The sequence below is a fragment of the Dermochelys coriacea genome, chromosome 9, assembly GCF_009764565.3.
Source record: "Dermochelys coriacea isolate rDerCor1 chromosome 9, rDerCor1.pri.v4, whole genome shotgun sequence".
Classification (NCBI taxonomy): Eukaryota; Metazoa; Chordata; order Testudines; family Dermochelyidae; genus Dermochelys; species Dermochelys coriacea.
In genome coordinates this window covers 63,203,844-63,348,022 of record NC_050076.1, presented here as the reverse complement: position 1 = coordinate 63,348,022, position 144,179 = coordinate 63,203,844, and the positions used below count along the sequence as shown (strand labels likewise).

General features: G+C 46.6%; 1 protein-coding gene across 3 annotated transcripts; it reads right to left on the bottom strand.

The window, feature by feature from the left end:
• Positions 1–72,428: 72,428 nt before the first annotated feature.
• Positions 72,429–110,679, bottom strand: LOC119861436 (BTB/POZ domain-containing protein KCTD8-like). 3 transcript variants are annotated; one of them, XM_043492162.1, is made up of 5 exons: positions 110,528–110,679; positions 110,200–110,256; positions 94,256–94,381; positions 77,463–77,564; positions 72,429–73,579 (listed from the first exon to the last, which is right to left on the bottom strand). In XM_043492162.1, exons 1-5 carry the CDS (start codon positions 110,541–110,543, stop codon positions 73,062–73,064), a joined length of 819 nt encoding a protein of 272 aa, XP_043348097.1. In that variant the 5' UTR covers positions 110,544–110,679; the 3' UTR covers positions 72,429–73,061. The 3 variants fall into 3 exon arrangements, with proteins under 3 accessions (XP_043348097.1, XP_043348099.1, XP_043348098.1); XM_043492164.1 differs by lacking the exon at positions 77,463–77,564; XM_043492163.1 differs by lacking the exons at positions 94,256–94,381; positions 110,200–110,256; positions 110,528–110,679 and adding an exon at positions 79,510–83,526 and having other exon boundaries at positions 77,459–77,564.
• Positions 110,680–144,179: the final 33,500 nt, after the last annotated feature.

Sequence of the window (144,179 nt, the reverse complement as noted above, 5' to 3'; positions counted from 1 at the left end):
TTGGCTTGCTGCGTCTGCAGACCCCTGGTCCAATCCATCCTTTAACCTGGGACAACTGTGGCTGATTCGATTAAGCTGTCGGGGGCTGGGAACATCCTCCAGTTAACCAATTCCCAAGATGCTGCCCTCAGCCTTGGCAGCACCCCGGGCATCTGCCCATTCCAAGGAGCATGTCTCCAGGCTCCGGAGGCCCCCGCAGTCTATGCCTATGACCCATCCCTGGGACTAACAATTCCCATCTCAGAATGAAGAAACAAGGGGAAGGGAGAAAGATTTTGACCCAGCACGGAATTTACATGAAAATGACATTCCCATTATTGGTACTACAGAAGTACTTAGGAGCCTCACCTGAGATCAGGGCTTCCCTGTGTGAGGCTTGGTCCAGACACATCGAGAGTTTAGTGTTGTCTGGTTTTACTCTTCCAGAAAGCCCAACCAGAGAATGTAAAAGGCATTGAGGCCCAGATCCTCAGGGGTATGTAGGTGCCTAACTCCCATGGACTTCAATATCATTGAGTAGCTGGGCCTCCACTCCTCACTCCATTGGGAGGATAATCACTCCAACTTCACAAGGGCACTCAAGCTAAGATTCCCCTCTTCGGGACGATTAGGTTTTTCCAATCCCACAAAAGTCACTTTTTAGCTATTAGTTTTGCTGTCGTCCTATGTTTTTCATAAGATTGAGCTATCTGCGTTAGCTGGTCAAGATCTTCTACATTAGGGTGACTGGAGCAGCAGTTCTCAACCAGGCCTCCAGGGTCCTCAGGGGGCCATAACGCAGGGCTGGCATTAGAAGCACTGGGGTCCAGAGTAGAAAGCCGAAGCCCCACTGTGCAGGGCTAAACCCAAGGGCCCCAAGACCTGCCACCTGGGGCTGAAGCCGAAGCCTGAGCAACTTAGCTTTGCAGGATCTCCTGTGGTGTGGGACCCCAGGCAATTGCCTTCCTTGCTACCCCTAATTCCTCCTTGGCTTTTATATGCAGAAAAACAATTGTGGTACAGGTGGGCCATGGAATTTTTGTAGCATGTTGGGGGGCCTTCGAAAGAAAAAGGTTGAGAACCCCTAGACTTAGAGAACTGAAGGGAACTAGCAAAGGAGAAGTGCCTTTGACCCCAGCCTCTAGGTCAAACCCAAGCTCAGCAATGGTTGGTAGGTGGGGATGTCTTGTATGACAGGTATTGTTGACTGTTCTCTAGATCCTCATTACAAAATCCACCCTGTAATTGGCAGACTCAGGAGAGAGACCAAGGAGTGAATGGGACATAAAGACATGAATTTCTTCCTCTCGTTCCCCTACAGGGAGGGGCTGCGCAGCGTGGGCTGCCAGTGCTGTATTTATTCTGTGGATAAACAGGATTTCAGCCTCCCCGGCTCTCAGGCCAACAATTCATTTAAGAAAACAATTTTTATAATATGCTAAAATGGATCTCCTGGGTTATTTGATGCAAACAACTACACGCCTCCTGCTAATTACAAAAAACCGCCTTGATAACTGGAAGCAGTGATGGGGAACCAGAATCCTTTTGATGAATGTGATTTAAGGTCATTATCCTGAAAGTTAAATGGAAAGTAAAAGGCATGAGTGTGTGTGTGTTTTGTTTCTGGTACCCCTTTCTGGGCAGAGATCTATTCAGTCTGGTTAAGCATGTATATTACCCTGAGTCATTCCCCATTTTGTTCCTTGTGAAATTGCTTCTAGGAAAAGGTAATTTCTCCCTTCTCCCCCTCCAACCCCCCCAACTTCGTTTAGCTTTTCCGTTCTTTATTTTCTGCTTTAGTTTCATACTCATGACAATGGAGGCCTCTGAGCAGTGACTAAGGCCAAATATAATGCAAGGGGCTCGGTAAACTTTTCTCTGCTCTCCTCCATACAGTTCTGCCAATGCCCCTCAGTCCATACCTGGAGCCCCCTGCTATTCGAATCCTGAGCTGCCCCCCTCCCCCAGCTCTGCCAATGCCCCTCAGTCATGAGACACAGCCCCCTGCTCTTCTAATCCTGTCTCTTTCCCTTGTTCCCCCTTTGTCAAACCACATCAATCCTGACATGCAAAACAAACTCCAGCACATCCACCCCACAGCCTCTGCTGCTACTCCATTGCTGGCCTTGCCTTGACCAAGCACTAGCATTTGTGTCTCAATGTATCCCATGATGTGGGGGCTGCAGGTTGTGTGAATTGGATGTGTATCCATCTGGCTCTTGGCCTGACTGTCTGCTCCCGCTGACGCTGGTTGCACACCAGTGTCAGCATGGTCAGAGGTCTGTTAGCCAGCAGACCAGACTGCAGCCACTCGTTTAAGCTGCACTTGCCAAGACCAGGGCTGAAAAAGAATTTGGTTCTTGTCTCCATGTCAGGGGACTTGACTTGTAAGATCCCCTGACATGGCAAGTTTGCATGCTAGATGGATCCTTAAACTCAGGTGCTCTGGAGAGACCACATGAAAGCCCAGAAGTGTGAAAGCCCAGTGCATTAACCCACTGCATCAACTAGTCAACAGCATTCTGGGAAAAATAGAGCCCTAATTTCCCACTGACGCTCTTGCAGAGTTTCTCTGTTGCACGAGGAGCACACAGTGGTGGAAGAAGGGGAAGAGATGGAGGAATGATCCGCAGTGATGTTTCACATACTGCAGAAGAGGTAATAAAAGATTGGCTACTTAGGTCTTTATGGCTGAACTTCAGAGACAACAGCTCTGTGCATGAAAAAGCACACACCTCCAGCACTTGCGATGAAAGAGAATGGCAGTTAACAGCGTAGAGCCTATGGCATGCTGAGGTGCAGTTCCAATTTCAGACAGCAGGGGGCAGTGGCACACACCCACACTTGCTAGTCCATTACACAGTTATTTATTTGTTGAACTCCCACAAGGTGCTCAGTGCTGTACAAAACAAAGAAGGCACTGACCCTTCCCCAAGAAACATAGGTCTAGATCCTGCAACTGAATCTGCCTAGCGGAGCCTGTTCTGTGGGCCTTCCTGAGCGCACTGGGGCCTACCCATGTGGATCCAATCTCAAAAGTGAGCCTCGAGAGAGATGTTCTGAAATTAATAGCAAAACTCCTACTCGCTTCAATGGGCTTTTGCCCTTAAGGGCTAAAGGGAAGTTATTACCCACACTTGTTAAATCTGCCCTTCAGCTGATGACTGGATTTTCTTCCGCAGCCCATGAGCTCCTCCCACTCAGTCTGGCAGGGCGTGCATCAGGCTGAATTTATGACATCACTTGCATTTGAATGGGCAGCAGCAATGCCCCAAACACAAGGGAATGTAGTTAGTATGAGAGATAACTGCTCTTTATTCTAGTGCCAAACGTTGCAATTACAGGAAGGGGGAAAAGCACAGAAAACGGATGGCAAAATAAATTGCTTTTGGGCGAGATGTTCCTTCCCTGGCTTTGCCTGGGCATGAAAATTCCTCTTTAAAATGATTTTGAAAATCTAAGGTCTGTGGAGAAAACTGTGCCCTGCATACTCAATTGATTCTTTTCAACCATCCTCTTAAAGATTACTTTCCCTCCCTCCCCATTTCCTCTCTTTTTTTTATCCTCTTTTCTTCCTTTCTAAATTGAGAAAGCAGATATAGTTTTTATCCCTACAATATGAAGCTGTCAAACTGATGGACTGGAACATTCCCCAGCTACTTGCGTTTACTATTCAGTTCAATCTGCTTTAAAAGGTATATGTCAGCTTACAGGAAACTTGATCGGTTTTTGCATAGCACCATGATCTGAGGTGTATGTAGCTATGAAACCATTATGCCTTTGTTGTCTGTGCACTGCACCCTTGATATAATTATTATTAATAAAATAATAATAAAAGATTACCCAAATGCCCTAATCAGAATCTAATTATTATTATTAAAATAGGCAGCATAGAGAAAACAAAGGCACCGTGGTTTCATAGCTACATACGCCACCACCAGTGGTGCAATGCAAAATGGGTCAAGTTATTAATTACTCATTATTTACTGTTGTTTTAACACCCAAAGGCCCCAGTCAAGATGAAGGCATTCACAGGCTGTGTTGCCTGTCTGCAGAGATGGCAACTTCTGGAAAAGGACCCAGTTCAGCAAAAACAAACTGTCTACTCACAGGGCTGCTGCTTCATTGCATCCCAACTCTAAATGGGAGGGGGGCGCCCATTTATAAAATGGAAGTAAGGGAGCTATGCTCCACCCCACAATATGCTGGGTAACCCAGTTAACCCTATCCTGATCACTTTACTGCTGCAGCCTTTTGTTCACACAGCATATTACAGAAGAAATATACACGCTGTGTTTGCTCTCTCTCTTTCTCTCCCGCCATCTCTCTTTGGGAGATTTTACTTTTGTTCTTTCTTGTTGGCATTTTCCTTAATCTGAAAGAAAAATCACCTGAGACAAGTTGCTTTTTCTGTGCAGAAAAACCTAACAAGGATTCTTCATTTCTCACCCTGGGCCAACAGCGACCTGTGTTTAAAAAGTATCTTGAATCAGGTTTGGCATTTCCATGATCACCGCCGGTGGGAACCATCCTCTTGAGGAGCTGGAGCATCTCGTGGTCCTGGCAGGACCTCAGAGACTGTGAACCTGTTTTTAATTATTCTCCTAGCAGAAATTATCAGTGCTATAAACCCTGATGCATAAATGCACTAACTGAGAGAAGCTGGACAAAACTTCCCCTATAGACAGATAGGAGGTTTTTTTGTACCTTCCTCCAAATCAGCTGTGTCTGAGACAGGATACTGGGCTAGACGGACTATGGGTCTAATCCAGTCTGGTATAGTCTATGCTTTGAGACCCAGATCCTCAAAGGCATTTAGGTACCTAACTCTCATTGAATTCAACAGAAGTTAGTAGGTGCCTACATACCTTTGAGGATTGTAAATTTAGCTGGAGTTTCAAGAACCGAGGTTCTTTTTCTCTCCCCCTCTTTTAAGAAAAGAAAAAACTTGTTGGTAGTGCAGGTCAGAAAATGTTGGGGGAGGGGGTTTCTCATGGAAAATTTAGACACAAGTAAAAAAAAGATCCACATTTTGACTGTTTTTGAACAATCAAAAACCTGAAGAATTAAATGTTTGGTTTGGGGTTTTTTTAAGCAAACAAACCCTAAATATTTTTGGCCAAAAACTAAATTTTCAGCTGGAAATTGCTGAAAACCAAAACATTTTCTACCAAAAATTGAAGGGATTTTTTTTTTTGAGAACAGCAGAAACATTTTTCAAAAATGTTTAACAGGAAACCTGTTTTTCCTGCCAACATTTTGGAGGAAAATTTTCATGTAGGCCTAACAGTTTGTTCTGTTTTGAGGATCTGAGTGGGAAAACATATTGGTTTTGATCAATAAGACTGATTTTCCCACGCCCTTCCTTATTGGGAAATCAGCAAGTCCTTGCCACAGAGCCAGTGTGCAAAAAAACCCCAGTTAAGAATAAAGAAATTACCAGCCAGTGAACATTTGATCCTTTGGCCCTTCTTTAGGGTCCGACAAGCTGCTATTCACGAAGCTGCTGTGAAGTACTGAGGGAGGAAAAAGAGACACCCACAGCCCTGCACATGAGCCAAGTCCTGGGGGTTGCAGAACCCCATTGCAACCCATCCCTTTCAAAGGGCTGCTCAGCTAACAGACAAATGACACCTCGAGCTCCTTTCTCAGTGCCCGGTATTAGCATGGAGCGGGCATCCTCATGAGGTGCTGGGGAAGTTCTGACCCAATGGATGATAGACAGTGGAACAGTGGGCCTACCTCTGATGGAGCCTTCAGCACCAGTGGTTTTGATCCCTTCTCATTCTGACGCACTTGATGGCAGGTTTCTCAATCCCAGATCATTATGCATAACTAAGTGGCCAAAATGTATCAAAGGCTCCTACAGGAGGCCATGGGAGAGTTGCAGAGCCCACCCCACTCTCACGCTATTGCAGCGTCTCCCACAGCTCCAGTCCCATGGGATAGGCTGGGCTCAGATTCCTGCTCCGGGCATCGCAACCTGGTGCAGGGAATCGCAGCACCGCTCAGGTTTGGCCCAGCCACCCCTCTGTCATGAGTGAGTGGTGAGTGAGTGGTGCTGCACCACTCACTCAAAGTTCTGTTTTCTGTCCACCTTAAAGGATTTTCTTTTAACTTCTCAAAGTTCCCAAGGAACAAATCTGTTCCTCACTCAGCTCCTTTATAATAACCATTTATAACAATATTTAGCACTGTAGCACTCATACACTTTATACAGCAGTCTAGATCCCCAGCTAGTGTACATTGACTGCGGTGGAGTGGTGCCAATTTTCCCCAGCTGAGGATCTGGGCTCCAGGTCTAGAGGCTGTGTAATTGAATGGCTAAATGAAGCATGAGTGGACTTAACTGGGACAGGGAGGCTGTCACCATTGCAAGACTCCTGGGAGCAGGGGACTCCCTCCTCTTAGAGTGTTTTGTGGGAAGCTGCTGCCCTGAATATAATTCTTTCCAAGGTGAGATTAATAGCTCTGTGACCACAGGTATCCATGCATCAGTGTCTCCTGCTCAGCACGATCTGGGAAGGGATCTCTCCTCACCAGCAGATGATGTTAACATGGATTGTATGGGGATTCCTGGGCCTTTGATGTATGCTCTCAGTTCTGCCCTATCAGACCCTGAACCCTAGGGGAAGGTTCAGTCTGTATGACACTGCATAACACCATTCCCCTCCACCGGCTCCCTTCCGGAGACCCTAATACATCCACTGTCTTGGTCCTTATTTTCAAGTAACTTAAGCCTAAATCCTCAAAGGTATTTAGGTGCCTAGCTCTCCATGGGAGTTAGATACCAAAATATCTTTGAGGATCTGGCCCTTAGGGCATGATCCAGAGCCCATTGAAGTCTGTGGAAGGACTCCCATGGTCTCCAATGGGCATTGGATCAAGTACATGCAAACTCACATAGAACCTCTCCTTAAAGCATTGTTGGATGGTAGTCAGATATCCCTGTGATGAGATGCAGTCTGAACAAAATAAATAACATAGTAACATATCTTATTGCTAGTAACACTCTTCTTCTCAAGCCCCTTCTATGTGAGGATCTCAGAGCATGTTATAAGCAGGAATGAATTAGGCCAAACAACCCCTATAAAATATAAACCATTCATAAATCATGATTAATAATATGATTGTACATCTTTGCTTGACTGCCATGTTCTCCCTGAAGGGGAGAACTAGAAACGAGAGCTCTGACCAGCCCGGTGGTCTCTGGGACAGGGAGAACATTTCTAAGCCACTGGGGGGCTTTGGAAAGATAAGTTCCTGGCTCTGGGATCTAGGCAGCTGGACTGTGATGTTCCACAGCCTAATAAGGGTGTCAGATATGGGGTCTGAACCTGGGAGTGCACCTGAGGGACCCAGAGCTAGGGACATTGACCAGTCACTACCCAGAGCCAGAGCGCTCAACAACACATGGGATCCAGTGGTTGGATCCCATCACAGCAGACTGAAGTCTGTTCAGAAAGCAGTGCTGGGCCAGGCTGTGACAGGGAGCTACTAGCATGGACCCCACCCCAGGACCTGGGATCTCTCAGTGGAGCTTGGGGGATGATCCTACTGTTGTTGAGATGAAATAGAAATACAAGGTCCTGATTACTTGTGCCCACTAAAGATTCCATGGTGCTTGCCATGAGTGTGAGGATGTTGCCCTAGTGTGTTGACCTACTGCATCCCTCCTGGGTCATTAGTTTTGGCCTCCCTAAATTCCCCCTATTATTTGAATTCCTGCTTGGACTGCCAGCCCTTTGGAGCAGGGACCACCTTTGTGCTGGGTCTTTGTGCGGCCCCTAGAACCAGGTTACCCTGGTCCAGTGCCCAAATGAAGATCAAGGCTATGAGCAAACACATGAAGAGATAGACCCTGCCCCAAAGAGTGAAATGGATGAAACCGATTGAGGGTGGGAAAGAGAAGGGGCTTGTCCAAGTCCCACAGTGGAACTGGGAACAGAACACAGACCTGATTCACAGCAGGATCATCACAGTGCCCTGCGGTTTTGATTTGACATGATCTTCCCCTTTTGGGTGCTGTTGCAATGATGACGGGGCTGTGGAGTGCCATTTAAAGTGTGTGGGAGTATAGAACCTCCCCCAACCCTATTCTTCCCCTCTCAGTCACCCTCTCCCAGCAGCCTGACACCCCACCCTCACCCCCCAGCTCATGAGCCCTTACACCCACTCCCTCCAATTCCGAGTGAGGGGCATTGCAACTTAGTGCAATGAGTCACTGCATCACTCAGGTCTGGCCTGGCCAAAAAGCCTTCAGACTGTGGTCTGGGTGGCCCCCCAGCTCTGCAGCCTATGGCAGTGCACTGTTAAACATCCACAGAGTCCCATGCCAGAAATGGCTGCATAGCAGTGATCCTTGTTGTCATAACCATACAGCTAAGGGTAGCCTAGTATTCCTCCTTACCTGTACGGGGTTAAGAAGCTCAAATAAACTGGTTGGCACCTGACCAAAAGGACCAATGGGGAAAGAAGATACTTTCAAATCTTGGGGGGGAGGAGACTTCGTTTTGTGTGTTCTCTTGGGAAGCAGAGAAGCATCAGGTCAGAAAACTCCTTCTCCTATAAACCATCCTAAAAGTCTCTCATATTACAAAAATTGTAAGTAAAAGCCAGGCAAGGCGTGTTAGATTATCTTTTGTTTTGCTTGTGAATTTTTCCTTTGCTGGAAGGAGGTTTATTCCTGTTTTTTGTAACTTTGAAACTAAGCCTAGAGGAAGTTCTGCTGTGTTTTTGAATCTTTTGTTACCCTGTAAAGTTATTTTCCATCCTGATTTTACAGAGGTGATTTTTACCTTTTTCTAAAATAAAATCCTTCTTTTAAGAACCTGACTGATTTCTCTATTGTCCTAAGACCCAGGGGTTTGGGTCTGTGATCACTTTGTAACCAATTGGTTAGGATATTATTCTCAAGCCTCCCCAGGAAAGGGGGTGTAAGGGCTTGGGGGGATATTTTGAGGGAATAGGAACTCCAAGTGGTCCTTTCCCTGATTCTTTGTTAAATCACTTGGTGGTGGCAGCGTACCGTCCAAGGACAAAGAATTTGTGACTTGGGGAAGTTTTAATCTAAGCTGGTAGAAATAAGTTTAGGGGATCTTCCATGCAGGTCCCCACATCTGTACCCTAGAGTTCAGAGTGGGGAGGGAACCCTGACACTTGTATATGGAATTTGTTATACACGTCAAACATTTGGGGAGTGTTAGATGAAAAGCACTGCGTCAATGCAAGTTCTCATCATCACAGAGGCAGGTGTTTGGTTCTCCTAGCTCAGCAGGAAGCCTGCAGAGCCTGGCCCATTTGCATGCGCGCCCCCTAATCCCTGATTCAAACACTGTTTTATCTGGGGCAGTTGTATAGCATCTCACCCTGCCCTGCCATTAATGGAGGAAATTGACACATTTGCTGTAGAGCTCTGCTTAGATGGCTAATTGCTCCTGTTCCTCTCCTTGGTTCTGCACTTGTTTTTGGAAGACGTATAGTGACAACATTCTTAAACTGCTGCTTTCAGGCAATAGCAGCCCATGAGGAGCCTAAAATGTAGCTACTCGGGAAGCCAGGGCCTGGAGCAACTGATGGCACCTAGTGTGGGTTAGAGAGAGATGGGAGAGCATGACAGGCAGACTGCAAAGAATGAAACATTGGGCTGATGCAGAAGCTTCCCTCCCTCCCCCCATGAACTGGACAGTATGTCCTAAAAGCTGGGAAGGGGCCCATACATTGAATTCAAACAGCAACTGCCCTGCAGCACGAAACAGTGATGTGATAAATAATTATAATAACTGGTTTTCTACAGCCCTTTTCGGCCAAAGATCTCAAAAGCCCAGATCCCAAAGGTACTGAGGCTCCTAAGGAATCAATGGAAGTTAGGAACTTAAATACCGTTGGGCCAAAGTGCTTTACAAAGATAAGTATCTCCATTTTCCAGATAGGGAATACTGAAGCACAGGGAAGGGGTTTGTCCAAGGTCACACCAACAAGTCATTGGCAGAGCTAGAGATAGAACCAATGTCTTTTGACTCCCACTCAGGTGCTCTACCCACTGGACCACACTGCCTTCCACCTGAGTGCATACCTGGCCCATTATCACTCAGCTCAGGCAATGGAAGAAGGTACAAGATCATACCGCTGCAAGCTTTTCCCTTGCCATTAAAACTTCTAGTGAGCCCCTTGGGTTTTCAGTGCAAGCCATTATTCTAAAGCTGCATTCTGGGCTGGAAACCTATACTCTTGGCCGTCGTAAACCTGGCTGGTCAGTTGAGCTCCCCCACTGTCCCATTTCCTATGCTGTGCTCTAATTCCCCAGAGCTGTACAGCCTGGAGCCTTTATTAGGTAACTGAGTTTGCAAATAACAAGCAGGCATACACTTGGATCTGAATGTCTACCGGGACTTTAAGGTGGCTTACAGTTGAGTCGTCCTAGTAATATCAGTACTTGACATTTGAGCATCGCTCATCGTGAAGGATCCCAAAGTGCAACTAGTCATTTTGCAAATTATTGCAAGTTCTATCTAGCTATGTCCCACACCGCTGTAATATAGCCATCTCTGGAGTGGAATGTGAGGGCCATTTAACAGCACACAGTAGTGCTTAGGGTGTGTCGAGAAGCAAAGGGTGCTGGGCCATCCTAGCAGAGTGACAGCAGCATGCCTAGGACTGCCTTATATCTGGTATAAACGACAGTTATGTTATATGCGAAGGAAAATGAGAGGTTGTCAGAGACCCTATGGAATGTCTCTATTCTGATAATATCATACATTGCAGATATCTCCACCAGAACCACCAAGCTGTGACTCTCCCTCAGCTGGTCAGATCTCTCCTACCCCTAACAGGAGCCAAGTGAACGGATGAAACCCACAAAAGCCATGTACCATTAAGACTAGTGTCCTCCGCCTGTACAGCCAGGGGAGCCAGGAAGGCAGAGCATCAGCCTGTCAGGACTTTGTCACTCTTTTTTGTTTTCAGTTGTAGGGGCCCTCGGTGCCAGCCAGTCACCTGGGAACACCTCCGTTTAGCCACAGAGCAGGTACTGCCAAGGCGTTCATTACCTGGGGCCAGCTGCTGCTCTGAGGCATAGCTCATACAGGAGTAGCCCTAGGGAATGAGGGATTTCAGTCATCTTTTTGCCCTCCCAGTTCTGGCCTGCTCAGCCCCCTGGTGTAACTTTACTTAGGCAGCGCAGCAAGTGCTCTAAATTACGCCAGTCCAGCCTGCCTGCAGTGGCCGCAATAACGTGCCCCTCCCTTACACCATGGCTTATAAGTGGCCTTCATGAGGAAGCTTTTGGTGGGCCAACACCATGCCTGAGGTGGAAAATTCTCCCTGGGTTGGCCATGGGGCTTTTACATCCCATCCCTGCAGCAGAGAGCAGGATCCCTCCTGTAGCATTTGCAGAGCACCCTGGACTGGCTGAGTGCTCAGCAGGTTTATTGTAGCAAAGGTAAGAGACCTGCTGGTCCCAGAGAACCTAGTCCAACAGACATTTATTTACAGGGTGAACCAGGAATTGCCTGCCTGCTGTGAGGCCTCATTTCCACTCAGGTCTCTGGGGAAGAGGCAGGAATCTACTATCCAAAGACACTGGAAACATGAGCTGGGGAAGAGCAGCGCGGCTACTTTGGAGGTTGATGGGAAGGGGAACAGAAAGGGCCTTCAGAGCATTCTTTGTTTGGTTTTGGAGAAAAGGTCCCAAATTAACACTGGTGTATGTGACCAAGATTTCCCCACCAGGATCTTACATCCAAATTTAGGCAAGTGGCCTGGTTTTTTAAAGCGCTGAGCCCCCAGCACCTCCCACTGACTTCTCGCTGCTCCTAGAATGTGTTTCTCCTGGGTGTCATGGAGAGTCACTGCAATGGTCCTGCCTCTTTTGGCTCCATAGCCCCTTCCTGTTCACATGGGAGCTCCTTTGCTTCCAAGAGTTTGCACTGAACGTGCCTCTCTATAGATACACTTGGGTCCGGTGCTTTCGTACCCTAAGGCACATGCAGCCCCTACCCAGCAGAAGATCCTGGAGGTCTCTCTTCAGCTATCCACTTCTTTTGAGATGCAAAGTTTGGCTCAAGAGCTGGATTTCAGAGGGTGGATTCACAACACTTTCTGAAAGCCAGGAGCCTTTAAGGGGGTTACAGGTTGGGCATCCAAAAATTGAGGCACTCAAAATCACAGAGCAGTTTAGAAAGTCTTGGTCTAATCCTCTACCTTCCTTAAATTTTTGGGTCAAATGCTGCTCTCACTTATCCTGGTATCAATCCTGTGTGACTCCACTGGTTTTTCTCAGATAATAGAGCTTATTTTACCAAAGTATATAAGTCTACTATCATATGCTTGCACGGTAGGAAAGTGCTTCTTTCAATTTACATTTATTAATCCCATGATGATTAGCCCTGCTTGCATTTTTTCATCCGTTCAATCTCATAATGAAAATACAGGCGTTGTCTTCTCTGCTTATCTTACCTGTATCACATTTATAGGGCTTTGAGATCACAAGGTAGGAAATAATTTGTACAAATGGCATCTCAGCTTCATTTTGCTTTCCCTCTCAAGCTTTGGTCAGGAGAGAAGCAGGTATTAGAGGGAGGGCTGAAGAGTGCCAGGGTTACATCCATCTCCACAGTCTTACTGAGCCTAGTTACAACTAGGTCAGACTAGATGACCTTGTGACGTTGGACCCCATAATGCTTTATGGAAATATACTTATGAATGTAAATATAACATAACTGGAATATGTTTTATGCTACATATGCCATGTAACATATCTCTGCAAAGGTTATTATCTACTGAATATATTCATCCTATTTGTATGCATGTATCATTTTTTATTCAAAATTATGAATATTGGCTGTGCACTTGTTTGATTTTCAGTATCCTTAGTAAGGCGTTTGGGTAGCTTCTTTAGAAAGGAATTTGCAAGGTAAGTGCCCAGTCAAGAAACACTTAACGGACAATGGATCTTGGAAGGCTCCAATCCACATAAGAAGTCTACTTGAGGACGTTCAAGGTAGCAGGTGAACAATGCTGCTACCTTTAAGTTCTAAGTCATGCATAGACATGTGATTTGCTCCTGTGACTCCAAAACTCCATCTTGTAGCTGGGATTCTACACGGGGGAGGGAGGGGTGTCTACCCACAAGAAAAAGTCTATTTAACCCCTGGGAGACCCCTCCATTTTGTCTTCAGCTGGCTCAAGAGAAATCCTTTGGCGGGTGGAGAGGCTACCTGAAAGAAATTGGAACAAAGGACAGTAACCACTGGGGAGTGTGATTGCTGGACCCAGACTAGAAGGAGCCTAGTCTGTAAAAGAAGCTTACTGGAACATCTACGAGAGTGAGGTTTCATCTGTAATCACTTTCTTACTGTATTAGGCATAGACTTGCATGTTTTATTTTATTTTGCTTGGTAATTCACTTAGTTCTGTCTGTTATTACTTGGAACTACTTAAATCCTACTTTTTGTATTTAATAAAATCACTTTTTACTTATTAATTAACCCAGAGTATGTATTAATACCTGGAGTGAGGGGCAAACAGCTGTGCATCTCTCTCTAACAGTGTTATAGAGCGCTAACGATTTATGAGTTTACCCTGTATAAGCTTTATACAGGGTAAAACTGATTTATTTGGGGTTTGGACCCCATTGGGAGTTGAGCATCTGAGTATTGGAGACAGGAACACTTCTTACGCTGTTTTCAGTTATGCCTGTAGCGTTTAGGGGACGTGGTTCAGACCTGGGTCTGGGTTTGTAGCAGCCAAGTGTGTCTGGCTCAGACCAGGCAGGCCCTGAAGTCCCAAGCTGGCAGAGAGGAAACAAGCTCATAGGTAGTCTCAGCACATCAGGTGGCAGTTCCCAAGTGGTTTTCTGTGACCCAACCCGTCACAAACCTAATGGTCCCTTTATTATGAAAAAAAAAATCACAAACATCCTTCTCAGAATTTTGTTGTCTGTGTAAGAAAATCCACAAAGAGGATAAAAATGGATGAGCTCCATCAGATCATCCATCATGAATTGTGAATACTGCAGTTGAATATAACAGAAAATGTGTACATTGTTGACTACTTACATAAGTCAGCCAATCGGGAACAGAAACCATACCATGTGACTTTATGAAACTAATGATTACAACCAGAGTAGCAAATATTATGATCAAGGGATTGCTCAACTCTCGAGGGTGATGTTTGGTTTGTCTGACTTCCTTCTGACACCCCACAGGTGTGAATTAAGGACACATAAGCAGACATTTGCTCTTTCAGCCCCAGAAATGTTGCTGCACTGGCGCTTTATAAATAGCTCTGTTACTGAGGGACTTGTTTTCATTTTGATGTCCTCAATTAAGCCTTCCACTCAGCTCCCTGGTCATGCTAACTGTTTTTCTACATCCACTGGCCTAATTTACAGAAGGACAGAGAGTTCAATAGCATGTGGTCTCACAAGAAGAGAGATGTATGAACTAGACAGGGGGTAAAAAGCAGTGCAAGCCAAATGCTCAGATAAGTGCTAAACCACAGCTCAATCAGAGCAATTACAGAGCATCGCAGATTAACAATGTTCATTTGGATCTCGCTTGCCTATTACTTTGAGTGAGTCACACGACTTGATGTGCCCCAGTGTAAGCAATTTTCCTGCTGTTCATTCACAGCTTATGCTGCTTCACAGAGAATAGATTTAAAATTTGTATTAAAGTTAAATGTTTAAAATCAGATTTACACAAGTTTAAGAAGGAAGGTACTGTATATCTGGGGTCAGGCTTGGGTTATGAGGGATTATAAGTGTTGGTTACAAGGTTCATAAGATTATATATATATAAAAACATAACCAGCATAGACCCAAATTGGGATGCAGGAGTATTTAAAACGTCAGTGGATAAGTGGTCTCGGGTATGCCACCTGTAGTAAGATGAGACCCTGAAACAAACCCTTGGTATCAGAGGCCCGGTATGAGACCTAAGGCCTGAGCTAAAGTAATGGTCAAGACTTTGCTAACATAAAGCAAAGTTAAACTGCGAGCCAGAGGCAGGCCCTGCTCACAGAAGCTGGCAAGAAAAGGGCTGATGTTACATAAATATATGCTGTTGAATAAACACTATATATATAAAGTGTATTAAATACCAGAGCCATACACAAATGGTACAAGAACATTCTTATACCATCCACATAGATAACAAGAACAGGGGCAAAAGGCTAGTATGATGGATAGAGTTGTTTTATTCGAACCAACATGTACAAGATGAGAGGTGGCACCTTACTGCATAGAAGGGTGGTGCATTGTTACATAAAGGGGTTGCACCTCAATACGTCAGGAGTGTTATGTAACTTGTTTGTACCTGTGTACAAGAATACATCCCTGGGCAGTGTCTCTGTCCAGCCTAGGGGGCAGTGGAAAGTCCTGCCACTGACGGAGCCGAGTCCATTGCCAGGGAGCACAAATTCGTAGTATGTCCTGTAGAGTCTATAGGGAACTATTACTGTGCTACATTTGACAACAAACCTGGCAGACGTTCCTTTGTACCTTACTAGAGTCTGTAGTAATTGTGGGTTCTCTCGGGGTCTGCTGTGTTAGCTATCTGTGCAGAGCTGGGGCAGCACACAGAGGGAACACACACGCAGCAGACTGTTATCATCATCGAACAAGAGCAGAGCACTACACCGGTAGCTACTGACAACACTACCCATAGAATGTATTTAGAGTCCAAGTCAGTATTGGTGGAGTGAATAAGTACGTGGGTGAGGTGCGTCCATTGGTTCATCAGGGAAGGAAGGAAGTGGGTTATTTTCCTTACCAGAGTTCTCAATTACTCGACCTGGTACTGACGGTGTCCCATGATGTGCTCCATGTATGTGTCTCTGGACCACCTGATGGTGTCAGACACCATGAGCTGTCTCATGAGCCGGGCATAGCGGCGATGGATTCCGCATGCTTAGCACTGGCTTGTTGTGAGAGTCCCACGCTCCCAGGGCTCCCACGACCAGGGCATGGATCTGGACCTGATAGCCCTGAGCTCTCAGGGTGTTGGCCAGTGGGGTGTATTTCAGCACCTTCCAAACTCAGGCCTTGTGGAAGGCTGGTGACCTGTTTTCGAATGGCACCGTGACGTCCACCATGAGGATCATCATCTTTTCCGCATCGGTCACGATGATGTCAGGTCGCAGTTGGCTGTCTGTTCCGGGGATGGTGGAGTTGACGGTGATCTGTCCCAGGGATGGTGGGATGGCTTTCACCAGCCAGTTCTGGATGGCTTTGTGATGGTGCCACCAGGCTCCGGAGTGGTGCTTAAAACCACACAGGACGTGGGGCATGGTCTCATTGGAGTAGCCGCACATCCTGCAGTGCTTGTCCCAGTTGCATGGTGGACAGCTCTGTTGAGGGGAACGCAGTTGAATCGGGCCCAGTGAATGAACTGCTAGTCAGTGAAAATGGTGAAGCTGCCCCAGGGGAGAAAGTGGTTGCTGGCATCCCTCTTGCTGGACACCTCGAACACCTTGCCCTGGTTCGGCTTCTGCTTGAGGTTCTCGGCGTAGTGGCAGCAGATGGCATCTTATTAAGTCCTCTCCTAGGCCAGGCAAATTTTCTGTTCTTCTTCCCTAAACTATAAGTAGGCACTGGACATCCTAGATGTAGCTTAGCTGGCATGGGCTGGTGTGAAACAAGCCCCAGGTATGCACATAAGGCCTAGTGATTATTTTCTGCAATGCTGCGCCAGGCCAGGAGCTGGTCAAAAAAATTGCCAGTAGAACAGTTTTCCATTGGAAAATGCAGATCTGATGGAATCAACATGTTCCCTGGGAAACTTTTGACAGAAACCAGGCAGGCAGAATGGGCTGATCAGCCTCCCTGCCTAGGTTTCTGGGTTGGTCAGCCCAGGGTGCGAGTGAGCTCTGCAGCTCACCATCTGGGGAGACATGCAGCCCAGGACATTTCAAAAACGGGCAACATATAATGTTTGGGGTTTTTTTAACAAAATTGCAGAATTCCCATCCTAGGGGCCATTTAGATTTTTTGATTCAAAATTTTTACTTTTTTTTTTTTTAATTTCAGAATTTCCTGCAGACTGGGAGTTCTGAGATCTGACCAGCCCTAGCCAGGACTCAGATTCAACTTTATCACAAGATCTAGTTTTTTGTTCCCCAGATCATGAACCTTAGACAATGGGGGCCAAATATCCATTGACAGATGGCCCAACAAAACTGCAGTTGCCCCCCCGTGCCTGCTAATCTCCACGTTACCCATTTTCACATGCAAAATGAGGAACTGACCGTACCATGGGCAAAGAAGCACAAAGCAGTCTGTGGTCTAATAGTGAAAGCACAGGACTCGGAGTCAGGAGACCTGAATTCTGTTCCCAACTCTGCCACTCACAGGGTGTGAGATCTTGGCCAAGTCACTTAGGTCCATTGATGGTCAATGGGTCTTAGGCTCATAAGTGCCTAAATCCCTTTTTGAAAATGACAGGCTCCTCAATCAGTTAGGTGTTGAGACGCTGACTGCAGCAACACCTAACCACCTTTAAAAATCTGGGCTTTCATATTTGGATAATTCAGTTCCCCCATCTGTCAGTTGCAGATAACATTGCCATATTTACGCACCTTTGTAAAGCACTTGGAGCTCCTGGCATGAAAGACGCCTAGTGAAATTATTAAATACAGTGTAAGGCTTGCAGTAGTCAGGTTTTGCAGGCCCAAAAGGAGCACACATGTTTTGGCAAGTTCATGCCTTGCGTTCAGGTTTGGAAGTTTGTCCCAGCCAAGGCCAGGTGGTCTGGAGGCATGAACACAGCTTTTGGAGTCAGCAGCGCTGGCTTCAATCCTAGCTTTGCTACTGGCCTGATCCAATGGACATTGAAGTTCACTGGAGAAAAAAAAAACTCCTCTTGATTTCAACAGGCTTTGGACCGGACCTTTGTGAGACAGTGGGCGTTTGTCTGTTTTAGTTCCCCTCTCTGCAAAATGCTCATGGTTCTGCTGTTCTAGACAGGTTCTTACACTGTCCTCATCACCTTTGCATCTGAGCATCTTCCAGTAGTGCATTAAGCTATCTATAACATTTATAGCACTGATCTCCCAGGGGTTCTGGTGAAGATTAATTAGAGAATGTTGGTGCTCATACAGAGCTTTGCAAAGAAAGACTGCTATTGAAAGCCATACACTGGGTCCCTGAGTGTATCTATTTCTCCAATGAGCAAGTTTCCAGCCAGGCTGACAGCGTTTTCCACTCACACAGGTGTGTGATGCATTAAGAGTTTTCCCAAATTGTGACTCACTCTGACTTCAGCTGTGCAAACTGTAGGAGAGTTAGCTCGATCTCCAGCGTGTCAGTTGAGACCTCAGGCACCGTGTGCCAGCTGCCAACTGGGCCATCCTCTCAATGGGTCCTGATTTTAGTATGGGTGAGTCACTAGCTGCTCTGAGAAGAGTTGAACTGCAGCGTCATATGCTGCTGGACTCTGTCAGAATCACACACGTGCTTTGGCCTGGCCCAACATGTTCTCATCTGCGTTTGGGTTCCCAGCAGCGCCCAGATGAGTTAACAAGTTCGTTGTATTGGAAACACGACAGACAGAAGGCCACATTTTTACAGGAGCTTTCACGTGTCCCATCTCCTGCACCCCAACCAATTCCAGACACAAAACTACAACCTCAGTTAAATGCAGGCACCAATCTTAGCATGTAGGCCTCTACTGCTCCAATTTGTGGGTGAAGCAGTTAAATGTCTGAATGCTAACCTGCCAAACTTGGACTCACAGCCCAGGGAAGAGCCTCTTGCACCCTCTTGATTCTGGGCTTCTCTGAGGGGCCAAAAGGGCCCCTGGTGTTATATAGACAAGCCAGGGGGATGCTCTGAATGACAGCAGCCTGTTCTATTGTAGGTTGGCTATAGACAGTGGTTCCAGCAGTGTTATGTGGCTCCCCCTCCACAGCCTAATTCCAGTTCAGATGGCAGAAATGTCATAAGATCAGCCGGTGCTGTGAGATTTCCACCCTGGGGTGGAGGGGTTAGGAATCTCAAGAGGACTGATTGCAAGGGCCAAGTCTACACTACAGACTTCTATCAGTATAATTAGTTCTGATTATACTGAACTATGGGTGGGGGGTGAAAAATCCACAGTCCTGACGTAATTATACCAACCTAACCCTCAGCCTAGACAGCACTGCTGGTGGGTTAACTACGCCGACGGGAGAAACTGTTGCATCCACATAGGAGAGTCTTCACTTAAGTGACAGGTTTCAGAGTAGCAGCCGTGTTAATCTGTATTTACAAAAAGAAAAGGAGTACTTGTGGCACCTTAGAGACTAACAAATTTATTTGAGCATAAGCTTTCGTGAGCTACAGCTCACTTCATCAGATGCATTTGGCGGAAAAAAAAATTTCCACCAAATGCATCTGATGAAGTGAGCTGTAGCTCACGAAAGCTTATGCTCAAATAAATTTGTTAATCTCTAAGGTGCTACAAGTTCTCCTGTTCTTTTTGTTCTCAGATGTTGCTCCTGAGCATCATATCATGATCTTACCACGTATCCTTGATGGGGCCATCTCCTCAAACACTGAAGGTGATATCCTGGCCTCATTGACATCAGTGGCAACATTAATTTTCTAGAATTCAGTGACAGCATGATCTGGTACCTATGTCATAACATGACATAGCATGTTGGTCTCAGCGTTTTCCTACAGGATACATAACAAGAGGAAGTGTCAAATTCTTCTCTTCTCATTTAGCTGGCTTCGGGTGAGATATTGCTGAATGACATCACTCTAAGAGAGGTGGATCAGGTTCAAAGTCTGAGCTGGGGCCAGATTTTCCTCAAATCTGGGGGTTTCAGATCTGGACCCATCTTAAGTCTTTGTGACATCACTAGGTAGAGGAGGAGGATGTCCCAGACAGCATTTTGCTGTCACTCTCCAGCATTGGATGAGCAGCACGTGAATTTTTTTCACTCTCCAGCATTGGATGAGCAGCAGGTGAATTTTTAACCAACAAAAAAAGAAAGAAGAAAAAAAAAAGATCCAGTTTTCATGCAACTGTCCTTGGAAAGGCTGGGAAGAAATATGCAGAAAATATGATTAGATACGCAGAATGGCTTCTGAACACAGCCATTCTCAAGGTTACGCAGAAGGCCTCAGCATCTCTTTAAATGAGCAGCTTTCGAGCATGCCCAGAAGGAAAGAACATTAGAAAGCCAACCTATTCAGGGAAGGAAGCTGGGAAAGGATGACCTCTCCTGCCTGCAAACTCAGGCTCAGGTTCCAAGGTTCCACTTAACTCTTTCAGTGCTGGACAAAACTGCTTTTTGCTGTGGGATGGACAAAGGCATGAAGGTCAGAGGTGCCAGCTTTGAGAGGGCCTGGAAGGCAAACATTCTCTACATGCTCCTGGCATGCCACATGCCATCTGGCCCTGAAGGAGGAACAGGACTCTTAACGGAGTCATAGTTTTGACACGTTGGGGGACTGTGCCCTTGGAAGGTCACAATGAGCGTGGAAGGGAGTCTACCTGACAGACCATTGTCAAGGTAAGAATGAATCATCTGTCAGCTGGGGGAGTCCCAGAACTGGGGAAGGGGTCCTAGGTCCCAGCCACATGTCTCTGCATCTGCACAAACACCAAGCCTCCCTCTAAAGGGGGTCAGAGGTACCCCTGGAACAAGCAAAATGTTTAACAACGGAACACCACTTTAGCTAAACCAGGAGTAGACGCGGGTCAGGAGATCTGGTAGGAGATACACAGACTGCCTTGCCTCCAGCACAGCATGACACAGCCATGCCTCACTAGGCACTCTCAGACTCTCTGTCCCATACCAGTGCAAACAACCCCCCTCCTCTTGGTCAGGCCAACCTGCCCATGCACTCTGAAGCTGCCATGCATTGGGAGCTCAGACTGGTAGGTCTTGCCCTGTGGTCTCAGCTGATCTGTCAGCTCCAGGCTGGGCTCTGTAACAATCCCAGTGCAGCAGCTAGCTCTGCTCCAAGCAGCTCCTTCATTAGACTCGTCTCTCCCCAACTCAGGGCTGCTGCTGCTGCTTCTTTCTTCTCTCTCCCAGACTTGTTCCCCACCCCACCCCCAGGTCAGTTCATTGCCTCAAACCTTCCCGGGGGTGGTCTGCAGTTAATTCTGTGTCCTTGTTTTGGAGTCACTCTCCCCCCCGCACCCGCCATCCCCACGGTCAATCAGGTTTGTGAAGAGCAGCAGGGAGAGTGGGAAGAAATGGGGGGGGGGAAGGAAGGGGGTCTCTATCCAGTCCCACCCACGCCAAACCAACTTAACTTTCTTCTTTGACAGGGTTACTGGCCTAGTGGATTGGGGAAGCTGTGGATGGGATAGAGCTTGATTTTGGTAACACCTTTGGCACTATCTCACATGACCTTCTCATCAGCAAAGCAGGGAAATATAGTTTAGATGTAACAACTATAAGGTGGGTGCCCAACTGGTCGACAGACCCTGCTCAAAGCATAATTATCGGAGGTTTGCGGTCAAACTGGAAGGGCCTATCTAGAGTGGTCCCTCAGGTCTGTGGCCGACACCAAGCTGGGATGGTTTGCAAGCACTTTGGAGGACAGGATTAGAATTCAAAAGGACCGTGACAATTTGGAGAATTGGTCTGAAATCAACAAGATGAAATTCAATAAGGACAAGTGCACAATACTTCACTTAGGAAGGGAAAAAAAATATCAAATGCCTACTAGAAAATGGGGACTAACTGGCTGGGCAGTAGAGCTGCAACTAAGGAATCTGGGGTTTCTATTGGATCACAACTGAATGAGAGTCTAACATGATGCAGCTGCAAAAAAGACAAATATCATTCTGGGGTGTATTAAAAGGAGTTTCGTTCGTAAGACACAAGAGGCAAGAACCCTGCTTTACTAGGCACTGGTGAGGCCTCAGCTGGAATACTGCGTCCAGTTCTGGGTGCTGCACTTCAGGCAACATGTATAGAAACTGGAAAGAGCCCAGAGGAGAGCAACAAAAATGATCAAAGGTTTTTAAAAAATCTGACCTATGAGGAAAGATCAAAAATACTGGCATGCTTAGTCTCGAAAAAAGATGACTGAGGTCAGGGGCAGGAGGAACCTGGTAATAGGTGTAGGGAACAGCAAGTTTTGGCCCAGAGATTCTGACACCACTTCTGAATTTGGCCCAGCCCAGGTGTGCGTTCCCCGAATGTGGGTGCTGGAGCATGGCCAGTGTCCCTGCATTCCTCCCACACACACGCGCGGAGGGGAACCTGGGTTCTGATCCCATTCCCACCAGCGCTATGCCAATGGGACTCTGCTGACCTCAGTGAAGTTACTTCTGATTTTCAGCAGGCTCAGTCCCAGCCTCTTTACCTGCTCATGCCACTATAGCTACCCTGTCTGGTCCAACCTCTCACCACTGAGTTGAGAGCAGGGGCCATGATCCTATTCAATACGCAGGGGCAGGACCAGATCCTGAAGGCACTGAGCACCGCAGGCCTCCTTTCACTTCAGTGGGACTTTGAGGTGCCAAGCACCCACCTGGGATAAAGGAAATGCTGATGAGCTTTAGCAGCTGTGCGAGCCCCTCATGAGTAGGTGGAGACTCACTGAATGGATCTAGCAGTGAAAGCCCTGTGAATGCTCTGGCAGAAGGGCAGAGATAGGAGGGTATACATGAAGGGTCAGATCGTGTGGGGGAGGGTGGATGCAGCACTGGGAAGCCTGGAAGGTAACTGGGTGGCTCACCTAAAACTCCTCCAGTTGATAATGGGAAGTAGGAACTCCACCACCTTCCCTGTGCATGAGCTCTATAGAGAGTGGGGCTGCCGTAAAGTCTTGATTGGGTGACCCAGTTAACCCTGAGTATTGTAGGATGGAGTCATGCTCCACCTCTCTCTTACTTCCCCATTAGTCAGTTTGAAATTCCTCCCCACGCAGACTCTGTTGTGATGCAGTTAGATAAAGCGGCAGGTCCCCAGCCTGCAGTCCTGCAAGTCATAGGCAGCTGCATTAAACTACATCACAACAGACTGGGGGGGGGAACTCCCACTGGCTACCCAGGGAGTAAGGGAGAGGTGGAGCCTGGTTCTGTCCCATAATACTCTGGATAACGCAGTTAACCCTATCATGACCACTTTACTACGTTGCTGCACTCTCCTTCCACCAGCACTACTCCAGTGTAGCGCCTGACCATGCGTGACATTTACACAGAGGTGCCCAGGGTGCAGAAGGCTCCCTGCGCCCTACTTGCGCACCCACTCATGGCCAGAGATAGTCTTCACTGAAATGTATCAGCTACATCTGTGAGGAGATGAAGAGATCTACCCCCACAAAAGCTTATAACCATCCCACCATGCGCGCTGCTGTCACTCTCCAGCCAATGAAAGGCAATGGCAGGCTCAGATTATCCAGGAAGGATAATCGCAGTTGGAACCCAACTCCTGCAAATGGCTGCCACGGCCTTGCTCCTGTGCAACGTGAGTGCAGCATGCGCCAGGATCGGTGTGGCTTCACGCTCACTTTGGCGCCTCGCAGAGCCATTTGCTCATGTGCAGCGAGGGGAGAATCAGGGCCAAGGTATCTGTAAGGTGACTTCACTGTAGTTAGCCCAGGCTGCAACTTCCACCCACAGAGAGAAAACACTAACCAGGCTTTGAGGATGCTTGAAGCTTGCACTAGCGGGGGTGGCTGAGGGTACAGGCGTGAGAGTTCATATTTTGCTTTAGCCTGGGCTGGCAACCTGCCTATTTTGAAGGGAGAGCTTTGGTCAACCAAACCCAGCTGCCATTAGTCCTCCCATACTGTCCCAGAATTCCACCTGGGGCTATGTTTTCTTGATTAAGAAACTCTTGATTAAGAAACTCTTCCCATCTTCCACACTGGAAGTCACCTGGCTCAGTGTTTTAACCCCACATTTGTCTGCTCCATTCCACAGCGTGTGAACAGATACACCCCAAGACATCTACCTACCAGCGTGCTGGCAGCTGGCCTGAAGCTGACACCACTTTTCTTGTACGATGCTATCTCTGAGCTGCTGGCAGCAAAGAGGATTGAATGGATGGGATTTCAGTGCAAGGAGAAAATCATATCTATGGGATATCCTGCTAGGAATCCATAGCATACGGCTAGTACATCATCATCACTGTAGATGCAGCCACATGGATCTGGTACTGATGAGGATGCTCCACTCATGCTAGGCTAGCCCAGGTTAACTCTGCAGTGAAGACATACCCTAAGGGGTCAAGTATTTGGGGTTGGAAACTGCAAAAGATGGATACACACACAGACACAGCTTTCCCATGGCCTACTTTCCACCTTGGGATCATAGCAGAGTTTCTTCAGCATCCCACTTGTAGTTTGCACCAGTTTAACTAAACTGGCAAACATTTGTGTGTAGACAAGCTCTTACGATTTGTCTACAATAGGACATGTAGTGCCAGCTTTTTAGCAGTGGTGCAGCTTCCCAGTGCAAATGCTAGTATGGATAGGGCTCAGAAGGTCCAAGCAGGTTTTCATGCCATGGTACTATAAATGCCTGAGCCCTGTCTACACTACTGTTTGCAGCAGGGCTAAAACAAACCAGACACTAATTGTGCAAGTATAATAATAATAAAATAATAATAATAACTAGCTCTTAGATAACACTTTCCCTCTGTAGTTCTCAAAGTGCTTTACAAAAGAGACTAGTCGCTTTATCCCCATTTTACAGATGGGGAAACTGAGGCACAGAGAGGCTCATGACTTGCCCAAGGTCACTAGCAGAGCTGTAAATAGAAACCCATGTCTCTAGAGTCCCAGTCTAGTGCTCTATCCACTAGGCAACACTTCCTGACAGAATTAAGACGAGAATGTAGGCATGCTGACAATATCATCCAAGCTTTTCAGTGTGTCCTGATTTGGGACAAAAAGAAATATCAAAATATTAGAATTTGCAATGGGACAGAAATTCCATTTTTCAATCAGGTCTACTCTGGTGAGCATTTTTGACATTGGCAAGGAGCCCCAGGGCTTTGATTTCAGGAAATACTTGTCTTTTACTCTCAGCGTTCCTGCAGTGCAAATGATTTTTCATTCCATTTGGCTACCTTTCATTTTTCTGGGTTAGGGGGAGAGGGGGGTAAGGTTTCAGCTCAAGGAGTCACCATGAAGATATAAATCAATGGACGGATTCTCCTCTCACTAACATTGGGGTAAATCTGCAATAACTCCCTGGAAGTCAATGGAGTTACACCAGATTTGCACCAATGTGGTTGATAGCAGAATCTGGTCCTATATATGAAGTAAAATTCCTGGACTGTGTTTCTGATAGCCCTTTAGATTACTACATCTGAACAGATTGTCCAACTCCAAATTCCTTCTCACCACTGATTTTGTTTACCTACATTTTGCAAGTCCCTCAGTTTAGACAGTGAAATTAGAATAGCCAGTTTCACTTTTTAGCACTAGCACAATGTTGCCATTTGCATTTCCAACCCTGGAGGAGAACCCTGAAGTAAAATCCTCAGCATAGAAGAATTTCTCATTAACATTTTCAAAAAGGCTTCATGAAAATATTCTTGGGGCTGTTCCAAATTTTACAAACAGTATTTAAACTACTGGATAGTGTTCTTTTAAGGCATTTGGATTTCAATAAGATTTCAGGGCTTTTCTAATCCATCGCCATCAAACTCATCAGAATTCTTTCCCGCAAGCTGATAATCGACACAAAACAAGACATATTGATTTCCGAGCTGATTATCAAGATGTATTGACCTAGAAAGTAAATATTGATCACGGTACCCCCATAGTCAATATTTACCTTGAGGAATGATAAATTTCATAATTTAATTAAACAAGAAGTCGATATATGTTTGGGCCAGTCAGTCACCTACTGTAGGTTAGAATTCCATCTAACGGGGCAAAGTTCCAGCAGGTTGTCCCAGACAAGACTATTCTTAAAGGTCAGATGAAGCCAGGGGGACAAAAGAGGCAAATAGTAGTTTTCACCCAACTTTGCTGCAACTAGTAAGGTGCAACTATTTGCAATTGTATTCATTGCTCCAGACTTCAGTATTATCAACCTCTGAGATGTTAAACAATGTAAATTTACTGGCTCGTCATAGGATTCTTTTCAGCCACTCATGAGTCAAGAGTTTTTTTCTTGCACTCAACACGGAGTGCTATATAAGACTTGAGTTCTTGTAAGTAGTGAATTAGGATGCAGAAAGGGGACAGCCCTCTTAAATGATGAAATCTGCCTCTGATATTGCAGGATTGTTTCCGATGGACTACCCACACATCCGAAAATGAATATCTTTCTGTCTACCCAGGCACCTATACCATGCTCATCACTGGGTCCTGAATCCATAAACCACCCCCTGGAGACAGTGAACTGAAAGCAGGTGAACCTGTGCTTGGACTGACTAGGGAGCTCCAGTCAAATCCGTCAGTTGCTTGTGATAGCCCCAGTCTTACCAAAGCTATCCTCAGCCCCCCGATAACGTTCATTCCAACTACTAAAGAATGCTTCTCCCATCAAATCAATCCCACGTCTGCACATTCCAAACCCTCTTCCCTCTGCCAGTATTTTTAAACCCTCTTTACAGCAAAATTTTTCAAATACCAGAGAAGAAAACACCTGAAGAATAAAACCCAAGAAGCAGCTGACTGGAGTAAAACCCAGACTCTGTTAACAGACACAGGATAAACTATCCATGCACATCACACTCCAGTTACAGCTGGAAAAATCTTTCATTGGGCAATTTGTCCAAGGACTTCTGGAAACTAGTGCAATATGGTCTATTGCAGGGGTAGGCAACCTATGGCATGCGTGCCAAAGGTGGCACGCGAGCTGATTTTCAGTGGCACTCATACTGCCCGGGTCCTGGCTGCTGGTCCTGGGAACTCTGCTGCAGGCCTGGGGTACCAGCTGCCGGCTCCCTGCCAGCCGGGGTTCCGTCCGCCGGCCCTGCTCAGCCCGCTGCCGGCCCCGGGTCCTGGCCGCTGTCCTGGGGCTCAGCAGCCACCCCTAGTTGTGGCCCACTGGCCCCAGCCTGGGGCAGTGAGGGGTGCAGATAGGGGCAAGAGGGGGCAAAGCTCAGCACCCCCACCTTAAAAATTGTTCCAGCTCCACTGTACTGGAATATTTTTAAGTCCTGATTTGCTGCTTACATCACTATCACGCCACAGGGAACAGTGCACTGCATTGGATGTTGAGATTAGAATATACATGCAAGAACTGGAATCAGAATTTTCTGACAGATTTCAAGATTTCCAGCGATTTGGCCCAATGCTTTCTTTTCTAATTAAACCTGAAAAGTTCAAAGAAAGTGCTTTGGATTTATCTGTATTTCAGTGGATGGGTGTTGAAGATTTCGAAATGCAGCTCATTCAGTTAAAAAGCTCAGAATTGTGGGCAACAAAGTTTGGAGATCTGCGGAGTGCACCTGAAGCTACCGAGAGAGATCATGGGGCCTCTTTTCTGACCTGCTGGATGTCCCTGCCAGTGAAATTTAACTGTTTGAAGAAAATTGCATTTGCAATGCTTTCAGCATTTGTATCCACATATCTGTGTGGCCAGGTATTTTCACACTTGAAATCTGTCCTCTGTCCCTCTTGGATCAGTTAACAACTGATCACTCAGAAGCTTGTGTGCAGCTTAAAGTATCCAAATACATGCCAGACATTGGAAAAGTCAGCAAAGAAAAGCAAGGGCAAGGATCGCACTAAACTGATTAGATCTGCATTTTAATTTAATTTTAAATGAAGCTTCTTAAACATTTAAAAAACCTTGTTTACTTTACATACAACAATAGTTTAGTTATATATTATAGACTTATAGAAAGAAACCTTCTAAAAACGTTAAAATGTATTACTGGCATGCGAAACCTTAAAATTAGAGTGAATAAATGAAGATTCAGCACACCACTTCTGAAAGGTTGCTGACCCCTGGTCTATTGATTAGGGCCCAGTAGCAGGACGCTTGGGGTTCTCTTTCGAGCTATGCTACAAATCTACTGCATTAGCCTGGTCAAGTCATCTCCTTTCTCCCTTTGACTGTCTTGTCTACTTTGACTATTAGCTTTTTGGGGGCAAGGACTGTCTCCTGCTATGTGCTGTATGCTTAGGGCTTCCAAGGAAACTGTAATAAGTAAGTGATCAAATATCCTCTATAAGGGCTTTTTGTAAACTAGCTTTAAATAGCCCAAGTGATGAGCCGAGTAGGGGGCCTTAGTCAAATCCTTCATTCCCCAGCTGGTTGTGATTGCTTTGGCAAGCCAGGGCCATCCCCAGTCTCATTTCTCCTAAGAGACTGTTGCCAAGCCACAGATGACACTGAGCTTCAGGCAAGAGACCAAACAGTTATGGTCCCAATGAAACTGATCACAATGTTGCACGGCTCTCTGAAAGCTATGCTCTGCATTAAGGGGCAGGGAATTGAAAGAAGTTCCCGTTCAGGTGACAGCACCAGAATGAATGGTATCATGATATTGACCCTTGAGTTACATTCCTGGAGAACGGGTGGTAGGAGAGACAGCTACAGCTTCCCAAGATCAGTTGAGTTATACTGATAGTTTTCAAGCTCTGTTTTCAGGGCTAGTTCACGGTAAGTTTAGAATCATTCCAAGGTATGTAGAACTCCCCATGAATTATCATGTGGGAATACGGAGGGGGGGGGGGAAAGCTATAACACCACAATCCTAGTCTCTGAAATAAGAGAAGCAGATTTGATTAGCATTCGAGCACAAGAGTGGGAGCCAGGAACTCCTGAATTCTATTGCTGGCTATGACACGGACTCATGTGGACTTGGGCATATCAGTTCAACTCCGTGCCTCAGTTTTCCCATCTGTAAACCAGAAACCGTGAACTAGAATCACCCAGTTGCTGAAGTGTGGCAGGGATGTAAATTGCATCTGCTGTGCTAGTGGGTGACAGCTGGGCTTAAAGCAATCTCACCCCATTGATTTCCCCTCCCCCCAGCTTTAATTCAGGGTGTGCCTTCCTGTCCAGGACTACCAGAAGCACAGGAGATGCATATGTCTTATGCTTCCGTCCTCCCATCTACCATTCCAGATGGGCTTCCCACCGTAGGGGGCCTTCTACCCTGAGTTATGTGGGAGGCTGTTGCAAGCCAGGGCATATATCCTAATAATACGTGCCTCCGAAGAGTGCTGTGCAGCGAGGTAATGCCTGTGCAGCTCACGGAAGATGAAGAGCACACTCCAAATGCTAAGTGCTATCGGGAAGATGATGTGTGGACAGAGGGAAATTGTCACTGCAGCACATGGCAGTCCCTGAAATGAGCTGGGAATTCTTCATTTGTTATGGGTCCCACAGAGATCTTGTCCCTTATTACACAAGTACCACTGCACCCCTTTGTTGGATACCTGCACAGCTCAGAGAGCAGAGCAAACCGAGTCCACTGCCCCCGCACTCCTCCACAGCCCTGTCGTCTCTGAATTGCCCCCCAACTCCAATCCCACCTGGAAAGATCAAGTTAACATTTCCTTGGTGGGGCAGGGAGGGAGGGGAGGAAAAGAGTTGTACAGCAGCAACCACCCCACTGTGCTCGGTGCTAAAGTGTCAGCTGGCAATAAAAGCTTTCCCCATAAATACTGTTTATTAACAGGGGAGACATCTAGTGCCTCGTACATGCTGTGCTTCTCCAGGCGGATTGTTAAAATATTAAAGGGATGACACCATCAAGGTTGATGGACGCTTCCGTCAAAAGAGAATATTTGCTTTCACAACATCCCACGGATCCATAAAACAAGCCCCACAACAGTCTTGGACTTGCCACTTTGCTCCTGTGGGATCCCACACAAAAAAAACCCAAGCCCAGAATCAGGGCCAGAGACCCTGCTGCCGCTGGCCCCCTCTTCCTCCCCAGCAGTGCTCTGCCTTTCTGATCCAGTTTTATAGGCAGGCAAGTCTATTGAAATTTACAGGACCCTGTCTTCGCTCTCCATGCTGCTCAGAGAATAAGATTCTTGTGCGGTAAATTTTAATAGGTGGCCATTTCCAAGTGTAATAAACCCTCCCCTTTGGAAGGGGGAGCTGCAGGATTGAATGCAGAGACCCCTTTGCTCCAAGGCACACACTACTACCACAGGAACTAAAGATCTCATACAACAAACTATAAGCATTAGCAGGCAGTGGAGCTGTCATCTGCAGTTCAGCCTCAGAGGGGGACAAACTGTCACACATGTGGTTAACATCAGGGATACAAATGCTGAATCCCATAGGACCTTCATCTGCTGGGACTGGGCAGAGTTAAGGCCTTGTTCCTGGCTTTGGGCCTCTAAGCACAGACGCCAGTTGCAGACCGCGTGTCTGAAACCCATTTAGGCAGTGGGGACCCTGCAGTGCAATTACCGAGGCCCTGAAACTAGTGCCATCTCCCCCACGCCTCCCCAGCAGCTGATGTGTTCCCCAGAAGCCCAACTAAAAGCATGAGCCTTCTGGTTTACAGTTCACCTTTCATAGGGCACACAACAATGAAAGCCAACAGATGCTCTTTGCACAGGAGTCTAAAACACCACTTCTCTTTCCTTAACAGCACAAGAGATACACAGATCTAGACAAAATAATAAACTCACCTTCCCCTTCCTCAGGTTCCTCACTGCTCTGGAGAGTTCTCTGGACTTAGGCAGAGTCCTCTGAGTTAGGCAGAATCCTTCTCCCGCAGGTAGCATCGCCTCCAGAACACGGAGCCTCTGCTCAATAGTTCCACTCCCATCGCTGTGGGAGACCTTCTCTTTTATAACCTCCAGCCCCCTTTGTCATGTGACCACCTGATCAGCCTCACCAAGTGATCAGACTCCTACCAGGGTGATTTCATTGTCAAGTAACCTCTCCCTGACGTTTAAGTTTTCTTGGGTAGGAGTCAGACTATTATCTAGAGTGCTTCTATTTGACAGAGGACACCTCAGACTTAACAGCCCTCCATTACCCCGGGACTGGAATTCCAGCCCAACAGGGAGGTAAAAAAAACAAAGACAAATAAGCTGCAAAAATAGAGTTTGCAGTCTGCTCAAGATACATGCAGAGAGTCCACGATCTCACACAGCATTTCTAAGTTGTATGGAGACAGATTTTCCCCAGATCATCAGACGCAGGCACATTTGGCTAGCAAATTACACAAGATCAGATCAGAAGCTTGCTGAGAGAAGGGAAAGTACGGGTCTGTGAGCTAAGCACAGTTGCTTTAGCAGGGCTCCATTTATCTAGCTGACAGCGAAGACCAAAGCTTGAGGGCCATGTTTTATATGGGCTCCCACAAATGGACCTGCAATAAAAATGTGCTTTTGCATATATAACTCCAGTGACTGCATCCCTGGTTGACTATTTACTAGGGAAAACAGTTGCAGTTAGCAGGCCCAGCTATGGGATCACTTTGGAAGTTTGGCCCCACAGGTCAATTACAACTCAGGTCAGTGAGAACTACAGTATATTGATTCAGAGGCTGTTATACCCTGAGGCCAAGATCGGAAAAAATACCATAACTAGTGATTTTGGGTGCAAACCAGAGACACTTTAAAGGGCGCATCTGGTATGGGGATTAGTGAACAAGCAACCTACCCCAATCTGTACCCACATGTTGAACATCAAGAAACTCTGAAAAGGTGGCTAAAATTGGGCATCCCAAAACTGCAGCACCCCAAAATGCCCAGTCACTTTTGACATCTTAACCTGAAAAATCAAGGAGTACCCACTTGGATTTTGATAATAAAATTACGAGTGTGAGAATAAAGAGCTTGCAACACTACATCAGACCTGTGATTCATCTTGTACAGTATTGTACCTCCAACACCACCAGATAAAGTCAGCTGGAGGAGGAGACCACCCTTGTGGAGGCTGGACAGTGCTACTGGTGCTCTACTATCCTGGGACCAAGGCTGAGGATACCATCCATCTCCTTAGGGGAATGACTACATCTACAGCTAAAGGTCATGGGCGGGTGAACAAGCCATTGGGGGCGGCTAACCACTGGCCCCTCCCACTGTACGTGAGACCCTGCCACTCCCCTTCCGGAGCCCAGAGCACCCCCCGACCCCACGGCTGCTAGTTCTCCCACGCCCCCGCAGCCTCAGTGTGCTGGGCGGGTGGTACGGCCAGAGCTCCCCCAACCCCAGTGCCAGGTGGATGGGTGGCGCAGCATGGCCCCAGCCCCAGCACCCCCCACCCCAGGCCTTGTGAGCACTGGCCCCAGCCTGCCTTCCCCAGCCTCTTGGCCACGGAAGAGCACCGTGAAGGGAACTGGAAGCAGGCAGGAGGGAGCCTGGGGGTGGAGCATGGGTGGGGCCATGCCAAGCTGTTTGGGGAGACACAGCCTTCCTCGGCCTATGCTACCTGCCACCCATGGGCAGGGTGACAGATATGGAAAAGGCACGTGCAGTGGTTTGTGCTGGCACTGCTCTAAAGGACCTGGGGATTTATTACACATTGCAGGAAACCTATCCTGGACTTCTGTCCCAATGCACATAAGATCTTAAGGAGCAAAGATGTCTAATGAACAGAGCTCTGAGTTACAAATGACTAGGCCCTCAAATTGGTTTAGATGGCAGAATTCTATATAGACAGAGTTGTGACATGAATAGGATGAGTGATGCTGTCTCCAGGAGCTCTGGAAGGGGTCCTGTTATGAGGGCTATCTCTGTTAGTATCATAGAATCATGGAATATCAGGGTTGGAAGGGACCTCAGGAGGTCATCTAGTCCAACCCCCTGCTCAAAGCAGGACCAATCCCCAACTAAATCATCCCAGCCAGGGCTTTGTCAAGCCTGACCTTAAAAACTTCTAAGGAAGGAGATTCCACCACCTCCCTAGGTAAGACATTCCAGTGCTTCACCACCCTCCTCGTGAAAAAGTTTTTCCTAATATCCAACCTAAACCTCCCCCACTGCAACTTGAGACCATTACTCCTTGTTCTGTCATCCGCTACCACTGAGAACAGTCTAGATCCATCCTCTTGGGAACCCCCTTTCAGGTAGTTGAAAGCAGCTATCAAATCCCCCTTCATTCTTCTCTTCCGCAGACTAAACAATCCCAGTTCCCTCAGCCTCTCCTCATAAGTCATTTGTTTCAGTCCCCTAATCATTTTTTTTTGCCCTCCGCTGGACATTTTCCAATTTTTCCACATCTTTCTTATAGTGTGGGGCCCAAATCTGGACACAGTACTCCAGATGAGGCCTCACCGAAGTCGCATAGAGGGGAACGATCATGTTCCTCGATCTGCTGGCAATGCCCCTACTTATACATCCCAAAACGCCATTGGTCTTCTTGGCAACAAGGACACACTGTTGACTTATATCTAGCTTCTTGTCCACTGTAACCCCAGGTCCTTTTCTGCAGAACTGCTGCCTAGCCATTCGGTCCCTAGTCTGTAGCGATGCATGTCCTTGTTGAATCTCATCAGATTTCTTTTGGCCCAATCCTCTAATTTGTCTAGGTCTCTCTGTATCCTATCCCTACCCTCCAGCGTATGTACCTCTTCTCCCAGTTTAGTGTCATCTGAAACTTGCTGAGGGTGCAATCCACCAGATCATTAATGAAGATATTGTTCTCTTATAGTATTTTTATATTTGCTTTCCTCGGTTCAATGGCCTGTCAGGATAGGAAATTAGGAATCTGCCTAGCAAAAGTCTCTGGCTTGTTATTGCAAAGTTAATAGCTGGCCAGAGCTTCACAATGAGGAAAGCATGGGCAGAATTCTGCAAGGCGTCTCCTATATGACAGACACCAGACTTGCACATTCAATCCTGCACTCGCACCTGCAGCCAAACGTTTGTCTCTTTGTTAATTATTTGTATTATAGTAGAGCCGAGGGGCCCAAGTCATGGATCAGAATCCTGTTGTGCTAGGTGCTGTACAAACACAGAACAAAGAGATGGTCCCTGCCCCTAGGAGCTTACTATCCAAATATAAGACAAAAGACAACAGGTGGATGCAACAGACAGATGTGTGAGGGGGGAAACTCATGAGACAATACCGATCGGCAATACAAGCAGTGGTCGCTGTGGTGTTCAGTGATCACTCAGTACCTTAGGTGCCTGCAAGAGATCTGCTCTATTCTCTATCCAGTTGCAACTAATTGTACATAACAACATGAGCTTGCCCAGACTTGGTGACAGGGACTTCAGTGAGGGTTAGGAACCCAAATATGTATCCAGGGTCCCCGGCAGGCTGAGCAGCCTGTGCTTAAGCCCATGCTGCCAAGTCTTCGCTACTATTGTTACCTGCACTAACTAGATGAAAGCTGCCATAGCTAAGCCTACCCATGCAGCAATTGCACCTCCACTGGACATACCCTAAGTGGAATTTCTTTGCTCCAAAGCATGTGAGGGTGGAGGGACATGGGGAGGGGTTATTTGGGGACAGCGCTGAGGTGCAATTAAGGCCCCATTGGGCCAGTGACCTTTTCTCCAGTTGCACAAGCCTGCCAGCATTTGTGCTGGGTGGGAGTGTGGGCTGTTCTTGGTGCTCCCAGGAGACAGTGGAATTTCCCAGAATTTCTCCCTAGTTTCATTTTTTTTGCTGTGGTTTTTGTGGTGTTTTTCCAACAGCAGCAGCTGCAGCGATGGAGACATGAGCCCTCCTTTTGACCTCCTGCAATTGTACCCTTCCTGATGCTGGAACAGCTGGGAAGGATTAAGTCTGGGAAAGCCCTGGCACCATGCCCGAGCTACTTCTCACCCCAATCAGGGAGGAATGTCATATCCATGCCTATCCAATCAACGCTTCTGTTCCTCTGATCTCTGTGCCCGCCCCTTCCCTCCCCTCTGGAGAATGCAGTTTGGCCTCACCAGATTAGATTTCTCCTACAAACATCCCATTGACTTAACTTTCCTTGAGGTGGATTTTGCCTCCTTGTGGTTCTATTTATCCCCTCTTGCAGTCAGAGATCTGGGGGATATGCTGCCAGCATTAGGAAAATGCCCCCAGAAAAGCACAGCAAATCCCCCAAAGAAACAAAGGAAACTGAAAGCCCACCTCAGGGGTCAGACAAGATGGTAGGAAAGCTGGCAGCTGGATGCTAGCTAACCTTCTCCAGTTCCTGAGCAGCTAACCAGCAGGGCTCTGGCAAAAGTATGAACACCACCCTTACCTCTCCCATAATAATCCAAGGCCTTTCAGGTTCAGTCTTGCAAGGTGCTAAGGATCTCCTGGTGCTCTGGGACTGACAATTCCCATGGATTTCAACAAGTCGCTCAGGGCTTTGTAGGGTCAAGTTTTACATTGGGGTGATTCCATTTAAATTTATGCAGTCATATCGGGATGGAATTGGAGTAACACATGGGGTGAGTCAGGCCTAGTGTTTGTAGAGTGCACTAAGATGATTTGTTGTAAGGTACTGGACTGTGTAGACAGTCGGTCCTTCATCAGTTGAGACTGAGCTGATCACAACACATCTTCCAATCTTTTCTTGCTCTGACCATCCTTCACCATGCTTGTCCATATCTGCTAGTTAGGAAGTCATCCCACCTCTTTGGAGTCCGACCGTGTGGCCATTTCTGTTCTCATGGATACCACTCGGATATAGCTGCAGTCCATCTATTGTCGCTGAGTCGGGCCACATGTCCCATCCACCGCATTTTGCTGAGCCTCCTTTCAACAACAACGTCTCGCACTCCAGACTGCTGCCTAATTATTTCATTGAGGATGTGATTGCAGAGCGAAATGCCCCAAAATGTTTGTTCCATCACCCTCTGTGTGACAGACAGTTGATGGTCTTCAATCTTTGTCAGCGACCATGTTTCGCTGCCATATAACATTGCTTTTCACATTCAGTTCTTTAAGTATTCTCTCAAGCTGGGCTGTATTTTTGGCTATCAGCACTATATCATTTGAGAACCTGAGATGGTTTAGCCACTCGCCATTGATATTAATCCCACCTTTCAAGTCTGCTCATCGAAAAACCAATTCAAGACAGGCTGTGGATAGTTTTGGTGAAACTGTATCTCCCTGTTTCACACCTTTCTTGATGAGGATTCGGAGGGGAGCATCAAACAGCAATATGTCTGTGCTGCAGCCAGAGTTCCCTTCCTTTAGTAATTTGATATATTTCGTGTCGATGCCCTGTTCTGAAAGAGCTTCAAAAACGGCATTAGTCTCTACGTTATCAAACGCCTTCTCGTAGTCCACGAAGGCAATGCACAAAGGGAACTTGTATTCCCTTGAATGCTCTAGTGGTTGGTTCAGAGTGAAGTTGTGGTCTATCATGCTGTAATTCCTTTGAAAGCTGGCCTGCTCTCTAGGTTGCTGTTCATCCAGATTTCACAACAATCGATTTGTTATTATTTTAGTGAACAACTTATAGATATGCAAAAGCAGGCAGATCGGGCGATAGTTTTTTAGATTTTCTCGATTGCCTTTCTCATGCAGCAAGATGGTATTGGACTCTATCCAATTGGACAGTATCTTCAGGATTTCCAGTTAGCGGCTGAACCTTTGGGCAAGAGCTTTCCAAAGTTCCTGACCTCCTGCCTTAAGCACTTCTGCTGTCAGACTGTCCTTGCCTGGAGCCTTCCCCTCTTTATTTGATGGACTGCGTGACGGACTTTGCTGATGAGAACCGGGAGTATGTGTCCATCAGTTTGTTGAAGTGATGGCATTGGGACGTCTATACAGGATGCAAACAGCTGGGTATAGAAATCCCTGCAAATTGCCTCCATCTCTGTTCAGTCGGTTACTGATATTCCATCCCTGTTCTTCAAAGCCGATAATGATGACCTGAACAATGCCAGTTCCCGTTTGCATTTTTTGAGACTTTTACGATCTTCAGCAGCCTTTTGGAGCTTTTTGGTTCGAAATTTCTCGAAGTCTTCCTTGGTATTCTTCATTGGTATTAGCTTGCAGAGAAGGAAGTACTCAAGCCTGTCACTGCCATTTCTTTTCATTTTCCTCCTCTTTTCCAATAAAGTCTTTGTATTCTCCGAGATTCTTCTGCTAGCTCTTCTTGGTCTTTCACACTCAGCTGATTTCACACACTGTTTCAGTCTCTTACTGAAGTTCTTATAATCGTCGTTGCAGCCGTCCAGGAGGCTCCAATCTTCCCTAGAAATGTTTTCCTTCAGGATTGCCTCATTGAAAGCTCCTGGTTGGTGCCTTCTGTTTGCCATACACAGCGCCTTTTTCTCCATCTTCACAGTGAATGTGAGTCTGGCTCTCAGTAGGTGATGATTGCTACTGATATTGAATGATGGCACTACTGAAATATCCTGCACGATGTGTCATCTATTGATCAGAAAGTAATCAATTTCATTTTTTGTCTTCTCGTTTGGTGCAATCCAGGTCCATCTTCTGTTGGCCTTCTTTTGGAACCAGGTGTTACCAATGAACATTCTCCTCGTCTCTGCCAATATAGCTAGCTGTTTTCCTCGCGCATTTTGTTCTCTGATACCATACCTTCCTATGAACTTTTTGCCCTCTCTCCCTTTTCCAACCTTGGAGTTAAAATCTCCCATCACGATCGTATACGTGGAACTTTGGGTGAGGGTTTCCTCCAGTTCCTGATAGAATCCTTCCACATCATCATCTTCACATGCACTTGTGAGAGCATAGATCTGGATGATTTTGAGGGTACTATTTCGGTTCAATCGGAGGTAAAGCACCCCGATACACAATGATTTCAAATGGCATGAGACAATTTTCGAAGACCATTCCTTGTTTATGATGAATTCGACTCCTCCAACTGTCCTCGTGCCTTCTCTTTTCCCTAGAATGACCTTGCTTCCATCCCTCCAGCTGACCTCCATCTCCTTCTTTTGTTATGTTTTGCAAACACCCAGCACATCGCAGGCTGTTTTTGCCTTTTCCTCCATGAAATGCTTTATCGATTCCTCCCTCGTCAGTGTTCTGCAGTTATAAGTGCACACTGAGAGAGTTGTCCGGTTTCCTTTTGGCGACCTGGCATCTGAGAGTCTTTGCAGCCTCTTGTTGTTCAAATGCCTCAGTGCCTCCGGAGTGGGGATCGAGGAACGTGCAGAAAATTGAGACTTGGTTTTCCATGTTGTTTTAGCCATTGTTTTCAGCTACCCTCTGGCTAGGTAGTCAGTTTGACTCCTCAATTTAGCTAGCTTACAGCCTCAGAAAGAGCGATTATATGCCCCTCCACAGAGGAAGCAGCCCCCTCACTGGGCTGACGGTCTGACACCTTGCTAGCATGGTGAGACCTGCAGGAGAATACACTCCGCTACCATAGGTGTTGAACAGCCAGGGTCACTGCTGCGCCACATTGAGGTGTCGAGGAAAGATTTGCAGCAGAAGGTACTAGAGAAATGCAAAATATCATTCTTTCTCTCAGAGTAGTAGCTGTGTTAGTCTGTATTTGCAAAAAGAAAAGAAGTACTTGTGGCACCTTAGAGACTAACAAATTTATTTGAGTATAAGCTTTCGTGAGCTACAGCTCACTTCATCGGATGCATTCAGTGGAAAATACAGTGGGGAGATGATTTATATACACAGAGAACATGAAACAATGGGTGTTATCATACACACTGTAAGGAGAGTGATCACTTAAGATGAGCTATTACCAGCAGAAGGTGGGGAGAGGAAGAAAAACTTTTGTAGTGATAATCAAGGTGGGCCATTTCCTGCAGCTGACAAGAACGTCTGAGGAACAGTGGGGGGTGGGGGGAGGGAAATAACATGGGGAAATAGTTTTACTTTGTGTAATGACCCATCCACTCCCAGTCTCTATTCAAGCCTAAGTTAATTGTATCCAGTTTGCCAATTAATTCCAATTCAGCAGTCTCTCTTTGGAGTCTGTTTTTGAAGTTTTTTTTTGTTAAAGAATAGCCACTCTTAGGTCTTTAATCGAGTGACCAGAGAGATTGAAGTGTTCTCCAACTGGTTTTTGAATGTTATAATTCTTGATGTCTGATTTGTGTCCATTTATTCTTTTACGTAGAGACTGTCCAGTTTGACCAATGTACATGGCAGAGGAGCATTGCTGGCACATGATGGCATATATCACATTGGTAGATGCACAGTTGAATGAGCCTCTCATAGTGTGGCTGATGTGATTAGGCCCTATGATGGTGTCCCCTGTGATGGTGTCTTTCTCTCTGCATTTTAAAGTCCCCATTGCTGAAATACCTAGCACCATAGAACTATGAAGAATAACGACTACATCCAAAGGAAGACAGAGAGCTGTTGGTAAAATTCATCAAAGAGCCAGTGTGATCCAATGTCTAGATAGCCAAGTAACTCCCTGGCCTCTTCTACATCACTCTAAGATGACAAAACTTTGATTGTTCATCCACCGCATCTCCCCCTGTCTGCTGGTGTAGTCAGTAGGTTGACAAGTAGTCAGAGCTTTCTACCTATCACAGGCAAATCGCTGCACCACAGTGCATACAAAATTATCCAGAACTGATGAATACCATGGTCAGGAAACGGAATTTCCATTCTCCAGGAGAAATCCTGACATTTTGACATTTGTCTCTGTTCTGAATTGGAACAAAAAGTTGAAATTTATCATGGAACAGAAATTCCAAAACAATTCAGTTTGGAACCATTGAATCACTTCATTCAATAAGGTAAAAACGTTTAGATAATGTCAATGTGATACCAAAGTCTAAATGAAATTAAATGACAATAAAATCAAAACAAAGCATTTTTTCCTTATCAAAATGATTGACATTATTGAAACAAAATGAGAAAGTCAAAAGGATTCATTGAGACTTTCTCCTGTTGAAAATGTTGTTGATATCATAGAATCATAGGACTGGAAGAGACCTAATAGGTCATCTAGTCCAGTCCCCTCCAGTCAAGGCAGAACTAAGCATTATCTCTAGACCATTCTTGACAGATGTTTGTCTAACCCAGGGGTCTCAAACACGTGGCCCATGGTCTGCATGCGGCCCACCAAGCTCCCTGCCCCTCCACCCCCTGGAGTTATTTCCTGTGGTCGCCAAGCTCTCCTCACCTGCCACCCCCCACACAGCGCGCCACGTCCCCCCGCCTCTGCCTACCTTTCCAGGAGGGAGGTGGAGGAGTGGGGAGCTGTGCGCTCAGGGGAGGAGGTGGGGAAGAGGCGGGGCAGGGGTGGGAATTTGGGGAAGGGGTTGAAATAGGGACAGGGAGGGGGCGGAGTTGGGGTGGGGACTTAGGGGAAGGGGTTGGAATGGAGGCGGGTAAGAAGCGGGGCAGAGGTGGGGTCTCATGGAATGGGTGGAGTGGGGGCAGGCCAAGGGGCAGAGGGGGTGTCTTTTGTATCTTTATATGAAAAGGTGTCAGTGATGCGGTCCTCGGGCCAATGTACTAGTCCTCATATGGCCCTCGTGGTGATTTGAGTTTGAGATCCCTGGTCTAACCTGTTCTTAAAAACCTCCAATGACAGAGATTCTACGACCTCACTAAGCAATTTGCTCCAGCGCTTAACTACCCTAACAGTTTGGAAGTTTTTCCTAATGTCCAACCTGAACCTCCCTTACTGCAATTTAAGCCTGTTGCTTCTTGTCCTATCCTCAGAAATTGAGAACATTTTCACTCTCCTTCTTGTAACAAACTTCTATGTACTTGAAAACTGTTATCATGTCCCCTCTCAGTCTTCTGTTTTCCAGAGTAAACAAACCCAATTTTTTAAATCTTCCCTCATAGGTCATGTTTTCTAGACCTTTAATTATTTTTGTTGCTTCCTCTTGACTTTCTCCACTTTGTACACATTTTTCCTGAAATCATAGAATCATAGAACTGGAAGGGACCTTGAGAGGTCATCTAGTCCAGTCCCCTGCACTCAAGGCAGGACTAAGTATTATCTAGACCATCCCTGATAGGTGTTTGTCCAATCTGCTCTTAAAAATCCCCAATGATGGAGATTCCACCACCTCCCTAGGCAATTTATTCCAGTGCTTAACCACTCTGACAGTTAGGAAGTTTTTCCTAATGTCCAACCTAAACCACCCTTGCTGCAATTTAAGCCCATTGTTTCTTGTCCTATCCTCAGAGGTTAAGAAGAACAATTTTTCTCCCTCCTCCTTGTAACAATCTTTTATGTACTTGAAAACTGTTATCATGTCCCCTAAGTCTTCTCTTCTCCAGACTAAACAAACCCAATTTTTTCAATCTTCCTTCATAGCTCATGTTTTCTAGACCTTTAATCATTTTTGTTGCTCTTCTCTGGACTTTCTCCAATTTGTCTACATCTTTCCTGAAATGTGGCGCTCAGAACTGGACACAATACTCCAGTTGAGACCTTATCAGCGCAGAGTAGTATAGAAGAATTACTTCTCATCTCTTGTTACAACATTCCTGGTAATACATCCCAGAATGATGTTTACTGTTTTGCAATAGTGTGACACTGTTGACTCATATTTAGCTTGTGATGTGCTAGAACCCCCAGATCCCTTTCCAGAGTATTCCTTCCTAGGCAGTCATTTCCCAGTTTGTATGTGTGCAATTGATTGTTCCTTCCAAAGTGGAGTGCTTTGTATTTGTCCTTATTGAACTTCATCCTATTTACTTCAAACCATTTCTCCAGTTTGTCCAGAGCATTTTGAATTTTAAACCTATCCTCGAAAGCACTTGCAACCCCTCCCAGCTTGCTATCATCTGCAAACTTTATAAGTGTACTCTCTATGCCATTATCTAAATCATTGATGAAGATATTGAACAGAACTGGACCCAGAATTGATTCCTGAGGGACCCCCCACTCTATATGCCCTTCCAGCCTGACTATGAACCACTGATAATACTCTCTGGGAACTGTTTTCCAACCAGTTATACACTCACATTATAGTAGCTCCATCTAGGCTATTTTCCCCTAGTTTGTCTATGAGACGGTCATGTAAGACAGTATCAAAAGCCTTACTAAAGCCAAAATATAACACATCTACCGCTTCCCCCCTCCACAAGGCTTGTTACCCTGTCAAAGAAAGATGTTAGGTTGGTTTGACACGATTTGTTATTGACAAATCCATGCTGATTGTTACTTATCACCTGAATATCTTCTAGGTGTTTAAAAATTGATTGCTTGATTATTTGCTTCTTTCTCTTTTGGGGAATTAAATTAAGCTGACTGGTCTGTAATTCCCTGGGTTGTCCTTACTCCCCTTTTTATAGATTGGGACTACATTTGCCCTCTTCCAGTCCTCTGGAATCTCTTCCATCTTCCATGAGTTTTCAAAGATAATCCCTGGTGGCTCAGATATCTCCTCAGTCAGCTCCTTAAATAGATCAGCTCCTTATGAAATATTTTGATTTTGACCAAACTGCATTTTCCCATGGAAATTTTTCAGCCAGCTCTTCTGAAGATCATCTAATTACACGGTAAAAACCATCTCACAGCAGGTTATCTACACAGTAAGATCTTTTTAATTACACAGCAGCTACTGTACGTAGCTATTTCTGTCTTCTAAACTGCAAGTGAGTTACATTGCACCTACACATTGTAATTTGCCTGTGGTCTACTGGCAATATGTAATTCCTGGGAAATTACATGGCATTAGCCAGAAAAGCTAACATGACTGGGATCAAAATTTGCCCTCAGTTACATCCATGAAACCTCATTAGCTACAGAGTCTTTTTAAACCTCTCAGTACTTTTAGGGTATGTCTACAGTGCAATGTAAGCCCAGGGTTCAAACTCAGGTTCAAGCCTAACCCCCTTCCGTCTAAACACAAATCGCGCTAACCAGGGCTCAGATCCAGAGTCTCAGGACCCCATAAGGATAGAGGATCTGAGCTTGAGTCAAGCTGGGATCTAGGTGTTGAGCCCTGTGGCTTTGCAGTATAGATGCAGTCCGACTGGACTCATGCTCTGGGAGTCTGCCAAAAATATCCCACAATCCCACAGGCCAACTTTTTTTGTTCTCTAGACAGTCTGGTTTGGTGGAGAGTCCAGTTTTCCCACACTGCACCATGACCAAAGGCAAGAGCAGCCACATTTTGGGAGGGTGCTAGGAAGTCTGTGATATGGGTAGTTGGATTCAGGCCTGCATAATGCAGTGTAGACACTGGAGCCCCAGTCTGGGAGGACCCAGGGTTCAACAATTCTTAACCTGGAGTTACAAATGAGTGTAGACACTCAAGCTCTAGGTTAACAAACCCAACTCTGCTACTCGAGTTCTATTAACCCTGGTCTTATGTTGCAGTGTAGACAGACTCTGAGACACCTGTATGAAAAACACAGCTCTTGATAAACTCCCTCAGCTGGATGCTTCCCACGCTGCTGTGTTGGGTCCGAAATCATCAGAGCCATGTGATTTAAGCTTCCTTTGTTATGAGTAGGATCCAGCACCATCTCTCCCCTTGGCCTCTCTGACATGTTTCCTGGGCACAGGCTGCTCTCGGCTCCCATGATCAGTGCTAAACTCCCAGACTTCCCCATAGCTTAAGCACACCCTTTCCTGGAGCTCCAACCTTGTGGATGTTTCGGGTTAACAGTTTAACTCTCCAGAGCAGTGGTGGGCTGCATGAGGCCCATCAGAGTAAGCTGATTGCGGGCCGTGAGATGTTTTGCTGATGTTGACCATCTGCAGGCATTGCCCCCCCTCAGCTCCCAGTGGCTGCAATTCGCCATTCCCAGCCAATGGGAGCTGCGGGAAGTGGCAGCCAGCACATCCCTTTGTCTGGGGGCCGTGCCTGCGAATGGTCAACATCAGCAAAATGTCTCGCAGCCTGCAATCAGCTTACCATGATGGGCCGCATGCAGCCCACGGGCCGCAGGTTGCCAATCACTGCTCCAGAGGCACATAATAGTGAAGAAATTAGTGCACAGACAGACCATGCAGTATTCTAAATACAATTATTCTTTACTTAGATGCACAGACCTAGGCAAAATAATAAATGAACCTGCACACATTCCCCTGCTTCAATTTTCTCACTGGAGAGTTCTTTGGACTTGGGCAAAGTCCTCTGGGGTGCCCTGGATCCTTCCTCTCTCCTGCACTTGGCTTCTTATCCAGAACATGGAATCTCTGGTCTCCTCTTCTTCTCTTTCTCTCCAAAGTGGCCAGTGAGACCATCTCTTTTATAACATTTCCCCTTTGTCAGATGACTCTCTGATCAGCCTCATCAGATGATCCATTGCTTAGTTACTTTACCTCCCCCTGGAGTTCAGACTTGAAAAACTGATGTGCCCTGGGCAGCAGCCGACTCATGGTCCAAGGCTGCTCCATTTGAATGGGCGCTCATTCAGGTTAATGACCGTGTTGTCAGCTTTGTGTCACCACCCCTCGGAATTTCAGTCCAACATGGAAGGCTGTGCAAGGCACCAGCGAAGGCAAACCAGTGGCATGTTCAAAATGGAGCTTGCAGCTTGCTAACAATACATAGAGAATTCGTCAGCTGACATGGAATTCATAAATTGTCCATAGAGTCCCCAAATCACCACACCACAGCTGTGAAAACACCCACTTACTCCTGAGCCCAACCAGAAGCCTGAAGCCCAATCTATCAAATAAAGATCACATAAAGATCTGGCCACAGGGGTCTACCTATCTGAGTCCTCCAGGCACAGCTGTTACCATTTATTATATCTGGGAATGAAGCCAAACAGCCTAAAAAAGTTCCAAAAGGTACAAAGCACAGCAGCCCATCTGCTCAACAATAACACGGGTTGTCATGAACATATCACCCAGTGCTCTGTGTTCTGCTTGCTGGCTCTCCAGGGAATGCAGAATGTAGTTTTTGGTGTGTTGGAATGTCCACAGGTAATGGTTTTGCTATGATAAGTCGCAATGAGTCCTGCCTTCTTCCATATGACATAGAAAGGTGTTAGTGGAACGAGGGCTCCTGCCTCATTGATCATGTCTGGCACAGTACAGAGATCTGGATTCTGCCGAGATTGGATGATAACATGAATAACATATCTGGAGTCGATGCACCTTAGGTCGACTTATTGCAGTGTTTACACCGTGCTGGGTTGACGAAAGAAACTCTCTCATCGACTACCTTATGCTTTTCATTCTGGTGGAGTACCGGAGCTGATGGGAGAGCGATCGGCAGTCGATTCAGCGGGTCCAAGACCCGCTAAATCAATACCTGGTGGATCGATTGCTGCGCATCGATCCCCCGGTAAGTGGGGACAAGCCCTAAGTCATGATCACTCAGTAAATACTGAGGATGAAAAGAAAAATTCGCCATTTGCTTCATTACCTGAGTAGCATCTATCCAGGGCACTCAAAAAGGGGAAAAAATAGTATATGATCATGTAAGAAACGAATGAATTCATTATTATGCATACACAGTAATGGCAGAATTAAGGTTATGTGGGCAACATTAACTGCTCTTTCCCTGACATATGAGTTCTTCTCCTTCCAACCCTAATACATTTAATTAGTGTTATCGCACATAGCGACTTATCATAGCACATGGAACTTTCCAATAGTTAAAATGTGCTAATCAAAGAACACAGGGCTTGATTGTCAATTCTGGCTGCTCTATGATTGACATGGGAAAGGAGAATGGAGTGGGTCAAAGGTGGTTTTAACCCACTTGGGCATTCCCCATAATTGCAGTCCAAGCTGGGGCTAGCCCCCAGCATAAATTAGATAGGTGTTTAGGCTGCTCTAATTTACACCAGATTTGCATTGTTTTCTGCTGTTGTGCACCTCCAGCAGCATAAAGGAGTAACAAAGGATCATATCCAAAATCCTTTAATAGCTACATTATTGCCAGCCCGAAACATTCAAAATCCCAAGTCAAAGCTCCAAAACCACAAGATTTTCTTTCTCATTTCTGAGCCTTTAGGTCACCCTCAGGTCATATTTCAAGCTTTTCACTGCAACCAAAAGAGCTAGAAAGTTCCTTTAAAAAACATGAACGCTGAAATTTTTATGTAATCACTTGTCTCCAGGAACTTTGGCTTTAATGCAATAGCACGATGACCTAGCAGCATGACATCTGCAGGCAGTCTGTCCATATTACGCTTGATGATAGTTGCAATTGTCTGTTTTATGCACATCAACTATGGCCCTCAGGCTCCTGGCAAACTGGGAAGTTGGCATTTTAGCCCTCCTGTGGGCAACATTTGGGATGATGCACTGATATTGTGCTTGAAAGCCACAGTAAGCACCTGCATGTTAAATTTCCCTGCCGCTGCATGTCATGCAGGGTATAGGTATATACAGATTATATATAAAGAGAAATTGGACTAAAACCTGCGGGGGAAGCAGATAAAAACACCGTGCTGCTGAGGCAGGGCTCCCGAGAGATCAAAGCTGTTTATTCATAACAAGTGAGTATGGAAAGAACATTAAACAAACAGAAGTGAAGCTTAATTTTCCTGCAGTGTTAAGATCAGCTCTGCTCATAAGTAATGGCAGGTTAGTTACAGGCCGTAATACATTTTCCTTATGTAGACAAATTCCCTCTGGGTGTTAATATAATGGGAGCTAAATTGTTTAGTTCTTGCCAAGCAGGAGGCGGGAGATGGAGATGAACATACCTCTTGACGCTCCCTCCTATGAGGTGCATCCATCATTCTAGAAGCCATATTTACCTCTGTCCTCACATCCCCATGCATCTGCTGGGGCCTCTCTGTTTATTACCGAGCTACTGACATTGGAAAGGCTGCCTGCAGAAACAAAAGACAGGAAACTTTGTACCTAGGAAAGGAATGAACGCTCCATTCTGTGCTCACCCCTTTTCCTCTGCTGGCTCTTAAGGTGCCCCCCTATTTGGGGCCCAATCCTTCCAGGTGCTTCCACCTCCAACTCCCACTGACTCGACCTTTTCTAAGAGCTCCTCCACTGCACAGCACTACAGTGCTTTATGGCTATGGCCCAAAACACTAGGGCCCAGGTTCTGGCCTCTGCAGCATGCCAGGGACATTAGCTCTGTGTATCCAGGGGTCTGCAAAACTAATTTGCTGGCTACTGGGGAACAGCGCTGGTTTGCAGAAGGTTACCGGGTGGCACAGAGCTGGTGGATGCAGAAGTAGGGCAGGGAGCTGCCCAAACCCAGCAGGCAAAAGGAGTGGAAGGCCAAGGTGGGGCTGGACTGGGCACTCCTTCTCCCCAAGGAGGGGAATGTTAGGGATGAAGGATTTCCTACCCGCTGGTGGATCTCGCCAGCACCGAGGAGTGTAGGTTTGCCCCTTATAACTGGGTGTTTTCTCAGAGAAGCATTCAGCACCTTGCAGGATTAAGGTGTGGGATCACTGTCACATTCAATGGCTCTGCAGGGCTGAAAGCCAGGGCAGGATTGCAGTGATGGAGGAGTTACCATCAGAGATGAAGCTACAGCGACCACACAAGCATACAATACACGTAGGAGGACTCAAGCACCGGGGTAGAGCATGGCATAGGGACCAGCTCCAGCTCCAAAATTGGACTGATTTCCATGGAACTGGATCAGATATCATGACAGGAGAGGCAGAAAGAAGCCTATGGCTGGGTTTCCCAAGGAGGACAAGCTAAACCTGGTATCCGATGTGCTGATGGAACCATCATGCCTCCTTCTTAAGCCTTTTTGAGGCCTCTTGGTTAACTTCATGGCTTGGCTACCTGGCTGGCTGACTTGTTGGCCACTGCTGATGTGGCGCTGAGTCCCCAGTTTTGGGGAGCTAACTCAACATGTGCATGCAAAGCAAGGTGGCATCTTCTGAACGTAAGTGAATCCCGTGGTCATGATACAATTGCCAACTTCCCAATACCCAGATGGAGCTGAATGGCACATCGAGCACCTGATGTTTTCTATTCCTTGTGCAGATCAGCCAGGGCCAAATGTCTGGTTTTTCGCATAAAGCCAGTTGAAACAGATTTATCATCAACTGACAAGAAAAGAGGTTTTCATTTGCAGTCAACACATTTTCTCCCTTGACTTTTTTCTCCTGACAGAAATAGGTACTGCGTTGTGGAGGGAATTCTCATCTAAACAAGACTCGTTCATTCATGGGGGATCATGGCTAATCCATCCAAATGTTCAATTCCGTTTTATAGCAAGCAACAAACCCTTTTACGAGGCAAGGGAGTTAGCTCACAGCAGCCACTCGGGCAAATGAGCATGGGGTCACCGCTAGCTCACACACTGTCTGGGAGGTCACTGGCTGCTTTCGGGGCAGACCGAGAGCCTGCTGAAGCTAGTGCATGAACTGCCGTCAATTTCAATAGGCTTTGGGTCAGGCCTTTGGACTGAGAGAGAGGATGTTGGCCAGGACTGGGGAGTTATTTCTTATTTTTGTTTGAGATGTGGGCTCTGTGGGCTCCACCTGGTCAGCTGTGTCTACACTGCAGCTGCTAGCTCAAGTGGAATTGGTGTGTTCCCAAGTCAGAAAGCATGGACCCAGCTACATTGCAGACATACCTGTGGATACGTAGACATGCAGACTAGAGCTTGGATCAATGATTCTGTTAGAGCAGAGGTCGGCAAAGTATAGCCTGCGGGCCACATCTTTGGCCGCAGGACCCTCCTGCTCAGCCCCTGAACTCCTGGCTTGGGAGGCTAACCCCTGGCCCCTCCCCTGCTGTTCCCCCTCCCCCGCAGCCTCAGCTCACTCTGCTGCCAGCACAATGCTCTGGGTGACGGGGCTGTGAACTCTTGCCGGGCAGCACAGCTGCAGAGCCCAGCCTGACCCAGTGCTCTGTGCTGCACAGTGGTGTGGCTGGCTCCAGCCCTGCGGCAGGGCTGCCTGTCCTGGTGCTTTGGGCGCAATGGCTGTAGTGCCGCCAGCCACCGGTGCTCCAGGCAGCGCGGTAAGGGGGCAGGGGGGGTTGGATAGAGTGCAAGGGAGTTTGGGGTAGTAGTCAGGGGGTGCGGATGTGGATAGGAGTTGGGGTGGTCAGAGGCCAGGGAACAGGGGGGTTGAATGGGGGCAGGGGTCCCAGGGGTGCAGTCAGGAAGGGGGGATGGATGAGGTGGCGGGGGGCAGTCAGGGGCAGGAGTTCCATTGGCGGTCAGGGAGAAGAGGCGGTTGGATGGGGCAGAGGTCCCAGGGGGGCCATCAAGAGGCGAGAAGCGGGGGGGGGTCAGATGGGGGCCGGGGGCCATAGTTTGCCCACCTCTGCACTAGAACATGCTGCTGCCTTCCCCTTGCTACAGCTGTTGAAACAAAGCTTTGTGTCAGACCAAACTGCAATGTTTGCCCTGTAGCACGATGTTCACTGGTGTGATGTAACATCATGAGACTGCCTGTTTGTGGGAAGGACCCCGTGTCAGTATCCAGGTCCATGAATGCAGTACTGCAGAATAGAGACTGGGATGATCCTAGAAGTGTTGAGGTGGGTGGTGACTGTAATTACATCCTAGAATAGTAATAGGTTTGCATGAAGTCCCAGACATCCAGCATAGGGCTTAGGTCAAAACTAGAACCAGCCCAACACTACCAAAAGGGATTCACATATATATTTGGCAATAGACTCAGTGAGTTTGGACCACTGTTACCTCCAGGATCAATTGATTCATTGGTCCACCACTGCAGGTTTTTATTTGGGATAATCATGAATTTTAGACCAGCTGATTATTTGTCATACTGGTAGCACCTCCTGTGTTATTGGTGACCAGCATTAGGCTAATGCCTAGAAGCCCCAAAGCGAGATTCAGGGCCCCACTGTGCTTGACATTTACAAACACTCTGAGACCTTCCATGGCACAAACAGAAGAAAAGCAATTTGTCAAGAAGATCAGTAGCGGAGCAGGGACTAGAACACAGGTCTCCAGAGTCCCAGGGCAGCACCCCAGCCCCGAGCTCATGCTGCCCCGCAGTTACTTGTTGCCCTTTGCTATTCTGTTTTCAAGTTTCACTCATCAATATGCTATGGAAATGGAAGGGACCTCCTGGTTCATCAAGCACTGCTGTCATAGACTGAGATATAGGCACTCAGACACAGTGGTGGTCATGCCTAGGGGCCAGAGTAGAAGTCAGAGCCTGGAGTCAAGCCAAGGGTCAGAGCTGAAGTCAATAGCTGGTGGTTTGGCATAGAAGCAGGGATCTAGAACAAGGCAGGGCTCAGAAGTCAGGTGAGAAGACAGGGTCCAATATAGCAGGCACCCAGAGACTCAGACAACTTCCTGAGCCTCTTTCTGGCTTAAATAGTGAGTCTGAACCAATCAAAGAGGCTGAATGTCTCCTCCAATTGGAAGCTCGGTGATTGATGCCTATGGTGAGCTAGGTTCCACCAGCCCACACTCCCTACCACTACCAGCAAGCTGCCAGGTGGTAGCTGCAGTCTGAAGACTGCTTGGGGGACCCACATAGCTGGGTTTGGGACCAGTGATCCCCCACATGATCACCCTGCTGATTCAGGCAACCCCATTGTATATGTAACCCGCACACCTCCTGGGTGTGGTGTTCTGTCCCATCCAGAGAGATTAATGAGTTTGCTCTCCAGCCTTAGCTAACAGCCAGTGAGCTTTCAAAAATGTAACTTTTCAAAAATTCTGCCAGGTGGAGCCAGCAGCAGCAAGGGCTGGGTTCAATATCTAGGGGTTCCTTTTCAACAATACAATACAAAATCGGCTTGAGCCCCCACCCAGTGACCTGGAACAATTACACATCACCCCCTGGGTGCCTCTAAGAGGCAATACTTCCCCTCTCACAAGCACAGAGTCTGAGTGTAGCAAAAACTTTTAATAGAAGGAGGAAAGTAAGTCAGCATTAATTTGGGAAAATACCACAAACAGGGTTCATAAACATAAACCATAAGCAAAAGACCCACCCCCAAGTAAGTTGGGCAGTGTCCTTTTCCCCTCATGTTCTTAAGCCCAGGAACCCCAAAGTCCCTTTAACGTGCCCGTCCCCTCTCTGCACCCCACTCACAGTTTCTGTCCTTGGCTAGTGCAACCCCAGAGTTCAGAGATTCATCCGCAGAGTTCACCTCCCACCCTAGGTGGGGAGAAGGAGGCACCTTACACGCTCCACTGCTCGGGCACTCGCTCTTCGCCCCAACGGCCAGTTGCTGCACCTCTGTGGGGGTCTGTTCTGGCCCTCTCCACCAACCTCCCTGCTGGCTGCTTGCCGCACCTCTCTGCCAGCTGCCCCACTGGCCACTCGCCAAGATGTCATCAGGACCATCAGTTTTGTGTTTTGTGTTTTATTTTTGAAAAGGAACTCCTAGATACTGAACCCAGCCCTTGTTGTTGCTGACTCCACCTGACAGAAGGGTTACATGTAATCCCTTTCATATATTTATCAAGCTCCATTGTAAAGTCAGTTCAATTTCTTGCCCCCACTGCTCCCATTGGAAACTGTTCCAGAACTTCTCTCCTCTGATGGTTTAGAAACCTTCTAATGTCCCAGCCTAAATTGGCACATGGCTGGTTTATCCCCATTTGTTCTGTCCCTTGGCTTCAATAGCTCTTCTTCCTTGCTGGTGATTACCCCCCCACTGTATTTTTACTCCCCTCTTAGTCATTGTTTGGCTAGGCTAAACAAGCCAGTCAAGGAGCAGTAACAGTACCATGTAACTTAGGTGACCAAGCATACAGGCAAAGTAAATAGATCCTAAACTATTTGTTCACATAAACTTCCTGCAAATATTTACTGATAATAAATTCAGGGTCCCCTAAATATCTCTGGCCTCATCCCACCGAGGTTCTGGTACTCCCCTGATATTTGAAAAAGATATAGTTAAAGGACACCAATTTATTTAAGAGCTAAGTAGCCAGTTTAGGCCACCCTGACAAACTTGACACTTATGAAGAGCCTGGGATTTAGGAAACAGACTCGTGATTGCCCCATCATCCAGTTCAGTTAAAACTGATCTTTAAAATGGATGGGAATGGGGTACCCAAGTCCCCTAGACAGCGTTCTCAGCCCAGCACACATGCTTTAACACTATGATGACACTCCTCTCCCCTACTCTTTGTAAATTGTATTTGAGGGCCTTCATTTTCAGTTTTGATTTTCTTTAAAATTTCCCAGGAGTTCATCAGTATGTTTAGTACAACAATTCAAAAAAGGGGTAAAATCGGTGCAAACAATATTAATATTCTGGGTAAATATCGGGGTCAATATTGGGGGACGGAAGGACAGATAAAAAGGAACAAATAGAGAAAAGTAAGAGTATTGAAAGTAAAGGCAGTTTATTTCATGGACAGCACATGAACAAGGCATACACATGTATGTATGTGTGTCTATCTTCCACTATGTTGCCTTTCTACTTTCACAGACAGCCTTGCATTGACACTTATCATTATTAACCAAAGCATAGCTAGCTAATGTAATGGATTGGATTTTCTTAATATCATCAGTATTTTCATGTACTTGAGTGGGCCAAAATTTGGGTGAAAAAAAAATCACTAAAAACCAATAGCTTTTGCAAAACCCAGGAATGTTTTGGTAAACATCAGTTAAAAATGAAAACGCAGGGCCTTAAGTTTATTCTAGCTGTTCAGGTAGGTTGGCACAAGCAGCAGAATCCTGGTTATATCAGATCAGGGAATATCTTTGCCAGTCAGTGCTTCCTCTCAAACTGCCCATTTTCAACCCCTCACTGAGAGAAATCTGTTTCTCCTCTTAACCTGAGGATCTTCCTAGCTTTCAGACTCATTTAAAGTTCATGTGAAATTCCCCCCTTCCCAGTTTTACTTCTCCTGGTGCTTAAAATACAGCTAGATCCATTTAATTGCATGGGGCGAACAATGCATTTCTCTGAAATAAATCAGGCTGCAGTGTTCCTTTAACAGAACATCATTATATCAATTAAATCAGTGTCTGCCATTCAGCCAAGTAGGGATTGCGGCTTTCCCTTTTCTTTGCATGCTGTACAATGAGCTATTTTGATCAGATGCTCCATTTTTGCAATGATATGAATTGTTCTGCCTGGTCCTGATTCCTAAACATTTCATGCATCTCCGTGAAATATATCTGCCTAGAAGTGAGTGACCTGTGTCACGCATTGCAGATGGATAACGTATACGATGAAGTGAGCTGTAGCTCACGAAAGCTTATGCTCAAATAAATTTGTTAGTCTCTAAGGTGCCACAAGTACTCCTTTTCTTTCTGCGAATACATGGCTGCTACTTTGAAAAATGTATAAATAGTGAGTTTGATGTGGTAGTTGGGAGGGACGATAAAGCAGAGAGGCTTGCTGATTTAGTCTATGACTTAACAAAGCACTTAAAGCACATACTTAATTTGCTTAAATCTGTCCATATTCAGCAGAACACTTAAGCGCATTCATAACTTTAAATAAATGGGCTTTGCGCTACTCGAGCCATAGTGGATCTACTGTCTCTACTCCCCTTTCGAAAAACCGTACTGCAATATTCTACAGGAATACACCATATCATAGTGGCTGACAGTAGTGAGATGGCAACATTTGAGGCTATTGCTGTAGAATGCCCTCATGTTTCTGGTAATGATTGTCACATCTGCTAGGAACAAGCCCAGTCTATGTTCCCAACCCATGAGGGGCTTTGTGGACAATTGGCCAGACCAGAAAAAATGACTATTCAATCTTTAATACACTGGAAGAGATTAAGCAAAAAGCATGAGTGTAACCCACACACCTCCTGGGTATGGTGCTCTGTCCTGTCTAGTGGCACTGAGACCACTTTGAGATTAATGAGTCTGCTACAGCCTTAGCTAAGGGCCATGTGGCTTTTAGCTCATAGAATATCAGGGCTGGAAGGGACCTCAGGAAGGCATCTAGTCTAACCCCCTGCTCAAAGTAGGACCAATCCCCAATTTTTGTCCCATATCCCTAAACGGTCCCCTCAAAGATTGAACTCACAGCTTAGCACTTAGCAGGCCAATGCTCAAACCACTGAGCTATCCCTTCCCTTCCCCTGCATGCAGTAGAGGCTCAGACCCTGAGGTCCCAGGTTCAATTCTGCCTGCCAATGACCTGGGTCTGTTGGTGTTACATGAGCACCTATTTAAATAGGATGATGAGTGGAGTTAGGGGAGGTACAGATCAGGACTGAAGGGCATTGGCAGGACTCTGTGGGGAGAGCCAGGGAGTGGCATGGGAGGGGACTGCAAGTCAAGACTGAGGGGCATTGGCAAAGAGGTCGGGGGGAGCCCAGAACGAGAACAAGAGAGGGACTGCAGATCATAGACTCACGGGGGAGCTCAGGTCTGGAAGAGCAGGGAAGGTTGAGGGTGCAGGTCAGGACTGCGCTGTGGCCATGAAGAGCGTGAGGTGCTGTGGCAGGTTACACCTGGAGGATGTTAGCAGAACTGCGTGGGGGAAGCTCGTTCGAGCACCAGACCCAGCTGCAATCTGTGCTCTCTCGGGCTGAGATTTACAAAGCTGGCCAGCTGATTTAAACACACAGCTCCCACTGAAACTGTGGGAGTTTTGTTCCTAAATCCCTCAGACACCCTTGGAAAACCTCAGCCTTGGACACTCCCTTTTCCAGAGCAATCAGGTTCATTCAGATATTTTTTAAAAGGGAACAAGCTGGAGGAGAAGGCAGCATGGTCCAGGCCTCATTGCCCCTGTGCAGGTATCACCTAGACTAGCCTCTGCCTGCTGCATTTCCCTCTTTTGCAAGCCCTTTGCTGCTGCAGGCTGGATTCAACTCCCTGGAAAACTCTCTGAGAAGGTTAAAATGCTAAGAGCAAGAAATAGCGCCCCACACCAACCAGCTCTTGATTAAGATGGGCAGATCTCCTTGCCTGCAACATCTTTCACTGAAACAGCTTATTGATGCCTCGGGAAAGAGGAGGAGAGGGAGTTCATAAGCAATACCGCAGCTGAGATATCATTCCTAGACAGAGCAGGAGTGAGAGGGAGGCTGATGGACGGGGAGAACACAGGCAGCTGGGGAAGATTAGGAGCAGCTCACCATAACCTTTAAAAATAAAGATATTTCTACACGAGGCTCTGGCTGGAAGGCTAATTATTTCAGCCTCTTCCTTTTGCATTAACATAGGTCTTGAGCTATCCGTCCCCGTCCCGTCCCCCGCCCGCCTTTTGCATCCACTTCTAGTTGTGCTGCTAGTTCAAAATAAAAATATAATCCGTTTAAGATCCCCCCTTACAACCATTAAATGCTACTTTGAGAAAGGCTATTATCCACGCTTGGCTGGTAGGTTGTTCGGAGGAGTGAGAAGTTTTAACTCCTTCGTGGATGGGCGGAGAAGAGGGCACCGAGCAGCAGAGAGCCTGCTCTCCCAGGCGACCAGGGTGTGCGGTCTGTGGGTCTGTGCAGCACCTGGCACGATGGGGTCCTAGTCCGGAACCTGGGGGGGTGGGGATTCTCATGTCCTACCACAATACAAATAAATCAATCATTATTATTAATGACTTGTATTACCGTAGCACCGAGGGGCCATAGTGCTAGGCACTGTACACACACTGAAAAGAGGTGTCCGGTCTAATTTGAGTTTCTAGCTTTGGGGAGAGCATGTGATGGGGGCTAATGGAGAGATGCAGGGCCAAGTTTCTCAGAGAGGCTCAGCACCTGCAACTGGGCCCAGATTGTATAACCCAACCTAGTGGGCACCATTTCAAGAAGCCCCCAGGCAGCCCTAGCTGCCTCCGGCTGTAGACAAAAGAGCATCACTGTAAATCTCACACACACACAGAGAGCTGGAACGAGAGCCCTGCTCCTTCAGCTGCCAATGCACAGGCAATGAAGAGCTCCTTTCGGGGAACCCAGTGCAACCCCAGACAGTAGGTGGTGCCATCACTCACAGAGCTAGATTGTAACAGTGTAGGCATAGCCCCCACCCCAGCCCCGCCCCCACTGGGATGGAGAGTGGCTGCATCGCCACAGGGAGAGGTATTTTGGGGATGCAGCATGGGCACACAGTCAGCATGCCAGCTGCTCCACTCCTATGTGATGTGCAACTTACTGTTCCCAGCTGGCCAATCAGTTGCACTGGCTGGTGATTATGGACAGGGGTGTCATCCACCCCCTGTTCTGGGTTGGTGCATCCCCAGAAGGACAGACAGAGAGCAGATCCTGTGCTTCCCAGAGCAGAGCGACTGGGAATTGGCCTGGCTCTTTGGTAGGCTGCCCAAGGTGTGTGCGGGGGGAGGCTGCTCACATTGTACGCCCACAGAAGGACCAGGTGCAGTCCAGTGGTCAGGTCCGATAGCTGGGGTTGCCACCTGGCTGGTTTTTGGCCAGCTTGGGAAGATTTCTACTGCCTGGTGGGTTGCCAGTCAAGAGACGTGACCTGCCGGTTTTTTGGCTGCGTGTATGCTCAGCAGTCTTTACTACTGGCTGCTCACATCACAGCTCAGAGTGTGCACTGTCCAGCCAGCCTCTGGGTCCCACTCTGCATGCATGCAGTGTGCCTGGCCCTCATCTGATGGCTGCCGAAACTGCGGCAACTCCTCTGTTCAGACTGGCTAGAAAGCAAGATGGCCCAGGCACCTGAAGGCATGGGTGAAAGTGGGCTGGTATGGGCCAGTAGGGCGTACCGGTAAGAAGCCAGTACTGGCCCGTACGCAGCTGACACTAAAGCACTGCCGCAGCAGTGCTTTAATGTTGCTGCCCCCTTTGCCCCCCCAACTGGGGAGGGCAAAAGCCGCAGCTGCCCTGGAGCTGGTGATTTAAAAGGGCTCAGGGCTCCCGGCCGGAGCCCCGGGCCCTTTTAAATTGCCACTGGAGCCCTGGGTGGCGTGGGCCAGGCTGCGCGGATATGGGAAGCTGATCCCCAACCCCGCCCCTTCTGCCCAAGGCCCTGCCCCTTCTGAGGGCCCGGATCTGGCCCCCATACCGGTAAGATATTAATATTACTTGCACCCCTTCCTGAAGACCAGGCTCAACGGCAGAGAAGGTAAGGCTAAGGGTAGGGTGTGGGAGGCAGAGGGTCCTGGGATGGGACCAGGGGGCTCCCTTGACAGCTGAGGCTCCTAGGAGAGGGTGGATGTAGGGGCTCGGGCTGGAGGGGAGGGGTCAGGCTGCTGGTGACAGTTTTCTGTGCCTCAGAGGTGGCAACTCTACTTCTAGTCATCTTGAGCCTTCTTCCCACCAACTCGGGTACGAGATTAGCTGCCCTGCTCTTCGGAGCCCTCTACAGGTCCAAAGGTGTAAGTGCACATGCTGTATAGGGCGCAGCACCTCCTAGCTATCCTGACTGCATCCAGGAAAGAGGGGGAAGAAACGGCAACCACAGAAAGAAGAGACCAGAATCGCCCATGATCAGATACCCTGTGGGGCCAACATGGCAGATATGGAAAGCATCTGTGGTGCCAGCCCGCTCATTCTCAAGAGCTATCAGAAGAGGTGGTTTCTTTATACGCATGGGGCCAAATTCATGCAGGGGGCAACTCCATCAAAGAGGAGAACTCTGGAGACTGAAACAATGGGAAGTAAGAAACCTAGAGCATAAGGGAGCTAAGAGAGCTTGGCTGCCAATTAGCTGTACCCGTTGTTTTCCAGAGCACATGCATCATCGCCCAATTTTGTATCACTTCTCCAAGGATGAGAATTTCGCCTACTCGGCAGACGATTGCTGCGCATTGTTATTAGGAACGCATATACTGGGTGTTAAATTATTCGCTCTGAAGTAGCTCATGGCATTTGTTACATGTCATACAATGGTCTCGATAATTAATTGGTATTTAATTAATGAAGGGATCATGGTATTCAATTAAGCCATGTCAGTGTGGCAGGGTAATTAATGGTTTCCTGCTGCTACGCAAGTGCCCACTCAAAAGGGAGGCGTTCATGGAAAACAAACACTCAGGAGAGACACATGTTTATTTCCACAGCAGGACACTGTTCTGGGCCAGTGGCCTCTATTCCTCTTGTCCCACGCAACTGCCGTAGTCGTGGTATCTGCTGGACATTGGTGCCGGAGCGGGACTGTTTCTAGTTATACCATTACTTCCCTGTGGCATTCAGATCGACTCAGGGAACAGCTAGCATCTGACTGGTGGAAGCATTGTTTGTTCAGCTCAGCGGTTATAACATTCATCCAGTCCAGGGAATGTCCAGGGCTGCTTAATTTATCTCACACCATCCTTTTAAGGATCCTGATGAACCTCATTTGCCCAGACTCTAGGCAGAAAGCAGAGGGGAGATTGTGATCATTTCAGTAATACCCAACTCTCACACAGCTCTTTTCATCAGTAGGTCTCAAAGTGCTTTTCACCACCCCAGTTTTACAGCTAGGGAAACTGAGGCACGATCGTATTCCTCTGATGCTTGGTCTTCACAGATATAGCCCAAACCTTCATTTCTTCTACACTCCTTTACATTTACTGTTTTCCATACATTATCTTTCTGCCAGGCCAAAGTGTTAGGATTTCTGAAGACTTGCCCAAGATTACACAACAGGCCATTGGCAGAGTCAGGGATAGAGGCCAGGTCTCCAGAGTCCAGTGCTTTAACCACCTGGCAACGTATTTTTAGGGACATGGAAAACTCATTCAAAAGATACAGGCATACTTTTTAAAAGTCCTGTTGTCACCACTGCCAGATTCTTTCTCAGCAGTGACACGTATGCAGTGGCTCTCAGCTGTGGGGATTATTTTCCCCAGGAACTTAGTGTCTGAACGAGTTTATCATGAAATGTTGTCATTAACATCCACTCTGAGCAAAAAAACCCCAACACTGACAGTCTGCACTCCCTTTTCATCACTCTGAACCCTTGATCTGCTGGGCTGCTTGCTCCTGGAGAATGTAGAACAAGTTCTACTCGGAGTATCTATGCAACCTTGAACATACATAACAAAACCCCCAGATTTGGATTGACAAAATGAAAACCTGGGACATTTCACGTGGCCCAAGAGGAATTCCTGGGATACTGAGACAGGAAAAGAGGGACTGCTCCAATAAACCCACAACAAACGATCACTTTACAGAGAGGAGGACAAACCCTGATAGTGTTTCCCCAATACACAGCTTCTAAAGAACGAGTAATTTGGCCAATCATGTCTAACTGCCCTATAGCTGTATAATGGATGTGGAATGAGCATACATATTTCAGATTTTAGTGTCTGTCTGTTCCTAGAATTTAGTGAAAAGACAAGATCAGCAATGCAGATATTCGTAGCTGAACTCAGCAACCTCCTCCATCAACACTGGTTTGGTTTTGGTGGCTTTCTTGGTACAGACATGGATGGAAGACCAATGAATTATGGAGCATGTTTTCCAAGGAATGCTGTTATATGGCTGGCAATCACCTCGTCTCCAAAAAGCTTTGGTGGTGCAGTAAGATCACCAGTGAGGGACACAAATGAAATAATTAACCAGACCTGTCTATGGGTGTCACAAATCAGTAGGGGAGCTGGAGTACGAGTTAGGATCACAATGCCAGAGACAAAGAGGTGCCTGTCATCAGCTGTGGTCATCCCTAGTACCCTCTTCCGCTCACTAGAGAGGAACCGAGTGCCACTCCAAGCAGGCATGGGTTATGCTCTGCTCAGTTTCCTTCTCCGTAGTTGGTCTCCTCAGCTCTCCGCCTGTGTTTGGTGCTGGAGATGTGGCTTGGCCCTCCGACCAGTCTCGAATAAACTTAGCAAAAGCCCAGCTAACAAGTCCCAACAGACAAAAAGCCCTTTGGGGGCTTCTCTTCAACCCGTCCTCTTGGCTCTATTCCTTGCGTCTTTTCTTGCTGTCGTACAGCGCACTGGGCCCCCAGGCTGGTTCCCCTGGAGTATCTGGCTTCTGGCAGACCCTGGCCATCCCTAGCCCTCAGGACACATCCCCATTTCAACATCCAGCATCCAAACCCCAGAGGGAATCTGAATCCTGCCTAGCACATTCTGGGTGTGTCATTCCACTTCCTGGCCTGGGGTAATTAATGGGGAGCAATTTCCATGGGGAAGTTTGTTTTCTCCTGGGGCACCTATGCTCCATCCTAGGAAATCTAAAGCCAGACCTGCCCGGACTCCTGAATGAGGCCGGATCTGTACCTGGGAAGGGGACACCATAGGAGAAAGCTCTTGGGCTGCCAGCCTTAGCTGTAGCTCACGAAAGTTTATGCTCTAATAAATTTGTTAGTCTCTAAGGTGCCACAAGTACTCCTTTTCTTTTTGCGAATACAGACTAACACGGCTGCTACTCTGAAGCCTTTCTACAAACATCCTCTGCCCCAATCCACAGAAAAACTCAACACCACTGTCCCTGCCTCCAGGAAGCCTGAATCCCCCTTGGATTACATGAGTGCTCTGTCCTCTTCTTCCTGTCTCCGACTCAGGACAAGGGGAAGGGAGCTGGTGAACACAGCTGGTTTGCCCCCAGTGGGCAAATCAGTGATCATCCCCAGTGCTCCAGGGGATGCTGGGTGGAGGATGTGACCCCCTGCTCCCGGGTAGGTTGTCAGATCTCTTATCCAAAGCTGCATCCAAAAAACCTCCCAAGAACAGACATGCTTCAAAGTCTCCTGCCTACCCCTGCATCAAAGCAGTGCATGCGTCGACGTCCCTTTAAGGGCAGCTCTCCCGGGAGGCCTAGCACCAGATTGTAAAGATGCAGAAGGGGTCCCTTCCCCCCCAACATAAATAAATCATATTTCCCTGCAAACACCATGGCCTATATTTGAATATGTTTTTAATTGCCAATCCACTGTTTAAATGCTACCAGATGGAACAGGAGGGATGCTCAGCATTGCGCTGAGCACCCTGGGGGCAGCATGGCGTTGCCACTCCTTTTACAGCCGGGGGATTTGACTTATTTAAAGGGATGAGTCAGACACTGCAAACACAGAAGCCTTGTAATTAGAGATGGGCCTGCCCCAAAGCTCTGGATCGGAGCACCGCTGAACGCTACCAGAGGTCGGATCCAGGGCCCAAGCTCCTGGACTTCCAGGTCCTCAAAGTTATTTAGGCGTTTACTTCCCATGGGCTCTGGGGCCCAATGAATTATGGATAAAGCAATGAGATGCTAGTTCAAAGCCCATGGGAGTCTTTCCGTTGACTTCTATGGGCTTTGGATCAGGCCTTAAATCTTGCAGGGAAATGGATGGCTCTGGGAATTCATGACAAGATACAAAGCCTTTTGTGTCTAGCTCACAGTGCCCAGCCTGCCTTTGTAGAGACCCACCTCCTTGGCCCCACCCCAGAAATACTGTCCAAGGAGGTGGTATCAGCATTGCAAAGAGGAGCTTCCTGGCCAGAGACAAGAGCCTCCTGCCCTTGCAGGTCACCAGAGAGGAGCGGTTTGGAGCACCTATATTTCCCTTCACTGTGGCAAGGGCATGGATTCTTTCCCTGGGCTCCTTGTGTTCCTCTCAGAAGGGCTCAGCAGCCCAGCTACAAATTGTTTGGCCCAGAGGGACTCTTTAAACACATGGCTGGATGAAGATGATGCTCAACGAATGCAAGGGGTGGGTAGGGCTCGCTAGAGCCAGCAGTGGGGTAAGCAGGTGCTGATTGATCAAGGCAGCTGCACACCATTCTGCTGATGTGCCTCAGCCCCAGCCCATAGCACCCCTGCTAGGCTTGTCTTAGGCTCCCTATACATGCAACCAGCTTGATCAATGCACTTTGATCCTGACCTGCCCCCTCCCCTCCCTCTACTCCAGTCCTAGGCTCCCCCCACAAACACATAGCTCTGCCAACAAACCTGAATGCTAATCCCCAGCCCTAGGCTGGCCAGCCACACCCACAGAGCTCTGTCAATGTACCTTGATGCTTCCTGACCTGCAGCCCCTCTGCTGTTCCAGTGCTGGGCTCCTCTACCCACACAGCTCTGATGGTGTGCCCCCATCCTAGCAGGCACCAGCAAAGCACCACAGCTGCTGTAAATCCTTTACTTCTGCTTCAGCAGCAGCTGGGATTTGGGGTGTTAACAGTTTGGTGAGCAGCCAGAGGAACAGGAAGAGATCTGGGTTGCAGACCAGAGACCATTAGCACACTTGGTAAGGAGCATGGCATGACAGAGAGATCTAGATGGCACCTGCTTATTAATAAGCCCCCCCGCAAGTCCTTGTTGCTGCTCCTCATAGTACATGCAAGCCCAGCAAACAGCTCTTGATTTGGTCTTTTGGGCCATTGAGAGGAGGAGGAGGAGGAGGAAAAAAAAGGCTGCCAGCCTCAATCAGCCAGGGGGTTCCCAGGTGTGATTTCCAGCTGTCCCCTGGGAGTGAGGTTGCGCTGCCTGCAAGAGGGGTTTTTGGGGCAAGTTTTCTGACAAGCGCCGAGCCAGACTGACAAGGGCTCAGTACAGTCACAAGCGGGCCAGGACTCCGCGCCTCCCGTGAATGCAGCCTGTGGAACACTTTGGAAAATTCTGTTCTGGAAGGGATGGATCCTGCCCCAGTGATGCGATGGGAGTCTTGCCATGGACTAAAATAGGAGCCTAAAAGCAGGAGAAGGAGTTGTATTCTCAGTGGAATCTCCTACACCTGCCTGGGGCTCTCACGTGTCAACCCCTCTTCCTTTCACTCCCTCCTAAAAACTCACGTCTTCCACAGAGTTTATTTGCCCTCAAGATTGTCCCGATTCGGCCAAGCACTTCCATAGCGAGGGACTTCAACGTGGTGAAAGCAAAGCACCTGCTTAAGGCCCCAATCCTCAAAGGCATGTAGCCTCCTAATTCATGTCAATATTCATGGGAGTCAGGAACTGAAATACCTTTGAGGTGCCATGCTGGATCAAGCTACCCCTCCCACTCCAGCCCCTTTACACTTGGTAAAAAGGCCAGAGCAGCATAAAGGGGCTTTAAAAGCACTGGATCCAGCCAGGGGAGGATGTTCCCAGCCAGTGGAGGAACTGTGGAACAGTCCTGGCATAAGAGGTGGGAGGGTGGGTCTGCAGCATGCGGTGCTGCAGAGATCCTGGAAGTGCTAGGAACAGGCTGCCATAATTTAAGATGTCTCTGGGGGCCTCTCTATGCAGTGGCTGCAGAGCAGAATTAGAAGGATTCAAAGGTCACTTGAAGCCACCTTAGCACTGCTCCAGGTGCTGTACCACCATGATATGCCATGCAGAATCTCACCCAAAAGCAGAAACTTCAAAACAAACTAGCTACCTCGCTGTAACACTGCACCTGGTCACTGACAGCAGGGAATGAACTTAACATCTCTGGCTTCAAACCTCTGTGCCACTGCTGCCTGCACTAAACACCCACCTCTGTGAGCCAACCTGCAGCAGGCTTTTGAGTCTCTGTATGCCGCCCAGCCACTACTAGAGGGGAAGAGCCCATCAGGCTGAGTAGATGTACGCACGTGCTCTCTATCTGTGTACATCACTCTGTAGCTTGCTCGTCTCACTCTCGATTTTGCTTGCGTCCACTCATGTGCTCTTGTAATGCCGACAGACCCCGCTCGTCGGCAGGCAGAATCGAAACCTGGGACCTCTGGAGTTTAGTGAATGAGCTAAAAACCAACTGGCTGTTAGCTAAGGCTGTAGAGCAAACTCATTAATCTCTCGCTTTCTAAGTGGTCTCGGTGCCACTAGATGGGACAGAACACCACACCCAGGAGGTATGTGGGTTACTGTTAACAGATTTGCCCGTTACTTTGGGGTCTGCTTATTTATTAGGGTTACTCTTCTGGGGGGGATTCTGTAACTCTATCCATGTACTGCTTGTGTCACTTGTGTTCTCATATGGAGCTTTACTTCTCCCTTCTGCAAGTCCCCTCCCAACGGAGCTATCCTGCAGGACCGAGTTCCCCAGGGCTGGGTTCTTCCAGCCCCAGAATCACACACACACAGACACACACACACACCATCTGAGAGAACTGGGTTAATCAGAACTCCCAAGCTGACCCCTTATATGTCCCTAGATTCAGTAGGCTGGGTCAAGCAGCACCTCCAAGCTGTCACCCTCATATGCCACGGGCACTGCACCAGAATAAAGCAGGCCTGAGCAGGCTGGATCGAATAGCACTTCCAAGCTGCCACCCTCATATGCTCCTGGACTCAGCAGACTGGGTCGAGCAGTACTTCCAAGCTGCCACCTTCATATGTCCCAGGTTCAGCACGTCCCTAACCCCACTTTCATGTTACAGGTTTCAGAGTAGCAGCCGTGTTAGTCTGTATTCGCAAAAAGAAAAGGAGTACTTATGGCACCTTAGAGACTAACAAATTTATTTGAGTATAAGCTTTCGTGAGCTACAGCATCCGATGCATCCGATGAAGTGAGCTGTAGCTCACGAAAGCTTATGCTCAAATAAATTTGTTAGTCTCTAAGGTGCCACAAGTACTCCTTTTCTTTTTTCATGTTACAGTTGTTCTAGTGGATTCAAATTGCAGTGTAGACATACCCACAGTGGGTTTAAATGAGTCTTTCTAGATGCCAGGCTTTGTGCTCTTCCTCTACAACAGAATTAATTTACTCTCAGCCCAGATCTTCAGAAACCAGTTGGCCAAGGAGAGGGTAAAGGACAGGATACACACTCTAAATGCTATGGCTAAGTGACAGTGGCTTGTTTAGCTTTCATAGCAATTTGCTGCATATTTTTTCCAGAAAGTGTGAATCCCTTTTTGCTCAAAATTGATGTGCCCAGTTGAAAAATGTAAATCAATTGAGAAAAAATGCAAATTGGCCTTTCATAGCTTGGTGTCTGGTGCCTTCTCTGAAGGAATTGCTTGCTAGCTCTAATTGTTTTGCCCAAGAGTTTAATGATGCCATTAATAATTAATTGTTTCTTACTCTTGCTTATATATTACACTGCATTTTAGCTATTTTCAGCCTCTCCTGTATCCCCTCCCTCTTTCCCAACCCCCTCTCCCCCAACTTCAGCTTTTACCTTCCTGGAATTTGTAAGAAATGCAGAAAGCTGTTAACTTCCCTGCCTTGCTAGACATTTGGTCTCATTTTGTTGTCTTGAAAAATGTCAGATCGCTTCCAAATGCAGATCAGTGAGTGGCAGTTTTCACAGGGAAGAGGCAATAATGATGAGTTAAATAATGTATCAGCTTCCTCAGTTCTTTCCCAATGGTCTTATGCAACAGGACAAAAGATGCAAGGAAACTCCTGGATATAAGAAAAGGGAGGAAGCATTACACTACAAAGTTATGGGCTAAGCATTGATTCTGTTAAACGTTTATATGCCAATAAGCTTTTAAATATATAAAATATTTCCATAATGTCATTCATGTATTTCACAATGTCATTGTTCAGCAAGGCCCTGATCCTGCAAAGCGCTTTAACATGTGCTTGAGTAGTCCCATACTTTCTCTTGTGTGTAATTTCACTGATTTCAATAGGGCTACTTATGTGATCCATGTTACCCACATACTTAAGTGCTTTGCAAGATCTGGGGCTAAAAGCAAGTTGTGTTTAACTATGTTCTGAATTATTGCTCAGCTGTCATGCTCCACTACAGTAGGATAAGGCAGATGGATCTTGTCTTGCTGTTATGTGTGGGGACACAGTCACTGATGGGGGGACAAGGTCCCTAATAGTCTGCCCGACATACCTCTGCCCTGCTTGGCCTGTTGGAAAGTTGCATGGAAAGAAGCTGCTTTTGACTTTTCAAAGGCAGCCTTGTAAAATCTCCCTTGCTGCAAGTGCTACAGCCTGGTGCATTGGTAACTTGGGATCTCCTGCAGGGGGAAAGCAGCTCTATGGTGTGGGGGTGGGAGTAATGCTTTTGTGGGGGACAGGTTGCAAAGTGGTCATGGGAGCCCTCTATTGCTTCTGGAGCATTTCAGGTTGGGGTTAAGCTCTCAGCATGGGAGGATAACAGTTGATTTAGTTTCAGAGTAGCAGCCGTGTTAGTCTCTAAGGTGCCACAAGTACTCCTTTTCTTTTTAGTTGATTTAGTTGGTGCTGGTCCTGTTTTGAGCACGGGATTGGACTAGATGACCTCCTGAGGTCACTTCCAACCCTGATATTCTATGATTCTACGAGTTAGTGCATTGTAACAGGATGCCATGCTCCCAGCTCCAGAGCCTCCACACCCAAAGAATATCAACTACGCTAACTGAAACACTTATTGAAAAACAGATCTCCACAAATTAGAGAACTGGTTTGAAATCAATACAATGAAATTCAATAAAGACAATCGCAAAGTAATACATTTAAGAAGGAAAAACCAAATATACCACTACAAAATAATTGGCTAAGTGGTAGTCTGCTGAAAAGGATCTTGGGGTTATAGTAGCTCATAGACTGAACATGGGTCAACAGTGTGATGCAGCTGCAAAAAAGGTGAATAACACTCTGGGGTGTATTAACAGGAATGTCGTGTGTAAGACACGGGAGGTAAATGTCCCGCTGTACTCGGCACTAGTGAGGCCTCAGCTGGAGTACTGCAGCCAGGTCTGGATGCCACACTTTAGGAAAGATAAGCTTTCGTGAGCTACAGCTCACTTCGTCGGATGCATCCAATGAAGTGAGCTGTAGCTCACGAAAGCTTATGCTCAAATAAATTTGTTAGTCTCTAAGGTGCCACAAGTCCTCTTTTTCTTTTTGCGAATACAGACTAACACGGCTGCTACTCTGAAACCTGTCTTTAGGAAAGATGTGGACAAAGTGAATAGAGTCCAGAGGAGAACAACAAAAATTATCAATGGTTTAGAAAACCTGACCTATGAGGAAAGGTTGAAAAAACTGAGCGTGTTTTAGTCTCAAGAAAAGAGACTCGGGGGGAGCTAATAGTTTTCAAACCTGTTAAGGACTGTTGAGGATGGTGATCAATTGTTCTCCATGTCCACTGAAGGTAGGACAAGAAAAAATGGGCTTAATTTGCAGAAAAGGAGATTTACATATTAGGAAAAACTTTCTAGCCCTAAGGGCAGTCAAGCTCTGGAACAAGCTTCCAAGGGAGGTTGTGGAAACCCCATTACTGGAGCTTTTTAAGAACAAGTTGGACAAACACCTGTCTGGGATGGTCTAGGTTTACATGGTCCTGCCTCAGCACAGGGGGCTGGACTTGATGACCTCTTGAGGTCCCTTCCAGCCCTACACTGCCCTCATTCTGTGATTTTTACCTAAATGAACAGAAATCATTCAGGATTAAGACCTGAGCATCATTGGGGAAAGTTTTGCAAGTAGTTATGCTCAGCCTGACATGTGTAGCCACCCTTATTCAGCATGCAAGAAAAAGGGGCATTCAACAGCACTGAAAGGCAACACATTGAGACAAGGGAATTCTTTTTACACATGCATAAGTGGCCTGGGGAACTCCCTGCCACTTGATATCATTGAGTCAAAGTGCTAAGTAGGACTTTTAAAAGGCTTAGGCAGGTACATGGATAATGAGAACATCCCCTTACAATAAATGGGACAGAAGGAAATTATAAGGTATTTAAACCTGCCTGTTTCAGGACATCACCCAACTGGGGTAAGGAAGCCACTTCACCCCATAGGAAAGTTATTCCATAATTAGCCACTAAGGGGGTTTCTTGCAGCTTCCTCTGTAGCAGCTGGTGCTATCCATTTATGGAGGCAGGGGGCTGGACTAGATGCACTTGGTCTGACCCCCTCTGGCAATTCCTATGCTCTTGTGCCTGGGTCTGGCTCCTCCCTGCAGCTGAACAGCATACACTGGGATTCAGGGTGGCGTGATTTCCCCTGCACTGAGGCTTTTGCTGTCTTCCAACTCCACTACAATGAGCCCATAGCCACAGGCTCATCCTGCATTTCTCTGACTGCCTGGGTTCTTGTAAACACTCTCCTCCCACCCTAGGGGGCTGCTTATAAAAGGAAGAAGAATGCAGCTACACACAATACTCCCACTCCCCCCGGCCAGTTTCCTGACAAGCCAAGAAATTCCTCACTCCCAACAGTACCTCAGAAAAGCCAAGAGTTGGGTTGTTTTTTTTTAAATTTAAAAAGGAAACTGCTATTTCTCTGTGTATTTCAGCCAGGCCAGGGAGCAGCTCTGGGGTGGACATGCTTGATCTTTTAGACTGAAGAGAGCAGCCTGGGTAAATTGTTTAGAATGAGGCTGGAACTGCCGCAAAATTTGGGGCAATTCCTTTCTGGCTTGCTGGGTTCTCCTCACCCCCTGCTTCCCCACAAGGAGTTGCAAACACAAGCTGTTAAGGGGGGGGGGACGGGAGTGGGGAGCAAAACGGTACTTTCCATATGGGAAGCATGCAAGGCACAGCATGACTGCAAGGTGGCACAGATGAGATGTGTTACTTCAGAGACCTCTCCCATGGGGAGAAATGGGTATTAATTTTCTACCTCCCCCACACTCCCACTTTGTCAGATAACCCCCCCTTCCCAAAAAAGTATTAGAGATGACACAGACCTTGCAAATACACCACCCTCCCTTATATATGCTATGACCCTCACTTGATTAAAAGGGATTTTAAATATGTAAACAATAAAATTCAAGGCAAGGTATAAGGTCATCAGTATTGTTAGCCCCAAGAAGTTGTAAATCCTGAATCAGGCCATGAAAAATCCTGAGATTGGCTTCAAAACAATGATTTAAAAAAATATTAAATGTTGTTTTTTCCCCTTTACCTTCTGGTTTCCAAGCTTTAGGCTGCACCTGAACCAGGTTTCTAAGATCTTCTCCATAACCATCAGGCCTAGAAACATACTTTGATAAAGTAAATGAAAACAGTCTCAACTAATCACATGACTCCAGTAGCTGGGGCTTGAACAATAACTATTGCAAGAGCTGGCGGCACTGGGTTGTAGTTGTTCATCAAACAACTTTGCTGAATTACAAGGCAAGAGGCAAAACTGCATGGAGTTCCAGTGCAGCTGCTCCTATTATCACAATCCCCCCTCCGATCCACTTCTTTTCTTTCAGTTTCTCATCAGCATTTTCCTTAGATTGCACTTGGGTCCCCATGCAATGCTTTGTGATAGTACCATTGTACTGAAGGGTATGACACAACAGGAAGACAATGTCGACCTGTTGGTATAGCAGACAGGAGATGCTACACACGCTTTCTCTTTATCCTATAAGAATTTAGATGTGCATCATGGAAATTAGATGATAAAGCTCTCCTAGGCGGAATGCTGAAACTTTTACATTAAAATGAGAAATGCTCTCAAGTCACTGCCAAGAGGCTGGAATGTGTTTGATAGTTTATACCTGGTGTTATTCTTGGCTCTTCTCAGATTATAACCAGAGACTGTCTAACACCCCAGTTCCCAACCCCAACCCACCCCTGTCTGAAATCCTGTGGAGAACACCATGTTTCCTCAGACACATCATATTCTTGGAGGAAAAGGGGGTCTCACTTTCATGATCTACTGAGGGAATATTTCTGACTATAACATTTCTTCAGCTGAAGTAGCATCTGTGACGCTGTGTACCAGGTGCCAGCTCACGATAGGGCTGCAGGTTAATTCACTCACATGCTAATAGAAATCAAAGGCATGTCAAGAGATAGTGTAGTGTCTGGCCAATTCACTTCTGTGTCAGTTTAGTTGAAAGGAAATGTTAAGGGTATTGTCTTCACTCATCTATAACCTGTTGATTGCTGTCACATTACATTATGTATACCCCTGTAACTAGTTAACCCTGGTTCAAAAGTGTGTGCTAGTGCTACTGTGTGAATTTATGTGATGTGTAAACTTCATGAAAACTAATGAAAGATTGTTGTTTGTTATTACATTACCTTTTACATTGTATCTACCTCTGTAATTAACTTACCCATCAAATGTGATTAGAGCCTTGGAAACGTAAAGGAAGAAGAGTGCTAACTTCAAAGCAAGGGCCATTGTGTTTGATAATGGAAATTCACTGGCCCACGTGAGTGAAGATTTTCAGATTGTCTTTTGTGAGCACAAACTATAAATACTGATCCAAAAGACTGTTTGGATTTGACTATCAGGACAAGAAGATGGAGATCTCCAGAGTTATTTTGGGTAATCCAGAAAGACTTTGGGGAAACTAGCAGATTGCTACATCTCTGCTACCATTTTGGATTTACAAACTTTGACTCACCTGTTATTGTATTTTACCTGCATTAACCCCTCAATAACCCTCATTTCTTTTCTAATAAATCTTTAGTTCGTTTACTAAGAATTGGCTGCCAGCATTGATTGGGTGTGAGATCCAGAGTACCGAATTGATCTGGGGTAAGTGACTGATCCTTTGGGATGGGGAGGAACCTGATGTGGTGTAATTTTTGGTTTATATAACCTTTTATCATCAAATGCAGTTTGTTTGGGTGGCAAGATAGGCTGGAAAGTCAAAGGAGACTGTCTGTGACTCCATGGTAAGACTGGTATAGTGATCCAGTTCATGTGTGTTGCTGGCTTGGTGAAATCTAATTATAGAACATACGACCAGTTTGGGGGGCCTGTTTTCTGATAGTCTGACCAGAGATTGGCACTCACAGCTGTGAGCCACTCCAGACAGCGTGACAGCATCCCCAAGTCCCATGGTCCAGATGGGACCTCTACATAGCAACATAGGGAAAACACAGTTTTCAGAATGGAGAGAGGTAAACAGTGATGTCCCCAGGGGTCTGTACTGGACCAGTGCTGTTCAACATGTTAATAAATGATCGGGAAAAAGGGGTAAACAGGGAGGTGATAAAGTTTGCAGGTGATACAAAACTACTCCAGATAGTTAAGTCCCAGGCAGACTGCGAAGAGCTACAAAGGGATCTCACAAAACTGGGTGACTGGGCAACAAAATGGCAGATGAAATTCAATGCTGATAAATGCAAAGTAATGCAGATTGGAAAACATAATCCCAAGTATACATATAATATGATGGGGTCTAAATTAGCTGTTACCACTCAAGAAAGAGATCCTGGAGTCATTGTGGACAGTTCTCTGAAAACATCCACGAAATGTACAGCGGCAGTCAAAAAAGCAAACAGAATGTTGGGAATCATTAGGAGAGGAATAGAGAATTTACAGAAAATATCATATTGCCTCTATATAAATCCATGGTACGCCCACATCTTGAATACTACATGCAGATCTGGCCACCTGAACTAAAAAAAAGATACATTAGAATTGGAAAAGGTTCAGAAAAGGGCAACAAAAATTATTAGGGGCATGGAACGGCTTCTATATGAGTAGAGATTTATTAATAAGACTAAAAGAAAAGGAGTACTTGTGGCACCTTAGAGACTAACAAATTTATTAGAGCATAAGCTTTCGTGAGCTACAGCTCACTTCATCGGATGCATTTGGTGGCCGATGAAGTGAGCTGTAGCTCACGAAAGCTTATGCTCTAATAAATTTGTTAGTCTCTAAGGTGCCACAAGTACTCCTTTTCTTTTTGCGAATACAGACTAACACGGCTGCTACTCTGAAACCTGTCATTAATAAGACTGGGACTTTTCAGCTTGGAAAAGAGACGACTAAGGGGGGATATGATCGAGGTCAATAAAATCATGACTGATGTGGAGAAAATAAATAAGGAAGTGTTATTTACTCCTTCTCATAACACAAGAACTAGGGGACACCAAATGAAATTAATAGGCAAGAGGTTTAAAACAAACCAGAGGAAATATTTCTTCACACAACCCACAGTGAGCCCATGGAACTCTTTGTCAGAGGATGTTGTGAATGCCAAGACTATAACAGGGTTCAAAAAGGAACTAGATAAGTTCATGGAGGACAGGTCCATCAATGGCTATTAGCCAGGATGGGCAGCAATGGTGTCCCTAACCTCTGTTTGCCAGAAGCTGGGAGTGGATGACAGGGGATGGATCACTTGATGATGATCCTGTTCTGTTCATTCCCTCTGGGGCACCTGGCATTGGCTGCTGTCGGAAGACAGGATAGTGGGGTAGATGGACCTTTGGTCTGACCCAGTATGGTGTTCTTATGATGAAATGGAACTCAATCAGTGCAGGATATAGCCTGCTCTCCTTCTCACTACTCAAGAGTGTATCTGGTACTTCAGTGGTACTGCACTTGATCATTGCTGAAAGGCCATGTGGTTATACTGGATACCTGCATGTTTCTGGCATGTGATGTAAGCCACAGCTTCAACCACACGGGAAGTGGTGATTTAGCTGGGCAATGTCACAGCATGAAATGCTCCAATGCTACCCAATGAAAATGCCCTGTAATACGATGAGCTCTTCGTGCGCTGTTGATTTATATCAGATACACATACCATTCAGTAGCCAATTTTAATTTTCCATTCACTCTGGTCTTATTTATAGATCTGGGCTGAGGTTCTCAAAGCCGAATCTAGAGCTGGTCAGAACTTTGGGTTTTTTAGGCATTGAAAATTTAAACTTATCAAAAAATTCAAAACCAAAATACTTAGGTCCAAATCTGAAATATTTCAGTTGGGATTGCTGCCATGGTGTCTCATGGGAGTTGTAGTCCAGGTGCTTCATGCTCCTCTTCTCCTCTATAGGCTGGGACCTTTGTTGAACTACACTTCCAATGATGCACCACGGTCTTCCCTCGGGGTGAAAGGAAGTGGTATACTGCAGGATTTCTATGAACATGGTGCATCATGGGAGAAATAGTCTGGTAAGGGAGCCCAGCCCATAGTAGAGAACGAGAACATGAGGCAACCCCAATTACAACTCTCATGAAGCACCCAGGTGGAATTTCCAAATCAAAGAATTTCAATTTTTAACCAAAAAAGCAAAAAACTTTTCAGTTTTCAAGCACTTAGTTCTTTGACCGAAAACATAAATAAACTCCACGGAAAGCAGAGGCTTTTTGCAAAAACATTTGTTTAGTCAATAATGCAATTTTCTGTTGAAAATAATTTTAGATGGAAAATTTCTGAACAGTCCAGCTGCATCTAGGGGATTTAGATGCACAGTTGCCATTCACATCAACAAGAACGATGTGTCTAAATCCCTTGCGCAGCTTTGAATAGCTCAGCCCTAATACCCAATCATTTTGAAAAGAAAAAAAAGCTGGTAAGGGACTGGAATTAGGTTAATCATCGGCTACATTTATTAACCCCAGGAGCTCCGATAACAGTCATGCTGTCATAAAGGCAGGAATGTCCATACTGCTTGGGCGTAGGTTTGTCCCCACAGACACAACACAAAGCAGTCTCAGTTTCCTCCTTCCCATCCTGACTCATTCAAATATTTTCACTTCTAGGATTTGTACAGCTCCTTTCATGCACATTTCACCCTTGACTGCCCTGGGAACAAGCAGACTGTAGTTTTATAATCTCTGCCTGTGGAGCACCAATTTCTGGAATGACCCATTGACCAAAAAAACACTGCTCTTTGTTTTGAATACATGGACAAAACCCTGTTGTCAACAACCCCTGAGTGACCTGGGTAAAGTCAATGAAGTCAGACAGGATGTAAATCAGTTAGTCCCAGTGTCACCAAATAACTGGTTTAAAGTAAGAGGCTCTCTTAAGTCCCTCTTCAAAGAGGGCTCAAGCCTGCAAGATGCTGAGCTGCTCCTGGTCATCAATAGGGGCCGGGGACACCCAGTACATGGCAGGCTGACCCATCATGGACAGGATGCAGGGGAAGGTGCCTCTTGTGGCTTTGGAAGCCAGTCAGTCCTGGGTGGTGGGAGGCTTCAGTCCCAGTCCCTTCCCTCAGACATGGTATTTTTTCAGTAGTTCGCTTTGCCACTGCCGCTTCTTGTTGGGGAAGGAGATGGGGATCTTGATCTTCTTGAAGTCTTCGATGCACTTCCCCAGCTCCGACTCCAGTGCCCTCCTCTCCTCGCTGACGGAAGATGCCTCGGGGCATCTCTCCACCCCGTTCTCCTGGATGTTCGAGTGGTCACTATTCCTCTTCTGGCCCGTCTGCTTCACTTCCTCCAGGAATTTGAGGGAGTTGGAGAAATCCAGGGTGCTAGGCTGAGGCGGACATTCCTCCGGTAACTGCAGCCAGGGCAAGGAGGCTGTGGAGCTGGGGTCACCAGACTCCAACTGGGGACCTTTGTCAGGGAGACTGTCTCCAGGGGCCAGAGCCAGGTCAGGTTCACAATGGCTGTCCAAACTGGAGGTTGAAAAGTCATAGCTGCTGTCCATGCCTGCTGAGTCCTTGTGTGTCTCCAGGGTTGGGTTTGGCTCTTCTGTCACCTCTGGGGCACTGTCTGCTGCTGGCACTGGAGGGGAAAAATCAGAGACCAACGTTAGGGATAGGTGGCTCCCATAAGGGCACATTCAACATTATGGGCCAAATTTGGTGCCCCCTGAGTTCAGTGGAGGCTCCAGAAGCCAGTGCAGAGTTTAGCTGTTTTGCTGCCATTTCTTCAGCTACTGCTCTGAGGGGAAGGGAGTGCGAGGAAAGTGCTGATGTATTGCTATCTGTTTTCAATGCACGGCATTTTATCCTTTATTTAACCATTTCCTTTGGCTTCTCAGTTCACCCCACCTCCACCATTTCTCTCAACTGCGCACAGGAAGAGACCAATCCACATGCCCCTCAATCTCCATGGATCACAGCTATGAAACCACTGCTGTAGGCCAAACACAACAAAGTAGGGGCTCTAGCATGAAATCCAGACCCAACTGACAAAACTCGCATTTACCTCAGTGAGGACAGGGTTTCACCCATAATCCTTGCTGGGAGAGGAGATTCAGTCGGTAATAGAGCCCCATACAAATGCTTGGCTGTTTTTCATTTTCTACAGCCCGTGGTCAAACCCCACAAGATGGGACATATTCAGCATGGTGTGTAGAGCTGGGCTCAGCTCTTGCTTTGAAACAGGAATTTGGTTACCCGTTGGGCCGTGTTCATGAATCATTCAGCAAGCCTGGGAATAAATGCTGGGTAAACCTGGAGGCTGATCTATGGGTTTGGGTGGAAATTTTGTAAAGCTCATTGGTTTCAAAGGATTTGGACACTGAACTCTGCCGTTGTTAGGAGTTGAGTGAAAATTGTTATGGGTTGAGTTAAAACGCCCTTGAGATTGATAGGGGAGTACTCACCCTTCAATTAACATAACTGTAAGCATAAACCCCCACTTAAGACAAAAGGTGTGGGTGAACTCACCCAGGAGATTTTGGCTGAGTATTGTTTTGGACAGGGGTATGTGGGGGAAGAGAGATCACACAGAAACTGAGATCAGGCAAGAACAGAGAGAGGGATTGAGGCGAGTTAATAAAGCCAAGCAGGAATCTGTAAGCACAGTGTGACGCTGGAAGAAGCTAGAGTGAGAGCTTTGGGTTTGGTGTTGACTAACGAATCTTGGGGGCTGTAAGCCAAGGAACTGCTCCTTTGTTCTTGGTTCCTTCTGCATTCAGAGACACAGGACTTTGTACATTCTTTGTAAATAAACAAGACTGCATCAAAGAAAATACCAGATGCCCTCAACTTCTATTTCCAACTGGAATGTCCCCAGGGCCCCAAACTTCGACTAGCTGCTTGGGTCAAAAAGAGGTAACAATATTCAGCATAATGTGTAGAGCTCGGCTCAGCTCTTGCTTTGAAACAGGCTTTTTGCTACACATGGGGCTGCGTTCGTGAATCATTCAGCAAGCCTAGGGCTAAACTTTGGCCAAGCCTGGGGGCTGATCTGTGGGTTGGGGTAGAAATTGTGAAAAGCTCGCTGGTTTCAGAGGATTTCAGGCTGAGCTTTGGGATGACTCAATCATGAAACCAAGATGAATGGAAATTGGAAAGTGAAGAATAAGTTGCACAGCTTCCTACATTTCTAGCTTCTGAGTTGAGTTCTGAAACAGTCACAGTGCATCTCTGTATGTTAGCATTAGTGGGAAACAAGCAGTGACTCTGTATTGGAAACAGCCACTATGTTTCAATTTCTAGCCACAGGAACAAATCATGCAATAAGGAACTTTAATGGAAACTGATACTAAACCATTTAGCAAGTTCAGCCCTATCCCCTTGCCCTGAGTTAGTGAAAAGCAGCATATGGAGCCACAGCAGAACCCAAGGGAGTGGGTCTTTTACTGATCCCTGTGCCCAGCAATGCACAGAGATTATAGGGCTAATTTCTTAAATGCATCTAACGGCTGCAGACTTCAGGTTATCATGACAGTGCCCTCCCTGAGGTTCTCTTATGGGTAGAAAAAACTCAGTGGGTAACTCATTTTGCATAAGGAAACATTTTCCCAGCATGCATCTAGTCCAACTGCATGCTGGGGCATGCATGAAATATCACTGATACGAGAAGCTGCTACCATATGATCATCTCAAATGATAAAATAGTTAGGGGATTATTAAGACCAGTGAGCTGAGCATTGTATGCAGGGCAACGTCTCTCTCTAGCCACATATTGTTATAATAGCAATATAGGGCTGGAAGGGACCTCAAGAGATCACCTAGCCCATCCCCTCATTCTACGGTGGGATAAAGTATTACCTAGACCATCCCCGGCAGGCGTTTGTCTACCCTGTTCTTAAAAACCTCTAATGATGGGGATTCCACAAGCTCCTTGTGTCACCTGTTCCAATGCTTAGAGTTAGAAACTTTTTCCTAATATCTAACCTAACTCTCCCCCTTGCTTTAAACTAAATCAATCACTTCCTGTCCTACCATCAGTAGGCACAGAGAACAAATGATCGCTGTCATCTTTATAATAGCCCTTAACATATTTGAAGACTGTGATCAGGTCCCCCCTCAGTCTTCTCTTTTCTTCTCTATACTAAAGATGTCCAGGTCTTTCAATCTTTCCTCAGAGGACACATTTTTTAACCATTTGTTATTTTTATTGTTTTCCTCTGTACTCTCTCCAATTTGTCCACATTTTTTTAAACTGTGGTGCCCAACACTGGACACAGTGCTCCAGCTGAGGCCTCACCAGTGCCAAGTAGAGTGGGATAATTACCTCCCATGTCCTACATATGACACTCCTATTAATACATGCTAGAATTACATTGCCCTTTTTTGCAACAGCATCATGTTGTGGACTCATATTCAATTTGTGATCCACTATAACCCCCACATCCTTTTCTTCCATACTACCACCTACCCAGCTATTCCCCATTTTGTAGTTGTGCATTTGAGTTTCCTTCCTAAGTGTATCTTTACTGAATTTCATCTTCTTGATTTCAGACCAATTCTCCAGTTTGTCTAGGTTGTTGTCAATTCTAATCCTGTCCTCCAAAGCGCTTGCAACCCTCCAAGCTTGGTATCATTCCAAAATTTTATAAGTGTACTTTCCACCCCATTATCTAAGTCATTAATGAAATTATTGACTAGTACTTGACCAAGGAGTGACCCCGTGGGACCCCACTAGATATGTCCTCCTATCAAACCATTGATAGCTACTCTTTGAGTATGTTTTTTTTTTCAACAAGTTATACACCCACATATAGTAACTTCATCTAGATCAGTGTTTTTCAACCTGGGGTCTGGAGACTATGTCTAAGATTTCCAAAGGGGTGCACATTTCCATTCAAAATTTTTGAGGGGTCCGCAAATGAAAAAAGATTGAAAACTACTGATATAAGATCACAATTCCTTGGTCTGATTCTGAGTTATAGCTGAAGTGCAAACAACTACAGCTGGTTTATAACTTTCAAACAAAACCTTTATTTTTTTTATTTTTATTTTTTTGGTGGAAATTTGACCATTTCTCAAAATGAGAATTTTTTGCAAAAACTTTTTTTTCTTTCTCAAATCCCTTATTCCAAATATTTTCAGTAGAAGCTTTTAAGGGGGGGGGGGAAGTAGCCTGTTAAATATTTTTGTTTGTTTTTCCATTTCTGTTATCATTCTGCATTGCCAATTTTAGATCAGTTGAGTCACATGGAGGGAATTTTTGTTCCCCAAAGTGGAATTTTTTGAATAACACTGACAGATCTCAAAGCAATTTACAAAGGTCAGTATCATATCCCCATTTTACAGATGGGGAAACTGAGGCTTGGAGCAAGGCTGTGACTTGCTCAAGGTGACCCAGCAGGGCAGTGGCTAAGTCAGGACTAGAACCCCTGAGTCCCACTTCCATGCTCTATCCACTAGGTAACTCTGCCTGCGTGCTGTGGGGTGGGTGAGCTGCAAATAAAGGCACATCAGATACCAGCCTTCAGGCTTGTGAACCCCATCTTGTCTGGAACCACCTGCTCCTGTGCTGAGCTCCGCCTCACATCTGTGCCTGTCTGCGGGTCTGTCACTGACTCCAGAGCCTGGGGAGAACAATCCATAACAAATAGAACATCAGCAATCAGGACAGGTGACTGTGCACTTAAAAGATGGGAGGGTCATTAAAGTGCAGGGTATCCCTGAGCAAAGCAAGGTATAATGCAGGCCAGCTCTGGGCCCACACCCAGCTCTGCCCACGTACCTCAGTCCTGAGTCAGAGGCATCAGTATGGACAAACTGTGAACTCTCTGCAATACTGACCATTGCTCCTGTAGCTCTCTCTGTCTCCGGCTTTGCTTTGTCCTTTTGGATTAGACTGGATGCAGAATAACCCTACTTCTAGAAAGCCCAGAGGGAAATTAGGGGGTTTAGGAGCAGGTCTCCGGAGGGGTGCATTTGGAATGAGACGAGCATACACTGATCCTGGTGAATGCCATTGCTTTGCTATGTGGTGAGGGGAGATCTTCTAAAGCACCTAAAGGAATTAGGAGAACAAGTCCCATTAACTTTCAATAGGACCTGTGTTCCTAAATCCCAGAAAACCCCACACCAGAGCTATATTTCCTGAACAGGGTGCAACTCAGTGTTAAAATGGCTTGGAAGGCGCTTTGCAACATACTGCAGCAAACGCCACAGTGTAGTACCCAGCCCTGCTGCACAAGCCTCTCTTACATAACTGTATATGCACATACATATACGTGCATGCTCAGGGCTAGATCCTCAGCTGGTGTAATCAACACCACTCCACTGACTTGGGTGATTTACGCTCCATGGAGGAGCCGCCTCTTGGTTTGCACTGCACAGGCTGCACATAAGGATGTCCTCAGCGTGAGGAAAATGATGCCATCTCCGGGTGCCCGAGTGGCTTTGCATTTAGAAGCTGGCAGATGCTAATAACTGGCCCTTGGAAATGCCTTAGCTCAGTAATAGCACATAGATATCAGCTTAGCCTGTTTTTATCCCTTTACTGAGGGCATGTCCTCGCTTAGCCCATCCAGCAGGGCCCTTATGCTAATGGCTGTAATTATCTGCACTCCGCTAGCAGTGCAGATCTCAGTGGGTCTTTGCTGTCCTCAGCCACTGCTGTCCACATGCCCACCTCCCCTGCAAACACCCTGCCCAAGGTTCACGTGTGTGTCCTCTGAGTGTAACATCCAGTAAGGCCATGGGGCACAGAGACTGTTCTGTCCAGAACTGATCCCAAAGGAAATGAACTCCTAGCTATGCAGACCAGGGGAGATCATTTGAGCCATCCAGGCTGGTGTCTCTGTGCTTTACGGACTCTCTCTATCACAGAATGTAGGAATTGCCATACAAGGTGAACCCGTGGCCCATCCAGCCCAGTATTCTGTCTCCATCAGTGGCCAGATGCTTGCATGAAAGGTGCTAGAAACCCAGAAGTGGGCAACTGTGGGATAATCAACTCATCAACCCCATCAGTTAGAGCTTGGTGCTTGCTGTGAAGGATGAGAGTTCAGATCCCTTCTGCATTTCAGCGAGTCCTGAAACACAGAGATTAGCCTGGACTAACCCTGAGATCAACCCCCCATCCAGATTTTGGGACAGGTTCCACCTCAGCTCTTATTCCTTCCATGACCTATCTGGGCCCCTGACCTGCTGGGTGACCTTGAGCAAGTCACATCCTCGCTCTGCGCCTCAGTTTCTCCTTGCGCTCTGTGTCTGTCTTGGCTATGTAGACTGTAAGTTCTTTGGGGCAGGGGCTGTTTCTTACTATGTGTTTGTTCAGCACCTGGCACCACGGGGCCTTGATCTCAGCTGGGAGCTCAAGCCATTATCGCAGTACAAACAATAAATAGCACTAGCTAACCTGCTCCTAGACACACCTCCTGGGCCAGCTGCTCTGTCAGGAAAAAGTCCCAGGTTTTTTCTCCTGAATTTTTTATCCCTCACTTTTCTTAAGCCTTTGCTCCTTGCCTTGCTCTTCTGTCTGTTTCAGTGAGTAAAGTAGAGTGCGGAAGTGATATTTACCAAGTAGTTCTTCTGCACCATTCTGTTTGTCAGAATCTTGCTGGGTGCTATTAACGTGCTCCCTGCTTCAGTTATGTTTGGAGTTTGGAGCAGGAGCCATGCATGCATATCCCAGCCCTTGGATCTCTTTGGTCAGCATTTACTCCCAAAATTAATTTAACATGGGCTGGGAGCACCGGGCCCCCCGGCACTGTTAGAATATTCAGCGCACTCCTTTGTCTGATGCCTCCAGCTCCACTGTGTTTCACATCATCCAAGATCCGGGAAGGAATCCAAAGTCTCTAACACCTCCTCGGACTGTCAATGCACTCTGCAAACATTTTGGAATAGAAGAAGAAGGTGGGGGAACATTCCTCTTGGGAGGAAGCCAGCAATGGCCTCGCCGCTCTCTCTGCAGGGTCCCAGCACCTAGGAATGAAGCTGAACAATGCACAGCAATGAGCAGGGTGTAAGTGGAGCCAGCCCCACGGCAGGCCGAGGCAGCTCCCCCAGGTGGATCTCTGTCTTTCCTCTACTCCAGAGTCCACGATCTCCCTTCCAAGTGAGGCAGCTGAGCCAACTCCATTCCACCCCAGCTGGCTGAAATCAGCCCTGGGCTTCCATGAGGATTCTGACTCCCTGATGCATCTACATTCTTTCCAAGTCAAGAGCTGCCTAAAATGAAGAATCCTGCTTTAATTGCCCCCTCATGGAGACCCAGCCCTGGTGGGCAGTGACCTCTGCTCATTGCCAAGAGGTGAGGAGACTGGGTTTGACTCTCCTGTGTTTAGAGGGCATTGGCAGTGTCCGGAAACGCTAAGGGGGCTGCCACCATGTGGTGATGCCATGTCATGACAGGCACATCCCACGGATCTAACTCAGTGGGTTGGTTGTGCCGGAGCAAGGCCTTCAGGGATGTCAGAAAAGCAAAGAGGACGCTGAACCCAGCACTGTGTTAACAGGAGCAATAATGCGGCTTCCCAAGAAACTACCATAAAGAGACCCAGGAGTCTGTGTGGGATGGGGAAGAAGCAGCTAATTCAGGTTCTACCTTCATAACCAGCCTGGCACTTTTACGCTTTGGTAGGCTCAGGGACTCTGCCAACCTCCAAGCATGGTTTGTTTACATTGGTGCCCCCTTTCCCTCTTTTATGTCAGAGAGAGCAAAGCTTCCCACAAATCGGGGGCCAAGATGTTTTTTTCTTCATCTCAGCCAAAGGACACCAGGCCAGGCCTCTCCATCTCAACCATGATCTCCAAGGGTGTCCTCTCCTTCATCTCAACCAAAACCACTCTCTGAAGACGGCCCAGGCCAGGGCTCTAGTCACAGGCTCCTGGCTAGAGGGACTCCCTGCCCACAGTCAGGAGGGAGCCTGAATGGAGAGCTAGAGCAGCAGTAGGTGTGCTATGATGGACAATGCTGTGCGTTGACCTTGTGATGGTTACCACCACCGCGTGTCACTGGCAAAGCTTTCCACCAGGATCACTCGGGCTACACCGACAAAGAGGTTTTACCTCACGTGAGCTGATTGCCAGTGAACTCAAGGTAGTTAATGTGATCCAAGAGGCCACTCTGGTCACACCACAAATGTTTATTCCAGGTGACAAATGGTGCTGATGCAGAATGATTGTGTCACCTGGGCAGCTCCTGAAACATATGAATCTCAGCTCCTGCACTTGTCCAGACTGCAGACAGGAAATTCAACCTGTGCTGCTGTTTCTGCATGGCTTTGGTCCCTGAAACACCATCAGGGACGAGCAAGACTTTGTGTAAATTTGCATCTCCAACCCACAGCCTCTGAGCATCTCCCTGCTCACTAAGGCTGGCTGTGCCAGCAAAGGCTGTTTGTTAAATCTGCAACGTAGTCAACACTGCAGCTGGATTAACTGCCATGGCAACCCATCTGTGCCACCAGAGTGCCTGCACCAGGTTAATCAAACAGAGAACCTGTAGTTTTGAACCAGTTTACGGCTAGCAATTACTACTCAAGTTTGCCGCTGTGCCAATGCACCTCACTCCTGACCTGCAGCACCCAGTGCTGTTCCAATCCCAGGCACTCACACAGCTCTGCCAATGTGCCTCCCTCCTGACTTACAGTCCCCTTGCTATTCTAGTATCCGGTTCCTCCCCAAGAGTTCTGCCAATGTCAATGAGTCCTGACCTGCAACAGCCCTTGCTAGTCCAGTCCTGGGTCCCTCAGGTTGGGTTTACATTGCAAATGAAAGACCTGCGGCATGGCTGTGGCTGGCCTGGGTCAGCTGACTCAGGCTTATGGGGCTATGAAATTGCAGTGTAGATGTTTGGACTAGGGCTGGAGCTGGGCTTTGCGACCCCACAAGGGGGGAGGATCAGAGACCGGGCTCCAGACCGCCATACTGCAATTTTATAGCCCTGCAGTCCGAGCCCAAGTCAGCTGACCCGGGCTCTGAGACTCAGTGCAGCATGATTTTTATCACAGCGTAGACCTACCCTCACATGGTATGTCTTACACTGCATTGTAAACCCAGATTTGTGGGACCTGGGCTTATGGACTTGGTGTTTCTAACCCTATGCTTGAGAATCCATGCTGCATGGTAAATCCAGGCTTTCAATTGCTGGACCCAAGGCTCACAGCTGTGCTAATGCATCCATGCTACGCTACCCAAACCTTCCGACTCAGGACTGTGGCATCCACACTCCAAAATGACAGGGCTTGGACTTGGTCTCTGACCCACCCCCCTAGCAGGGTTCTAGGATCCAGGTCCTGAGTGCTTGCTGACCTGAGTCAGACTGTGGTCAGGAGGGCTTGGGCTCAAACCTGGGTCAGAACCCGGGTTTTGCATGCAGTGCAGACATATCCTGAGGAGCAGATGCTGCTAATCTTGAGATAAGGTGCTACACCATGTGGGTGTTTGTGATGTGCACAGAGACCAGCTTCAGAAAAAACTCGCTTCACCTGTGATCCAAGACAGGCTGCAAACAGGCCTCCAGACCTGAAAGTCAGGAATTCCCAGATTGCTCTGAGTCCCCTTTTTCCTAATGCAGCTTTTCAGGATCAACTCCTGCAGCTTCTGCACCGAAGTGGGGTGTGGGGGGTGGAGAAAGAAGCCTGAGCCCTTGAAAGAACTAACCTTGCTGAGTTTAAATCATAATTCTGATTTCCCTCTGCCACTCAGCTTGTCCTTCGCTGTCAGGGGATGCAACGTGGGCTCAGCGCTCGGGAATGGCAAAGCGAGAGGTTGGGGCCGTGCAGCGTCAGGTGAAATGAAAATCAAAGAGGAGCTGCTGTCAGCTTAGGGGGAGATCAGGCGCATTTTAATTAGCCATCTGGAACCTGGGCTGCTGGACTCACCCCTCAGGACTTTGAGCTCTAGAAGTGGAGGGAGGACACGTGGATCAATGGTTGCTTCCATGGTTAGGTCCAAATGCCTTCAAAATACCTGGGATGGGGAAGGGGAGGAATTATAGTGGGGGAAGAATTAGATGGAAACATCCCGGCTAATGAGGCTTGTCTGTTTGTAGTTTAGTCTTTGCATAGTCTGTTAATGTACCAAGGCTGTTCAGAACCATCTCCAAACCGCATCTTAGATGGATGTTGTTGAACAGTTTTGCTACGTTCATTCTACGATTACCAGCAATAGAGATCTTGGTACTGGGCTCACTAGTTGAATTGCAAGACAGAGCCTGGAACAATAACAAATTGTCAATTAAAGTGAAAAGCTGTATTTATGAAACGTGTTTTGCCCACTCTTCTATATGGCTCACAAACATGGACGATTTATGCCAAATGTACCAAAAGACTAAAGATCTTTCATATCAGATGCTTGCATAAAATAAGATTGCCAGATAGGGTGACAAATACGGAAGTGTTAAATCATGCTGGTATGTCATTCAAGGGAACGTTAGTAAAAGACTCAGGTGGCTTGGACATGTCACATGAATGCTGGATTACAGGATCCCGAAGAGTGTGCTGTACTCTGAAGCTTGCAAAGGACTTAGAAAGAGAGGCAAGCCACTGCACGGATTTCAGGATGCTTGTAAAGAGGACTTAGTATTCTTTGGAATCTCTGTGGATGATTAAAGGAGCGCGGAATGCTGCTGTGGCTGGCAGAGCCAGCTTGTTGATGGAGTGAGGTGGACTGGATCACGCTTTGCGATGACCGGCATCAGCGGAGGAAAGAATCTGCTGCTTGGATTAATAGCATTGCTACCACATGGGTGTGCCCTACTGTGAATGGGACTGTCACTCATGCATCAGACTCAGCGGCCATCAATGAACTCATTGGCCATGCTCTGTAAAGAGTGATGGTGCCATTGATTGAGTCTGTTCATAATGCTTGTGTAATTCCCTGGTCAGTGTGTTATACAGTCCTTCTGTGCTTGATTGTGACTCATGGCCAGAAAGGATTAAATATATCACAAAATAAATAATTCTCAAAAGACATGTGGGGAGATAATATCTGTGTTTTTGTGTATTTACATATGCGTGAGTAGGGTGGACAATGTAATCCACAGTCCCTGTCTATGCTGTATTCTGGTAATTCAGAGGTCAAAAGAACATCCTATCATGTAAATTAATTGTAAACACAGGATATCTCTGTATTCATCTCTCTTTGAAATGTATAGCAAATAATCTGTGAATGGTGGAGGAACAAGCAAATTGCTTTATGTTACTTCTACAGCTAAGTACTGGTGATGGACCTCCTCCAAAGTCATGCTAATTACCTGTTGAACTCCAACTTGTCAAAAGACATGAAATTGTATAAAAGATCCTTGGGTCCTGATTCTGTCATCTCAGATCTGTTTAGGCTTCATCAGGGGAAGTTTGAGTCGCAAGACTGAGGTCCCAGTTATGCTGATACGCCCTGAATATGGAATTTGGACATTGGGCTATAACCTATGAACTATTTCTAAAAGAACTCTTTGCAACTACAAAGCTCGCCATCTCTGCTATGAATCTGCACCTAAATGAACTGAACTCATGTCTGTATGTATATTGATCTTTTAACCATATTCTCTCTTTCATTTTTAAATAAAGTTTAGTTAATAAGAATTGGCTGTAGCGTGTATTTGGGTAAGATCTGGAATATTCAATAACCAGGGAGGTAATGTATCCGATCCTTTGGGATTGATATAACCTATTCCTTTATATGATGAAATAAGATTTACAGAAATTTTCATCACATTTGACGTGGGTGAAAGCCTGAGGCTGGATCACTTTAAGGGAACCGTGTTGTTTGGGTTTCTGAGTAACCAGTAAGGTAATAAAGAAGCTGTTTTATGCTGGCTTGGTAAATCTAAATATTGGAATATCCACCAGCTTTCGGGGTTTGTCTTCCCCATTCTTTGCAGTTCACCCTAATTGAGTGACCACAGCTGGCCCCCACTGGGACCCCAGTCACACCGATCCACAGAGGATATCAGTCCGGCACAGGTGTCCCAGCTACGGACATGTCTCTGTAGTTCAACCTGTAGAGAGGTCATGCTTTCAGCTCTAGAAGTCCCTGGTGTAGCCCTAATTATAAAGGAGGATTTAACCTCATCTATCATGCATTGGTCTGAGAGGATTCTGCCTTCAAATCGGCTGCAGTGGTGAGGTTGTCATCAGCATGAGGCCCTTGAGGAGAACACGAGAAGCAGTCCTCTGCATGGTCTCTAATAGTAACGTTATCAACTTTATTAGCAAAACAGAATTACAAACACCATAATACAGCAAAGGAGACCACCAATACAGCATGTCCGACACTTGCTGTGTTACTCGCATCATCCCTTGCGGGAACCCTGAAGTAGACGCAGTGATCCCAATGCGATCATCAGGCCAATGTGTTCTGATGGGTCCCAATGCCCACAGGCTGGGTATACCTTTCCCACGGGGTTAGGCTGACACCCACCAGGCCTTATAGATATTTAATGATGAGTTCAACCTCCTTTCCTGATACATAATTCCATCCCTCAGTAACATTGGGGGCCCTAACTTCAATAGGTCACTTGGTCATTTATGACATATTCATTAGCATTTATGTCAATTAGTTATCATGGTATATCTGCAACTAGTACGTGTAAGTTTCAGATAAGCTCAACATCCTTTAAATTTGCCCTACATTTCCAAAAGTGTATTCTCGTGGTTCCATATGTAACCTTCTCCCAACATGTAATAGTTTCGGTTACTATCATACTAAGGTTGTGACTTAGGGTCTTTTTATCAGTTAGTTCCTTATTCCAAGTTATTTGTGTCAAGCTCGGCCTTAGTTATGCTAAGCTAATTGTGTCACAGGCTTGAGGTCTGTGGGTTCTTGGGTTACAGCCGGTGGCGCCTTGTCTGGATTCAAATTCCTGCAGGCCTCAGATGCTTGGGGCAAACTTCTTCAATACGTAACCCATGGTCTGTGTGTTTGATCCAAAGAGGGTGTGATTCTGTTACAGAGCCTGGAGCAAGCTATGGACACTCACGGTCTTAGCTCTAGAGATCCGCAGTGCCATCCCTAGCTTTGTGCATGATGGTGGCCCTTATACTTGCAACATTCTATGTCGGAGCCCAATCTGGTGCATATGAAAATCAGCCAAAGGGACTCCCAATTGACTTTAGTGGGAATTGGATCTGTCCCTACATGTTTAGAATTATTAAGATATGTCTATAAAATAGTCCCTGCACCTCTCACAGGTGATCATGCATGCAACTGTCATAACTGCATATGCAAACGACCCCTACTCCACAGGTCAGATCTCAACAATAGCCTAAAGGATTACACAACATTGTGAAAACTGGTATATCAACTATGCATGGGGCTTAGTGAAACCACTGCTGCGGAGATTGGTAGAATCTAGCCGATGATAACTTCAGCAACTAGTGTCTAGCCACAACAACTCTGTAAAAGTGAGCAGCAGCACCAAAGAGGTGTTTGAAGAGGAAACAGAAAAGACTCTTTTCCTGATGAATCTACAAAGGAAGCATAGGTAGGAACACCATAAATACCCAATCTAGGATTTGTCCAGGCCATCAAATCTAACACCTCTACTTCTACTGAGTTACAAGTGGTTATGATATTTGTTGTAAGTGTCATCTGAAAGACCTCTCCAGATACTCAGTGCCACTCAACACCATGTTTGTGGCTCAATGAAGAATGCCATTGACTGAGACAGAAACCTTCAAAGACCTACCAAGAGAGGAAGGATAGGCCAGTGGTTAGAATACATCATGGGGCTCTGGGGATTAGGATTCAGGCCCCTCCTCTGACACAGACTTCTAGTAAAGTCACTGGATCTCTCTGTGCCTTGGTTCTCCAGGTGTAAAATGGGGATAATGGTACTTCCTTACCTCCCAGAGATGTCGTGAGGTAAAGCCATTAAAGAGACTGTGAGGTGTTCAGCCAATTGGGAAAGACAGAAATGGATTCAGACACCACACCTTGTACCATCTACTGGTTAGTGTTCTTCAAAGGTCACTTAGCCAAACCCTGCTTAGCTTGCAGGCTCTCAGAACAAGAGTGTGTGATTAGAGGTAGTGAAATTCTCTTGAGAACTTCCAGGAAAATAAACACAAGAGTTAGCTGGAATTTGTGCCTGTGATTTTTCCCCCCTACTCACAGCATCTTTCTTGGGCAAGAGAATAATATAAGACCCAAATTGCCATTCGGGATGTTAGGATTATGTTCTCCCCTGAGCTTTATTGAGTTACAGGAACTGCTTGGTTCCATGAAATATGCATGGCTGCAGCCAAACTCTCGGCAGGTTCACCGATCACTATATATCAGAACTCATTACTCCTGAGGTTCCATGGAATACTATTGCTAATGTTCATCACCAGGCTAAATGCAGTTCAAGTTCATCCCCAGGTACTTTTTAATCCCTAACTTCTTCCTTCTTTTCTCTTCTCTCCAGGGTTTGAGGCATGGATGGGAGGCACTTGTGCTGCACTTGTAGTGTCTCTGATGTTTAGTTTTAGTGGGGCAAGTTGAGTCAGTCATTGGCAACTATCTAGGCAAGGGAAGAGACTAATGCATGAGTTTGTTGGTTGGAGGAAGGTCTTGTGCTCCTTCTTCACCATAGTAACATAGCCCATTACTGCCACTCAAGTCCTGCTCCTGTGTAACCACTCACGCATACAAACCATCTCTGCTCAGGAAGGACGGTCCCTTTTCTGTTCGCTTGTATTTACTATTTCCCCATTCAAGAACACTCTCCTTGTTCAGTACCATTCTGTACAGTTCACAAGTCTTGTCCTATCTCAGATGGTTCCTGCTCGTGGATGGTAGATTCTACCCAGCACGATAACTCCAGTAATTAGTGATTAGCAGCATCTGCATCATCCCTTGTTATCATAACTTCAAGGAGATGGAAAGGGGAACCAGTGCAGTCAGATCCAGAACAAGCAGCCAACCCACTTTGAAGTTCCCTCAAGGGCGACCAGTTTTAATGATTGCTGTTTTCCAGGTGCTTTGATTTCCCAAGAGGCTGGGATTTACCAGGATTAATCTGAGCGCCAGCATCTGTTTTCAGGGAGTAGAAATGGTGTGCACGCAATCAGCTAAAGATGATTTTCTTTGGAGGAACTCTCAGGGTGCATCAAACAATATGTCCAGCCTAGGGGAGGTAAAATTCCAACAGGATGGCAACAGGAGTCCCCAGTAGTTTGCCTAATCAAGAACTTTAACCATCAGATCACAATGTTGGAGTCAAATGACTAGGATGGGATGACGTGGCTGGGGTGTTGAAGAAGAAGTTTGGTCATTGCTCTAGTTGTTCAGCTTCATTGAAGACATGGGTCAAAATCATTGTGAATGCCAGGCTTTCCAGAATGCCGATCCAGCACAGTTTTGGGGGAGCTGTAACAGTGCTCCAGCACTTCTGGTGGATAGTCCCGCAAGTACCAGGAGTGTGTCCCAGCATTTCTTTTTTCAGGACTTGAACACTGCCCTTATGTATCCACTGACATCATAGGGCCCTATCTTCAGCTGGCATAAAATGGTGTAACTCCACAGAAGTCAATGGAGCTGTGCTGATTTACACCAACAGAGGATCTGGCCCACAGTGTGTATGTGTCTCTGTCTATGACACTGGAGTGCAAATGGCATGACTACAGTGACAGTCCAGAGATGTCTCTGAGGCAGAAATCTTTACTCAGCTCCCTTATGGGACATCAGGCACAAGGTGGCAGGGTAGCACATGGCAAATATTTTCCAGGAAAAGGAATCCTGCCAGCATGACAATTTCAAAGTCAACCCACCTCTATAACCACTTAGTCTCTTCCCTGGGTCAGAATCTACAGTGTACGATAGATCCAGCATAGTGCTGCTTAGATACAGGTTGGACACAGCAGCGATCAAGTCATTGGTATGCTTCATGAGACTCCCCCCTTTGTGTGTGGGTTTCTCTAGGCTGTGGCATGACCCTGGAAAAACATTATCGCTGGAAGAAACCATTTGTACCTGACTACTCAGAAGTTCAGGAGAGATGATGAGAAGTGGTTGACTCTCTGAAGGGCCTCTGGCACACTTATACATGGATGTAATGGCACCTAGCTCATGGATGGGACGGATGCCTTAGAAATGCATATTGCAGTCTAATAATGTCAAATAACTTCACAGCTGTTGTTGCCCTTAAAGCATTACCAGTTCTTCCTTAGATAAAGATTACATCAATATTTGCACTATTTCCTAATCTCACTCTGGGAATGGGTGAGGAATGATACAAATACTAGGAAATGCTGTTTAGCTAGCTGAAGCCACTGGCAGATTTTAAGGGATGATTATTTTAGGTCTCTCTGCCTTTCTTCTCCTCAATAATCCCCTCATCCTGACATTCAGGCAGAATTTGGCCCAGCGCATCTAGAGTTATTCGTGTGTGTGTGTTAGTGAGTGAGTGAAAGGACAGCCCAATCCTCATGGTAGCCTCACTGATCAGGTGTAGCAAGATTACTGGAAAACAGACTTTGCAAATTCAAAAATTAATCAGGAATGGTTTGGAATTGATTTTGGAAAAGGGGGATTCACAGTCTCTCTTGAGTGCTGGGTGCAATACAGTGTAAGGACATCATACTTTCTAGGGTTACAAGCTCTGGGGACGAATTCTTACCAACTGGATTTCTGTTTCCCCTCAAAGGAGCTTAGAAGAGCTGGGTGAATCCTGATAAACACTGTCCACAAATATTTATTCAGATTTCTAGCAGGTTTGCATAGGGTCCATGTTCATCCCCCCTTTTGAAGTTTCTAGCAAATGGGTTTTGTTCACACAAAAGTTAGGAGAATAGCTGTTAATTCTTCAGGAGGTAAAGGTTGTTGGTGTATGACCAAGATGATTTTTTATCATTTTCTATTTTCCTTTCTAAGAGATTTGCCATCTAATTAGGGATAAGGAGGTTTTAGTACCGTTATACAAGGCACTGGTGAGACCTCACCTAGAATACTGTGTGCAGTTCTGGTCTCCCATGTTTAAAAAGGATGAATTCAAACTGGAGCAGGTACAGAGAAGGGCTACTAGGATGATCCGAGGAATGGAAAACTTGTCTTATGAAAGGAGACTTAAGGAGCTTGACTTGTTTAGCCTAACTAAAAGAAGGTTAAGGGGAGATATGATTGCTCTCTATAAATATATCAGAGGGATAAATATAGGAGAGGGAGAGGAATTATTTAAGCTCAGCACCAATGTGGACACAAGAACAAATGGGTACAAACTGGCCACCAGGAAGTTTAGACTTGAAATCAGACGAAGGTTTCTAACCATCAGAGGAGTGAAGTTTTGGAATAACCTTCCAAGGGAAGCAGTGGGGGCAAAAGATCTATCTGGTTTTAAGATTCTACTCGATAAGTTTATGGAGGAGATGGTATGATGGGATAATGGGATTTTGGTAAGTAATTGATCTTTAAATATTCAGGGTAAATAGGCCAAATCCCCTGAGATGGGATATTAGATGGATGGGATCTGAGTTACTATAGAAAATTCTTTCCTGGGTATCTGGCTGGTGAATCTTGCCCATATGCTCAGGGTTTAGCTGATTGCCATATTTGGGGTCGGGAAGGAATTTTCCTCCAGGGCAGATTGGAGAGGCCCTGGAGGTTTTTCGCCTTCCTCTGTAGCATGGGGCATGGTTGACTGGAGGGAGGCTTCTCTGCTCCTTGAAGTTTTGAACCGTGATTTGAGGACTTCAATAGCTCAGACATGGGTGAGGTTTTTCATAGGAGTGGTGGGTGACATTCTGTGGCCTGCGCTGTGCAGGAGGTCGGACTAGATGATCAGAGTGGTCCCTTCTGACCTTAGTATCTATGAATCTATGAATCTATAATCAGAGAGAAGAAACCCAATCATGTCTACATGCACCATTTCATCTTAGTCTGCTCGGGTCATTGCCAATGACATGCATCCTGGCAAATTGATTTCTTGATATACCTGAGCGCGGCCAATTCATTATGCATGTGGAGAGCCTGCAGCGGCAACATCCAATGTATTGTGTGTATCAATGACATACATAAATATACCATGTGTATACAACAGATTAGTTATGTATGGGTATTCATTTAGCTGTATTTTCTAAGTCATGTCAAGGGCACCTACAGTGTAACAAGCATTCTTTTTTAGTGGGTCTATTAATCTGAATATATATAAGAGTGAATGAGAGAGAGAGGAAGAGAGAGATTAATGCACTAAGAGTGTGTGCGTGTGTGGGTACAGACAGAAGTTACCTAAATCATTTGGGGTGTGTGCAGGTACAGGCAGAGATAGCCTAACCAATTGTGTGTGCATATGCATGCATAATCAGATATTCCCTAACAAATAGGATGTGTGAGTTGGCAGCCAGAAATTGTCTACGATGCAGTATAAGTGTGTGTACATGCATCCACAACTGTAGGAAATAGGAAATTCTTCATTTAGCTCCATTTTATTGCTCAGTCCCCAAAAGAAACAGATGAGATATAAGCTAGACCCCTTTGTCTCCAGTTTTTCCATATGTCTCTTGTGAGTTCATATCTCACCTCTGCTGATCATATTTGGGCCGTGTCTCTGTTTCTCCCTCATATCCCCAATATAACAGGCCCAGAATCCTTCCATGAAACAAAACAATAGCACCAAAAATGCTATAGTGGTAGCAAGTCATCAGGACAGGGGAATCACCTCACCCTGAGCAATGATGGACACAAGGAGTCCTAGAAAGAGGACCACAGATTTTAGTTGGATTGTTGTTTCTGTCCAGATGGTATCAGATGTGTACATACGGGTGAAGAGAGAAGATCACACATCATTACACTAGGAGGAAACTGAATAGGGCCTGAACCACAATCATAAAGAAAAGATTCAGTTTCTAATACAGAAAATTACACTGGAGGCTGCCAAGCATGGTACTACTTACTAGAAACACATTTTGGTTTGGTGTAGGTTCTATATAAATATTGTCTATTTTAACTGACAGGTTAAAAATCATACATTTTTCTAAAAAATCCTTCTCTCTGTTGCAAATAATGCCTTTGATTATTTAAAAATATTTTTTTAAAAATTCATTTACCTTTATCCAGTTTTGCTGCCTGCCTTTTCTCCCCCTCCCCCTTCCCTTTCAGTCTGAGTACTGAAAATAAGACTGGTCAGTTTCATGTTTTATTATAGCCAGTTTCCAGTCAATTTTACTTTCAAGTGCTCCTGCTAGCACAATGCTGCAAAATGGAGAGTGCAAACAGTAGAAGGCAATGTTTGTGTTTTAAAAAGATAAACTGCTTACATTGGAATGAGCTAAAATACAAATATTTGGGTTGTTCTTATAGTTTTTAAATGCTTGGTTTTTACAAAAATCTAAGTTTGGTTTCAGATTTGCCATTTTAAATCAGGAATAGTATGATTAAATTTAAACATATAGATAGGTATTGATATGTTTTAAATATCTAAGAATAGATATAGATATATTTCAGATAGATAGAGAGAAGGAGATTAGAGAGAGAGAATCTAGAAAGAGACCTAGATATATTCTAGACAGAGCTATATTACAATCATTATATGCATACTGATATTAGATACAGAATTAGATATTTAGGGTGAAATCCTGGTCCATATGTAGTACACAGAAGTTCTTCCATTGACTCCAACGGAGTCAGGCTTTCACCCTTAGAATCCAGATGTTATTCTCCATCTACAGTTATCAATTTTAAAATACAGTGGTTGCCATTACAAGATCAGTATTTAGCATTAATTAATATGTAATGACCATGTGAGAGTCCTCATATCTCCCGTACACATAGAACAGGAAGTAAGTGTGGTCACTGTATGATATCTGTTGGCAACCAAACTAGGTCACGTGACTGACCTGACCTACTGGGCACAGGGGTCAGACTTCAAGTGGTATAAATTGGGGTAGCTCCATTGCAGTCAACAGATTTTATGCCAATTTACACCAGCTGAGAATCTGGATCAGGATTCTTTCAGGGTTTGTCTACATGGGGAATTAGCCCAGAATAGCTAGTATGCACTAGTTACTCTTTATTACCTCCCCAGGTGGACACTTGTGCATTAAACTAGACCACAGGAGGGTGCTTTTAGTGAGCAGCAGGAGTGTCCACACAGGGTGTTAGTGCAGAGTAGCTAGCACGCTTTAAATTCACAGCCTAGCTTACTCCTCACTAACTCCCCTGTGTAGGCAATTCCTCAGTTGTTGATGTAGCCAGAACCTCCCTAAAAATGTTTTATGCTGTTTGGAAACCTCTAGAGCCAAGGGACTTCAAAGATGTTCTATTAATCACTTGAGTGCTGTACAACACACATCAGACATGGACTGGGAAACTACAACTCTCGGACTAAACCTTGGTCAACCCTGAAGTGCAACATAAATGCTTTGTATACCACAGCTAAAATCCACCATCACTCAAAAGGTGCAGCAGACAGCACTAGTGAAAGGCTTAACAGAGAGTGTATTGTACATGAATCCATGCTGTCGGCAGTGGGAAAGGGAACCTCTTATGGTAAAAGGTTTCCTCTCATTGGAATGCTGGAGCCAGAAGGGCTGAGCGTTGTGGCTTTCTCACTGTTACCCCCTGTGGGGTGATAGAGGAAAAAGACCACAGATCTGACTGACTCGTCTCTTATTCATCCTTTATTTGAGCAAAGCTCTCACTTGAAGGTCAGTGGGAGTTTTGCTGAGTATCGACTTTGGAATTTGGACCCGATGAAGTGACACTCATAGCCAAAAAGAAAAGGAGTACTTGTGGCACCTTAGAGACTAACAAATCTATTTGAGCATAAGCTTTCGTGAGCTACAGCTCACTTCATCGGATGCATCATAGCCAAGTAAGAGTCCTCTGGAAACTTAGACCATCATGGGGCAGAAAAATGATCTCTTGGTTAAGGGGTTGGACTGGAATTTACAACAGCTGGGTTCAAGACCCCTTGTGACTGAGTATTTAGGCACTTACATCCCTTTAAAAACTTGGCCTTTAATCGCTCTGTGTTGCAGTTCCTCACCTATAAAATGGGAACAGTTCTACTTCCTCTCTCCACCTCAGCTCAATAGGCTTTGAGCTCGGAGGCAAGAGCTATGGGTTTGTACAGCACCTAGTACAGCAGGGCCCTGATTCTGGTTAAGGCTTTTAAGTACCGTCACAACAGGAATAATCATATTCCTACCTGCTAACTGGATGATTTATAAAACCCAGGTCCGTGTTAGAGGTGCTGCTAAGCAAGGCTGCCAATGTGACGCCAAGTGAATTCATTGTTCTGCTTGTGGCAACAAGACTCTGAGATTCTGCAAAGAGCCTGCATTTGACCCCATGTGCCCACCCCACATGGCATGTGGGCCCGACTGGCAAACATTCTCACCTGGAAATAATGCAGCTTCATCTGCCTCGAGGTCCAGTGTGGGCTCAGAAGAAGAGGAGAGATGCTCTTTAAGGCTCTGCTTGAGTTCTGCAGGTGGGGGAGCAGCCATGCTGAGGCAGGAGCTACCTAAAAAGCCCCGACCCAAAGAGAGTGATTAAGGTGAGATTCCTGACCAGAAAACTGGAAGAGAAGGCAAGGGCCATATGTAGCAGGAGTGCAGGGACTGTCTTATGAAATCTCTCCCATTCTAAGGGTCTTGCTGCCCACCTGGATACAGCCAACATCGGATGCTGCTTCTCCTACAATACATTCCAAGCCTATTAATCCCCACATGAAGGTACCTTCCCTGGGGCAGTACATGAAGATCACACCACAGGATTTCCCAGCATACACTCTACAGTCAGGGAGAGCATTACAATACTCTTTCAGTTTAAAGAGATCTGGTTCTTTCTTTCTGTTTCCAACTCTTCCTTTGTCCATAGAGCTGGTTTGGAAACAGACTCTCCCATCCAGTGAAAAATGTCAAGATTTCAAAATCCTTTTTTGTCCCAATTTGGGACAAAGAGCCAACATTTTGAAATTTTTCATAAAATGAAGTAATGAAAAAAAAGGCACTTTGAGTCAATCCAAACATTTCATTTCAATGAATTCAAAACACTGTTTTGATTCCAACCCCCTAAAACACATCAAATAAAGTAAATGTCAATATGAAAAGTCATTTCAAAATGAAAAATCTAAATTTTTCATCAGAAAATTTCAAAATGGGACAACATGTTCAAACTATTTTCTGGTTTTTTTAATGAAGTTTCATCAGAATTGATGCAATTTCACAAAACATTTCAGTTTTGTTGAAATGGACATTTTCTGACAGAAAACTCTTTCGACAAAAATTTGCCAACCAGCCCTATTTGTCTGTTCTCTCTCCCTTCCTATCTCCAGCTCTCAAGACTTGGTCTGGCTCCAAAATATACTGGCAGGAGCAGAGAAGCTCTGTGCAATTGGGTATCGTAGAATGCAATTAGCAAACTTTCTCCACTCCATCCACTTCCTTCCCTTCTAGAAACTACCTTGCATACTGTAAAGAGATAGCTAAATAGATATTTCCTTTTTAATAGGATTGATATAACATAACCACTCCCCTACCCATACAGGGCCAGTAGAACCATTCAGACAGTGCATTTTCCACACTATAAAAAGAAAAGGAGTACTTGTGGCACCTTAGGGACTAACAATTTTATTTGAGCATAAACTTTCGTGAGCTACAGCTCACTTCATTGGATGCATTTCCACACTATGGTATTTGTAACAAGATACTTAAACCAACAGTAACAGTAAATGCCCCCTTTGGATCTTCGGGCTGAACCAAATCCAGGCTGTTTCATTTCCATTGATCGCTTTGTGCTTTATGTGAGATTGTTTCACCCTTTGAGGGCTGCTCCCCAGCAGCGTGTGCTCCCAGGGGTGTGGCACTGACACACTCTCACTAGAGAATGGGCTACAGCGTTCCACTTCTGGGCTACTCTGGTATGGATGCGGGGGTGTGGTGTGGAGGGTGAGGCTTGGTGTCAGTTAAGAGGGGTGATGGACAGACAGGCAGACAGACTTTTGTGCACATTTTCTCTCCTACATTCTCATCTCTGCATATATTCTCTCTCTCTCTCTCTCTCTCTCTCTCTCTCTCTCTCTCTCTCTCACACACACACACACACACACACAAGCAAATTACTCAGCAATTGTTATTTTTGTCTGCACTGGTTTTGGGCAACACATTTTCTAAGCTATTTAGCCTGTCTTTGCTAGCCTAATTCTCCTCCCTCTTGCTGTCTGCATCTCGCCTGACAATCTCCTAGTCTTCCCTCAGTTTCTTGTACACTGTAGGCAAGAGGGCTATTCCAGTTACTCACTTGCTGTTTTAATTTCCCATTTTGATCTTTTTTTAGGTTTGAGCTCTTTGTCAGCTCTCTTACATTATTGCTCAGCGTGCTAAACAAGTGAGGTAATGCACTGCAAATACCATTTTGCTCCTTATCTTTCCCTTTTCTCCTTCCCCCTCCATTTCCAGGTTAAACCAAGGGTCAAGTTTTACAATATCGGGCCCGAACAACAGACTAACACGACTATTTACAAATTGTACAACAAAGGGTGCTAATGTCTCCTGTCTCTCACTTTCAACAGCCATGGTGTTAATTTTGTTGGCCAAGAGAGAATTCTTTTCCTCTCTGGCTAACATCTAGCCAAGAAAAGCACCTTAATCTTTATATATACTTAAAATGTGGCTTTTCAATTTTCCAGCCATGTGAGACCAACGTCCAATGTCAGGCTGTTTGTGCTAGGAAAGAGTGTAAAATGTTTCCACAAATGCACTCACTTTGCACAGCACCAACACAAAGGGCAAGGCAGTGGGGAACTGGATCCTATAGTCTTTTCCTTTGGGGCCAGCGAGCAGCACCCTTATTTGCCTTGAGCAGCGCCTCACACCTTGAGTATCCCATTGACATCTGTAGCGCTGATTATCTTCTCACATGGGGTTAAATCATGAACAACTCTACTGGAATCATTGGCAGTGTAAAAGCAAAGGAGAATCAGGCCCAATGTGACTATTTGAGTAATAAGGTACTACTCCATGGCCCAGATCCTGACCAGTTACACTGGGGACAATCAAGAACAACTGCAGTGAAGTTGCTCTTGATTTACATGAGTTTAATTGAAGTCAGGATCTGGTCCCGTGTGAGTTAAGGTGGCACAAACTGGGCCTTTCCAACTAGAGCAGTGGTTCTCAAATGATGGAGCGGGCCTCCCAAGGGAGGCACGGGAATGTGTCAAGAGAGGTGTGAGCTTTGTGTTTTTTTCTTTTTTTTAAGACCTCTGGCTGAGCCCAGGGTGGCGGGGGCTCATACAGCAGGGCCGTGCACACCTAGGAGGTGAGGATGTGGAAGGGGACAGCCGGAGCCCCGCCACCTGGGCTTTCCTTCCCCCGACACCCTCATTCCCTCACTGGGAGGCAGCCCAGACTCAGGCTATCCTCCCCCTACACTTCCAGTCCTTCATCTGGAGGTGGTGGGGCTCTGGCTGTTACCCCACGGTGGCAGCAGCAGCAGTGCAGAAGTAAGTGTGGCAATGAGGTGCTAAGTCTGCTGTGAAAAGTAATATTGATGAATATCACTTTTCACATTGCCACCCTTACTTCTGTGCTGCTGCTGGTGGCGGCATTGCCTTCAGAGCTGAGTGCCTGGCTAGCAGCTGCTGCTCTCTGCTCTGCCTTCAGAGCTGGGTGGCAGTATATGTACGGGGGGGGGGGGATAAATGACTACAGACACAAAGAAGGGGGGCCCTATCAAATAAGGTTGAGAGCCCCTGGATTAGAGCACAGCCAGAGATTATTCTGTTTATGAAATCACTGACCACAGGCAGAGCCCATAGACAGCATAAAGGGTGTCATTCTTGGCCCTATCAGAACTATGCCATGGGCAGAAGAGATTATTATTTCCTCTGGAAAAGTTACATTTTAGAGAGACTTCTTTCCCCACATCAAAGCAGAGCCCATGAATGTCCCATTGCCCCGACTGGCTGGTTCACGGGGAGGTCAGGGAAACCTTAACAGAGAGTGATAAATACCAAATACCATTATCTAGAACTTCAAAACTGGCAGAGAGATCACCCAGAATGCACTGGGGAGGACGAGAGAGGATGCTTTAGGGAGGGCTGCCCTGCAGCAGGAAAGAGCCCTCCAGAAAAACAAGGAGACATGAATATGATAAAGCTGATAGAGGGAAAAGTGCTTGGAGCACAAAGACATGCTGGAGTGGATTGGGCAGAAGGATATCCCCCTTCACTGCCGATGCACCCCCATGGACACATTCCCCTGGGGCACTGCTGCAGCTGTCAGTTGACAGAGTCATTGCAGGTATGATATGTCACTGTCACGCTCTAGGCAGCCTGACGTCAAGGGGGCTAGCAGAACTGGAGAGACAATTGATGCTGCTGTCAGCTATAGAGCACTCAGAAGATTACTAGTGGCCTGAACAACGCTAAGCAGCACCTTCTTATAACTCTACAAACAAACTCCCCTGGGGGAAAGGGACTCTCTCGAGGCCATTGGTACCCGCTGCCTCCAGAGCGCAGATGTGAGCCCACCCCTTTGAGCTCTCCTGGCTGGAATTCCTCCCCCTTCCTGCCTGAGCCTCCCTGTGGAATCCACTCCCCTCCCATGATGCTACTGATCTGCTGATGGAGCATGAGTTGGGTCTGTCACATTTCTCCTGAATTTTGGGGGCAGCACTCTATAGTCCTGTTTTCCACCTTTCTCTTGCCTGTAGAATGTAACCTCTTTACAAGGGGGAGCTACCTCCTGGCTACCCCAATTCCCAAGTCACTCTTCCCCCATGAGATACATTTTGCTGGCATTGGTTTGCTATCATACCCAACATTAGACAGCCTGCCAAACCTTCTTTGTCCATAGCCTGTGGATACCTATTCAAACCTGTGAGACTGAGCCGGGCAGGAACCAGAATTTCCATTTTGAAAACCTCAAATTCCATAATTTCCCACCCAAAAAATTATTTTGTGTCCACCAAAACTTTTTGTTTTGATAAAATGGAAACGATGCATTCTGGATTTGGTTTTGTTGATTTTATCTTATATTAAATATATTTATAATATGAAATAAACGTTGAACCCAAAAGTAGTTTTGAAACAAACAAAATAATAAAAGCATTCCCCTCCTGATGAGGTTGAAATGACCTCACTGACATGCTTGGTTTTGATTTTTTTTCCTAAACGATGTTTCACCAAAATCAAGATGTTCCCGCAGAAAGTTTTGATTTCCACAAAATGGCATTTTCTGATAGAAAAACATTTAGTTGGAAAATTTCCAACCAGCTCCACTCAATACGCCATCAACATCTGGACTATCTCCCCACCACTATCAAACATGAATATTTAAACCTTTCAGAGGCCTGCACAGTACCGGTTCCAGTGATGTAATTAAGGGAACGCTGCTTAAAAATATCAACCCAGCTTTCTGAAAAGAATGCCTATGGGGAGCCCTCCTTATGCCTGATTCTTTGTAACACAGGAGTTTATTTTAAGAGCCCTTTTCTTGTGTGGGGAATGTTCATAAGACCCGGGCTATGAGGATAGTAAAGGAAACGATATGCTTGGAATATTGCCACCTGGTATGAAACAGATCACCTCTCTGCTCAATGTACACAGCTTGGGCTCTGAATGACACCTCCCCACCCCATTGCCTGCAGCAGAAATGTCCTGCGAGTGCCAACACCATTCATCAGGTCTCTTCAGAGCTCCATCCACTGCCCCTGACTCCCTTCACTTCCCCTCTCCAGCTAATTGGCAAAAAAAAAAAAGACTTCTGTAAACAGCAAATTAAGACTCAATTACTGAAGAAATCTGTAGTCTCAGGCTCTAGCTGTTTGCTGATGAGGTGAAGTGGTGTTGAAGAGAGCATTCTGTGCAGCCAGGGCAGTACTCAATAAGCTGCCATGGGGAGAAGTGATTCGTGCTGCGTACGCACTGTAGGACAGAATGGGATCTAGTTTTCCATAACATCTCTCTTTCTCCCAAAGCGCTCCCCACTTCCCCATTCAGAGTCAGTAGCCTAGTGAGTTAATGGACAGACAGACGGAAAAATGATCTGGTGGTTAAAAAATCAGACTGTAACTCAGGAGAGCGGAGTTGTTGGCTTTGCCAGAGAAGACATTAGACAGGTCTCTAAGGGCTGGTTTACCCGGTGCAGCAACGCACATTGGAGGGGTGTGAATTCTAAAGTGTACCAATGTGCTGCAAACTAGAATTTCCCTACTGCATGTTTCACAGATTCTAAGGCCAGAAGGAGCACTGTGATCATCTAGTCTGTATAACACGGGCCAGAGAACTACCCCATAGTAATTCCTAGAGCAGAAAACATCCAATCTTGATGTAAAAATTGTCAGTGATGGAGAATCCACCACGACCCTTGGTGAATTGGTCCAATGATTAACTATTCTCTCTGTTAAAAATGTACGCCTTTCAGCCTGAATTTGTCTAGCTTCAACTTCCAGCCTTTGGATCATGTTATACCTTTCTCTGCAGACAGAAGAGCCCATTATTAAATATTTGCTCTCCAAGTTGGTACCTGTAGAGTCTACACTATGATCAAATCCCCCCTTAAGCTTCTCTTTGTTAAGCTAAATAGATGGAGCTCCCTGAGTCTATCACTGTAAGACATGTTTTCTAATGCTTTAATCATAGTTGTAGCTCTTCTCTGACCCCTCTCTAATTTATCAACATCCCCCTTGACTTGTGGACATCAGAACTAGACACACAGTATTCCAGCAACGGTCACACAAGTGCTGAATACAGAGCTAAAATAACCTCTCTACTCCGACTCAAGTTAATGCAGTACACCATGGAACACAGTACTGAAAATCAAGGGTGAAAAATAACAAATTTTACACCAAAATGAAAATTTGAACTAAACATTTCTCAGTTTTGTTTCCATTTTTTAAAAATGTAAAATAGAAAATTCTGACCAAAATGAAAATTTCCACAGAAAAATTTCCTTTTTAACAAAAATCCATTTTCCATCATAAAAAAGGGTCTAGACAACAAACCTCTGATCTGCTTTAAACAGAAGATTTGCCCAAGCAAGGACTAAGGGAAGGAATAAGGGCTGCATCGATACGGACATCCTGGGCATCAGCAGGGATGGAACCTGGGCTATTCAGCGCCAGAAACATTACATTGCTCTTTGGACTAAAGGAGTCACTTGAGCTGTGATTAAAGATGATTGAAAAATTCTGATTTCCAATCCGCTCTAGTGTTAACCCGTGTGCCCAGTGACGACAGCGCAGATGTCAGATCTGTTAACTATGTCACTGCTCGTGAGATGGAGGTCACCGATCAGCACACTGAATGCAAGTGATGGCTCATTTTGGTGATGACTGGAGGATGCTGCCTCTTATTTCCCACCCCCACCCCAAGCGACTAGCGAAGTCCATGGGCATATTCAAACTTTAAGGGGGGAGCCAAGCTCAAGAACCCATTGGAGCTCAGGGGGCAGCACAATCATGTTTTGAACATCTGCACAATCTACTGTGAATGATGTCTCACTTTGGTGACGCACACTTTGGGCAGAGCTAATTTTGTGGGCAGAGCTTGGAACTGAACCACCACACTCTCCCCAGTCTGACACGTTTCCTCCCCAGAGAGACATGCTGTGTAAGCAATCCATGGCTGCCTATATACAGATTCCCAAAGTCATCGGCTGACCCGTACACATGCAGGGATTCCCAAAGTCATCGGCTGACCCGTACACATGCAGGGATTCCCAAAGTCATCGGCTGACCCGTACACATGCAGTCCTCAGCGAGAGGACTATGATCATGATCTTTGGCTCCAAAACAGATCTTGAAAGGAGTAAGTGGTCCCTTTAATTCAGCCAATAGAGGGAACTCTTGCTCACATGGGTGATCCTGAAATATTCCAGCCAGCCGAAGGCTCTAGCATGCGCATACATACACACACACACGCATACTGCTCATCTTCAGTACAAATACCTGGGGCACACAAGAGTTCAGTCCAGTTGCTGACCCTCACCCTGTAATGACCTATGGCCACATCCACTCATAGACTTCATTGTCACTTAATGCCACCTGTATATGGTCCATCGAGAATAGGACTCATGATGATCTTGAATTTCAATCCAACAGGCCTCTACTTGGTGAGCTAACATAGCAGCTAATTAGCAGCTATGAGCAGTCCTGAGTTACCCTCTCTAATGGAAGTCAATGGGAGTTGCATGTTTTTGGGAAACAGCCCTATATTATAATCTTGCCCCTTTTATGGGAATGTGTTTTAAAAACATGCCTTGAACTGCAGCCAGCCCTGCTCTAGGGGAGGGAAGGAGGGATGGGTTTGGTCAAGAACATCAGAAATCTCTTAGGAGACATGTCAAGGAATCCTCCATGTCCATCTGCACCAGCTAGACACAAATGCGAACAGAAAGGATGGGATGGGACTGAATGCCTCTATCTCCAAAAAGCAAAGGGCTGAGTCAATTAGGACTTCTAGATGTAAGAAGCATGGATATCATGAGTATGATGTGCAGACAATTAAGCCGTGCCCCATAACCAGTTCAACCTGTAGGAGCCAGTATAGACATGGGCAGGAATAAAATAATCCATCCATTAGAGGGCAGCAGAGTACAAGTTTGCTCAGCACCTATTGCCAGTGACACCAGGTGCAAAGAGCAGCGCTTTTAGAGTCTATTTTAATTAATCTCATTTGCTCCATCTACGAACTCCTCCCTAAGCCATAAACATGGCCCTTATGCCTCCCACGTCACTGATCACCCATGCAGGCTGGTAATGTTTGCATAGCCACCATCTGTCCCTCAATCTCCATTTCAAATGAAAAGAGTCATTATAAATTTCAAACATGCAAACTAAACTGTTTGAGGTCCCAAATCCAGAATAGAATGAAACACTAAAGGGCTAGGTAATATCACTGCACCCCAGGTAACTCTTACAGGAATTGAATGGGGGTGGTTACCCCCTAGAAAATGAATCTCCAAACAACAGTTTTGCAAACCAGTTCCTCTTTTTATTGCCCTGAGATCATGTCGTCGTGTTTCCTGGGTGGATGGCAATGATCTCAGAAGGCGTGCAAGGGGCGTAGCGGAAAGCAGCTGCAATGATGTCATTCTGGAAGGAAAACACGGCCCCAAATTCAGGTCATGGCCGATACGTGAAGGGTAGGGTTTAAATGGAATTGTAGAGGCCGGCCATGCAGAAATACTGTGCTCAGCCCCCCTAAACACCTGTGAGAGTAACTGAGCTTTCCCGTCCACTGTTCACACATCCAGCTACCTGGCCCTGACCAATTCTCAGCAGCTAAACAGCGAGGCACACCGGTTAGGCTTCCATTCCTATGCCATTCCCCAGCACATTGGACCTGCTGCTAAAGCTAATGCTTATTAAAGATTTAAAAGGCAAGCCGTCAGCTGTGCTGCTCTGAGATGGACTTTTTTCCTGTTATAGCGCTATCCACTCTCTAATACTAATAGGATTGGAGGGGGAAGGAAAGGTGAGGTCCCTGCCGAGGCTGTACTGACCTACTGAGTGCTAGGCAGGGGCCCTGCTATTAATGAATCTGTAATAGAGGCTTTGCACACTTTGGGGAAGAGGGAGGAGACATGGCCTTACAGGAGATCTTTCCTACAGCTCCCTCTCCTCCCTCCACCCCATCTCAGCAGAAATCTCAGGTTAATAATTCAGTGCCTGCTGCAGGTAACTGGGATGGAGAGGCAGCCCTGTCTGAGAGCCACAGCAGAATTAAGTCGATAAGGTTAGTTGACTGCATCCTGCCATCTCAGCCATGCCAGGGGATGTTTAGATGATCCTGCCAAATGACTGAAGCAGGGACATGCCGTCCTAATGTGACAATGATGGAACATTGCGATAGCACAAGTCCACCGTGATTCCGGTGTCACATTGTGATACTGGATCTTGACCAACACGGAAGAGGATGAAATGCAGTGAGCTTCCTCCCAAATCCAGCTGGCTGAACTTGCTTCTCTGACCAAATGCATTCATGAGAGAGGCTACCATGGCTGTGAGATGGGTGGTCTTGTAGCTAAGACACTTGAATGAGAGGCAGGAAATCTGAGTTCAGCTTCAGTTCTTGCTCTGCTCCAGATTCCCTGTGTGACTTCACGGAATTCTGTTCATATCAGAGCTGAGTGGAGAATGGAAATTCTGGTTGTCAGAGGATTCTGAGATTTGGATACAAATTGGAACAAAAACCAAACACTTCCTAATTCTCTGAAAATTCCCCCCAAATTTCCTTTTTGGGTTGGTGTCTTTTATTTTGTTGTACATGATATATAACAGTCTTAATGAGCTATTGCAGTATTGTCAGTATTCCCACAGAATACTGCTTTGCTGAACTTTCTTTCATCAGCTTTACTTAATAGATCCCTGCCTCAGTTTCCTATCTGTAAAATGAGGCTCATGCTTGTCCACTTCCTTGAGGTGACTGTGTGGGTAAAGTTGCTAATGGCTGGGAGGTGATCAGATATTTGGATGACGAAGGGCCATATAAACGGAGAGAGAGAGAGAGAAAGTTGGGCTTAATTGCCATTGGATATCAACCTGGAGGAAATGGCTTGATGAGCAACTCCAAACTGGCTCCTCATTCAGGTTTCACCTTTGGAAAATGTTCCTCTCTTTGCAAGGCCCAGGTTCAGAGGAGACCAGTGGCGCTGGAACAATTTTTACAGTGGGGATGCTGAAAGTCACTGGTCCTCAAACTTTTTACCTCACCCCTTCCTTAACCCCTGCCCGTGCCCTCTCTCCCCAGAGCTGGCTCTGGGAGCGGGGGGGATGTGGACATGGGTAAGGGGGCTGAGGCTGAGACCACAGCTGAGGGTGGGAGCAGAGCCCCAAGTGCGGATCTTGCAGCCGGGACCCCACATGCAGGGCCAAGAACAGAGCCCTAAGTGCTGTTCCGGCGGCAGCCAGGTCCCCGCATGCAGATCCAGGCTTGAGCTGCCACTTCAGCTTTTGAGAGGAAAAGTCCTCTTTCCAAAACCAGCAGACAACTCGCATGTTAGGGGGAGCAGGTTTATAGCTGTAAGACACTTCCACTTTCCATATATGTTGAAAAGAAGGGTCTTAAAGCACAACAAATAGAGAAAGGACAGTGAAGGCCTCTTGTCTAAACCCTGCATAAGTAGGTTCCACTATCTCCAAATTTAACAGGAAACCTCTATGCACTAGTGCCCACTCCCCAAGTTCCCTACCACCACACTGCACAGGGCAGTACATTCTTTGTGCCATACAATTAGTGAGCCTGAATGCCCCAGCCTGCATTGCAGGGTGATAGAAGAAAGTTTGACAGCAGGGAGACCACTGGCCAGGTTTGTTCAGATTTCCCTTCCAAGAGAAGCTACTATTCTCATAGTATTTCTTACCTGACCAGAATAGCGCAGCTTCCCACAAGCATTTCCAATACCCCATGGCAAGCATATCTTGCTAACTCTGAGGGGAAACAAAATATGCAAGAGTCTGAACTGTAACCCATGTTGTAACTTTCACAGGTTCCTTGATAGTATAGTGGTAGGGAATGGAGGCACTCTGACAGCTCAGATCCAAGAGCGGAGCCTTTGGCGTGGGTCCAGTGGGAGCCAGGACCCCGCATGTGGGGCCCATAGTGGACCCCAGGGTGCCGGGCTGGGACCCTGCACAAAAACTGGGGTGCTGCAGCACCCCCCACACCCTTAGTTCTCATGTCTATGGAGGAGACTGGCATACCATCTGCCTGGATTGTTGGAACTGCCCTCCCTTTGCTACACTGAAGTCCCAGGGCTCTCTGCGTATTTCTCTTGCCACCCAGGATATGCTGCACTTTCAGTGTTACTCCCTACACCTTAGCTTGCTCAGAGTTACTGTGGTTGTATGCGCAAATCTGCAGTCACTGTAATTTATGCCTGAGCACAATTCTAACATACACAGTGGAGCGAAACTGACCAGTGCACAGAGGACACCTCTGTTAGTGCAGTTAGTACTGATTTACTCATTGTTCTAAAGGGGACTTTCTGAATATGGAGATCTTCTGGAAAATCCAGCTCCCAGGCTCAGGTCCTCAGTGGTATTCAGGCACCTAACTCCCATTGGTTTCAGGATCTGGGCCCCTGCCGCTTGCTCAAGGTCACAGAGCGAGTCATGGTAAAGTCAGGAATTCAAGCCACATCTCCTGTGTCCCAGGCAAGGGACCTCAACCACAAGACCACCCCTGTTTGCTTGTGTCTTGGGATGAAAGGTGCTATAGACACGTAAGCGATTTTGTGCATTAATGACAGTGATTTCAGCACCATTAGGGAGCCTCGCAGAGACTTTGCAGCCCAGCTTTCCCTCTTTAATCAATGCCTTGTGTGCAACCTACATGTGGGCTGTAGATCAAATCCAATTTACTCCTTGATTGGGAGTGATGGCCTTGGAACCGTAAAATGCTAGTTAGTGTCTTCATAATTCATGGGCTGCCCTTTTGCCTTCTGTGCTCAGGATGTTAAGAGCTGCCGGATCGCTCCTGCTGCTAGCTATGGGAATTAGACTTTCCTGACAGCATTTTCAGTGGAGGGCCCATCAAATGCCAATGGGTTTGATGAGATCCAGGGCTCAGTGTCTGGGTTTGACCGGGGTTCTGTAATGGGGAACAAGGATGCTAACAAACAAGTGTTGCTTGGCAATCTGTACCCAATCTGTTTGTGTTTAGGTAGGATTCCCAGATGCTGTGTCCCTGGGTACCAAATGATCATGCTTACTTAAAAATTCAATGGACCCAATTCTGGTCTGACCAGTACTAGTGTAAATGAGGAGCAAATCCACTAAAGCAGTGTAAGCAAGTTAATTATACTTAGCTTTCATAACGGCCCTTTCCTACATATATCTTATAGCACTCAACAAAGGCAGGTCGGTAATATGATCCCCACTTTGCAGAAGGGGAAACTGAGGCAAGGAGGGACCATTATTGGACAGCAGGCCAGATTCAGGGACAGAGCCCAGCTTTTCTTATTTGTAATCTCATTCCCCATCCACTGAACTGTGCTTCTCTAGTCGTCTCCTCGGCACCCCATCTGAGTTGACTGGTGCTTCTTGCCTCATTTTCAAAGGGGAGGTTAAAAATGTACCTTTTGCTGCAGGGCCTGGATGGTCCATGGCCTACACTTTATAGCTAGTTCTCCCTGTGCTCGGGTATTGTTTAGTACAGGCCATCCCCCTCTTCAGATGTTCTATTACAAAGAACCATGTTTTCAGCTGGCCTCTTCTTCATTAAAGAGTCAAGGGCCAGATTCTCTACTGGTGTAAATTGGCAGCACTCTGTTGAAAGCACTGGTGTCATCAGAGCTCTGTCAGTTTATGCCAGCTGAGGATCTGGCTGTTAAATATTTGCTCCATCTGGACAAATAGAACACTTTATTTTTATTTCAGCAGTGCCTTGAGGCCCCGAATCAAGATCAGGGCCCCACTGTGCTAGCACTGTACAGAGGAGAAGACAGGCCCTAGCTCAACCTAAATAGACAAAGGAAGCATTATTATCCCATTTAGGCACTGGGTTCTGAGAGACAAAATGACTTGCCCAAGGTCACATGGAATGGCTGTAGCAGAGCCAAGAACTGAACGCAGACATCCTGCGTACCAGGGCACAGCCTTCACCATCAGACCATCCTTCCTTTCATTTTCTCTGTCTTTCTCCCAATTCTTATTCAGAGTCTGAGACCTGGACTGCAGATTGACAATAGATCTTGGACCAGGTAAAGCCTGGTCTTTTTTCCATCTCCTCTTTGCATTGTTTCAATTTTGGAACCCAGCACCTGCTGTGAGTGCCTGGGAACTTGGGGTTAGACACTCCTGAAGTGGCAGAGATCTTGCAGTGAAGGGTTTGACACAGATCGCTCTTTGTAATGGGAGCCGAGCACTGCCTGAGCCCAGCCCTGGGGGGTGAGTCATGCCAGCGCACTGGGATGCTGCCAAGTGGGAGACAAGCTAATTCAAAACAGATTCCAGGCCATTAGCCAGTGCTTCCAGTCATACATATAATCATGCATATGCTCTTTGTGTTCCCCTCTCATCTTTTAAAGACCAAGCAAGAATGCTGCTCTTGAGCTGTCTCCAATTCTCTAGCCAGCCTGGCTAGCAGCCAGCAAGCCCCACCTACATTTTGGAGTCATGGAATTTTTTCAAGACATCTGCAGCACAATAACTGGTCTGACCGAGACTCCTGGTGCCATGACACAGTCATCATCCTCATGGCTCCAAGATGTGTTCACCACAAACCCAGACCCAAAGGGGACAAATCTGCATTGCATTCTCTTTCAGGCTCAAATGCAAGTAAAACTCACTACAATCAAAATCCTTTGGCTGTGTTCATCTGGGAGTGCTGAAATTAGACTAATCCGGGCACCCCCATGTGACTGGGATCCCCACCCTTCCTGGACATCACAGAGCACCTGGGAGCCTCCTTAGCAGAGATGTTGGAAATTCCGGCTGGGGAAATCTACCACCCATCCATAAAAGGCAGTACTCTGACCACCACTAGGACCCATCTGAGAGGCAAGAGATCTTGCATGCTACCATACAGTAGCTAACCTCCCTTTCCTAACCACTCGAATCAAGAAGCAATCAAAACAGTCTCCAGTGTACCATGTCAGCCTGTCCCCCAGTGCCACCAGCCTGTAACCTGAGGCCCCCTCAGACAAGCTTCAGGGCTGAGTCAAAACCCAACTTCCAAACTTTAGTGGGGAAGTGAGGGCAGGTTCAAAGGCTGGAGACAAATGGCAGTTCAGACCCATCTCTGGTTAAATCTTTCAACCTTCCCATCTGGAGAGTGGAGCTCACACCCAGTCCGTTTTACAGGCAGAACAAATGAGATGGTCTCAGTCTAGTGCAGGGGTGAGCAAACTTTTTGACCTGAGGGCCACATTGGGGAATAGAAATTTTATGGCGGGCCATGAATGCTCACAAAATTGGGGTTGGTGTGTCGGAGAGGGTGCGGGCTCTGAGATGGTACAGGGTATGAGAGGTTTGGGGTGCAGGAGGGTGCTCTGGGCTGGGATCGAGGGGTTTGGCGAGTGGGAGGGGGATTAGTGCTGGGGCAGGGGCGTGGGGACAGACTCAGGGGTACAGGCTCTGAGCGGCGCTTACCTCAAGTGTGGTGCAGCCTGGATCCTGCGCCCTGGCTAGAGCAGCAGAGCAGGGCCGAGCCAAGTGGTGGAGCGCCAGAGAGGAGCCAAGCCGCTGGTGCAACCCCCGACCCAGCACCCGGCTGGAGCGGGGCCGAGCTGCGTGGTCCGGCCCCCGGCTGTTGAGGGGCTGAGCTGAGTGTTGGAGCATCGGATCGGGGCGATCCGCATCATGTGATCCTGACCTAGTGCCCAGGCTGGTGTGCCGGAGCAGGGCCAAGCTGCTGGTGCAGCCCCCAACCTAGATCCCTGGCGGGAGCACTGGAGCAGGACTGAGCCACATCGTGAGGCTTGCAGGCTGGCTTAAACTGGCTTTTTAAACAGTCCAGATTCGGCCCACAGGCCATAGTTTGCCCACCCCTGGTCTAGCCCATGGCTTATGTTTCTACACCTCAAAACTACAAACCCCACTTGTCCCTACTGGAGGACACACCTCAGACTGGCTAGCAGATGACAGAAGCATCAGGAATCCCTGCCCTCACGTCCACACATCCCTGCATGCTCACAAACTCTCTGGGTGAAATTCTGGCCTCTCTGGAGCCCATGGTAAGACTCCTCTTGACTTCAATGGAACCAGGATTACACTCTCACACCCATGCCACAGAGGACAGCTGGACAAACACCACCAGCACAACTGCCACCAAGTTACTGTCTTGTTGACAGTCTAAGCAAAGAGGCCAAGGAATGAATGAGCCTCAGTGAGTGAGACAGAGAAACCCTCTTTTACTCCCAGAGTAGTCTTGCCAAATGCAGTCCAGGTTTGCTTAGTTAGCAATAAGGGATGTCGCAGGTAGAGCTGCAGGAGAGAGATCTTTATTCCACACGCTAAGAGGCCAGGGTTACATGCTCAGAGAACTGTGTTTGTCCAGGAGCAACCAGTCACCAGCTTGCACTCATGAGCTCCAGGTCCAGGTGTCACACCAAACTAGGTCCTGCTTGAAACCTGACCCTCTTTTTCCAGCCACCTCATCAGAGTATGACAATGAGGAATATGGCTAGGGAAGCTTACACTGCTGCCACTCACGCTGTACCTGCCAAGTAGAGACCCAGAGGAACTTGGTCTCCTGCCATGGCCTTTCATCTACATGAAATTCACAACAAAAACCCAAACCTACAGCCCAAGCCCTCTCTATACCATAACTGACCCTTCACCCCCCTCCAATAGCTTCCCCCCAGAACAATACCACTCCTTTATGTTGCACCTTACCTGGGAAGCTGAAGTGTCCAGAAACCTGCCTTGAGCCTTGCCATCGGGCTCCGGAACCTAGAGTAAGAAGCAAAAAGAATGTGTTGCTCTGAGTTGCCACCAGCATCACTCTACAGCTCTGGTTGTAACATCTCTTTGTACAGGCTCCCAAATTTAGCTAGGATTAGGTAGAACCCCAACAATTCCACAATGATCCCCTCCCATTAAAAATCATTTTCAGGGACAATATTTCCCCATGAACTTGCAACAGAGTCAGCCATGTTTTATGTTTCAAGAGCCATGGCCTTCTTTTGAAACATCTCTGATAATCTCTCTGGAATATTCTCACCTCCAGGAGTATTCATACTGTTTCAGTAGGGAAGCACAAACCAAGGACCCACATGGATCCAGATCGGAATTCTGCAGCTCAGACCCATCTCAGCACTGTAGTTAAAGTGACGTCCATGGACACCTTCGAAACATTGATCTTCAAGGCTTGAGTTAATGGACTTTTATTCGGTGGCTTTAGATAATGGCTTTGCTTGACTGTGTGCCACATATCTAACTTAATTTGTAGCTGACTTAATTGTAACTAATAGGAATGCAGTACGCAATGAACTGAGGAGGAGGACAGTAACGAGGAAGGTTATAGCTTGTATCAACTAAAAGTATTATTGGCCTACAGGGAAATGCCTTCATGCATGAGCCAAAGGCAAGTTCTTCTGCAAGGCTCAATTCTCCTGGGAAAGCAGTGTCACATGGGTGCCCTTGACTGTCCCCTTGTGCTACAACTTCACCAACCCCGTTATGTTCTTCCCATACACCCAGAGCAACCCTTCACTTCCCATCTGAAATGGCTTTCATTATAGGTTAAGGAAGAGGACAATAAGAAAGAACAAAAGCAAAGTCTCCATGACAGAGAGAGCACACAAATACATACTGTCTGCGTCTCCCCTCTAACCGTTTGCAGCTATTCCCAAGACAAAATGGCTACAGTCCATGCACACAAACAAAGGTCTTAGAAATGTAATGGTGCAGTACAGAGAAAACAAAAGCAACAATTCCATAGCTTAAATACATCACCAGGACCAACTAGACTCAGGGACACCTCGAGGCCCAGTAAGCCCATTGAGTACATATCTGTGAGTAGCTCAGGTATCTAAATTACATAGCCTACCACGTGACTCATGGCACAATGCCATTTTCTTCTGACTCACCTCCTCCTGCAGTTACCTCCTTCTCCTTCTAACAGGGAGAACCCAGAGAAGGTGCCACTGTTTCAGTGTATCCACATGAATGGCCCTTTGAACAGCAGTCTTAATCTCCTGTAGTTCTAAGAACATTAGGAGAGGACTTTTTTTCCATGGTTAGGGATGGAGAAACATGACAAGCTCCAGGTACCTGCTGTTATTGTAAACATGTTATCTGTGAGTCAGAGCTGGCGGAATTGTTTATAACAAATACAATTGGCTGTATGATCAGCCAATTAGAATTTGTTCTCATGATGTCATGTCTGTAACTTCATAGCTGAGATGCTTTGGTATGGTCCAGGAGGGGGTGGAATTTGTCCAGCCATGGAGACATAACTACAACACACTGTTTGAGTCCAGCTTTGAATATTTGTCTGTGGGGTTTTGCTTGGGCTCATCTCACTCAGGAACCAGACAGAGCCAGAATGACCTCTGACCTCCCCTGCAGACCCCAGTTCTCTCTCATTCCAAGCTCAACACTCACAAGTGGCAATGAGACCTGAGAGGTGACTCCAATCCATGATGGGTGGAGGACTCACTGAAAAATCCCCAACCAATTATATCTGTCATGATATAACGACAGTTGAAAAGTAACTTCGCCAGCAGTAGCACCATGTATCACCAGGAGAATTCATCCACAAAGTGCCCTTGGTGAACAGGGGGACTAGATACCTTTGGAGACTGCTGAGGAAAGTAGGGGCCTTTCACCTGTTTAGATCTGCTTGGGTTGGTGGTGTCTGAAGTCACCATCTGACATAGGGGCTGGAACTAGGGGTGCTCCAGTGGTTTTCATTCTATACAGGATTAACAGTTTGGTTCAATGGTTCACAGCACCCCCACTATACAAATTGTTCCAGTGCCCCTGCCATATGATGGCTCACAGAAAGGGCTGTGGGGACTCAGAACATTTCTATTCTATAGAAGTTCTTATCCTGCCACCATCACTGCTGTATCTCAGTGCCTTCTGGTCACACATTAAGTGATGTTGCTAATCCCATTCATGAATGGTTCATTTTCTCACATCCTCGCCCCAGAGGAAGAATTTGTGTGTGCAGTAGAGTGGTTTGTTCTGAAAGGTGTTTTTCTTGATTTGTGTTTTAAATATCCACTTTGCTCTGTGTTTGTTAGCCAAGGAAGGTCAAAGACTTAGACCTTGCCCTTGGAACTGAAGGTGGTAAGGTACGTGGTGGTCCTTAGTTCCCGGAGGAGTTCGTTCCAAGGTGTCAGATAGGCCTTGGGAAAGCTCCATCTTCGGCACAGGTGAACTATTCCCTTGTGGTAGAGTTTTATTGCACCTGAGGTGGGAAGCCATCGACCGCAATCCCCATCCCAGAGCTGCAAGCAATCTTCTACGTACCCTAGGCCCAGGCCACAAAGTCCCTTAAAGATAAGGATTGAGGCCTTGACTCAGCATTCTCTGGGATAGAGCGTAGAGCACAGAGGAGAGGGCTGATGGGCCTGCAGTAGCCAGTGTGGCTGAGGTGTGCTGCAGCATTCTCAACTAGATGAAGGTCCATAAATGGTGGCTTCATGCCCAGGTAGAGCACATTGCTGTAATCCACTCAAGAGATGTGTGTAACCAAGGCTAGACCATCATTCACAAGGAGGAGAATCTCCTAGCTAACCAGAGACGGTAGACAGCCTTACACACAGAGGTGGCTATGAGAGCACTCAGCATCAACAACGAATTTAGGAGCACACCTGAATTCCAGACTGAACTGACCAATTGCAGGTGTGCCCCTCCACCCAAATGAGACCACACCGAGTCTGCAGCATGCCACAAAAGCTAGTGAACTAGTATCGGTGCAACAAAAGCAGTTGGCACAGCTGGGCCCCTTGTGCTGGTGTCAGCAGAGAGGCTGAGAGGTGATTAGGCCCCAGAAGTTGACCTCCTCTTGCAGCCTCTAGGGCAGAGCTGAGGACATTGGCAGGGACACTCTGAGGGAAGCCTGGCCTGCCACTGGCGCTGTCCTTTTGTAGTGTAACCCTTCTGCCCATCAGAGTCGGCAGCAACAAGGGCCGGGTTCAGTATCTAGGGGTTCCATTCCAATAACACAATGCAAAACCGGCTCGAGCCCCAAGCCAGTGACCTGGGACAAATATATAACACCCCTGCTGGGCACCTCCAAGAGGCAATACTTCCCCTCTTGCAAGCACATAATTTGAGTGTAGCAAAAAGCCTTTTAATAACAGAGAGAAACAATGTGGCATTATGTTGGGGAAACACCACCAACAGGATTCATAACACAACCCATGAGCAAAAAAAACACCCCAAGCAAATTGGGGGAATATCCTTTCTCTTTGGTTCTTGAGTCCAACAACCCAAAGTCCCAAAAGTCCAACAACCCAAAAGTCTCTGTCCCTGGTCAGGGCAGCCCCAGAGTTTGAAAGTTTATCTGCAGAGTTTTACCTCCCAACCTGGATGGAGATGGGGGGAGGAGGTGAAGGGGCACCTTACATGGTCCAAACCTGATTGCCCCACCGCTCCATGGGGCTCCACTCTGCCAGCCAGCCTGCCCCATGAGCTGCTCCAGGCATCTAACAAACTGCTCTGCTCCACCAGCCACTCTGCTCACCATCCCACAAACTACTGCATCATATATCTTCAAGCTTCCCCACTACTTAACACAACACTCAATGATTTCCACCTCATAGTAAGTTTAGCTCTTTTGTGATTTCAGCTTGTAGTAGAGAAGCCTCAGTGCTGGTGCACCATTAGCCCAAAGTGAATTCAGCTTAACAGTCTGTAACTAAACTCCTAATAGAATCAAAATTAGCTCTGAAAGCCTATAGTAGAGAGAGAAAGAAAAAAGTGCAATTAACATGTAAGGCCCTCACCAGGAAACTCATCCCCAACCTCTCTTCAGTCACTGGGTTTTGGAACCCATGACCCTTGCCTAGCAAGTGCTGCTTAGGTGATGGTGAGTCCCTCCATCATAACAAAAGGCCAAGTACAGTTCCACTGTTCTTGATTCACATAATCAGGATAATAATAGTCTATTCCTGCCCCAATAACAGAGAAACTGGGGCACCTACAGCAGCCAAAGTGACCATCTAGGCAGGGTGGTGTGCCTATGCAAATGAGATAAGCCCCTGAAGTTCTTTTCCACACCCCACCATGACTCGCCACCAGATGTCAGGGTAGAGCTCATCCTGACTCTGCTTACAGTAGGATGAACTCCCTCTCTGGGGCTCTTAATTTAGTGCCTTGCACTTGCAATAATTTCCTTCAAATATAATGTTGGATAAACTTCCCTACATAGATATTCCCAGAGCAGCACAATCTGTCTCAGCCAAAAAGCTAAATATTAGCCCTTTCAAAGCCCTGCCTTCATATGTATTTATACAACGGGCTCTCGCTGCTACAACCCATCTGGTCACTAATCCATGTTTTAAACAAAACCTCTGACACATAATCCATGGTCTCACAACAATTTAGATAGCATGGACCGGATTCCCAGCTGGGGTAAACCAGCATGGCTCCACTGAAGTGAGCGGGTCTCCTTCAAACTACACCAGCCAAGGATCTGGCCATATGTGTTGGAAGAGTCCATGGGCCTCATTCTCCGCTGGGTTTTAACAGTTTTTTGTCAGTGCAGCTTCACTGCGGTCAATGGAGTCTCCACTGAAGTCCAGATCCCTCAAGTGCACGACGTGGTCGTGACAAAGTGGGACAATGTCTATTTTTTTATGACTAGTCTGTGTAACTCAGTTTCCTTGCCTGTCTGAATGCAGAATTAAATCAAGGGGAGCCAAGAAGGGGTTGTTGCAGAAAGAAGCAGGAAAGGTAGTACAGTGACATCCTCATGTACAATGCTTCAGAGGAGTTCAGATAGCAGTGAGGGGAGAAACTGCTAATATGGCTCCATCCGGGCTAGGATGGGTTACCTGTCCCAATGCTAAGCCTGGGATCAAAGCCCATAAAAGAGGGAAAGGGTTTGGGTGAACTAGGAGAAGCTACAGAGGATGCAGCAATGGAAAAGCTGACAACCTGGGAAACCATACTCCTAGAGAGGGATCAGGCTGCAGGCAGCGGTTCGCCCAATTCAATGATGGGAAATAACAATCCAGGCCTGCCTGAGCTATGGATACAGAGGTTAAGGTTAGATAAGCAAATATGCATGTAGGACTTTATACTTTGGCTCTGCACACTTTGTACTGTTGGATGAAAGAATAAATGTGGCTTTGTTCAGAAGTCGTTGGTTTTGAATCATTTTAATCAGCTGCTGTCACAAGCTCCCACAAGGAAACCCACTTGGACCCGGTGAATGAGTCATGGTTGGTACCCAGGAGCTATGACCCAGGTCCTGGTCTGACAGTGGGTGAATTGCAGAATTCCACCTCAGAAGAAAGGGGCCTGTTCCTGTACTGGATCTGGATTGGCTACAGAGCTTGCTTACACCATCTGATGTATTCATCATAAGATCCTTCAGTGCTCTGCCAGGCATGGCTGAGGTTTGTTTAAAGCAGGTATTTTATATACAGTGCCATCAGTATATTACAGTTTTGCATTCCATTACACTGCCCCTTTAAGTTCTACATTCCTGCCATTTACAATCATTACACTATCACGCGGTCTTTGAAGTTCAGTACAGATCAGTCTGTCAAATGTCTCTGAATCATACTAATTTTCTAATTACACGACCCAAATGTATAACAACTTGGTCATCTGGCTGTCCATTAATTGTATCAACTGGCTGTGGTTGGGTTGGAATTCTTGAGTCTTCTTATTCTTCATTCACCATCTCTGGAATTTGCTTTGTTGATTGTTCTTTCTGAGGAACAAACTGTAGATGTCGACAGTTTCTGTTGAGCTCTTCATTGTTGGTCTCAATCACATATGATCTGGGCATGGAATTCTTTTTCTTTATGACGCTGGAGTTGTCCATCCATTTTCTCCAGTCAATTTGACAGGAATTCGATCACCAGGTTTGAGACCCCATAATTCTCTGAGTGACATCTGTTGCAAAAATGTTCATAAGCTTCTTTTAGACCTTTTGGCTACTCTCTTCATGTCTGGCCACTTGGAAATAGGTTCTTTTCCAAAGTTGGAACAGTAGTTCTGAGTTCTCTCCTCCTCAGGAGTTGGACTATATCCAGTAGCTGCTATTGGTGCTGATCTGTAACTTAGAAGAGCAAGAAAACAATCTTCTTGCTATAGGATTTTCTTGGCTGTCTATAGAGCTCTCTCAGCCTCTCAATTCGCTTGTGGGCAATGTAGGCTGCTAGTAATAAAATCAAAATCATATCCCATTTGGAAGGACTTAAATTCTGCTGCAGTGAATTGTGGTCCATTGACCATCAATAGTTGCTCTGGAATACCAAAGTAAGCAAAAGTGCACATAATGTTTTCAGTAATACTGCAATACATGACATCTTTCAAGTTCACTATTTCTATATACCTGGAAAAATAGTCCACAACGACCAGAAAATGATGATCTCTGAACTTGCATCAAATCTGCAGCTAGTCTTGTCCAAAATTTGCCTTGTAGACATGCTGTTATTAAAGGTACTTTGTGCTGTGTTGTTCTGTTAGTTCTGCAATATTCACATGCAGATACTTTATGACCTTGCTGATGTCTGGCTACCACACTGAGTGGCTGACCCATTCGCAGCACTTAGTTACTCCTTGATGTCCTTCATGGATGCGGTTTAGGATTTCTTCTCTCATTTCATTTGGAATTACGATGCAATTGCCTTTAATCATGAGTCCATTTGACTTGCTTAATTGTCCATGCACGGCAAAGTAGTCTCTTGTCACTTCCTTAGTGTCCTTTAGATACTAGGGCCAATGTAACTTAGAACCTCCTGAAGTTCTGTGTCTCTTGAGGTTGCTTTTTGTAGCTGGAGCAGTCTTTTTTCTGTATGTCTCCACAGCATCCATGTATGCCTTTACATCATCTTTGAGCTCATGGGAAGTTGAGTGCAATGCTGTGCTCCATGACAGAGGGACTGCTACTAACAGATTTTTCCCAGGAACATACTTAGCAATTGGGTTAAATTGCATTAACCTTTGCAATAGACATTGGCATCTCAGTGGTGCTGGATCCAGGTCTTTTCTGTTGATGAAGGTTACAAGTGGTTTATGGTCTTTTATCTGTATAAATGAATCCAATTCACACAGATATCTGTAAAAGTTCTCACACATCAATATGCTCACCAGGCACTCATTTTCAATGTGTGCATGTTGTTTTTCTGTGTATGTGTATCTGGCTATGTGCTGGACTTTAACAGTTCATTCAGTGGTTTCGGCATAGTAGAAAGGCCTTGTAGATATCAACTAAGGTAATTTGCCATCCCGGTATATGTCTCAGTTCTGGTACATTAGTTGGTGCATTCAATTTTCTAATTGCTTTTACTTTCTCAGAGCTAGGATGGATTCCATCTTTGTTATTGCCTGTCTCAGAAACTCAATTTGGGGTAGATGGAAAATGCATTTTCCCTTGTTTCGCTTCAGTCCAGACCGACTGATTAGGCTTAGGACTTCATTGAGGGTTTTGTTGTGTTCTTCCATCTAAGATCAATATCATCCTTGAAAACCTACAACTCCATTTGTGTTTGTTAGCAGTTCTGCGATCTTTCTTTGGGAACTTTCAGGTGCACTGGGAATCCCAAAAGGTGATCTTTGAAAGCAAAATATCCCAAAGGGTGTGATAAATATAATCAGCTTAGCATTTTCTTTGGTTAAAGGAATATTTTTCCAGAATCTGCTCAAAGCATCCAGCTTGGAGAACACTGTAGCTCCTCCTACTTTGGGGAGGAAGTCATCCATTGTTGGGAGGATATATTTTTATCTTGCGACTACTTCATTACATTTTAAGATACACAGAGATTCATATTTTTCCATTTTTCTTTATAACTGGTACCATTGAGGCCCACCATGCTGTTGGCTCAGAGATTTTCTCAATTATGCCAATCCACTTCATTCTCTTTAATTCAGTTTTCACTCTATGAAGTAATGGGACAGGAATCCTGAGAGATATATGTAAACAGGATGGTTCTGCATTGTCTCTTAAGGTTATTTGTACTGGATCTCCTTTCAAAAGTCCAATATCACCAAATACTTCATCAGGTTCTTCCACCTTTCTCACTAGGCCCATCATGGCTGCCACACTGCAGCTGAGAAGGTCTTTGATCCTTTGATTACATACAAAGCTATGCATTTAGAGTACAAGTTGTTTCTGTGGTGAACTGGTCCATGCATTTCAGGGCTAGTCAGAGTTGGGTCAGGTGACTTCAGCTCTGGAAGGGGTTGAAGGTCACTGTAAGTCCTTTCTGAGATGAGTCCCAAAGAAGTGGCTGAACTGTTAACGAAAATATGTACTGAAAATCATCTTCTATAGGAGAGTACTTGAGAGCAAACAGTGTCATGCATCTCTTTGCTAGGGGTGATCTGGGAAATCACTAAGCCTTATTCTGTGTCTAGTACGTTAATTGAAACAATAATTAAAGAGAAAGTTAAAAGACACCTACTAATACCTATCTCTTTATATATTCCTAGATTCCAAGGCCAGAGGGGATCATTGTAATCAACTAGTTTGGCCTCCTGTGCAGCACTGGCCAGAGAACTTCCCCACAATAATTCCTAAAGCAGATCTTTTACCAAAACATCCCATCTTGATTTTAAAATTGCAGTGTCTCTGATGGCTAGAGGTGGCCTCGCAGGCATCCCAGCATCTGCATGGTCCCTCGAATTTTTAGGTCAATAATGCCCTTGCTGCCAGCTAATTTATTTTCATAAATGCTCCCAAAGTCACCAGGTGTTGCCCATCACCATAATACCAAAACCAGATGCTTCTTCAGACTCCCTCTTCAATCAGAGCGGGCAGCTTGCAGGTTACTCTCTGCTGACCTCCAGCTGACCTCAAAGCCCAAACAAAAAGCACAGAATAAACATCATCCACCCCCGCTGGCTTAATGAAGATGCAAAATAACTAAGGCCCACCCACCCAGGGCCTAAACTCTTAGTCCCTCCTGGGTTCTGCCTCTAGCTCACGACTATTCCCTCAAAACTTCCTTCTCTCTGGGCTCAGAGAAACCAGTGGGCAAACTTCCCCCCACTGCCCTCCTGGCCTGGTGCTTTCCCAGCTCTCTTCCCACAGCAGCTCTTCATTACTGCTCCCTGGGGAAACTCCAACAGTTAGTTCATTCTCTCTCAAGATCTTCCCCCACATCCCAGCCGTCCCTTCCCACCTCTCTGTCCAAATCACTGCCTGACCCTTTAGGTAGGCCAGGTATCTTCTCTTCAGTCCCCCCTGAAGGAAATCAACTAGGCACAGCTGGGCCGGGCCTGCTCCCTCTTAAAGGGGCCTGGATAGTCTCATCTAACACTTTTCAGCAGTAGTTAAAAAATTGGGGGGCTCCTATTTACCCTTTCTCTTAATATACCAGCAAGGGAACATTCAGTGAAACTGAAAGGCAATACATTTCAAATATCTAAAGGAAATCCCATATACAAGGCACAGCTAACCTGTGGAACTCACTGACACAAGTCATCGAGCCCAGTAGCATTCAACAAAAGGGTAGACATTTGTATGACTAAGAGCGGGCCAGCTCTGCCAGTTGTGTAATTCCTTGTAGCTCAGTGGAGCTTCACTGATTCACACCAGCTGAGCATCTGGCCCAATACCTAGAATTACATTAGATAGGATTCAGAGTAGCATAACATTTTCTAAGGTTGGTTTGGGACACTAGCCAATCACTAACTGCCTGGGAGTAGATAGAAATCTCCCCACAGGCCCCTTAATGCAAAATTGTCAGTTATTTTGTAGGGCTTTCTTGCATCTTTCTCCAAAGCATCTGGTATTGGCCACTGTCAGAGACAGGATACTGGACTAGACAAGCCATTTGTCTGTTCCTGTCTTGCAAATCCTATGTTCCTTCCTATTTCGTTTGCTAATGTCATTATTTGCAGTTTTAGGTCTCCCTGTGTATTGTTTCTGGATAGACTGCAGCTCTTAATCTCTATTTGTTTATTCATTTTGCTGGAAAGCTTTTCAGTTCACCTTTAACATGTAATTTAATTACAAGGGATGTTCAGTGGTGAGTTCATCTTATCAGAGAAGAGCATTAATTAGATCATGAGCAGTCTGGGGGGTGGAGGAAGAAGTGGGAGATACATTGCAAGAGTGTGTGTTATATCATCTGAGCAGTGATGAAATTATTATTATCTCCACCTCTTCAGTATGAATTTCTCACACAGATTGATGATTTCACATAGCAGAATTTCACGATCAAACAGTCATTGCAAGGTCGATTTTTAAAAAAGCCTATTTTATTTGATGAGGGTTTATGGACACCCCTCCAAGGACCCAGTGGGACATTCCACAAGAATGCGACTGACCAATCCCATTCCCTGCTGGAGGATCAAGTCAGCAGTGCTTGACTGCATGTCCTGGGGCCTATAGTGAGTGTGAATGGAGATTCTCCTTTACCTCAGAAGGTAGGCATTTGTGTTTTGGAGCAGGAAGATCAGTGCCCCCCCCCCACCACCACACACACACATTATTGCTGTGAAGTTCTTAGTGACAGTGGTATGCAGAATGGTGACAAATGGGAAGTTGTAGATGGCCATGAATTTTGTTGTACTAGGTACACAGAACAGACAGGGTGGTGGGGATGTAATAAAGAGCCTATTTCCAATACTTGCAAGGGACTGGTGAAGTGAAACGGAGCAGCAGTGTCTATTGCATACATTCCTCACCAGCAGTGGTGGGATTATGGTTTTGTGGGGCTCTGGGCCAGAGCAAGTGAGGAAATGGGGTCAGTGCATGGAGGTGCCCATTTTCTGGGGCCCCTCAAATGGCCAGGGCCCCTGGGCACAGACTCCATTGGCCCAGTGGCTAATCTGATTGCTCACCAGTACGTTTGTTCTGGTGCTCATCATGCTCTGAGGGCTGTTTATGAAAGGCAGAAAATTTGCATTTGATAGACATTTTCCAAAAGTCATAGGCTGATCACAAGTTTGTTGGCAACACGACATACTCCGCACATGGGCAGGCAGGGAAGGTGCTCACAATGCTCACTTCACTCTCTAATATCCATACTGTCTGGAAGGAGCCATGCCTAGCATGGCTTAGCCAGAGAATAGGAAAACCTGACACAGAAGCCTTTGATGCAGTGGGAGGCTTCAAGGGAAACTCTCCTCTGGCCAAAAGCCCTTGGAAATTAAAGAGCTGTCCTGTCAGCCTGAACTCTGACTGCTGAGTATATGCTTCTCCTTAATTACAATGGAAGGATAATCTCAATTTGGTTAAACCTCAAGGGTCTCATTCTCCTCTCACCCTGGTGTAGCTGGGCAGCAACTCCACTGCAATCAGCATCCCATGTGGAGCCAGCATCAGGGACAGCAGAATCAGGGGCAGAATGTTTTGCCCATTATTTGTGGAAGAATTAATCAGAAAATTGCAGTCTGGCAGGCTTCAGAGCAGGAGTCCAATCCCTTTAAATCATCTATGCCGTGCCACTGAGCTCTCAGCCACGGATTATTTAAATAATGGTTCTGTTTTGATTTTATTCTTTTTTTTTAAAAGCGACCGCGGATTTTGTATCAAATCATATGTAAAATGATATTAATCATCCTAACATGGCTGTGCTGGATTTCCCAAGCCACTGGAAGATGGAAGAAGGGCAGGCTGACAGGTTCATGTCCATGGCCAACCTGTGATGAAATAACAGTCTGGTAATGATGTCTTGAATAGTGCTGGGAGGGATATTGCTGTCAGCCTTTCACTTGTGCAGACCTGATTTAATATTAGGACTAGATCACGTGAAATGAGAGTGGTGATCTCAGCCTAATCCACTATAACATTCCAGCTGGTGGGCCAGGGGGCTGCTGAAAGTCAGAACAGAGAGCTTTTCTCATTGCTCCCAATACCACATTGGGTCACCCTTTTGCTTCTATGTGTTTGTCCCCTACAAATTCCCTATACAGGACTGGCCCAGAGGCTCTTTCCCTTCCCTTGAAGCAAAGCTTCACTTCCCAGAGTTACTTTATGTTTTTTAGTCTGGCTCAAATTCAACCCAGGTGTAGACTGGCACACCTTCATTTGAGAGGAGTTGTAATCTCACCCTCTAGTTCCATGGCTGAATTTGTTCCTTTGACTCAAAGTGCCAAATTCTGGATAGATGATGATGGACAGATAAAGGGTGTGGGGACAGACAGATCCTCTATCTTACAGCAGAATTTGCCCCAATCTTTGGAATCTATATGCTGCTCCAAAGAAAAACAGAGAAAATTAAAAACAGCCTTGAAAAAAATATAGCATGGGGCAGAACCCCTGATCAGTCCAGATCTGCTCTCAGCCTGTAATCATGTCTGCAGGAAAGGTTGTCCTGAGACTGAATGCAGTTTTGACCTTGACTTGTTCTCACAGAAGGCACAGCACAAGGGCTGACTTTCCATGTGAGCAGAACTAAGAATTACTATATGCAGACCAGGGCTTGACAAAATACAATGCAGGCCTGGCCCAGCCCCAAGGAGTCTAGAAAGGCAGGACACAGTGCAAGACCCTGAAGAGGGAGGGGCTTGGCATTCATTTTTGTAGCACTATTAATTCACTTTGAATGGGCAGCGCAAAGAAGCAAGGCTTTAAAGGGGACTGGACTGAGGATTGGGTGGTGGGTGGCGAGAAAGCCGTAGCCAGGAGCAGTGCTGAGGCAAGGACAGAGAAAGGGTATCACTGGCAGAGCACAGGCTGTGAGGGTGGAACATGGTGAGAGGTAGTGGTAAGCCTTCCTTGTATCCCATAGGATGGTGAGTAGCACACTCACGTGCCAGGTGCAAGACTTGGTTCAAATCCCCACTCTGCCTAATGTGGAGCAGGGATCTGATCCCAGATCTCCCAGCTAAGTGCCTTCACCACTAAGCTGTAGGGACAGTCTGGAATGGGCTGCTCTTAATCTCCTGATGAAGCTGATACGCTTTGTAAAAACTACTTAAATATATGGGAGCAGAGACTCAAACCTGACTTTGCCACAGCCCAAGGGCATGCTCAAACCACTGGCTAGAAAGTCACTCTCACCCTCTCTCTGACACAATATCTCAGGGTTGTGGATTCCACTAGGCAGTAGTGTGCCTAAAGTTAGACCTTCAAAGGCTCAGCCTAACTCCCCTTTGTGGATCTAGCCCTAGCTGTCTCTCTCTGCAGCGTAGCATTCCACGCAGGGCATAGTCTCTGGTCAACAAGAGAGACAAAGCAGGGAGACCCAAATGATATGGAAACTTGTATAATGCCTGGTCTGCACTTCACAATTAGATCAACCTAGTTACTGCGTCTCAGCGAGATAGATTAACTACATCGATAGAAAAACCTCCTGCTGTCAATGTGGGAAGCACCTAGGCTACACCGGCATAGCTGCTGCAGTGGAGACATGCTCTGAGTCTGTAGCCGAGGCTGTTTTGTTCAACAAATGCCTCCTGTTCAATAAGATCCGCGATTCCACATATTGTGCTAGGGAGCATCCAGAACAGTCATGGACGTGCAGCTTCGGGGGCGGCTCATGCACCCAAACTGGGTAGGGCCTGGTGTGATTAGTTCCTGACCTCCGCTTTTAAAATATTTTAAAATGATCTGGCAGGTGTCTGAATAGCTCCAAACCACAGGCTCAGCTGGCTTTCAGTTTTAAGTATCATGCAGGAAGGCTCCAAGCCTTCAGGGGCAGGGAGGAGGGATACTGCAGATCCTTCTGCATGACTTGCCCTGGGGAGCTGAACCTTTCCTACAGGGCCTTTGTGTAACTTCAGCTTTTAATGTATAAATTTAGCCCTGCTTTACATCCTTCCCGGTGTAATTCAATTTGGCTGTCAGCAGACTGGCAGGGAGCCCAGGCCTCGTGGAATCACCCGGAGAATAGCACATCAGGCTACAAGAAACACCTTCCCCAGGCAGCAGACTGGAGCCTGCTCCCATCCTGGAACTGCCTGGAGCCAGGCTGAGGTTATTTGTGGGGAGGAAGGAACTGAATTGCTTTTTAAGGGGAGTTAACGCTGGGTGCTGGATAAGGTGCCAGGCTGACGGACTCAGGAGACACATACAGCACAAGCTGCCCTGCCAGTGAATGAGCCATGCCCTGGCGGGGCTCTGCCTTGAGGAGGTAATTCAGCCTCTATGCCCAGGCAGGGCATCCAGTTCCCCTGCGTGCTCCAAATAGGCCGCATGGGGAGCCACTGGCCCTCTGCACCAGCAGCTGTGCGGAGATGAGGTTTCGGGTCACTGGACTGAGATGAATGGGGACACAGAGGAAAGGCCATGGTGGCCGTCTGCAAGATCCTCCCTCAGCCTCTGCACCGCTCACTGAGAGATTGCTAAGCAACCCTCCCCAGCACACACCTCTTGGTTTCCCACAGCCAAGCGAGCGGGGATTACTGTTGCTCAGGGCAGCAGGAGTTATGATGTTCCACAGCCCTGAGGGGAGAACATGCCAGACAGCAGCTTCTCCCACAGTTCTGCCCCTTGGCTCCACACCCCGGTGCCACATAACCCAGCAGCATGGGTAGAAGCAGGGAGAGGCTTAGCTGGGGGCGCCTTGCAGGCTCCCGTACCATCCTGCCCCTCCCTCGTCCCGCTCCCTGGCCCTTTATTGTGCTGGGTCAGGGTCATCCCGCTCCACACCAGGGGAGGTAGGCAGCTTACGAATCTGCTTTCCCCATTTAGAATCTGTGCCTGCTGCTTCCTCAAGAGCCTCCATCCATGGCCTCTTTCCCCGAATGCTGGACAGAGGTCTCTGACTCACCTTCCTGCCTGGTGCTGGGTGGGAGCAACGAGCCATTGCTCTGCAGGGGTAGGGCTGAAGTCCTAGGCAGGGAAGGCCCCACGTCTCATTGGGAATCTCCTGCACCAGCCAGGCTACGTGGAATGTGCAAAACCTCATCATGGTCAAGCAAACACGGGTGGGCACTGTGACATCCTGGCACCCCAGTATTCACCACTGTCATGTAATTAGTACATGTTTTGTACAAAGTCTGCCTTGTGAGGTTTCATTTTAAAAGTCTTGATCTGCTAGACATTAATATCGCATTGGATTGTAAGTGCTATCGTCGTATGTGAAGTGATGAAGTTTGGCTATGTAAGTGTTACTGAAACATGTTATGAAACTGAAAACACCCACAAGCAACCTTTTAAATACAACAGTAAAAAGGCCAAACAATGTTTGTGGGTTATGGAGGAAATGCACACAAGCACAAGGATTACCCCAGGAACTGTGAACAATAGAAACCTTTCAGAGATAGCACTACACAATGGGAACTCTTTGACCCAGGTCCCAGCAAAAGAGCTTTCCAGCAATTGGGAAGAAGATATAAAAGGGGGGAAATGACATCATGTGGGTACCTCACTCTCCCTACAACAACACACCTGAAGATACCTGAGGAACAAAGACTGAATTGGGGGGAGGTGATGGTCCCAGGCCAAAGGGATTTCTAGCCTGTGTATGAAAATCTGGGAAACCCAAGCTGCAAAGCTAAAGCAGCTTGTGCCTTAAAAATCTGCCAGCCTGTTTATCACTCAGGATGAGAATTTGCTATTTCATATCCTGCCTATCTAGTGTGTTAAGCTCAGTTTGTGGTTTTGTTTATTTACAAGGTAATCTGCTTTGATCTGTTTGCTATCGCTTAAAATCTATTCCTTTTCTATTTAATCAACTTATTTTATGTTTTAATCCAACACAGTGTGCATTTGTCTAAGGTGCCTGGGGAAAATCTCAGTTTGGTTACCACAAGTGTGCATGGTCCTCTTCACATTGAGGGAGAGGCGGACCGGGTGTTAAACCCATATACTGGCCAAATTTGACCAGGGCAGGACAGTACTGCTCTGGGGTCCTAGGCTGGCTGTTAGAAAGCCTGCATGTGACTGCAGCTGGGTGTGTCCCTACCTGTGTGAATGCTGGTGAAAGTGCAAGCTTGGAGGGCTTTGCAACTTGTCACGGCAGCACAGGAGCCCAGGCTGGTGGGTCAGAGGGCTCGGTGGTACCCCAGTTCCAGGTGGCACCCCAGGGGGATCCATCACAGGCACGTTACAGGAAGCTGAAATGGTTTTCACTGATCAGCATCAGTTAGTTACAGGAAGGGCTAGTGACACCAAGCTAGCAAGAGACAGACATGGGGCAGTCGAGGGAGGCACAGAGAATTCTTTAGCCTCCCCCCACCCCCAATTGCCCCATAGACTCTCCAGGCTCTGCTACCCTGATGATGTTGCAGTGTCCCTCATGGTGCACATGGGATGGGATTGGCTGCAATGAATATAAAAGGAATTCTTTAAGGAGGCTGCTGGACACAAACTAACTTTGAGGTTTTCTCTCGCTCCCCAACTGATTCATACAGCCATTGCTGCCACCCTCTGGGCTGGCACTGTGGGATTGGAGTGGGCACCTCCACATGAACTGCTACAGTGTGAACTAGAGTGCCAGAACTGGCACTGCAACAACTCATATCCTCCGGGGATCAGCACAGAGGGGGACCTGTAACACACTCACCACTGGATTAGCTCATCACTCAGGGTCTCCTTGTTGCCAGGCCTGGCTGAAGCTCTGGAAAACCCCATGCCCTAAACAGCCTGTGCTTAGCAGCAGACAAACACACGTGGCCAAGCCCCATATGTACACTGTTGCTCTGTTTGGATCTGGAGGCTTCTGCAATAGAACACACAGTTTTCAGAGTAGCAGCCGTGTTAGTCTGTATTCGCAAAAAGAAAAGGAGGACTTGTGGCACCTTAGAGACTAACAAATTTATTTGAGCATAAGCTTTCGTGAGCTACAGCTCACTTCATCGGATTCACTGTAGCTCACGAAAGTTTATGCTCAAATAAATTTGTTAGTCTCTAAGGTGCCACAAGTCCTCCTTTTCTTTTTGAGAACACACAGTGAGGCCTACTAAAGGGCTCCCAAACTATTTAAAGGGATACTCCCCAATTCCTATACATTGCATGCTCCCTGGGCTCTGTTCTAGGGATAAAAAGGGGAAAGCTCAGGATGGCAAATCAAGAGCTAAATAAACGTAAGTTTTTAAAAACAAAGTATTGCCAACCCCAAGAATTCAAAAGTCACAGAACTGGCTTAAGAATTTTGAGATTTAAATACACACCCTGTTTGGTTTCTTTTTATTTAATTGCTGTCATTTTTTTGACCTTTTAGGTCACACTGGAGTCACATTTCTAAGCTTTTATCTAGGACCGCAAGGGCTAGAAACATACATTTTAAAAAAAAAGCTAAGTTTCTCATGTATTCACATGACTCCAGGAGCTGGGACTTTCAGAAATACACCAGATAGTACCAGTCTCATCATTAAGTCATGGGAGTTAGCAGCACTGGAAATAAAAAGGGAGGGGGAAAATTGCCTCCATATGAAAGCTTTTCCTGGGAACATTTTGGAAAGGGCTCTGTAATAACACCTAGCTCTCATATTGTGCTTTTCATTAGCAGATCTGAAAGCGCTTTAGAAAGGGAGATAAGTACCACGATCCCTATTGTACAGATGGAACTGAGGGAGGTGATCACCAGTGGTGGAGTTGGGAATAGGCACTCTCTCTACGGAGTCCCAGTTCAGTACACTACCTTTTAGGTCACACTGCCTCCCTATAGTATCCCTCCTTCCACCTAGCCAAATCAACGGGGTGAGGGAGCCCCAGTTCAAATGCAATGAAAAAGCCCCAGTGTGTTTTAGCAGAGATTCAGAAAAGCTGCTCTCCTAGTGCGAGTGGCTTTCTCCCGTCCCCCTCTTCTTAGGGAGGGAGCACCCACAGTCAGCCACCTCTGTTTCCTCAGAGACAGGAAAGGCCCAGCCAGGCCTTACTGAGCCAAAAGGGCATTTTCACGTAGCGCCACAGAACCACAGGTTTCCCTGCCAACTTCAGCAGTTCTTTCTCCCCTTCCCTCCCTCCCCCACTACCCGCTGCCACGAAAACCCCAGACTGTCTGACAAAGAGGAAAGATGAATGGAAAACATTGCCCTAAGCAAAAAAAACCCCCGAATCCTGAAGGGATGCATAGCAGAAAGAGGGGGCTGCGGGCCGCGCAGGCAGTACCATTTATTCAGTAATGCTGGCAATATCAATTCGGACAGCAGCAGGGCTCCCCAGTTCCAGAGCCTGGCGCACCTTGGAGCTCTGCAAACTAACTCCCTCCTGCTGAGATGTAAGTGCCACCCCAAGGAAAAGAGATGAAGCAAAGTTAACCAAGCATGCAGGGGTGGTCCCTGTTTAACCCCTGCCAGCCTTAAAGGGGCACAATTCTTGTCCAGCTAAACAGACGCTATGCAGAGATCCATCACCAGCTGTGTGCAATTTCATACCACTGTAGCCTTTTGAGGCCCACAGAAGAGTTATCAAAATCAGATCTGCCTCCAGAATTCTCCATCTGTGCGCAGTTGCAGGTGTGGTTTGGTTAAGCGGTCTCCCCTAGGATTTCCCAGCCAAACCCCCTCATGGGCTGATCAGACAAGACAGGGAGTCATACAGGGCACAGGACAAAAGGCTGTTGTGTTAGGAGCAACAGGAATTACGAGTCTGGGCATAGGGGTGAGAAAGAAACCCCAAAGCTTTTCATAAGAGATGGGCTGAGCAGGATAGAGAAACTTCTGAGCGCCCAGCCCCTGGGAGCCTGGGATCGCTGTATCCTTTCACCACTGACCTAACCTTGTTCTCTTCCCCTTTTCTGATTCGTGTCTAGCTGCCATCATACCTCACTTCCCTTCCCTTTGAATTTCCCCCTCCAAAAATATACATCTATCTAGCACTGATCCAGAGCAAAACCTTCCACCTTCCGGCTTGGGTCCCGACCAACAGCTCTCCTTTGTTACTCCCATTCTCACACATGATGAGTAGATTCCAGAAACTAAAACATCACTTTGGCAGGCACTTTTGTCCTTTAACCTCCTTATCTAGGATCTGAGCCACAAATCAGCGAGGTGACACAGACCAGCAGCAGGGGCCAGGGCCAAAGGACGCAGGCAGCGTCCCCCACACACAGCTCTGCCAATTCATGACAGTCCTGGCTTTCAGCATAGGCTGAGAAGCCAGTATCAGCAGCCATGTACAACCCCAGCTCTCATGATTTTATTGTGAATCTCACAATAATTGGTGTTTAAAGCCCCAGCTGCTGGAATCATGGGAATACATAGGAATCTCAGCTTTCCTTCTGAAAAATAAGGAAGTTTCTAGCTCTCAAGCTTTCAGAGGAAGGCATGAAAATATGATCCCAGTGAATTTCAAAGCTCAGAATCGGAAGGCAAAGAAAACATACCTAATATATCTTCTGAAAGCTCATGACTTTTAAGCCAATCTTGTATTTTGGGGGAGCTGACTTGTGATTTTTGAACACTCAGTGTTGGCAGAACTGTGAATGAACCTCAGGTCTTATCTGCATCACCCCTCCCACCATCTATCATTTTGCTCCTAGGACCCCAGACAGCTCTGCTGATGCACCTCAGTGCTAACCTACAACATTGCCTGATGTTCCACAATGCTCCTCATCCTGAGGTCAGCCCGCACTGCTACTCTACTACCTGGCTTCCATTACAGCTCTGCCCATTTCCCTCAGTTGCAGCACCCTGGGGCTGGTTCTAGGGGCAGGCAAGCAAGGTGGTCACCCTGGGTGCCAACCTATTGTGCCACTTGGCTCCCCGGCCCCTTGGGATGGGTGAGGTGGGAGAAATATTTTCTGCCCTGGCCAGCAAAATGGCTAGGGCCGCTTCTGCAGCATCTCCTCCCTGCTCTCCAGTGCTGGGCCCCCAAAGCTCTACCAGTACATCTTGTCCTGATGTGCAGTCCTCTGCTTTTCCACTACCAGGCTCTGCTGATACCCCTTAGTCCTTACCTGCAACCACCCACCTCGCAGAACTCTGTCTCTAAACAGAGACTCCCAATGGCTCAGAGGTTAGCAGTCAGCATTGCAATGCGTGACCAGTCTCCTGGGGATCAGATGCAGACCCACAAAATCCATTCCATCTGTGACAACCTTTGAACTCAGGCCATCAGATTACAAAGGGCTCAGCTTGCACTGAAACCTGCTAGGCAAAGCAGCTTTCTTGAATCCTGCCTTCTTGGAACACTTGGCTTCTCCCAAAATAAACCTTCCTGGCCAACAAGAATGACACAGCCTGCAATTTCATGTTTGCTGTCTGGAACACAGAAACCAGAGACAACACGGCTCACGTGTTTCCCAAAGGTTAAAACACAGGGTACAGATGTTATCTTAGTGGCTGTCTGAGCCCTTTAAATCCTTCTGATAAATGGATATGTCTCTCCCTCCAATCTCAGACCAGGTTCAATGCTACCATTGCTAAGAATGTCTCCTCCCATGGGAACGTCGCTGTGCTGGGGGCAGATACATAGGGGCTGTTTTGCAGGGGGTGCAGTATTGCTCTGGACCCGCTGCTGTAATAACTCTGCTAATGTAGATTTATTTCCCGGTGCGCAACATTGTCTGGGAAATATGGTTGGGAAAGCGAGTCAGGCTGCAGCTGAACTCTTCCCGACCCCACCATGGTCAAGTTTTGTTGATGCAGAACAGACCGCCAGCACCCAAGGTTTACCTTGGAATGGACGCAGACAAATACCTGGCGAGCAGGAGGAATGAACTGACTTTGCAAAGGAATAAATCAGCTGCAGGCGCCCAGCGCTGTCCCAGCATAACCAGCACAGGAACCAAGGCCTGCAGCTGCCTGGAGGGGGAAACTGAAGGGTAGAAGCTAGGCTGGGTGGTCCCTCAACAGAGCAGAGAGGAGCTGTCACATGGCACAAACTTCTGTTGAAGCTGCCAGTGCTGCCATCCACTCCCTGGCAGGCTTGACCGCAGCCCTCTGCATTATAACGGGACCCATCCATTGGAATGCCCAGACTGGGCTAGGACGCAGGGGAGCAGGGTTCAATTCCCATCTCAGCCACAAAAGTTACATGTGACCTTGGATGGGTCATTGAATTGACCCTGGGCTTCAGTTCCCCCAGCTGTAAATAGGACCATCCTTCTCTCCCTCATTGGGCAGTTGTGAGAAGAACATCCAGGACTGACTGTGAGGTGCCCAGACACTACCCTAACAAGAGCCGCAGAAGTATCTAGAGTGATGGACTCTGTTATGAGCCAGGGCATGTATCTTAGAGTCCCTATGCCCCTCCACCCATGCTAGGTCCCTTCATCATGAAGGATGCCTTTGGTCTGAGACCCAGAAGACCAAGGCAATTGTATGAGGGGCTGCTTGTGATGGTGGGCTCACTTCCCATTTAAGTCTTCGCAAAAAGAAAAGGAGTACTTGTGGCACCTTAGAGACTAACAAATTTATTAGAGCATAAGCTTTCGTGAGCTACAGCTCACTTCATCGGATGCATATCGAAAGCTTATGCTCTAATAAATTTGTTAGTCGCTAAGGTGCCACAATTACTCCTTTTCTTTTTGCGAATACAGACTAACACGGCTGCTACTCTGAAACCTGTCATTTAAGTCTTATGTTCCTAATGTTCATGCTTCAGCGCTTCAGCTAGCCACCTGCAGGGGGCCAGGAAGAGATTTTGTCCACCCCCTATGTATTCTGAGAGGGTCTTTTTGAAAAATCTCCTTCATTTGAAGCATCAGAGATAATCACAGCTGGAGATGAGATATTGGACGGGGCAGGCCAGGCCTCTGCATGGCACCTGCTATTGTCTGAGGTGCTTGGCTCCCTCATTCTTTCTCACGTGACATGTGGGGGGCCGAGAAGGAGTTTCCCCCCAGGGCAGCTTGGCAGTGACCTTGGGGGTTTTCACCTTCCTCTGCAGTGTGGGATGTGAATTACTTGCCAGAATTATCTGGGTCTCTCATACTTCATTGTTTCCCTGCTTCCAGGGGTCTCGGGCACTGGTATCTCTCAGTCCCTCCTTTGCTCTGCCTGTGGCACAGAACAGTCTGATCTCCTGGGGCTGAAACATTGTGGTCTCCTTTCTGTGGCTGGATTTCAAGGGCAGGTGCTGGGTTATTGTGGTGGCTTCCTGGACTATAGAAGAAGTGCCACTGGATGATCTGCTGGTCCCTTCTGCCTTATATCCCCCTCTGTGAATCCTGGCTCTGCTGCAGCCTTCCCCTGTGATTTAATCTCTCTGGGTCTCAGTTCTACACCGGCACAAGGGGACACTAACCTTTCCTTTGTCTGGGTGGCTTGTGAGCTCTCTGGGGCAGGGCCTAGTGCAATAAAGCCCTGATCTCAGCTGGGGCCTCTTGGTGCTAGAGAGATCCATACACCAGGGTGGGGAGAGGAGAAGGGTGTTGGGTGGTGGGCAGTTTCGGGAGGTGAGTCGGTAGGTGGAGGGGCTGGTGAATGGATTGCTCTTAGGGGAGGGTGTGGAGTGAGGGATATGGTGACTTTGGGTCAAAATTCCATGAGATGTCCCCTGGCTCCTGAGTGCCAGGTGAGAGCTTGAATCCACAACACAGAGTCCCAGCGGTAGTTGCTTGGGAGTGATGGGGAGGCTGTAGATCTATTTCCCCCTTCTGTGACTTGTACAAAGTCTTTTACAGTAGAGGCCACAGCTTCTGGAGTCCCTTCTGGAGACCATGCAGCCTGTGAGGCAAAGGCATGCTCAGCCACTGAAACATGGTAAATGGCACATGGAAACACGCTCTTCTTCTCTCTCACACACAAACTGATGTGACACAGACACATGCACATACTCACACACGGGCCCTGTGCACTGCATGAACTACACACTGCGCACCAGAGACTTGCATTTGAGCTGTGCACCAACAATCTTCTGGAATCCAGAGATTTCAGCTTCTCACACCAACACTGCTCGCTCAATAAATAAAGCGAGAAGGCAAGAAATCTAGCCACAGTGAATACCCTCTGGCAGCAGGGCCCAGGGAAAAAGGGCCTCCTAGCACTGTGGGGTTTCAAACAGACCCCTTCACCTTCTGCCAGTGATCTTCCATCTGCACCCTGGGTCATGTTCTGAAGAGCTTCCTGGCCAGTTCATTTAACAGCCTTGCAAAAAAATCCAGCCAAGTATGGACCCACTTGTCACATGTGACCCTCTGTCTTGCAGTCTTAACACACTCATGACTGGTTGTAGTCAAGCCAAACCTTCTGCTCCTTTTGCCCATGAGCATGGAACATTGTCAGGCTTAATCAGGATTTTACTTCTCTTTACCGGTGAGTACTCTCGGAATGCACAGTAGCGCTGTGCACACATAGGACTTGACGCTTTTGCCCTTCTAAGATGCATCGTGGTGCAGGGTGAACTGCAGTGATATCCTGACAATGGCTTAGCAGCTGATGACTGTAATAAGCAGCAGCCACATTTTATGGCTCATGGGCACCTTGTGGTATATCCACCTCTGCTGCGTTTCTCATATACATAGGTTGTAAATGCTTTAGAGTAGTGACTATTAAAGGTAGGTGAATAGCTGATTTTTCAATTTGGCCGCCACTCTGATAAAAAGCGAGGGGTGGGGAGAAGTGTTCTGGATCAAGCCAAAATTATTTTTTTTTCAAATTTCTTGGTAAAGCAAAGAAGTAAAAAATAATTTAGTTTTGGGTGGAATGAAGTGTTTAGTTTAACCCACATTGAAATGTTTCATTGCATTTGCAGGGGGGTTTACTCAAAAAAAAAATCCTGTAAGGAAATTCTGAAATGAAATGTCTTTCTGAAAAGTCAAACTACTTCAATGTTTCTGAAAAGTGTATATTTTTAGTTTACTGAAACTATTCACCATAACGGACCTGAATTCATGAATAGTCTTTGTCGCCTCAAATCTGCATTTTTGATGCAAAAAAAAATTGGATGAAAAATGTCACCCCCAGTTCTAGTGACCATCCTTTTGGTTATATGTTTGTACAGCACCTAGCGCTATGGATCACACTCTCTTTAACTCAGGCCACTAGTTCTCAACCTTTTTTCATCTGTGGACCTCTACAAAATTTCAAATGCAGGTGCGTACCCCTTTGGAAATCTGTCTGTGTATATAATTGTATTCTGTTCAGTCAGTTTGCAGACTAAGTCTGTTGCAGACCCCTTAGATGTCGTCCGTGGACCACAGGTTGAGAACCACTGCACTAGGCAATACTATAATAATTATAATATCATAGGGGAATGTGACAGAGCCCTGGTATTTGGTGCTTCTGCAACTATGGAAATTGCCACATTATTTCCCGCTTTTCCCCAGAACTTTGCTTTAGAACCTAAACCTACCTGTAAAACAGTGCTCTAATGCTGGCAGCAAAGAATGCCTTCAAAACGTGGCTGCAGCATAACTGATGCAATGATACCTACCTCAGCCTGCAGCCAGCCTGAAACAACAGCTCTGAAAGCAGCTGAACAGCTCTGTGCATCTCAGTGGGGTGGGGAGACTGAAATGGGCACGCTGCCAACTATTTCACTGCTTACTGTTGTAGCAGAAATATCCCCACCACAAACTGCCACTTCCTCCCCCTCCAAGTGCCAATGCCTTCAACCCACTTTCCCTCTCCCCACCCAACACAACTTAGATTGGGCAGTTTTGCACAGTTGTTGCAAAAAGGAAGTGACACATGCAAAACTGCAAATGTGACTAGCCCATTACTGCCAACGCCAGCATTCAACCATTAGCTTGCTTCCCTTCCCAGCCAAAACCATGAGATTTTGAAGAATGAGAAGTCTGGGATTCTTTTATTTGCATTCTGGTAGCTGAATCTTTAGGATTCGTATTTTCAAGCTTCGCTCTGCAACAGCAAGCATCAGAAACTCCCCCCTCCCCCCCTTTTTTTTCTTTTTAAACGAAATCTGTGATTCTGATGACTCCAGGACCTGGGGCTTTGAGCAGGAAATACAGAGAGAGAGCTGACAATGCTGAATTAGCATAAAACAGCAAATGAAATATCACAGGGGCTGCTGTACTGAGTATTAGGACTAGGAAAAGCAATGTGACCTAGTGGAGAGAGCCCGGGACTGGGGCTCAGTAGAGGTGGGTTCTATTCTACAAGTCCCTTTGCGTTTCAGTTTCCCTATGTGTAAAACACGAATAACGCTCCTGCCTTCCTTTGGGAAGCCCTTTGAGATCCACTGATGAAGGGTCCTATGTAAGTGCTAGGCAGTATTTGTTAGCTCAATCTTTCAGTTAAACCCATCATTTATTCAGTTAAATGCAGCTGCCTTAGATGTCCCAGTCTGTTGCCCCAGGAGGGCCTTTTCCAGAGTATTTCGGGCCAACTTTTCACAGTGAACATAGGGTCTTGACAAGAGGCATCATTTGCAGTTGCCCCCCACCCCAGACCTTGGTTTGCCCCCCTCCCCGACTTTGGACATGGTCATTAGGACAGCAATAGTTGCCTAGTTTCTAATTTGTGATGCTTTTCAGGACAGAGAATGTTCTAGATGCTGACACAGTTTTACCCCCATGCCCCCGGCCTTGACTGGGGCACTTGCTCACTTTGGGATGTTTGTAACTTGGAAAGGAGGCATCTCCCCTTCCCTGATTGCTCTCTGAGGGTGCAAGCACAAAAACAGGCATTACGGTACATTGTAGGGAGCGCCTCTCAAGGCTAGAACAGGGCCTGAGAGGTTACAGCTGAGGAACTGCATTTCTCAAGGCTTTGCACTAGCATATGGAGTGACATGCACGCCCATCACACTAGTTTGAAAAAAGCAGGGGATGGATGAGTGGAGAATGCAGCACAGTTCAATGCCTCTGCAGGGCAGCCTGCACTCCTGTCAGCAGAGCTCTGGTTAACACCTCTGCTAGGGTCCACGCAGCTTAACGCCTATCTCAGGGCACTTTGATAAGAAGCCCATGCTGCATATAGCTAAGGGAGACAAAAAGCAGAGATGCTCTCTGCCCGGCTCAAGTCCCCCAGCTGCGAGGCAAACAACTCAGGGCCTCTCACTTCCTTTAAAAAGGAGGCTCTGTCAAATAGCTGTGTGCTCTGCTGCTGACAGGCAGCTTGGTCCATGGCACAGGAGTGATTTTTGTAGCCTTAGGAAGGGAAAGCGAATATAGAAGACGTTGAGTTGGGGTAGTTGAGCTAAAGGGAATACACGGCAATTAGATGGCAATTAGATAGACAGATACCGGTGAGTGGGAGAGGTTAGCTGGACAGCCTGGTTGCTCACTATGATTTGCTCATAACTGCCAACACAGAGACCCTCAAGTACCCACTTATCTGGCTTCGTCCTGACAGGTCCCCTTGGCATACACACAGCCACCAGAGGCAAAGGAAAGACAGTTGGAGTACAAGTGGTGAAGGACTCAGGCTGAGTCCATACCCCTGCAGCAGAAAGCAGGTTTAAATCTTATACCATGGTTGCACAGGAAGTAAAGAAAGGTCAGTTTGTTTCCACGCAGTCCCAAGGAGCAGTGGACCTGTTCTTGGTGGTGGATGCCTTGTGAGACCTGGCTGTCTGCATTGGTAGCATCACTGAATTTCAGCTATCGTGGGGGGCTTTCAGCTAAGACCCCTCCGATTCAGAATGAGCTGTCAGCGTCCACGAAGGGGACAGCAGCAAGCTCTTTTGAGCATTAACCCGGATTGCTCTAAGAAGTTCTGGTGGTCGCTGCTTCGGGCTGTCACGTGCAAAGTTGTTCAGCACAGGCAGGAGCCATGCCAGCTTCTTCCAAACCATGAGTGCGCCACAACCCTGCTGTGGACAGTGCCACCTCCTGAGCGCAGAGGGAGTGCCGTCTCCAATGCCCAGTCAATACATGGCCTCTGTGCTGAGATTGCTCATAATGGACCTGTTATGGCCAATGATGGTGGGTCTTGTGATGACAACTGAGAAATGGACTGAAATAAAAAAAATTGTGTTAAACCTTCAATTATTTTTGATTTAGGTTTTGGTTTATATTAGGTTTTGAGCATCTAAATATTGAAGGTCAAATAAAACTTGTCAGGTGGACTCATCATTATATGCAATAAGTCAGCAGCTATATGTGACCTGTGTTGGGGCTCAGTTCTCTGCATCATCTCATTCCGCGACTGATGAGTCCACAAAATGGATCATTAACCCCGATTTTCTGATCAGTTTTGTTAACAGAAAGACAATCAATTATAATTACAAGGGAAACCCTATGAACAGCTTGCTTTGTTGCACTAATATTTTATCCTTCTGATCAGGGCTCTTCTCAGAGCGCTCTGCTATTCTGGTCGGGCGCCCCAAACTTTTTGTTAATTTTATGGTTCTCTTTGTATCTCCCCTGGTGCAGCACTAAAGCTGAGACCACTTTGTGCTGCTACAGCACCCTCCAGCTGCACTTTGCAGATGCTCATTGACTATCTCCACATGGCTATGAAGGTAGAAATGTATGATTATTCCCATGATAGATGTGGGGAAACTGAGGCACAGAGCCAATGACTGGCTTATCCAACATCACACAGGAAATCAGTAATAGAACCATAATGAGATCCCAGGCCCATCCTCCTAGAGCAGCGGTTCTCAAACTTTTGTACTGGTGACCCTTTTCAAATAGCAAGACTCTGACTGTGACCCCCTTTATAAATTAAAAACACCTTTTTATATATTTAACACCATTATAAATGCTGGAGGCAAAGCAGGGATTGGGGTGGAGGCTGACAGCTTGTGACCCCCCCATGTAACAACCTCACAACCCCCTGAGGGGTTCCGACCCCCAGTTTGAGAACCTCTGTCCTAGAGCACGGCATTGGAAAACCGCAGCCTCCATGAACAGGACATATTTCTATTTCAACCTCCCCTGCCCAAGTTTGGCTCCAGGGGACAAAAGGGAAGAGTTCTTCTGCCAGCATGGCAGGCTATTCCTCTAGCGGGTCTGGAGCAGGGATTCGGAGGACGAGAAGGTTGCATCCTTCATTAAAAGGATTGATAGCGACCTAGAAATTAGAGATGGAAACATCCTTCTAGATGATCCAGTCCATCCCCCGGGGCTGAGGTAGGCTTGGTCCCATAAGTAAGTTCTCCATGGCTTTGTCCTGGCTGCTGTGAAGTGATTGGAGCAATAAGATCAATATAATTTCTCTGGGGAGACAATCCCATTCTCCAACCGCTCTCACTGTTGGGAGCTGTCTCCTGATCTCCAGCCTACATTGCCCTTTGCTTAGTTGCATCCCATAATGATTGTAGCCTCCTTGAATGCCTCTTCTCCTTTTGTGTTGCTAGCATCCAGAGGCCTGCAGACAGCTGCAAGCTTGGCAATAGGCTGTGTCACTCTTTACGCCTTCCCTTGTCAATCAGCCTCTCCAGCCCTTTGTTCCTCTCTGAACTCCTTCCATCCCCAGCATTCCTGTCCTCCAGGGACTAGGCACAGATTTCGCTGGGGCACATGGCAAAGGTGATTCTTTCAGCAAGTGTCCCCTGACTAGGGTTGCCAACCCTCCAAGATTGGCCTGTAGTCTCCAAGACTTAAAGATTAATATTTAATTACAAATTATGTCATATGATGAAACCTCCAGCAATACGTCCAATCAAAATTGGCAACCCTACCCCTGAACCAGGCTCCCAGGCAGCCTGAGGGCTCCTTTCAGCCAGAGGCCTCACCAGCTTGATCGGCTCCCTCTCTGTGCAACTTTTGGCCATCTGTTCTCCTCCTGATTACCGAAGCAAAGCAAGCAGAGCTGACAGCTTTGGAAAATAAAGGAAGAGGAAGAAAAGGCGAGTGAGTCACAGGCTACTGGCCTGCCTGTCTGTGCTACTCAACCCAGCATGGCTGCAATCCCCATAACTCAGGCCTGAATCAGGGGAGCAGCTCCTTTGTGGAAGTAGAGAATTCTCTGACAAAGCACATACTATTGAGGCACAGATGACCTCAGAAGGGGAGGCCAGGCTAGTGGAAATAGGTGCTCAAGGCCCACTGGGATCCAATCAAAGATGGATGCTGAAATCCTCTAAATTCCTTTAAATCTGAATTCATTTGAAATTCTGCCCCTTAGTTAGATAAGGAGAGGGAAGGAAGAAAAGGGAGAAGACCCAGCCCTGCTTTGAAGTGGTAGGTGAGGATTGGATGTGTATCTAGAGATTTCTCCACACCACTAGATGCTCCGGACACTCCTTGTAGCATGGCGCTATACACGGTACATGTCTCAGAGGAAGTGCGGAGGCTGGAGAGATGTGCTTGAGGCCCTCTCTGAATGAGACATTGAATCCTGTCTCATCCCTCGGGCTGTTGATATAACAGTTCAATTAAGTCCCTATTAGTCCCACTGGAGACACCTTGCTACCTGGAGGCTATGGCAGTTTGGCCACAGAAGGTGGTTTGGTGGGGCTGGCCCACGTCCTGTGGGGCATTTAGAAGCCTAATGGTATTTAGGGTGTGGTGGATTGGTGGCGTTGAGTTGATGCAGGACAGTCGGTGGCATGGTGAGGTGATTAGATATAAATGACCTCCCTCATACCAGGCCTGACTGCTGCAAACCCCCAACCCTGCCAGCAGCCATCTTCACCCTCCTCCTTCTCACAAAAAAGAGCAAACTTAATGCTTCCCTCTCCCCTCCATTTGTATCAATCTCCCTCACAATATCATTTACTGCCACGTCACACAATCTCGCTCGTGGATTGTAAACCATCCACAGCTGTTCAAATCCCCATACGAGTTGCTGTTGGTGGCCTGGCCAGGGATCAAACTGGCGTCCTTGGAATCCAAACACACGGATCTTTACTGCTTGAGCAAAAAGATCAGATGCTTTAGCAAGGGGACACTAGCTGACTCAAATATCTATATGTAGGCCAGCCACTAGTGGGGGACATAGAGCAACACAGGTTCCCATGGGGTACAAGTTCTTCATGCCAGGATCATGTATTTAACCTTTGTACTACACCATGAACAGCTGTAGGGCTATATTAAAACGTTAAAGGCAGGTCCCCCAAAGTGGGGCCTTTGGCTCCGAATCTCTCACAGCTGCTTCCTGCCTCCCAGCAGCCCTCCCCTCACCTGTCTCATCTCCTCCTCCAAAAAGGCTCTCCGAGCCACTTAGTTTTCAGCAATGGGCAGGTAATTCCCAGCATCCTTTGCATTGACCACAGTGGTGCCTGTTAGCTCAAAGCATTCTGGGATGCCTGTGGGCTCCCAACAGGCCATTTTCGTATGACTGATGAGCTGCAACCAGGATCCCCTAAAACAGGGGGGCATGAGGGAACCAGGCAGGCAGAGCAAACGGCGAGAGACCGGTCAATGTGTGACCGTAGTGGACCTTGTACAATTCCAGTGTCTCATCCTCCACTACCACATGGCACTGCACAGCCCATCTCACTCTATGCTTGGACACAATGGAAGAGGAGTGAGGGGGGGTAGTAATTAACTCAGAGCCTCCAGTAAGCGGGAATGTGGCTCCCTTGGAATGCTTCCATTTTCTTTCACCAGGCAGAGAAGAACCCAGGGGATTTTGAACAAAGCTCCAGTCTGAGCTGTGTAGGTGGTGCAGAGGGGACTAAAATGCACCAGACTGTGCTATGACCAGGTCCCTTTCCTCTGCAGCCTGTGGGATGAGCCTTCCTAGGGTTGCCAAGTCATGGTGGGCTGTCAGGGATCACACTGTGGCCAGGGCTGGATGAGGACATGGGAGACTCCCAGTTGTGAGTCTCTTTCTGTCTTCTACACCCAACCCATTGCTGTGTGTGCTGCACCCAGAAAGGAGGGGGGTATATGGAAAAAGCTGTTCCTTTGCCAGGCCTTCAGAAGAGCAGAAGGAGGGGGGTGTAATTCAGGAGACCCTGAGCAGAAACTGTACCTGTGGTTTAATGGTTCCCATGTTGGGGATGCAGCATGGGGGATAATGCCTTGAATGGCTCCTATGGGACTCTCTGCTGTAGATTCCGTGACATCCAGCAGCGCTATCCCTTTGCATCTCTTTGATTTAGGTTGAGAGGCCACACAGTCCATTGAGGAGAGCTTCAGCTGGGACTCAAGAGATTCTGATTGGCCATGATGCCAGCCTCCATTGCCCACTTCTTACATCTTCAAACAAGCGCCTTCCTGCTGTCTCCCCTGCTGCCCCACACCCAGGAGAGTTGCTCCCCATAAACCTTGGCAAAACTACCTCGTTATCCCATCAAATCCCTCCTCAAAACTGCCCTTCGCCAAGAGGCCTCCAAAAAACTTGCCAGCCATTAGTCTGCTAGTGTGCCGAGATCACAGCCCAGCATGCTGCCCAACACTGTCTAGTTGTGTTTCCTTTGTCTGTGTCCGTCTATTGTCTCTTGAAATGCCTGACTTTAATGCTATAACTTCTGTTGCCTAGTTACCCCAAGAGTGCCATGAGACCCCTTGAAGTCACCAGTAAAGCTGGCTGGAATTTTTTCCGACCAAAAGGACATTTCTTCCAGAATATTTTCTTTTTGGTTGAAGTTTTCTGGAGTTTTGATGATGAGGCATCACCAAAAAAAAACAAACAAACAAAAAAACCCCCCCCAAAAAAACAAATTTTGGGGCATACAAATTTTCAGTTTAGGGTAAAATATTCAATTTTTTTCCCCTCTTAAAAAAAAAGCCATTTCTATTGAAAGCAGTTTTTGAAAACACAAAAGTTCTCCATTTTGGTTTTCCATTAAAAAGGTTTCATAGAAATTTTGGAAATTAAAAAAAGTCCTGTGAAAAATTAGCATTTTCCAACCAGTTCTAGTCCTCACCAAGTTTTTTCCACCCTGTGGTACTGGTAGACTACGCCAGAAGGGATTCAGGGCAGAGGAGACCAAGACTGGAAGACAGGAGTGCTACGTTACTGTTGATCTACCCCTGAATTGGTCCCCTACTGGAAATGTATTTCAGCATATGGCTGAAGCACTGGGCAATTCTTGGAGACCCCGCCCCACTCCTTGTTAGGACCTCCTGTGTGCAGTGCATTCTCTTCTCTAATGCACGTTTCACCCATTTCCTGAATTCAATGCCAGCACTCTTAGGGGGTGAGCATGGGAGGCAATGATCTAATTTCCTGCCCTGCAACTTTCATTTCTAGGCTTTACTCATGGCTCTAGGAAGGGTTATGCCCTTACAATTCATTTGGGGAGGCGAGGGGGGGAGGGGACAGCGGAGAAGAAGAGGGACTCCCAGCTCCCTTTCTCCTGCACAATACAGTTTCAGAGCTTGTTTCAGAATGTTGCATGAAACAAATTGGAGGATTCTTCTCTGCAGGTGTGCTGCATCCTAAAAGGTAATTTGGCATTATCCATCAATCACAATCAGTGATCCCTGCTCACAAGATGGCCAGGACTGAAACAGGAAGGGGAATGATGCTGCAGTGTTGAGTGAGGAGCATCAACAGAACTCTAAGAGTCCAGGACTGGAAAAACAGGGGATGATTTTGATCAGGAATGAGGGGCACTGTGGAGAGACTAAGACAGATATTGCAAGTAAATGGAGCAAGCTAAGACAAACATGCATAGGGAGACCCTTGGTTATGGGTGCCAGGACCGAATATGCATGCTAAGTGTGAGTTACATTTGCAGAGCTCGTAGATGTTGAAACTTTCTCAACTTTTGCCACCCTCAGTCCAACTCAGGACAGGGCTATATATCAATCATGTGCATAAACTAAAATATGAACTAGACTCATGCAAGCAGAGAAGCGGTAAGAAAGATAGAGAAAGATGTGTATGCTTGTGCATTTCTCCATTGCCAGGAGCTCACCGTTCTTGGAACTCAGCTACTATAATGTTCTCCTCCATATGGAAAACTCTGCTTTCCAATGTCTGAAAAAGCCATATTTTGATGGAATGTGGCAATAGTAACAATACTAAATACAGGGTACGAACTATTCCAGAGACTCTGGTTAAGTGGGGCTGAAGGTATTTGATATAAAAACAAAGAAATGCTGATTGTAATGCTGATGCATTGGGTTGGTATGTCTTCAGTTTTCTGCAATTTTGAAAAATGAATTCACAGTTGGTTTTGCTGTGACATCTCTACAAGGCTGGGAATTCTTCCAAATTAGGACTTGGGGAATACTTTAGTTCCACTGAAGAGGGAAAAAAAAAGCGCATATATTTCAAGAGATACAGCTTGGAGTTTTCTTGTTGTTTTCTGTTCCTTTGTAATTCTGCACTAAATCAAATCCATGAATTTAAGGGAGAGCTGCAGGAATATTGTGGAAAAGGCATTTACAAAAATATAAGGCCAGATGCTCAGTTGGTACAAATTGGAGTGGCTAAAGTGATGTAACTGGAGTCAGACTAACATCCATTTACAGCAGCTGAGAATTTGATCCCTAAAGGCTAAAATCAGAAGTATGTTGTTTGAAGAGATAGAAACATAAACAGGGTTTTGCAAGACAGTTACAAACTTACAACCTGTTCCTGTTCTCTCTGCAGAGAGCTGGAAAGCCAGCTTCTCTTGCTACGCAGAAGATTCCTCAGGTGGGACAGAGCTGTATTGTGGCTCATGCAATGCCAGCCTCTGGCCTGGTCCCTAGTGCAAGGGGTGGGGTGGAGGTGTCTGAATCAAAGGGGGCAGGTAGGTGCCTCCAAAGCAAAGGCAAGACATCCCTGGCTTTCATAGCAGCTCTTTGGGGCTGTGGCCAGGCCAGCACAAGCTAGTACAGCCCTGAGCCTATTCTAAATGATTCTGGGGCTTGGCCTAGTCCCTGACTGGGCACAGGATCAGGGACTGTAAATGTCTTAAAATTACCTTTGCTCCTGCCTCCACTCCTGAGCCAAAGGCAGCCAGACTACATCCCAGATGCATCGTTTACACAACAGATGGTTTGTCCTGGTATGTTACTTTTGAAACACAGCTCTCAGTAAAAGACTGGGAATCCCAGGAGCAAAGAAAGTGGAGAGAGGCAACTAATAGTTCTCATGATCTTAGGGTGGAAGGAAAATCCATCCATTCCGTGTGTGTAAGAGGCTCCAGGAGGAAATTG

What these genes read in the sequence shown, in the direction of transcription:
- LOC119861436 (XM_043492162.1), bottom strand. An exon ending in TGGACACTTCAGCTTCCCAG is followed by an intron (nt 94,382 to 110,199) that starts GTAAGGTGCAAC and finishes GGGGCTTTTTAG; the next exon opens with GTAGCTCCTGCCTCAGCATG. An exon ending in TGGGGTTCACAAGCCTGAAG is followed by an intron (nt 73,580 to 77,462) that starts GCTGGTATCTGA and finishes TTTCCCCTCCAG; the next exon opens with TGCCAGCAGCAGACAGTGCC.